Source organism: Athene cunicularia (assembly GCF_003259725.1).
Source record: "Athene cunicularia isolate RWA chromosome 2 unlocalized genomic scaffold, athCun1 chr2_part1, whole genome shotgun sequence".
Taxonomy (NCBI): Eukaryota; Metazoa; Chordata; class Aves; order Strigiformes; family Strigidae; genus Athene; species Athene cunicularia.
Genome location: NW_020799095.1, coordinates 20,773,599 through 20,875,394, shown reverse-complemented (window position 1 = coordinate 20,875,394; position 101,796 = coordinate 20,773,599). Strand labels below are relative to the sequence as shown.

The window sequence follows — 101,796 nt, the reverse complement described above, 5'->3', positions numbered from 1 at the left end:
CCCCCCCCCCTTCCCAAATAGCTTAGGCTTGTCATCTTAGTAATGAAATACATTAAAACTGAGTGTGAATCTTGGATTCTTTGTTAGAAGTCTGGCTGTGTCTATCACTGGTGGAGTCCTTCATACACCAAAACAACCTGAGCAAACTAAAACTGTTTACTACTGAAGGACAAAAAAATTACCCAGCATCAGATGAATAGCACGCTGCTGATTGAGTGAGGTTTCTTTAGTAAAAAAGAAATAAACAACTTTATCCCTTCAGCGGCTTAAATCTTTGCTGGTTTCACAGCCTTCTAAAGGAACACTGGAAAGTGTCTCTTGCCCCTTCAAGATAAGTTAACAACTTTTGATCGAAGAGGTCGATAGTCTGTATCATACCTGTTTCTTCCAAAGGAATCATCAGCTGAGTATTCAGTAATTGTAATTTTGTTGTGGGAAGTAAGAGTAATATTATCTTAGAATTATTTTTCAGTTGCTAAAGGATGTCACCTGTTATAATACTTGCTTAGTGATAACTGGTCCATTTCATATACCTGACCTACACTGAATTAAATAATATACATAACATGTTATTGCATGTACTATTAAATGTGAGATGAAAAATATATGTAGCTGAAAAGATTCAATCCATTAGCTAGGTATCATGTATGTTCTTCCTTATGTCCAATTTTCCTAAGCAATAAAATAGTTCTGGTGAGCTTCTAATTAGTTTTTTTCAACAGAATTATTTTTTTACTATCGTGCTCTCTTTAGTGCTGCTCTTGCACATTCTTTTATTTTCTGACTTTATTTTGCACTTTAGTCTTGTTAATAAGGTATTGTGCTTTTCAGTGCTTGGTTGTCGGTGGTTATTTTTTTCTTTTCAAAATTTTTGTTATTATGAACAAAATAAATTTGTGCTTTATTTTCAGTTTTTCAAAGAACTGCTTCAGTTTCCTTTTAAAAAACAAATTAGCATGTAAATATTGAAGCTTATTTTGACCTTTTGATGATAATTAACTCAGGTACTTGTGCACTTTCTTTTTAATAATTTTGTGTTGTTAAAATCTTTAAAGGTGTACGTGGTAAGCATGTGTAATAAAAACTTCTGGTTAAGTAGCCTGTAGCAAACCTGTGAAAATAGTAGTCAGCTAATGTTATGAAGGCAAATCCTTTAAAATTTTTAAAAGAAGAATGAAGACAGCTTGCTTGTCTTGCAGCTGTTGGATGATAAGGATTGTAGCTCAATTTGGAGACATGGAGTGTACAGAGACCTCTGGCCTTTGATTAGGGAATTCAAATTTCCTGTGAAAGGTAAAAGATCAAGAACTGAAAAATCAGCTTATCCATTCCATTCCTTAGTTTTTTATTTTCTTTTTAAATAAAATACATGCTACATCAAGATTAAATCCAGGCATGTAATTTTCCTTGAAGATAATTTTCTGCAACGCAGCTAGAGCTGTCTTTAGCATCAAGGGTTTACATAAGTGGATAGAAAATGGTTTAGCTTGCTACTTATGCCCCTGGCATTTTTGCCCTTACTCCCTTCATTGCTGAAGGATCCACTTTTATATAATGGATTTTAGTTGGGTGTCGAAGGAGAAAATTAGGGAAAAAGTGTTTAATTTAGAGGGAGAGAACATGGTAAGATTTATGCTGCAAGTACCGATAAGTTAATGTTCAGAAATACTGTATAGAGCACATAGAAAATTCATATGCTTTAATCTAGTTAGAAGTAAGAAAGAGAAATCATTAGAAAGTGAAGCAAACCCAATTAAGTCTAACAACTTGATAACTGCACAGTGACAAGATAGCTGAAACTATCTTGTCAAGGTGTCTGTAGAAGTTTCAAGCAAAGCAGAGGACAGTTGTGAAAATAGGGAAGTCTGGTATTTAGAGTTAATTTCTCTGGAAATGGTTACATGTTTTGAATGGTTTCCATGGGGACCTTCACTTTTTGGAAGCAGATCTGTTCAATTTGATATAGTGAGCTGTTCACTGATTGTTATACAACTGCTATGTGCTTAAAGTTTGGAATTTCTGTCTTTACATTTATGGCAGTTTAATAAATTAAAAATATTTATAAAATAACTTTTAATGATAATGGTAATATTTGGTGATTTTTGAACCTTATTTTGTTGTGGTTGTATTTAAATTGTGTTGATCATGTGTCTTGTACAAGTGGTATCCTGCCAGAATAAGAGAACATCAAGAAAGCTTTACTAGATTATTTTAAATTTAATATTCACTTGGAGATATCGTGAGCTGCAGGTCTCAAAGTCAGGGCTTGTGACGGAAGCATGCATCTAACCAAATATTTAGTTTGCCATCCATTGCAGTTGGTGATGAACCTATGTTTTATTTCAAGAGGTAGAATTTTCATATTTCTTCATCTGTTTTCCCCCCTTTTCCAATGCTTTTTGGATAAAGCTCTACTAGAACAGTGCCCTAGACAATTTTTACCCTACAGCAAGCTTAACTTTATTCATCTGGGGATTAAGTAGTTGTTGCTGATGTATTATATTTCTGTGTGTTAACATTTTGTATTATGGCATCTTCAAGTTTTGAGGCCCCACATAAAGAGCATGCCTCCTTTAATGTGCAAAAGGGCAGCTGCTAGTGTTAGGGAACAGGCAGCCAGGCTTAAGTGCAAATTTTTGACAAGTGACGCTTTAATAAACAATGCCTGTATAAAGAAGGGCTTCAATTTTAAACTAACAAGAAATGTAATTGAAACATAAAGTAAAACCAAGCTAAAAATAGGGATGTCCACTCTATCACTACTTACTTGACTGAAATACAAGGTGAAATTATTTTTTATATGGTTTACTTTCAGCAGTCACAAAAATACCTAGTGGAGCTTTTGAAATTTCTCATCGTAAAATTGATACAAGGGTGAAGCTTGGAAGCAGACTAAATGAAATACTGAATAAATTGACTGCTGAAAGTCTGTATGCTTGGTATTTTCATGAGTAGTACATCTTGCAGAACCAACATGCCTGTGATGAGAGTGGTACAGATTGATAACTGCTGCAGATCTCAAGTAGAACTGCAATACTGGAAAAGTGAGAATGAATCACTCTAATTGGAAAACTGTTTAATAAATATAATGAAATCTACCATGGCTTGTGCAGATAAATTATTTGGTTTCAGTATTAGTTGTAACAACTAATTATAATTGAAATGAGTAGGGGTTTAAACCCGGTCCTAGAATTCTGTGTACATGGGAAAGTGTGAGTGTCCAATTATCTGGAATTGGAGTTCAGGATGGATATGAATGGAAAATAGCAAGTTTGAAAAAACTTCATAGAGTAATTCATAATGGAAAGCTTCATAAATTGTACTTTGTAAGGTACAAAGGCATACATTCAATCATACCATACTCAAATGAAATGCCTTCAGCTGAGAGGTGACTTAAAAGATGAGCTCAATAGTGTTTGCTACAAAGATTTTACCTGCTGAGCTGTATCTCTTGTTTTCTTGTGCAGTTTTGGGTGTCTCATTGTCTAGCAAGTTACTAAAATTTTTGTTCTATTCATTTGACAATTGCCTGTTCCAAACAACAAAAATTAAGGATACCTGTGAAAAATTGTACTTGAAAAAGTGTACTGTCAAATGTGATTGTACAGAAATATTACCAAACGTTATTGAATTATTTGTAATGTGACCATTTGGAAGAATTAAAGTGACATTTGAGTGAAAGTGTAAGAAGCTTTTAATAAGAGACACTGAATCTTAGAGGTTTCAAATGTTCATTATGTGTTCAAGTAGCCATTGTAGCTCTGCTCCATTTAGCAGTGTGTGTGTTGGAGGTGGGGGTTAAGCTATTTTAGATTAGTCTTTTTTTTTTTTTTTTTTTTTTCCCCAAATGGGAAACAGAAATCACTTGGGAAAAACATTTTGCTTGTTAAAGTTTAAAAGACAATTTTTAACATTAGGTTTGGCGAATATCTACCTTCATTTTGGGAGGGAACTTGCATTTATATTGTGTTTGGTTTTTTGCCACAGAGTAAAGCCATCCCCAGCAGAAGGAGTCAAGTCCAATCCATCCAAGAGACACAGGGACCGCTTGAATGCAGAGTTGGACCGCTTGGCTAGCCTTCTGCCTTTCCCTCAAGATGTTATCGCCAAATTGGATAAACTGTCTGTGCTTAGGCTTAGCGTCAGTTACCTGAGAGCCAAAAGTTTTTTTGACGGTAAGGGTTGGGAATTTATTTGGTTTTTGGACTGCCTGTAAAATTCTGTTCACACTGTATGATGATTTCAGCTGTTTGAAGTACTTAAAACTGTTAAATGTATCTGTATTTTAAGGGAATGTCCAGTTGTGTGGTTATATACAGTGTAACTGTATAAAGTAAACTTTCCAGTTTCTTGAAAAACAAATGTAATTGCTTATATTTCACTTAAATCACCAGTCTTTCAAAGCTTTGCATTTGGAAGTAATACTGTTCTTATGGAGTCTTTCAGTCCTTTTCCTTAGACTTTCAAAGACACTTGAGACTTGTTTTCCCCTCCCAAAATTGCCTTCATAAAACTATTACTGTTCAAAACATGTCTTATGAGTTCCCATTAGCTATATGTTTTGCTTAAAAATTGCTTTGTTTTGATATAAAGTAATTGCTAGCGCCCCTTCCTATAGTTTATTGCAAAGGTGACTTGTAAAGAAATAAAGGCAAAGTCTTTCCTGTGTTCAAGCCCTGATTAATGCAGGGTATAAGGCATTAAGGTGACAGCTAAGGTTCTCTAGTTGTGTGAGCAGGTTTTCACTGACCTCAGCCCTGTCAAGGGTAGTGCAGCAGTGCTCAGAGTAGTAATCAGGCCAGAAGCACGTGTTCTTTGCGCTATCTAAGAGCTGGCCAAGGAGTACTACCTGAAGTGTTCTGTTGGGTGAGATGCAATGGCTGGCTTCGTGCCAGTTTCTTCAAAAGCAGAAATAGTATGATCCTTTTCATTGCTGGAATAAAGCAGGGAGCTTGTATTTAAATAAATGTCCTTTTTTAATCAGTCAGTGAAGTTTTACACTGTTATACTGAAGGTGGAATTATATTGATCAGCTGTAGCAAAGGAATCTTGCTTGAAATGCAGTTGATACTAAATTGCAAGATGGGGTGTTTTTTACTGTTTTGTTTTTTTTGACATTAAAATAACCTCTGTCCTCATTAGTTTAAGATTTAGTGTTCCAGCCTCTTGACAGTGACTCCATATTATGGATGAAAGGACTAAAGAAGCCTAACCACCTAAGTTAGTTTCACCTTTTCCTGCAGGACTACAGAACATTTATTTTCATTTATTGAGTCTACTGGCTTCAGTTTAATAGTGCTTATAAATTTATATCCTGTGTTTTATTGCTTGAACAATACATGCAAGCATCTTGATTTCTGTGCTTGAGGACAGTTCTTAGTATGGAATCTACTCAAAGCTAGAGTTGGTCAAATATTTCTAGCAGTGTTTTTTTCAAATGAAAATATTTTCTCCCATTAAATGAAGGAGTTCTCTAGGCACATCAGTTTCATCAAAGTCTTTGTGAGACATTATGCCAGGTTGACTGTCATAAAAAAAATTATTTGGTTTGTCTGTGCTCTCTTGGTGAATAGAAGGGGAAGTTTTAGACTCAATGAAACTTTTTACAAAACAAATTATGTATTTTAAAACAAATCCAAGATTGTAAGCTTTTTTTCCTTACTTAGGATGGAGTGATAATAACAAATCTCAATTTCTGATGCAATGGAAGTGCTTGATTTTTCTTTTTCCCCCATCACCCTACACCTCCATTAAAAATTTGCACTTGAAGGTCCTGGAATTAAAGAGGTTTAAGGCTATGATTTCTGTATAGGGAAAAAAAAAATAATTCATGGCTTTAAGCTGTAAATAGACAGCCAGAATCACTTCACACCAAAATTCATGTCAGTTGCTTGTTTCTAAATTGAGCACAAAGGTAGCTTTCAGCCATTTAGAGTGGTGATGAATTAGATGTGCAATTTGACTACTGAGGATCCAGAACTGAAGCAAAGTTAACCTGTGTTTTTTTCAACTCAGTAGCATACTATTAGTATGGTATCCCCATCAGACAAACACATGCAGCTAATGTTACCATACTGGACCACAGCTGTAGAATATAGGATATTTAATTGTGTTATAATGAATTAAGTAGTAGCAGAATTTTGATTTGCCTCATAGGAAGGGATTTTTCAAGCAACAAGTAATATACTAGGTGCATTACAGCAGAATATTTTTCCTATAGTCTCCATAAGATAGAAAAGCCCAGTAAACATGAAAAGATAAATAATTTGTTGTTGCTTGTCTTGTACAAGACGTTTGGAACAGTAGAAGATGAAGCAAGTTCAATTTCTACCTTCAGATAGAATAGCTTCAGTAGAAGCTGTCTTAACCTATTTCAGCAGAAAAAGGCTTTTTGCTACTTCTTTTCAGGCCTTTGAACTGTAAGACTACAAATCAAGTTAGTAATCAGTATCTATCTGAAGGTGTTTGAAGGCTAACGTCAATGACTAAAGTGAAGATAAACAGGTGTGACCAACCTATGATAGATCTAGTGTTGAAAATAATATCTTTTATACTGTTTTAATGTACTTAAATAACATGGAATCTATTTCAGTTGAAACTTACCCTCCAAAAGATAAATTAGTGCTTTGAAGTACAGAATTAGCAAAAATTCCCTGAAAACCCATGGATTAGTGTTTCACCATCTGTCTGTGCAGTGCTTCTCACAGAACTGTTTTTTTGAAGTTTTGTGTGGTTAAATATATGAAGAAAGCCTCATAGAATAAATCTTAACAAAACTTGAATCTCACAAGAGTGGGTGCTAGATTGTCACCTTGAGTGCCTAGACTGAGCCAGCAGGTCCACTTTATTAACGCAGCATGCTGAAGTAAAGGGAAACGCTGAATGAATAACAGGATGCAAATGGGGGGTGTGTAAATTCCTGCGGAAAGTAAAATATAAACGCGTAATCATATGATCTTGCTTGAAAGGAAACCCAAGTTTTTGCTGTAACAATAGATATTTTTTCAAAGAAAACACTTGCATTTTTCCAAGTTTAAATAATCCAGAGTGAATGTCTGTTTTCTGAAGGCGGAAATCTGGGGGGCACAAAAAACTGTTTTGTGAAAGACATCTCAAGAAGTTACATCAATTTGAATAAATGTATCTCACTTAAACATCTACAGGGTTTTTTGTTGTTACTTTAAAAGCTAAGTGTATTTATTAAAAACAAAAAAACCCCAAACAAAAAAAAAACAAACTGAAAAAAGCCAGACAAACCAATAAAACATCTTCCCCTGCCCCTAGTCATTAAGATAGTACAGAATTCTCTCCAGAGCTAAGGACACCTGAGGTTTTCCATGGTGGAAACAACTAAAATGTGGTGGACTTCTGCATGTTTACTCTATTTCAGGTTGTAGGAAGTAAGTGCACTTTTTATTTCCTCTTTCACAACCTCAAAACATCTTACTGTTTTCTGTTGTTGATTGTATTCTGTTAAACCGTTGCTTTTGATTGTTGTAATTTGTTAGTGAAGTTACTGTGCTGTTAAGTGATCCTTCTGTATCACTGCTCTTCAGATACACTAGTTCTGTGTGATCAGGTTGATCTCAAGTCTACATGGAGTCAGAAGGCTTTCTTGCATCCCCATGTCAAGCACTCTGGCATGCTCTTATATGTATATGTACAAATTTGACCTTGTAGTCAAGAAGGAATTTTTGGTGGTGGCTTATATGTGCTAAGTCTGTTTCTTTATAAAGTCAAAGTTCTTGCATGGTGAGTCAAAGCTCAGAAGTGATTTAAGGCGGTGTTGCTTCTCAGCTGGGTGGTGCTACCTGCCTGTACTGAAGTGGATTAGCAGTCCTCAAAGTCAAGCAGGTTAGCTTAAATCACTGTTGGAGTATTTATTTCATGTTTGTAAGATACTTTCTTAAAGTGGCTTAAGGCAAGCTTTTTATTTTTAAGAGACTAGGATAAATCAGGCAGGTGTCTTCTGAAGTAAAGAAAGACTTTGTATGTTGTCCTGATATTATTTCACTCCGTTTTGATGCTAAGTGCCCGTGAATGTGTGCATTCAGTGGTGAAAAATACGAAGTAGAATATGGGACAACAGCGCTTTGTGTGGGTGCAGGTTAGTGTGAGTTCAGCATCTGGAGCACAACTGGATGATCATTTAGGCATAGCCCATGTTCCCCATGCACACTAAAGGAAAAATCCCTTTTGCCTCTAGCTTTGCTCCTTATATGATGAATTGATAATCACTTAAATACTTCACTGCAGTAAGGAAAAACATTTATAATGAGTCTTCTCAGGGTTTTGGTGAAGTGGCTAGATTAAAGGGATAAATGTAGAGTTCGTATGATCATCTTTTATAATGTTAGGGGCATGATTTTTGTTTTTAGAGGTATACTGAGAAATAAGGAGAGGCTTGCAGATTCTAAAATGAAGTAGCTGTGCTCTGTGTGTATCAATACACTAGAAACAAAATTTAACATGTTGCTTATTAATTATTCTTTCATCCATTTCACTAAGAATTCCTGTGGCTTAAAGTATGTGGTTTTTCCCCTCTTGCTTATTGGACAGTATTCTGCAATTACAGAAGAAAGTTTCTGCTCAAAATTAGTTTAGAATTGGTTTCTTATGTTGTATGCAAGTGATTCTGGCAAGCACAGCAATAACAAAATAATTAAGAATTTTTTCCAGTAAGTTTGCATTTCCTAATTTTACTTTGTAATATAATTAACGCACATTCCTTGGCATAACATAGCTTAAATTTGCAATGCACCCATTGTCATCAGATAGAATATATTCTTTGATACAATGTATTTTTCCTGTGATGCCTGCTGTTCTATGGTACTGTGTATTGGAGAGAACAGACTGCATGTGCTTCCTGAGTTGGAGAGTATAGCTTAAGATAAGATGTACACATGGGAAGGACAAGCAAAGTGGGAGACAATGTGTGTATTCTATCACATTGAGAAGGGCTGCAACATACTGCAGTCTAGTGGATATAGAAAGCCTTTCTGTGAAGTGTTAGGTGGTGGTCTGGAACAGAAACATGAAAGTACAAAACCAATTAAAACTCAGCACATTGAGACCAGGATAATACAGCAGATCTGGCCTGACTTGCTTTTATTTCAGACTATTACTATATTTACCTGCCTTGTCTAATGTGGCTTTCCTCATGTAGTTTTTGAAAGTGTGACTTCCCTTTCATGTTACTTTCTTTCCTTGCTCCCCCCCGATGCTCCTGACTCCCAAGTTAGGAAAAGCTACAGCCCTCCAGGGCAGGGCAGTGGAGTCAGGTGGCACTTACTGCTTTTAAGTATTTATGCTGATGCCATATAGGAATTTACTGTTGCCAGCAGCTTCTGGTGGGCTTGACTAATCTTACTTGATTCATGACTCTGTCTTGAGCCATTTTTGCACTTCCAAGGTAGAAAGCACCCCATAGTTTAAGAGAGATTCTTTGTGGGGTTTTTTTAGAACACATCCGGCTTCAGTGTGAAGAAGTTAAATGAAGAATCCATCACATCTCATGGTGATTCTTCTAGCAGATATATCATCCTGTTAAAATATTACTCAGATGTAGATTTGCTTCGTTTCCATCCTTGCAAGTTATGTCATTCTCGGTCTGATTAGCTTTTCTGTATTTGGTATTTCTACCAGGCATATGAATTCATTTTCACATTTTTGATTGAGCTGCTTTGAATCTTATCTGAGAGTTGGTGGGAAAAAAATAATTAAAAAAACCTCCCACAAACAAATGAACTATGCTTTTGTTTTGTACTGTCTTCCCCCCCTGGCCCCAATCCAAAATTATTACGAAATGTGAACCTTGGAATTGTATAGTTATTTTGGTATCAGACTGTCGTACCATTCAAGTTATTTCCTAATCAATGCTTGTTCTTCCACACTGCTGTTCTTACCTCTTCCCTTCCCCCTCTCCCTGCCCCTGAACATTTACCCTCCACCTCCAATCCCCCGAGATTCATACTGATGAGCATTTGTGGCTGTCTGCTACAGGCTATTTTAGCCTGTATTTTACATAACAGAACATAAGTAGGGATTTAGGCTTTAGAGTCCTAAATTCTGATCCTTAAAAATGATGATTAAAGCCATGTAGCTGTGACATCACCTTAAATCTCAAAATATGTATGTTTTCACTGTTACATCCTCATTCTTAGCTTGTTCAGAAACATTTTATTTTTAGGAGTGCTGTGTCACTAGGCTCATCATGCAACTAGGCAGCTCTATACCCCTATGGATTGATACAATTGACAATTAATGTATTCCAAATGGAACATCTAAATTTGAAAATTCTCTTTATATTACAAAGAACTTAATATGTCAGTATATTTGTAGGATAAAGAGAAGAAACAGGTTAGAAATATTGGTAATCAATGTATTCTTCAGATTTTATTTTCCTGTTGCACTGTAGTATTTCAGTGATTAATGTTAATAATTTAGAACTCCCTTTGCAAGAAAGAGAAATAAAAGTTTACCTCTTCTTCTCTGCCCTGTATGTATTATTTAATCAAAGGCATATAGAAAGTCAATGTAGGAGCCTCTTAAGATCCACAAAGCTGTTGTAAAATACTTTGAAAACCCTGTCCCGGTATGCAGAGTATTTGTCTTTTCTCTATAGCCATTGTTAATAGGAAGATTAGTTTTAAGCATACTGTTTTGGGGCTTTGCTCTGGATACCTGTTGCAGTGAATATTCTTTTGTTTCCAAGATTAGACCCTAAAATATAATCTATCCTATGCTAACCATGTAAGTGCTCTGAAGATTTACATTGTCAGGGTTGGTATTGTTGAAGGTTAAACTCCTAGGACAATGTAGCAATATTATGCTTAGGTCAAGAAAGATGTTCTTTGTGTATGTTAAAGCCAAAGGTATCCCTAATCAGAAGAACAAATAGATAGCCTCCTTTGAGCAAGGACATCCCAGAGCAGTTAGACCTTGAAGAGGATACATTGTCAACTTGGCAAGCAAACTCAAGGTCCATGTATCCTTAGCTGAACTACCCTTCTTACTAAAATCATGCCTATAGGTCAAGATGATGCTTGCCCGGGTGAAGACCCTTCCCCTGAGCATGCGTAGTAGTAGAAGTATTGTCAGCAGTATTATAACTGTGTGTAAATTCCTAACCAATCATCAGAATCATAAATTACTAACTCTGAAATTTTTGTGTGTAATATAGCATGAAAAGTCCTATTGCTGTGCTTGATTTGTGGGAAACAATGGAATACCTAGGCTTACGCAACCCTAAAATAAATGAGCAACATCTCTCCAGAGTGTGTGATTATTGACCTATTGTACAGTGGTCAACACGTCTGCTTTTCCGACAACAGTATGATGTTCAAACCCAGAACAGGTAACAAGATAAAAAGCCTGGCCTCGGGAAGCACCACTGCTTCTCTGACACTGTGTATTCCAAATCTTGTAATCTTTGTTAACGTTTTTATTACTAAACTGTAACACCTAAAGATAATGAGATTTGGAGCTTTTTGGTTTTGTTATACAAATCACAGTAGCTGTTGATCCCTTTTCCAAAGACAGTTTGTAGAAGTATTAATTAGAGGTAGCACTAGGCTTTGAACATCCGTCTTCCATGGGCTTTGGGATTCATCCATTTGAATTCGTACAAGTATAATTTCCTTGACTATGACCTTAAAAATATGTCCTGATGATTTAAGACTTCACTATGAATACATTTTAAAAATGTGTACAAATAATCTTTTAATACTGGAATATCTTTTAATGCTGTGTGTGCCTTCATGACTCAGCAGCTTTCCTCCTGTGTGTGCTTGTTGATAGGAGAAATGCCCTAGCTCTTCCTGTTTGATGTTATCTGTATTCTGATAAGGAAATAAGACTTGCTTGTGTGACTGAGTTCTGTAGATGTTTACAGTTCTAGCCAGTTATAACACTGTTTATTTTTCACGAGTAAACAAAAAATTTAGGTTTGTTAAAACAGTTTCTGCTCCATACATGCTTTGATAGAGCACTAACTAGTTAAAGAATTATTTCTTTGTGAATAGTTTTGGAATCTAGCTAGATAACTAGAAGCTAATTCTAGTTACCGGAGTTCTGTGGTTGTAAGTGATTAGTTTTAACTTCTTTTTAAGAGAATCTGAAAAAGGTAAAAAAAAAAATAACCAATTTCAAACATGCTCTTCAGAGTTGCAGATGATGTGTTGATAAATGCTTTGTAGGAAAAGCCTTCTGGGAGTTCCTGCACCTCAGTGCAGTGGTGGACTGTCCAAGCTGTATGTTTTGGCAAGGTGTTATGTTAATGATAAAACTTACCATAGTTATTCTAGAAACTTAAATCAAGTAAACTGTAAGAACTAGTTATCTGAAACTGCCTTAAGAAAATGTAGTTTTTGTTTTTGCCAGCTGTGAACATTAAAGGGGACACACAAATAGGAATTAGTCGCCCTCAGTGATGCATACTAAACTCTGTTTCTAATTGAAGAAAGAGATACTCATTTTTTTCCACTGAATAATTGCCTCTTGAAATTCAACCCATGTGCCTTTTGAATTTCTCTTTACCACACACTTTATGCATGGCATCATATAACATCTAATAAGCTGAAAGACGTACATACTTGGGCCTTCAAGACAAATTCTAACTGATTGCATAAAGTAGGAATTTACTGGAGCAAGTCCATGGTCTGGCTGGTCAAATATTCTGACTCCCCCATCAGACTCCGTTGTCATGTCTTCAGTGGTACAATTCCTTTGGGCCAGCACAAGACACTAGTTTTTTGTACTGAAGTATTCAATTTCAGTGAATTCATTTTAGCCTCTTGGTGTCTATGTCAGTTACAAACTGAAGGATGATGTCTTTCCTTTATTGTGTTTTTTTTTGGTTTTTTTTTTTTTTTTTTATCTCCAATGTGCCACATAAATATTTTGCTTGCTTGGAGAAAAAGAGCTGCTCCCGGTCTTCTCCTCGCTTGTACCATTTGTCGTTTGGTGTACTCTTATCAGAGAACAAAAGGTTCCTGGAGCAAACAATCCCCATCTTTTATTCTTGTCCTTATAACTGCTCTTAATTTTGCTTTGATACCATCATGCTCTGTATGGTGCTATATGTAGTATCTTACCAGACACCAGGCTGTTGATTTGATTCAAATTTCAACATTAAAGAATGTTGAAATGCACCTGGTGTCATACAGCACACTGATACTGAAGGCTTTTGTTAATATGCTTTCTTGACCTATTTAATGGGAAACTTTGTAGACAAATTTTGTGTTTTGTAGCTGATTCTTCAGAAGGATAGCAATGCAGATGTGAAGTCCTGGTCAGTATGCTAATCAGGTGTCATAAATGCTAATGAGTTCTACCTAGTCATGTGGAAGGAAAAAAAAGTTGCACCTCTTCATGCACCCACCCCATCAGCATGTGAAGGTAGAATGCAAGGCTTATGCTCTTCTGCAGGAAGGGTTTGAGCCCGGTGGCTGTAAGAGTTTTTAGGAATGTATCAGCCTGTGTATTTCTGCATTGTCCCCCTTTGCTCTGTTTGTCTCAAGCTGTATCAGCTGACCACGGGCCCTCTGCTGCAGTGCTTGTAACTATCTTCAGTGTAGGGGCGTCAGCTACCCTGAGTCCCTCAGTGTTTCTTGTAACATGGATGTACTACTCTGAAATGGCTGCTGCCCTAGTTAAGTGAAAAAGTTTGTCCTCAGCTTTTACCCTATGAGAATACTAGTCTTATTCATCTGTAGACTGTGGGCAAATCATGCCTGACAAACCTGACTGCCTTTTATGAAGGATGTCTGGTTTTGTGGACAATGGGAGAGAAGTGGATATAATTTCTCTTGACTTTAACAAGGTCTTCAGTGTTGACTCTCATTGTTTTGTATCACCAAGCTGGTGAGTTAACGTCTCTACAGGGCATCCCTCCAGTCCCAAGCGATCCATTCCTCTTCCCCTCTCTGTAGTACAATTGAGGTCTAATTGTGTCAACCTCAGCAGCAACCTGTGAAGTGCAGAGGGTGACTGCAAGGGACAAGGAAGGACTCATCTTTCAGACTGAGAACATGCATATGGCTTTAACAGGATATGTTCATGGCCTTGGAAGTGAAATAAGCGGAGAGTAAGTCCCATATCCCAAGTAGAGAAAAGAGTCTTGGGCTGGAAAGGAAGCAACCCTCCAAAGGTCCACTTGACTCCCTTGACATGCTTCAATCGTTGCAGAAAGTCTTCTGTTAAATTGCTGAAAAGCTTTGAGTTGGCATAAAAAGACAACTTCACATCTTTTGGTGGAATGTATGGGTTTTTTTCTTCAGTTTAAAGAAGAGTTATTTTGGTTAGAAAGTGCTTGTATAGCAAGGGCTGGACTTAATGGTCTTGTAAAGAAATCGTCCAAACCCACCTCCATACCCTTCTAACGTAATAGCAGCAAAACTCAACATCGCATCTTACTAGTAGAATAATTAAACTGTCCTGTTTCATACATGGAATGTAATTGACTATTTTTTTTTCAGTTAAAATCATAGAGAGATTCCCCAGATAAAAATTCTATGAAGTTGCTGTTGAGCCATCAGTTGGGTGAAGCTAAAGTTAGAGGCATTGTTTCAGTAGGAAAAAAAGTACAGATTTGAGTTAATCGTTGAGTACCAGGTTCAAGTTTGAGATGAGTTTCTCACTGAAACTGATAGGTAATAAAATAACTGTGAACTGTAGGAGTTTAAAAGTCACTTTAAATTTCTAGGCTTTATAATAAAAAATTACTATTGATGTCTAAAACTGAGAGAACAGATTTTACGGTAGGATATTGTTTTAGCACAGAGTTCCACCATTTGTTTCAGAATTAGTGATTTAATTTAAAAAAAACCCTGTGGTATTAACTGCTCTTTTCTACTTGGTATTTACTTGTCTTCTTTACAAATCAAAAGTATAACAAATGGATGATAATTTTTAAACAATATATAATGTCTAATTAGCTTTATGCATATAAACTTTCTGCATTGTTCTAACATGGACAAATTAACTTACAGGAAAAGAAAATTGTTTTAGGAACCAAAGGTTCAAAAAACCCAAAAATATTGTAGGTAGGTACCTCCGTGCATCTAGGCTAAACTTCCGTAGATCCCATAGATCTCATTCCAAAGTAAATCACTTCACTTTCTTGACTTTTCATCCCTCACCTCAAAAAATTTAGCAAACTTTTTTTATCCTCTTTTTGTCACTAAAGCAGTACTGTATTAATAGGTCTGATGGTAAGTTACAATTTACAAGCATGCACCTCTTGCTGAGGTTTTTCTGTAGAAGCAAGGAAGATGTAGCCAAAGCAATTGAATGGGAAGTACCTCAGAATAGATGTGGGTATGCCAGGATATGGTTTTGGTGATTCAGCAGGTGACTGTTGTCTCTGTGATAGTTATGGAACAAGAGTTCATTGCCTCCAAGTCTTGAAACCACAAGCAGTATAAGGTTTGGTATGTGGTGGTTAAGCTTCAAAGCCCAAGTGAGAGTTGACAAATTTGAACTGCATGTTTCCTGAGATTTACTTTCTGTCTTAAAGTAAATGATAAAAGCAAAAGTAAAGTTATATTCCCTATGTGTGTTTCAAAAAAAAAAAATAAAAATCCTGAACTAAAATTCTGGCATCAGGTGACTAGTTAAAACTGGCTAGCTGTAAAATCATTGAACAGTAATTGTTGCTCTGCTGCATTATAGCTATGTCATGTACAGTCATTCTTCAGTTTTTTTTTTTTTCTCAACTCCAGGCTCTGCTTTAAGTTGAGGAGAACTACCCCTGGTGTATTAGAAGCACAGAAATTCCCAGAGAGCATATAGGGTCATTGGCTCTCTCAAAGGCATAATAGTTTATACCTGACCCTACACTTCATGGTCCTGTAACCTTCTGCCTAATTCTTGATCTCAAAAATGGCTGCTTGCTTTTCAACTCCCATAAGTCTTTATCTGCCTTCCTTTTACATTCTGCCAGTCTGGGAGACCGATGGGGGTAATTCTGGGCAAGAAGCACATGCATGCTTGTAGACTTTAAGGGAATGAATGAACTTCTATTACATAGTGGTTGTGACAGTGTGTGACTGTTTGTTTTTGCTTTTATTTCTCTTTTCTCCTGCCCCCCCAGCTCAGGAGCAGTGGCTCCTCGTGCCCACCACAGAGATAAGACAGACATTTAGCACAGTTTGGGAACATCTTTAGGTAGTGCAAGTGTTTGCATGAATGGAGACTTGAATCTTCCAAAGGCAATGACTGAACTCTTATTGTTGGAAGTATGCACATATTGACTTAGCGTGGTGTTTCTGCAGTGATTAATTAGCATGCTGTGAACTAAGTTCAGCAACACTCAGTCACTTAAGGGAAAAAAAAATACACAACTTGGTTGCTGGTTTTTTCCTTCTACTTAAGAAAACATAGCGGTGTTTTAAGTACCACTTTGTGGCAACTGAAGATATGTCCCCCATTTAAAGGAGACTACTGCATAAACACTTAACATTCCACACTTAATGCTGTTACTCTCTTTTAAAAGCAACATTTAAAAGGATAAAAACAAGCAAAAAACCTGAGTTTTTCAGTTGTCCTGTGTAGCAGAGTTCAGTTGGTTTTAATCCATGTTGTGAGCAATTCAGTGGTGTATAATGGTTTTTCAGATCTTTAACAGAAGATATTTTTTAAAATTTATTTTAATCTTTCAATGGTCTTAAAAGAAACACCAATCTGCTTCAACAAAAACAGTTCAGGGCTTGCTGAGCTGGATTTTGGGAATGAGTGAAAATATCCTATGAAGGTTGAGGAAAATCTCATACACAATCTGGTTAAACTCCAGGTTCTTGGGTTACGTGGATATTGTTTTAAAACAAGTTTCTGTAACTTTATGGTATATACGTTAGGCAAATGTAGTAAAATCTAATGTCTTCGTTCTGTGAAGTGTTGTTAAAACCAGTGTGCTGCTTCAATGTCATAACTTCAGCCACGTTTAAGAATGCCATATATGGGTGTGATACTGTAGGCAAAAGAATTAGATTACTCTGCAACTTACATTTTGCAAAGCATTCTGCTGTAAGCATGCAGCAGGCATTTTTGTGTAAGCCAATAAGGTTGATTAACATCATCTGCCATGTAGCTAACTCAATAAACTATCCCTCTTCTGCTGTCTCACATGGAGGACTAAAATACTATGCAAAGAATTGAAAATTGAATTAATTCTACAGATGTGGGGGAAAAGGCCCAATTCATTACTTTTGGTCATCATTTTTCTGTAGTTGCTAATACAACTTTAATGTTTGGTAGCGGTAAATTTTATAGGTGGTAGCAGCTGTGACTTCAGGAGTGAGATGTAGCCAACAGTTATAGATTTGTTGGGATGGGGAAAGAAAACAGTAAGAGTTCAGGTATTAAACTGCTAATGCTTATTCTAGTTTTCCATTTTAGTGGGTCTAGCACTAGCATGTTGTTTGTTTGTTGTTTTTTTTTCCAGACTTGTGACATTTCTGGTACTTCAAAAATCAAGAGATCTTTGTCAAGAGATTTTTGAGGATAAACTGCTGATATTGAGATTAGGAAAAATTTAGCAGAACACTGTCAGCAGATATTCCAATTACATTTGGTCTGATTTGTATATTTTGAAAACGTTCTAAAACCAGCACTTAAATATTTAACTGACTTCAGAATTTAAGAGCGAAATAGACATTTACTTCTCTCAAACCATATCAGAAGGATACTAGGCAGTTTTTGTTCAGGATAAGTTATGATGTTTGTGTTGCTCTTTTAACATTTTTGCATTAGTGATACAGAAAACACCACTGAGAAAATGTTGTGTTTTTGTTTTTGTTTTTTTTTAAAAAAGGCTAATTGCCTGGACTGTGGTGTTGTGCAAGGTGGTTTATTTCTCAGACACAACTTCTGCTTGCTTAATGGAAAGTGCTTGTGGTAGTGAGAACAAGTTTAAAAAAACCCCCACCCCATCTTGTTTTGCTGTACAGGCCAAGTAAAAGGTTAACTTTTGTAAACAATAAAAGGCCTTGATTGTAAAGAAAAAAAAACATTTGTGAGAGGACCCGTGTGTGCAAGCAGATCACCCCTCACCAAATGGATCTGAGCTTCCTGCTCATAAAATGTAATTTAGTGTATGATTTCGATTTAGAATCAAAAGTTGGGGCAAAATTTCAAGAAGTGATGAAGGCATGAAATGGATCAGTTGTTGTATCTTTGACCTCTTCAGTAAATATTTTTCCAGTAAAAACAGACTGTAAAAAAACCCAAACAAACCCAAAACCAACCAATTACTGGAGTTGGAGCCAAGACTGGATAAAAGCAGAGGACACTTCTACAAAATCATTAGGAGCCTTGGTTAGAGAATTAAATAAAACACACACCTGGTTAAAGAGGGACAAAGCTGTAGAATCATTGTATATAAATGAGAAGTTTAAAAGCATAGTTAGACTAAAAAAAAAATAATCATTAAGCAATAAGAAATCTTGCAAAAAGATGGAATGGTGGAATATTATCATAACTATTAAAGGAAAAAATAATTCAGAGAGTTGGATTACTAGTGTAAAAATTGTAATAAGCCTTACACTGCCCCTTTTAACTTAAGAAAGTATGAGATACTTATGACAGAAGAGGAAGTATCTGATCAGGTAAACTTTTGAAAAATGACACCAGGTTCTAGCTGTTATGTGTGCAAGAACACTGGAGGAATCTTATAAGCTTTTTTCTTGCAGGATTTGAATCTGTCTGAATTAGACCAGAATGGAAGAACGTGACAAAACTTGCACAAAATGGGGAAACATGGCTGTGTTTGAGAGGAACCTTGGCAAGTGTTTCTATTCCACACCTCCCAACTTCAAATTATTTTGCTGTCATATGTTACCTGCAATAGCCATTCCAATCTATGTTTGCTAGTGCAAAGGAGATGTATTTTCAGTGCTTCCATTTTGTTCTGTTTTCGTTCATCAGTTCAAGTAGCAGTATCGGTTTGAGGAGCAGCTTTCATTGTGAAATGAATCTCATCTCTGGAATGGTATGGCTCAGAAGAGTCACTACATCTACACACAAAGTCATGTTATGGGGATGGCTGTTACATTTTATAGATAGCTTTCATTCTGTTTTTTAATGGAGAGACACTATCTGAACTGCAAGAGTGGGGACAGATTATCTGATATCTCTGTGCCTTCCTCTAACTGAGGTCTTATACCTGTTAGTGACTAACCTGGTGATAAGCAGATAAGACTCTTCCTCATTTTTAGCCCTTCACCTTATTTTCCCAGTTTAAGCTCCTAAGTGTCCTGGGAAGGAATATAACCATGTTCATTTTTACCTCTTCTCTCCCGGGAAACCCATATGTAAATTACTTTATAGTCTCTTGGAGAGGAAATGAACAGGAAGGGAAGGTGATACCATGTGGAAGGGGGCAGATTCAAATGATATGCTGTTATAGATGGTTATAACTGTTCAGAAAACACTTCTGCTTTAAACCTGTCTTACAGAAAATGGCCTTTGCAGAATCTTTCAATACTGTTTAAAATCTTGTGCAGCTTAAAACTTCATGAGATTGTATCTGTGTGAAATCCTACAGGAAAAGATGTCTGCTTTCTGATTTGGTAATGGCCCCCAAGCCTACAGTTGCTCTCTTTCGTCAAGTGGGTCACATTCCTTTCAGGATGAAAATAAAACATGGGGAATTTACACTGTATGTAAATATTTTCATACTTGAGGTATCTTTCAAGTATTCTGAAGATTCTTTGGCTGCATTAGCCAACCCCATACCCACTGCCATATTAAAGTAAATGTCAAATTAGGGCCATATTAAATTAAATGGAAGGTGCAAGAGACTTTTGGAGGAATTGCTTTAATTTTTTTTTTTTTTTTTTTTTCTTTCACAAGTTACAGCAGTGAGAACACAGCTATATTTCAGACTTTTTCAGATTTTTGATCTCAGGGTTTCATGATGGCACTGTCTGCACAGCTACACGATTCTTACAGGCATCCTTCTAGGGCTCCATCATCTTTCCCTGGACAGAATTTCTGTCTTTATATAGGTGTTTACTGACTTAATATATCACAACCAGTTTCTCTCCTTTTTGTTTGCTTTCTCTGATGGAAGAACCCAGTAGGTGCTATTAGGACCCTTCTTAGCATCAGAAGTTGGACTTCATGTTCAAGGGACTTTTAAAGTGCAAATCATGCCATTAAATACTCTTAGGCATACTTCAGACCTAATAGATATGTGGAAGGTTCTCTGGGAAGGTATGCGGTCAAGATTGTTTTCAGTGTTAGCACCATGATATGACACAGGAGGATTTAATCTCCCTTAATTAAAATTATAATACTTAACAGAGGTTGTAGCTCATTTTGCAGCATCTGTGAGATGTCTAGGGAATTGGTTCTGTATTTTAATAGCTTTATATTTGTTTGTGATTTCATCATTACAGTCAGTAGAAACTAAAGGACTAAAACACTTCATTAAATGCTGGTACTTGTTAAAAATCAACCTAGGAACCTAGGAAACAATCCATATTATGGTTTATTTACTATATTTAGATGGGTATTAAGACCACAAACTGAACTCTTCCTCTCAAGACGTTGATGATAGCTTTAACTAATTTTACACTTAAATGATACTTGTGTAATTTTTGGTAACTCAAAAATTAATTTCAGCGTGGTAGATTGTTAGCTGATGCAGTAAGTTTGAATATGACATTGCAGCAGCATCATCTTTTCCATGTACTTCTCTGAAAATAAATGTTGCTGTTTCCTTTCCGAATGTCATAATGACTGCGTGTTTCTCAAATTGAATTTAAATATGACTTGTTGCCCCACTTAAAAGTTCTAGATAAGGAAGTTATATACATAAGATAAATGGAGCTAAGAGATGGAAATAATGAATATATAGAGGTTGATTATTTTTATATTTTTATGCCATACAACAATGAAAGTTATGATCAGCTATGATACCCAAATTTGATTTTTAGAGCAGGAAATTGCTTATAGCAGAAACTTTTCCTGTTTTGCTTTCAGAGTAAGTTGCTTTCAAGGAACAGGTTGGATGTCAAGTATTTTGTCACTTGAATTTAATCTGCAAAGCTGGCAGATACGTATTTATGTATGCATAAGCAGTGTAGTACTGGTAAATGTTCGGAATGAAATAGTAGAATTTTTTTTTTTGGCACTAGGAGCTAAGGATGGAAATGCCATTTGGTACATAAAAGGAGAAAGTTGTAAATTACTACATTACTAACTAGACTAAGCACCCATACTTTTTTTCTTAAGAAATATGTTACTGAACTCAAGTCTACTTTGTTTATAATTCGCCCTTAAATTATGCCAGATATGTTTGAGGAGAGAGGCAAGTATTGGTAGTTTTCACAATCTTCTGTGCATGAAGAGCAGGAAAACAAATCTGATACTATAGACATTACTTTTTAAAATAACTTATTTTGTTGCTGAAGCTAGAAGTAGGCTAGGAGAAAGTTCATAGCAATGTGATAACTTTGTCTGCCCTGGAAAGCCAGGCTGTCCTGAAGAAGGAATGCCTGGAAATTTTTTACCTGTCTTTTATGGGACTGAACATGATCAGTTCCATCTCAGAGATTCTTGATATGCTTTGTTCAAAACAGACAATATCTATCCCACCTGCTGTATTAGCTTTGTACATGTCTGTACCTTCCTCTGCTCACACACTAGTATAGTCATCACCAGTAATATGCCTTCTTAATTACCTTTTCCACTTGAACTTTGTTTTTAAACGTACCTGAGAGAGCAGTCAGAAGTTACGCTTTTAACAAGGTGATTTTTTTCTAAGTAGTTGATACACATAAGTATCACGAAATTGAGACAGTACAGGCTCATTTCACTTTCCTAAATTAGTAAAATAATATACCACTATCTTTTCCAGCAGCCTGCTTTAATGGAATATGTTTGGGTCGGAGATAGTTAAGAGCTGTTTATGGAATATTAATGTGTAAGGAGAAGACAGTAGTCGTTCTCTTCTGTTGTGTTTGTTAAATGTAACAGTGGATTTGGTAACGTTTAATATCTGTCCATCACATTTGCAAATATAATTTAATGTATGCAAAGAGCATTTACAAAATTGGGAGGTTGCAGCTGATGTTACTAAATATGTTCTATTAAAATTTATTTGGGCTTCTGGCTCGCATTAGTAGTTGAGCTCCGCATCAATGATTGAAGCTGGGTGGCTGTGAACATTGAGTTGCAGTGGTCATCTACTCACCATGTGAAGGAAGAGCTATTGTTTTTGTTTTACATGAGCACCATATGCTGTAAACTATCCTAGCTTAAAGGCAAATATATCCCCTGGTAAAGCTACCCAAGTTGTAGAGCTGGCAATGTCTACTTTCAGGTGGGAAAACAAGCTGAGGGTACTGTTTGATGGCTGCCTTTACCTTCACAAGTCAAACCCTTCTGTTCCTGGAACCATTGCATTTGTTTCCATCGTACTACTTGTGTTTTGCTGGAAGAATGAGAATCATTCAACTTTATACTCACTTGTAATGCAGATATCTGAAACGGAACTGCAGAATTAATAAACTTTATCCAAAATTTGTTTGTGTATAAGTGCTCTCAAACTCTTCTAAGAAGCTTTAGTCTCTGGACAAATAGAAATGTTCTTCTATTTCCTTCTATAAATTTATGTGATATATTAAATGTGAAGGTAAAAATAATTCCTTAAATTATGATTGGCAGTTTTGTTACAGAAATGATGACATGCAATGCGGTAAGGGAGATGCATATAGCTTTTGCCAAAAATTCTCATGTTGCTGTTCCTACCTTTGTACTGTAAGGTCAGGGTGGTAGTACAAAGCTGTACCTGGAATCATTCAGTACTCATTTCTACAAAACATTTCATAGCAGCAGTATATTTGAAAAAAAGTTATCAGAATATGATGTAGTTTACAACCCCTAATTTAAACAGTCTTGAGTTCAGAATCCTCCTGCACAAAGGCCTGGGATACAGGAAGGAAGTGAGTTCCTATCAGTAAGAGTCATCATCTGAATCCCGGCGAGATCTCTGTGTCATCTTGTAATCTGTCCTCTATGTTTTTCCCTCACTACCTATTAAAACTAGTAGTAGTTCCTCAGTCTGTTTTATCAATGCTAATCTTTAATTAGATGGATAAATTTTAGAGCTAGAGCAAATGTCTTAAATTGTAAATATGGGAGTAAAAGTTTCTATTAAAAGATGGTGAATAGTTGCAACTGCACTGGATTTTTGTATAAAAATATATCTTGTCATTAATGACAGTTGTTGAAGGAGTTTGTCCATAAATGTTGTTGTTAATAATTCAAAAGCCTAGTAAAGTGGATGAAGTCGCTTGAGTGAAATTGTCAATAGAGTACTTCAAAGTATTTTGCATGATTTTCTCTCATTGTGAACTGTTAAGCTAAATGCATGTATTTCTGGAATTGTGTGGGTGTTTTTCTAGTCAACTTAGTGAACAGAAATAGTTAATATAAATCTTTTTACCTAAGATTCAGTTGTGCAAAGATAACTTGACACACATTTTGGGGAGGAACTGCTCAACTACCAGAAGTGCTTTTGCTTTTCTTCCTGGCTTAATCCCAAATGTTTGAAGCATATGGAACAATTTAGCAGAAAATACATAATTATCAAACAGATCTGTCTTTGCCACCTTAAACATTATTTCTTGTGGCAGAGTAAGTGAAACCTCATGTTTAGATTTTATTTTATTTGATCTTCCGCTGTATTGGCAGAAGATTACAAAAAAAAAAAAGACAGATGGCACCATTAAAATATGAGTTGATTTGTGCTTACTTTAATATGAATCTGAATATACTTGATAAAGGCATGGCACAAACTTCTAACTGAAAATTTGAAGCAAAGAAACCAAAGTACATTTATCTTGGTAGGAACCTGAACAATCTATGTAACTGTAAAAACAAGTTTAATATCATGCAGGTGTTCACAAGCAAATGTATGCACATTATTACATTCATTATAAATAAAGCTGCCATCAAATTTTGGCTCCAAGATTGTTTCTGTTTTTCTTTTCTATGTGGAGGCCAAAATCAGTAAATGCTAATTCTCCACTGCAGTGTCACTCTGTGGGCAGATATCCTTGCTGATGTAGCCTGTAAAAATGCTTTTTACATCATAAGAAATTTGCTGTCAAAATTAATTCAGTACAGTCCATGTTAAATGACTTCTGATTTCTCTTAACTTACTTGATCTAAAGTCCTTTCAAAACTGAGTTTTCTGGGCTAGGTTATGCCTTTCCCATGAAGCATCCATCCCATAAGAGTGGAGTGGCCCTTTCAGTGTGGGCTGGATCAAGGACTGATCTTGTCCTTTGTAGTCAGCGCCCCAGCTGGGAACCTGCTTTTTGATTTTTAACTTTCAGGCTTGGGAAACTTTTATTCTTTCCTGTTTGATAGAAACATTTCAGCAGGAAAGTAGGTATTACCTGTACCCCAGCTTTAAGACTTCTACCACAATGGAAAAAATGAGTGGGAACCACCTGTAGCAGAGGGGTGAATGAAACACAAGTTTAGCATCTCTGGATACTGTAAAAAACGGCCATGTAACTTTCTTCAGACTTACGAAAGAATCAGTGGCTACCAGCTAGCTGTCAGAAGCAGCTGGATTTATGCCATATGGGGGAGAGTCAGGAGAACACCTAATTTCTGGATCTTGGTGTCAGGGTGAAGTGGGTATGAAGCCATTTTTTCCCATCCAGAGAGAGGTATGACAGCTATACATGGTGGGGCTTACAGTGAAACTTAGGAAAACTAAGTACATACGATATGTAGATTGTGAGATTTCTAAATAGTATATTGAGTATAGAACCCTAAATTTCACATATCAGGTCCTTTCTATGGATCTGGCCTTCTGGAGTTGAGTTGTACAGTACTCTGGCCTGTAGCCATATCAATCTCTATTACAATTGTCCATGTTCAAGCAGTATTTCCTATTATGTAACTGTTTTCAGAAATCTGGGAGCCAAACAAAACTGTTCACCTACTAAAATGTTAAGAATGTTTCAATAGCTACGATTAATAAATAGTGATGAGAAGTTTTTTTGTAAACTTGTAGTTCTTCTTGTTTCAGCTTTCTAGTGGGACTTAAATGCAGTTGATGGGGAGGACTGTTTATTAAGTTGGACTAGTTGTCTTTTTCTTCCTCCTGAAGATTTTGGTGGAGTCTTCTGAAGCAGTATTGGAGATTGTATTAGATGGTCTGTTCCCATGATACATGGTTACTCCATTTATCAAATTCAGTTTAAAACAACTGAGACTTTCTAAAAGATCTGAGTGAGAGATGTCATTCAGTTTGTAAAATCAAGTTAGGGTCTTATATGGATATAATTGTAACAGGTGCAGAGCAGGCCTAGTGTGTGTTAGAGGAGATGACTGAGTTTGTTATGTTTGGTGTGGCAAAGTGAAGGGTTAGGGTTATGATTGCTGCCTATGAATATGCTAGGTGTACTCCCTTCTCAGTGAGAAGAGCTGTTGAAGTTAATGGGCAGCGCTATCACAGGAGGACATAGGAATAAGCTGGACATGATAAAGTGAGCACTGGAGATTTGAAGGTTTCTAGTAGCAAAATAAACCTTACTAGAATTTCAGAGAAAAGGAGGAGGGATTAAGTATTCTTAAGATTTAGCTTGATGTTTACGGTGATGATGTGGTCCCTCTCAAGTCTTAAATTCTTATAGCAGTTACAGACTTAAAATGTTTCTTTTTCTCCTTTAAGACATTGCACCTTCCAGCTTAGATTTCTAATGGTATTTCAGCTGCAGTGAAAGTTGAATATGCTGCAAAAAGCATTTTGAGAAAAAAATTATGGTTGCTTACATACAGCCTTTCAAATGTCGAATTTCTTTAGAAGTAAGAATATATGTAATTCGCAAACAAGAAAGGAATATGTATGAAACAAAAAGTCAGTGAAATGGGCTGTTCTTTCTGTGCATCTATTTTCTGTAGAACTGTGGGACAAAGTTATTTGGAAATGGGTGAAAAGGCCTTTTAAATTTTGGTGTAGAATGTTCAGCTCCAAAGATATAAGATACTGCAACAGCACATCATGGGTACCTTATCAAGTCCATGGCCAGGTGGTGTCACAACTTCAGAAAAGTCCCTTGTGCTGTCAAATTCTCACAATAAGTTGTATTTCTAAGTAGTTTGAAAACAAACAAAAGACCCCACAATACCAACAGAAAACAAAAAAAAACCTAAACCCTCAAAACCCCCTGACTTCTCCCCCACAAAAAACCCCTCTGCAAGTCCACACAGGTCACATAGTTCTTCTAAAGTGAAACTGCAACAAGAAATTGAAATCTTGTATTAGAAGTCAGATGCTATTGCTCATCTTTTGTTTTCATATAGTTGCCCTCTAGGGCAGTCTTCTCAAGGCAGGAGTTTGGTTTGTCTGTGTTGCAGTGAGTCAATTAAGTGCTGATACTTAGTGAATACTGTTTGAGTATCTATCTTGATTTCTGAGGCAGTTTATTAACAGTAGAATGGAAGTATTGAAAATATTGAGGCAATTGTAAGCTTTTGGTTTACTGAAAAGCTAGTGCTATGAAAGGGATTCTGTGTTTAGAATTATTTGGAATAGAGCTTTAACTGGAATGATTATTTAAATCATAAGTAAAACTCTAGATTAAATTTTGAATAATAAAATATGTTAAAATATTTTTAAAGGAAAAAAGGTTTTGTCTATGAGAACTGGTAGATGTGTCTGGTAATGCACTAATCAAACTAGCCTTTTGCTTTATCTTCATTGTGCCTGTCTTCATATACTTCCCACTCAATTGAGCAATTACTTTTCTGAAAGACTAGTAAATGAGTTGTCCAGTAGCAAGTGTGTGTTAATACTCAGTATATCTAAAGTATATTTTAATATTTAGTATAAAATTTTCTAGTGTTAGAATTAATGGAATAAGCTTTGCAAAACTTACACCCATGCTTTGTCTGGGGTTTTATCAGACCACTTCTGTCTGAAAATGGAGGTAGAGGTTCGTTTGTGGATGGACTAAAACAGGACCTCTGTGAAATGTATCCCTGTTTCCCTCCAAGTCCTCTTACAGAGTTTAAGCGTGTTTGCTCCTGTTCCCCTTGCCTTTCTCCATCCCTACTCCTTAGGGTCTAACAGTCTTAACAACATAAACTATATAATGCTTGCTGCTGCTAATTCTGCTTTCTGATGCTTCATCAAAAATACAGGCCTCTGTCCTGTGTGACCTCTTAAGCACAGTCTTCAGTAGAAGTGTATGAGATAAAATCCAGTCTGACCTTTTTTCCCGTTTTTCTGCTCTCTATGTAGAAAGCCACTGAAATTTTACTTCGTTATATTTAGTCTATAACCATTCATAGGTCTTTAATTCATAAATGTTACATTTCAGTACAACAAACCAAAGTTGTCAGGAAAGATGATATTGAAATACTGTGCAATCACAAGCTTTAAACTATATATTATCTAATATGATTTTCATATGAGGCACTAAAATCTCTCCCAGTTAGAAGTTCAGCTTCCTTAAATCTTTACTGCATTTATCCTTGCAGTGCTGCTGGAGTTACAAGTGTTCTTATTCCGGTTTCATAGTTAAGAAAATAAAGTGTATGTATGATTTCCACCACATCGCACAGGAAGACGGTGTCAGAACCACAAAACCATCCGTCCTCTCAACGTTTAGGCATATTTGATGACTTCCTCCTTGTCTTCAGTCTTTCTTGTCTGCTCACCACACACCCTGACCCATGTATATGCTGTAGTATAGTTATAACCCGGTATTAATTTGAAAAGTGTAACAGTGTGCTACTATGTGAAAACACTTAAGACACAGCCCCAGTGTTGTTTATTGCTTTTCTCATTTTTGTACATACTTCTGCTGTCTTAAAACTGCAATGACTGAAGCTGTGGGGAAAGACAGCTGTCACTTCTGGAGACTTTTGCAGTTAAAACTTTTAGGATATTTAACCATGAAGTTTGTGATGTTTCTCCAAAGTAACAATGGAAACGATGTCTTGTCCAAATTCTTGCTCAGGAAGTTCCTATACATTTAGTCCATCACAAATAAACTCACTATGTAAGATCTAATTCCTGTCCTCATTACCTGCCATTACCTATTCAGCTTTCTGTAGGAGAGGAAGGTTAAGGTTCATTTCTTCTAAGAGGCTTTCTGCTGATATAAAAATATTACCAGGGAGAGCTGGAGCTTCATAGAGGCCTTCCCATATTTCAGGTGCTAGAAGGAGTAGGGATTTATGGTTTTCTTCTTCTTCCTGTTCAGTATTTACCCATGTAGTTATGGATTTAGCAGAACAATGGCTTGTCAGTACAGCAAACTATTAAAATATATATCCTAGTTTTATTATAAATGAGTTTTATGATTGAAATTGTGGTTCAGTAAACACATAACTACATGATGTAAAATGGCAAATAAGTTACTGACTTGTTGGTTCACCTTGTGAAACTTTAAGATGCTTTAGAAAGTTGCTGATATGCCTTTGTATGATTTTTTTTCTGTAGATTTTTTTTTCTGTAGATGCCATTTAAGAATTATTTAAATGACAAATGTAAATTCAGATCTTCTTCTGTAGAAGACACATTTAATTACATACTGTGTTCAAATATAATATACTGAAACCAGACTAAAGAAGGGGCAATAAAAATAATGTTAAAGTATTCCAGGATAAGGTGGTTTATCAACAAAAGGTGTACAGAAGGGTTTTGAAATATTTGAAAGTTAGGGTTTTTTTTTTCCCTTCTGTTTGTTGCTGATGTTGGTAAATTTCACCGAGCATCAAAGTTAGATTTTTAAAAAATAAAGGGTTTTTTTGTTTGTTGTTTTTGTGTTTGTTTGTTTGTTTGTTTGTTTTTCTCCCAGTAGAACAGTAAACTCATTTACTGTCTCATAAATAATCTTGTGATCCAGAAATGTAATTTTTGGGAAATGCGTGGCACCCTTTGAGTCTTGGCCAGTGAAATTTGATTGAAGTTTAGGTAGGAAAAAAGGTGATATTCCTGCCAAGTTTTTGTCCATCCAATGATTTGTCACTCTGAACATTGGAAATGTATCCTTGCCATAGACCTGGAAACCAAGTAGCACTGGTCTGAGCTCAGAGACATGTCAATTTTGAAAGGGCAAGCAACAGACTTCCTTATGCCAAAAATAGCTTTCGTGCTGAATTATTTACGCATAGTATTTGATCACAGATAAATGAAAAATAATATTTTGCACTTTGGACCTTTTTTGTATAGTGGGGAAACCCAAGGTCATTTTAAAATTAGATGGGTTTTGTAGAGTTTATTTGAAAAATTGCACATTCAAAAACCATGGTACTTGGCATTGAGAAAAATACTGTGTACTGTTTTTACTCCTCATGTATATTTGTTGTATATTGATTGCAATGAAGAGAGTATTTAGACTACAGCAGTTCAAGTAATATGTACCACTTCTGTGCTTTTCTGTTGTTGAGTGTAAAATATGTATGAAAGACATGTCTGAAGTGTAGTACAGCAGACCCTTGGGAATTTCTGGAGCTGTACCTTGAGTAATTTCAGTCCAATGTGGGCAAAATATTTACTGGTTTATTTTTGGTTTGCAAGTCTCTCTTCATAAGTGGTCTGTGAAATGTTCAAGGATGATTCTTAATAGAACCTTAATATTGGAAGTTCTTTATCTTGATTATACCAAAAGTATAAATAGTTTGCTTTAGTCTAGCAAACAAATACAGCTTTATTGTAGTAGTTGTTTAGTGGCAGTCCCTAAATGTTTCTAATTGTTTCTATGGAAACATTTTGTATCAAGGCACTTCTAACCCTCAGAATTATCCACTTTTAGAGATGAAAGTTTCCTTTTTCTGTTTTCTCTTTAGCCTAAGCATTTTGGGGCAAATACTACTTTTTTTTTTTTTTTTTTTTTTTTTTTTTCTCCCTTAAAGAAACTTTCTTGTATACTTGAACAACCTCGCAGGTGGGTGGACTTGTGCTCTCTCTGCCGTGTCTGATTGTATAGCTGATGAGTTTGCATTTTACTTGGTTTGAATTTGGGTTAAACTGGAAAGTACTGGATGACTGGAAATTGAAGAGTGCACATGCACAGAATTTGCATCATGCAGTGCAGGTCTGTGGAACCCAGCGGCTCTGGTTTGAGTCTCTGGCACAAAATCTGCATTGCGAATGACACACACCTGGAAATTCTTGATTTCTAGAGATTTGTACACATCAGTAGGCAATCTGTATCTCTACAGCAGTTAAGTAGTTGACTGAAAAGCCCAGGAAATTCCCAGAACCTGACCACTTACTTTTTACCCTTTGTTCTCTTCTCCTATTTTAATTAGTAGAAATAATTTTTTCAGGCTTTTTTTTTCCCCATCTCTTTTGTTAAAACCTGGTGTGCTATTCCTCCTCAGTCTTTTTTGTCTTCCTTCACGAACCATAATCTACTAATAGTTCTTTGAAAGAACTATTAGTAGGTTCATGGTGGTATGATTTATCCTCTTATGATAGCTGCTTCATGGTGTTTTCTTTCTCTTGAACCATGAATAATTTCTTTGAGGCCAAATCAAGAAATACCTGTCTCCCGTGGCTCCTAGGTTCTTTCAACTGCTTTTCCTAAATATATAGACATGTTTATATGTTTCAGCATTAGCTGAAAATATGCTCATGAATCAGAGAACTGTGTCCTCTCAGGTTGAAGGCTGGTTGTTACTAATTTTTTAACCTTTGTTTGGCTTTTCTTATGGAAATATCAAAGTATAGGCAGCTTCTGCATATGTTTTATTGGTGTTTTTCTGCTTTAAAAGTAAAATCTATTCTTTAAAAGCAAGTCCATTATTGTCATAATTTGGCACATTGTCATTCACATGCTGAAGAGGAAGAAGGTATCCTTTGTTACTACTCCCAACTGTACAATTTCACCCTCATTTTGCTTATGTTTACAAAATCCTGTTATTCAGTTTCTGTGACTAATTTTGTAAATTGTTTTCTGCATATATCTCTTCAGACTGTGTCAGAGTAGTGATGTATTTTTTACATTTTTATTAATGTATTTATGTTTCGGTGTTTTGATAGTAATAGAAAATACGTGTGTTATATCCATCCATCCACAGCTTACTGTATTTACAAGCTGTATTGCAAATTCTAATACAGCTTACAAGGAAGAGAGCCTTTAAATTTTCCTCTTCAGACATATAAGAAATAAAAGTCTGGTGCATATCACAGCTTTCAGATTTAATTGTTAATCAATGACAATAATTGGAGGTCAAGATATTGGGATTCGAAAATTAAAATATGGAACTTCAATATTAAAAACTTGTCAAGATTTAAAACCCGTCTACACTCTACATTGCCTTTTTTCTAGCACTTCAATGTAAATACTTGTTCAGCTTTCATCTTTATATTGTTTATTTATATCTTACTATCTTGAAAATTATTCAGAATTCAGAGATGAAGGGATAGGAAATGCAAAAGTTAAGAATGCAAAATAAGGTGAAAACTTTTTTTCCCATATGTAACGTACTGGTACATGCAGTCTACACAGAAGTCTTATTTATGTCTTTGTGTAACATAACTAAAACTTTAGAGATACAGTTATGATCATTCTGAATTGTATTTATTTTCTCTTGTATCTCTAAGTACAGAGCAATCCTTAGCAAGTAAATATATGGTTTATGCTATCTAGTAGAAGTGTAGCTATTTACAAAATATGCAATCAATGCGTGTTTTATCTTTCTAAAAAAATAATTAATTGTATTTTTTCTTTGTGGTACTTAATAACATTCATAAACATTTTTCCCTTTGTAGTCTCAGAGGTAGCAAGTGCAAAATGTTTCATATAATCTTAAGTAGTGCAGATAGTCAAGGTTGCATTATAGCTACATGGATACATATAATACCTTCTCCCACTTAAAATGGATCTTTTGCCAGTATAAACAGTTCAGCGTATGTTAATGATTTAGGCAAGAGTTTAATATTAAACTCGGTTTTCTCAGTAGTGCCCTCTTTGTCTTGTTTTGGCTGGTGAACTTTGTGTTGGAGGTTAGCGTTTGTTGCTGAAGCGAGTAAAGACCACCCCCCTCATGAGAACTGTTGTTTTTTAAAGTAATCTAGAACAGACTAGTTGAATTTATAATTCTACTGAAAAGGTTATGAAACAGTCTAAATTGGCTCTGACTGCAAACTTTGACCTGTTTGGCTGAATTGTGGGAACTGTGCCAAAATTTGATATAAAGCAGTTCTGGGAAGCTCTTTAAGATTAAATTCCAGGACTACATGACTGATGTGCTAACGATATACTTATGATATTAGGCAAGTGTTACTTCAGTACAGTTTTAAGCTTGAACATATCATTCAACTAAAATTAAAATTACTTCAGCCTGATTTAATAAATTTGTTGCATCTCAATATGATTTTAAAAGGCTCAGTTAAAATTTGGCATCCTTTGGATATTCCTTTCTCTATGCTTCTCTGCAGTGAGCTACCATGGCTCCTCAAATCTTTTTGATGTGCTTTTTCTTTGGGGGGCATGGGGAAGGTAGGAAAGAGAGAAGGTTCTAAATGCAGAGTATCTTGGTATGGTTTCCATGAAGCTTTTCAGTCAGCAATTTCTGAATTGGTTTTTATTCAACACTTATAACGTGTCTGCTTTAGGCAAATTTTGAGATGGAAAATCTGTTTAATCATACATTTTTCACTCCTTTAATAATAATGAGACATGTGGTGTGGGAATGCCCAGGTTTCAATGGATAATTTCTTCACACTCTATGGCTGAGCACCCTCAAATGTGGTCTATTTTCTTCATTTATGTCAGAGAAACTACTATATTCGCACAACACAGAAAATGAAATATTTTTTCTTGTTTTGTTCTTTCTGATGCTTTACAAAGTTGCACTTTTTTTTTCAAATTAAGTAGCTTTTAGATTTGAGGAAAACAGTATAATAGAGCTTGGTTTGGCTGAGTTGAGGATTGACAGTGTCCTGATATACACTGCTAGGGATCCTCATCTCTTCTCATCTCTAGGGATTCTCTCTCTCAGAATATTCCATAAGACAATAGTCATATGCAGGTTAAAGGCATTTTTATTAGATTTTATTTCTCCTGATACTCCTTTTGCATATTTGTGCAAGTATTGTAGGAGTGTTACTTCTTTCATGGAAAGGGGAACTAGAATGGTTTTTGAATGCCTCTATATTACTTTAACTGCCAATATTATTTTCTTAAAGTAATAGTAGACCGCTCAAATATTTGTGTGTTAAATCAGGCTTCTGTATGAATGCCCATCAGAAAGTTGGCTGGATAGTTGCTGGCATACACCTTATGCTGAAATCTCAGCATCTCCAGTTACTTCATTAACTTTGCAACGGTTAGTACAGGTAGTGCCTCCTGGAGTATGTGTGTATTTGCATTTGCTCTGAAAATTTTGCAATTCTCTGATGCTCCAACTTCTGGTAAACAGAATAAGTAATCACCATTTACAGGATTTCTGCTGAAGGTGCTCTGGTAGCTACAGATGGCTGCATGGTCATTGATTTTTGCAAGCTGAAAACAGTGGAGATGGGAATTCAAAGCAGCTGGTTGTCAAGTGAGGAAATGATGGCAAAGGTTCTCACTGAGAACAGGAGTGAAAGCCCATGAGGAAGAGGACCCCAGTTGCTATGGGTTGCAGCTGGAGCATATCTGCAAAGTAGAAACCCTAGAGATCAAGTGTTTGAAGGTGAAAAAGACCTTTTGCATACTGGTCTAGGGCTTCTCTTTGGGGGATAGTATAGACATTAAAGGAGATGGTGGACAGACTTTTTAAAAAATAATTTACTTCATGTTATTAGATTAACTTCTGAAAATCTCAACAGATAGTTCATGAAACTAATCTATCATGTATTATCAGTTGGTTCAGCACGCTGTTTTTAACTAATGCAGTTTAGGATACATCCCAAAAGCAGTTTTTCATACTGAATGTTAGTCCTTGGAAAGAAGCAAGATTGCATAATACCTGTTGTCCTTAGGTATTGAAAATAATTTTTTCAGTGAATACTTAACATGCTTTTAAAATGAAAGACGGCTTTTGGCAGTAGTTAGAACTCAATTGTTTGAATTCTGTTCCAGACCTGAAGAAGTACTTGTATGTCAGACTTGGTTTTTTTCTTTCCCAGACATACTGTTAGTCTAATAAAGTACACTACATCTCTGTACAAATCTTCTCCCCTGAGTGTACCAGCTAGAAGCAGAGATAAAGTGGTATACACTGATGATACCACTGCTATTTAATTTGTAGATACAATGTAAAACTGACTATCCTTTATATTTGCTGGTTTGTGTGCTAAAGCATCTCACAAGTGTAAAACAAATGTACCAGAAACTATAATGTTGTTTTGTGTCTAGAAAAACCTGTTAAAGGTCACTATCCAGTTCTGTTCTCTTTGGGATTTAGCTTTTACTTCAAATCAGGAAAGTCTGGGCAGTGGAAATGATGCTTGTTGCTGGACATAGGATTGAGACAATCATTAATCTACTTGGAAAGCAAGTGCTTACAATCTAGCTCTCTTGCTAAAATTGTGTAGCAGAATTTTATGGGGTTTGGGTTTTTTAATAGGTATAAACAACTTTGCTTTATGTTTGTTGCTTTAAAACTATTAATGGAAAATTCTGAGATATAATTTGATTGTGTCTTTCGTGTATTTTAGAGTATGTATACAGATTTTCTGTTTACTCTGTGAGTATTCACGTTTTGATTTTCTGTGACTGAAAATTAAGAGGGGGTAGGCAAAATGTGTTGTACTTAATTCAGAGATTCAAAGATTATAAAGCAGCGAACTATTTGGATTATTTCATCTGACTGTATGAGTAACGTAGACTATAGGAAGCAGCAGAGTGCATGGCTGATTTTAAACTAGGTAATGTTGATTGTAATATTACCTTTGGATGAGTAACAGTTTTTAGTTTTAGTTCTTATCATCTGTTACTATATCTCTAGCTGGTATTTCTGAGGCCACAGCACTACGTGCTATGACTAAGTCTTTTCAGAATTACTACTTCGTAAAATGGCCTTCCCATACCATCAGGCCACTTGTTGGGATCTGGTAGCCTTCAATCTGAGTGTACTGAACCACACGTTGCAAGTTTGCATCCACATAGTGGGGATTGCTCAGTGTCAGGGACCTGTGTTGTCTCTCTTAGTCTGAGTATTTGTGTCAACCTAAAATCTTACTAGCAATTTTTTAAAATGTTTCTTTGAAGACTATTAACAAAGAAGTTCAATCACAGAGGGCTGTTAATTACCATGTATTAGCATTGTTAACTTTACAAGTTACATTTATATTTTCTTTTATTAAAGTTTATAGATGGTTTGAATACTGATTTATTTTTTTAATACTATTTTCTTTTAAGTATTTATTATTCAAAGTTCTGTATCATCCGTTCCATTGTTTTATCTCCCCAGCAGGAAATTCAACAAGCTGTTTTTAAAATCTTGACTAAAATTTATCAAGTCTTGTTGATCCAAATTAACCATATTCAGTCACTTTTGGTTAGTTATGTTTGGACTAAAAGGAATTTTATCATGAAATGTGAATATCTTTCTTGTTATTCTCAGAAGTATTAAATAGAATTATTTGGTTATCTTTACTGTTTTTCTACATTATTATTTATATTACTTCTACCTAACAAGAAATGAGTTCTGCTGTTGAAATTATGTGCTTCTAGCTAATTTGACTTTTGATTTTTGTAAAATTAGCTTTTTCTAGTACTGGATAAACAAAATTTTGTTTTTATTTAAAGACATTTTAGTTTTTATGAAATCAGTGGAAGACCACACCTACCTAAGCAACATCTACACTTCGGTTTTGATGTCCCTTTATTAATCAAGATGAGGGATGATAAAAATTTTCTTTTCCACAGATGGAACAGTTAATGATTTTCCAGATTGTTTTTTAAAAGTGTCTGTATGTTTTAGAGCTGTTAATGATGCATTTCCAAAGTCTCAGAACGTGATGTTCCCTGTAGTGTGATCACCCTTAGCTATGGCTGTTGAGGGAGAAACTGCAGTGACTTGGGTGGCTTGTAGCAGGCACTAGCAAGCCTGTGATTTATCAATCAGAACACGGTAAATTTGGGTTTGGGGTTTCCCCACCCAGAGATATATACAGCTGCAATTTCTACTCTATCTTCCACTTTTTTTAAACACAGTCTTCTATTTTTTTTGTCAGCATTTTTCCATCTGTTTCAGTGTACAACAGCTTGATCTCATCCATGTTCTGATTTCTACAAAAGGTATAGGTGCTAATTCAGCAAAATATGGAACTTCATGTGTACGCTCTGAAAGTTAGGAGGAATATCACCATACCAGTGCATAGGCTGTGTTTGAGCTCTAGAGCTCTGTTAATTGATAGCTGTAGAGCAGAGTATCATTCACTAGTCAACCACCTGTAATTCCTCCCCACTATTTATTATTTGCACATTAGAAAAAAACCCACTTGTATGTAATTGTATATGGTATTTTTCAGAATGGCAAGAGTGATCAGATATCTTGCAACTTCCAAAGCTGAATGTGGGCCTTCTCAATAATCATACAGTGTAAATTAAAAGGAGTTTTCTTCTACTGCCAGTGGATTTCAGGGTTTTTTAGTGAAAGTTCGATATTCTTTTAAAATAATGCTTAGGAAAAAAATATCGCTCCATCTTCCTTTGAATTTATAATGAATTTGCAATTCAACACTGTGTGGCCTTTTACAGTACTTTTTGACTATCTGGTAGGAAGGAGAGCATTAAGATTTTAATTTCAAAGGAAACCTTCAGATAAATTCTTGACTGATTAATCAGTAAATGACTTTTTAGAACATGTTTTTCCTGTGCGGTGCCTTTGAGGGATATTTTAATGAAAACTCTCTGGCTTGAAAGTTGTTAGCTGTGGTGATAGCTTAAAAAAACCCTTGAAAGGCATAAATTATCTTTGAGTTAATATACTTAGTATATTTAACCTAGTTGAACAGTGAGTGAATAGAAGTTCTTCAGGTTTCTTGACTAAAGTTCTGGGCAGCTGAAAAATGAAGGTTTTTTAGCAGGTTGAAAAATCATTTGGAATTTAGGGTGAATATCTCATCATTATAAGAAACTGTTGGCATTTTATAGAAACGCAGCTGCTTCTATAAATTTCCTCTGCAGCTTACAAATTTTGGGGTTGTGGTGTTGCTGCTTACGGTAAAGGTTTAAGGTAATATTACTCAAGTAATTTAAAACTGTTTAGACGCTGCGGATCCACTCAGACTAATTTCAGATTTGGAGACATTTTTTTCTTTCTAGAACTATATGGACAGTAAATAAATTCTGAGTTATGGGCAATCTTTGAGTATCTACTTTTACTTGACAGCATCCTGTTAATTAGAAGACAGGGTGCAGAGATGGGAGCTAGTATGTCTTTCGAATACTTTGTAGCAATTTGGTCTGATTCTTCAACCCTTATTCATTGAGTATTTTTTTTCTTTCAATTGGATGTATTTGTGACCTGAATAATGATGGTTCATGGTTATAGTATTTTATCTGAAATTGGAAATTTTGCTTAATTGTATAAATGGTTAAAATTTAATTATGGCGAAAACCTTTTTTTTTTTTTTTTTTTTTTTTTTTTTTTTAATAGCTTTCTTTGTTTCCTTTAATTTCTAATATATATTTAGGGTTCCTGTTTCTTTCCTTTCTTTCTGTGAAGGGAGTTTTAGGTCTAGAGGTGACTTATATCTGAGATAACATAGTTTGATATCTGAAATTAGATGGGATAGAATAAGTGTAACCATTGTCATACCTAAAGCAGTGTTAGCTGGTTATAGGAGATTGTTGCATGAAAACAAAAATGTCCTTTATTAACAGGAGTTTCAGACTGAAAGTGAGCCTTATAGTAAAGAGGAGAAGAAAAAAAGGAATAAAATAATGAGATTGGCATTTATTTGAATAATACTGATTCTGTTGTGAAGGTATTATAATTTAGAAAGGAGATGGACAACAAATCTGGGGATTGTCTGTAAAGATAAGGGAAAAAGTCTGACACTGAAACAGAAATCTTTCATTAGATTGACTTTATAAGCATTTTTAAACTATAATTTTAAAATTTTTTTCTTACACAAAGTAGCACATTATCACAAATTTCCAGTGAACCTTTCAAAGAACACTCAACATTTTTTCTTTCTTTTTCTAGTTGCATTAAAATCTTCTAATTCTACAAGAGCAGAAAGAAATGGCATTCAGGAAAACTGTAGAACAGCAAAACGTGGAGAAGGGATGCACATCCTGGAAGGAGAACTCTTACTGCAGGTGTGTTTTGCAGTGGATGTATTACACAAAGATTTAAAAAAGAATATATATTGTATTTAATGTATGAGTTATTTGCAGATGAGATTGAAAAAGGTAGTTTTCCTATTGTTAAACTCCTCATTTTCTTTAAGTTAATATTATACAGCTCTTGCACTTTTCTTTGGTGGTAGTAGTGACATCGAAGAGTGAATGTTGGACTACAGGGTTCTCAACTCTTTCAGAGTTAATTTCTTAGAGTTGTTTTTTCACATGCTTTTGCCTCTATTCTTAATAAAGATATTAAGAAACAATCTTCATAAAGGTCAGATAGGTTAGTCATCTACTGTAAATTTCATGACTAATCGTCTAAAAAACAATTTCTCTTTAAAAGACCGTGGGTTTGTTGGAATATCTTGCTTTCTCAGTTGTTTGAAAGACCTCACAGTTCATGGTACATGTTCAGGATAGATTTTAAAATACTTCCAATACCTTTTAGCGGTGTGAACTAATGGGAAGTATTAATGAAAAAGAGCTTTTAAAAATTATATCATCTGATTTATAGTCTGTTTTAATGACCTAGAGTATCATAGCATATGAAATATAACAATATAATACTAGATCCAGATTAAACTCAAGAAATTACTAATATAAGTATTCCAATATTCTAATTAGTTTTGTAAAATAAATTTTACTGTGACCTGCAGCTCAATTTGAAATATGTTGATAATCTGTCTTGTACACAGGTTTCACACTGGTTTATCTATCAGAAGTAGCAAATCATTAGGTCAGTCAGAGCCAATCATTTGCTTAAACCAAAATTAATTTAACTATTCAAAGGATAGAAATGAAAACAGCTTCTAAGAATCTCACGAAACAATTACTATAAACTAATGCTATTTGAAAATTGTTTCCTAACTGACTAAAAAAGCAGGACATGTGTGTAATTTTCTAACCTTAATAAAGTATGACAAAGAACTGTTATGGTGGTACTGCAGGTGAACAGCTTTCTTTTAAATATAAATTATCTTAAAAAACACTGTATATGGTTTATACTGGAGGCATCTATTTGATGTGAAATTTAGTTATTTTTCATGACTTCTGAATGGAAGTTACATGAGGGAACTGCTATAGCCAACTGCTTTCCAGTGTGAAAATGAAATGGGCGATATACTTGCTACTGTATATTTTGCCCCTTTTGTGAAGTAAGTAAATTAATTTCTTAAATTAATTTAAAAAAATATTTTATATATAAAAGAAATTGAGAATGAATATGCAGATAGAGTTTTCTTTGGGAATGTAAGAAATGAGTGATGAAAGTGAGAATTTTCTAGGAGATACAGAGTATCAGTAAATGTTGGTAAAATTGTTCCCTTCTGCTTAAGCTTTTAAGTCTTTTAAGTCACACAGGTTTCCATAAATTGTATCTAATGATGAACATTTCCTTTTTATTCTCTATTTTTTGCAAAGTTGGTATGGATATATACCCTATTTTTTATATTTGTTTTTATTTGTTCACCAGATGTTTTTTCTTGCTTCCTAACAAATAGAAAGTGTCTTTAATTTCCAATGTAGAAACTGTCTTATCAAATCAATATATTGTGCAAGTAGAGGTCATAGATGTATCTTCCTTAAAATTAAGCTGTATCTCCTTTAAAAGTATTTAAATTATTTCCAATTCTTATTTTAGATACATAATCTATTATAGTCTGAGCAAGTTTATGATAGGAAGTGCAAGCCAAATGACAACCTTTAAGACTTTTTTTAAAAGCCCGACTTCTCACCAGTAATTGAGCAGCTTTGTAACTGTCTTTGTATTAGGAATATTGAGAGTAGTTTTGTAGAAGCACGAATATTGTCTCCAGTGCTCCAGAATAATAAACTCGGAGAAATTTCATTATGCCTTTAAAGATAATTATTTTAGGATTGCATTTTGCCAAAACCTTGATCATAACCAATCTCCCATTTATTGGTGTATCCTGGATACCTGCATGTTTTAAGGAACTTCCAGTAATTTGACGGATTAGATTTTTGGGCAAACTTGAATTTTACAGAATTTTTGGCTTACAGAAAGCATCTGATTTCTGCAGTAACAATGATGTTTCAAGATGAACTGCATACCAGAGCCACTGTAAAATGTGATTGAATTCCAGGTACAGAAACTGTACATAGCTTTCTGTGAAACAGACCAGAATTAGATACTGTGTAGTTTGCAGACCTTTTATATCAAGGATTTGAGATGAAACGCCTTGCAGAATAGGTCAGCAGAGGACACAAACACCTGCCATTGTGGCATTCTGCTTCCTTGGAATTACTGTGAACTTCATCAAAACCAGGGATTCTATATAACTACTCAATTTCTCAGACTGGCTATGCTATTTAATTTTAGATTTAGGTTTTTTTTTTAGCTCATACTATGTTCAAGTAAAGTTCACTAAACTTGTGCAAGGAGTTTGTGTTTATGAGAATAGATAAATGTCTATACATTAAATAGGAGTGCTTTACAGCACTTAAAGACCAATCATTTAATTAGATATTTAATTTGACTTAATTATACAAGAAATAGTAAAACCATATCTCTGCAATATATGGAAAAGCAACTGGTGGTTACCATAGTGTGGGACTATAGGAGTTAATCTTTGTGAAAGAATGATGCTGACATAATAAAAATATGTTATCATGTTGTTACAGTAAGATATAGGATATCCTTCACTTACTATGCATTTACTATGTTACAATAATTTTGCATAATAAAGTGTTTTAGAAACTGTGTTTTGAGTATGCTGGCCAAATTAGACTTCAAATGCTGTTGAGGAAATTAAGTGGCACAATATACTTAATCCAGTCCCTCGAGACAGCCTTTTGTTAAATCATGACTGAAATGCATAGAAGTAAATCAGCACCTTTCAGATGAGCTGCCAAGTCACAAATGTACTGTTTGCTATCACAACAATTGCCATGAACTGTATTGATTGGGAGTCCAGATAAATGCCCTTCCCGTGACTTTGAGTAAGGAGCCGCTTAGTCTGCTGCTTCATGAAGGGGGAAATCTCTTCAAAAACATTGTTTATTTGCAACAATCTGCTTGTGCAGAGGTTTTCTATTTTAAGCTATAAAATGTTTTCTTTGACTATATAGGGGATCTTGATTGCTTGATTTCCTGTCCACTTAGTCCTGTCTGCACTATGAATAGAACAGATTTGGGGACTGGGTTTGTGACATGGCTCCCGTTCGTGCTGTGGGCAGCTGGGTGTACCGGAGGCTTGAGCCACACGCAAGCATTGTGGACTATGGTTGATATTAGATAAACTTAGAGTTGTTCATGCTGCTGTCCCTCATCTCCTGTAAGCAAAATAATTAAAAGTCATCAATAGGGTTTGGCTTCTCCCCTGAATTTTCAAAAATAACTTTTTTTTTTCCATTAAATGCAGTTTTCTTCATTGTGCCATTTATACTGTAGAGAGATGCAGTGAAGAATCCTTCTGTTTATGCTGTTAGATAATGATATGTTTTCACATGTTTCACATTTTATTGGGAGACTAGGGTATAGGATAGACTTAGAGCCACGATAATTATCTGGAATTTTGTGTCTAAAGCTGACAGATTGCTATGTTTTCTCCCCAGGCATTAAATGGTTTTGTATTAGTTGTTACGGCTGATGCTCTGGTTTTTTATGTCTCCTCTACTATCCAAGACTACCTGGGGTTCCAACAAGTAAGTTTTTTTCCTTTATTTGTTTGCAGAGGTTTTGCTTAATTTCAGAGGGCAACAGTGTTCATATTTAGGGTCTGATAGTCTGTGTAATAAAAATCTCAGTTACATACTTTGGGTTGGGTTACTTTGAAAGCATATTAATTTTCTATCAGGTTACATAGCTGAAATGGGACCTCAGGCCAAGCACAACAGGAATATAATTTCCAAAGTAGAGTTAGGCAAGATAGGAAATTTTCACACTTAATTAGTCTTTACTGGAACAACTGTTTGAAATTTATACTGTGGTGTTACCCAGTTTATGATGCTGAGTGAGACATAATTCAATGGGAAGGTAATTATTTTAATAGAAACCTTTCATACACAATTAACTCCATATGCCTTGAGGTTTTACATATCAACTTTGTGATTTTAGTATTTTTAGAATTTTAGTGTTTTCTTGCTTGTATTTAATTTATTTATTTACTTATTTATTTCAAAACAAGCATTTGTTATTTGCAATTTATGGTGCAGATCATGTATGGCTAACTTCCTTGGGCTTGCAAGTCAGCTACCAAAGTAATAAAGACCAAGACCCAGTGGGCACATGTTGCCTTCCTTTGAGGACTCCAGTGATTAATTTATGTTAAAATGAAGGAAGCTTAGTTATAGTTATCAATCTATATCTTTGGGTACTGTATGATAGATTCAGTTTCTGTCTAAAACTAGGCAGTAACTCTGCTTAGTCTGCAAGTTTAACTAACTGATAAGAGATTAGAGGAATGTTTGTGTAAAAGAAAATATTCCAAACAAAACATTAGTATTACTAGGATTACAGATTCTTTTGCTGTTGGGGAATGAACAAAAAAGCTTGGAAAACAAATTGGGCATAAAATTTGTATAACAATGCCAGTAAATCAAGTGCATGATATAGAATTGAAGTCTTAAAGTTACAAAAATTAGCATTTCTGGCAATTCTGGAAAATACTGATTCTTTTATGAAATTCACCAAAGCAAAATTTGAGCTACGCTTCTACTTTTGCCAGCTCATCTTAATTTCTTCAGATCTATATTTTAAATATTTTCTGTTTATATAATGGTTGAGGTTTTGATCAATGCAGAAAGCAGGCAATTTAACTCCTCTCAGTTGACTGAGGCTTTTGTTTAATATTTTGGGTGTGTATTTTCACCTTAATTGCTTTCAGCCAGTTATCCTGGCTGTTGTAGCTTTGCCATTTAGATCGCATTCCTAACCATGCGATTGGTGAAGATACGAGTGCTTAATAATTACAGATTTTTAGTGCATCCTTAAGGAGTGACAAAGCTTTCAGGCAAACAATGTTCAGTTTCAGTGTTCATATTCTACTTGGCTTAGTTCTGGAAGTTGTTTGATTCAGGGTTCTGGCTTCTTCTGTATTCCTGTAGCACCTAGAATGGGTTAGTCTCAAGTACCAGCTGGCAAGTACTTTATTTACCAGTATGTAAAATGAAGTGATTTAAACAAAACTTAAGCATAACAGTTCCAGGTTTGCTTAGATAAAAGCAGGTAAAGAAATACTTGACATAATGTTATTTTTTTTCTAAGGTAGTATTTTTATTATTATTTCTCACGTTTGCAGTCATCAGTGTGACCAAATTTCTCTCTGTGCTGCTAAAAACTGTTTTGCAAAGCTTTGCCATGTGAAAGCAAATGTCTATCTTTATCCCTGATCAAAATGGATTTTGCTATATCGATATCAGTGTTATCAACCAAACAACTTATATCATATTGTTTCTTATTCTCTTTCTTTCCCACCTTTTTCCTTTTTGTGCATAGTCTGATATTATACACCAGAGTGTATTTGAATTGATTCACACAGAAGACAGACCCGAGTTTCAACGACAGCTACATTGGGCATTAAATCCTGCCCAGTCTGCAGATTCTGGACCAAGTGTACAAGGTGAGAATGCAGCCAACTTATGTGTTTGCTTGTCAATAACTAATCAGTTTGTTTTTAATTTGTGTATGTAAAAAAATTTAGATTCTATTATATGAACAAAAGAATAACATCTTTTAGATTTATTTTAATTTTATGGATGTGTTCAGCCAACAGTGGGAATTACTTTTTTTTTTCCACTTTAAGCAGTGCTATTCCTAGTACAGCACCATTAAAATACTAATTATGCTTTAAATTGGAAGACTTCAGTTTGGAGCATAAATGACTGAATGTCTTGCATGTCTGATCAGTAGTCCTGTGGTAAATAACAAAGTAGGTAATCCCACATGTTTGTGTGGCACAGAGGACAGTCAGAAGTGGATAGTTTCTTTTGGTGATGTAAGAAGGTAGTTTTATTTTTCTCTGTTCACCCTCACATATTGTTCACCTTTAATCACTGTTTGAATGAGGAAGTGATTTTTCAGAAGTAATGATCCCTCTTTTACATGTGTTACTCCTGGTTACAATTCATAACACCAAATTTATTAGCTTAGGAAGACCAGCAGACAATGGGGTATGACAGCTTCCTTAAGCTCTTCAGGATGGTAGATCCATTCTGTGATTAAGAATGTGTTAGTTATGGTGTTAATATATGGAATAGTGCATTCCTGGTCACAGAGGAGTTTTACTCTTCCACATTTGTCACTGTTGTGTGTGCAGGCTGCCACATAGACCAGTACCTCCCTTGGGAATAAAAGGGGAAGAGGGAACAAAGATGAAACAGATGATCTTTTAAGACCAAATAGTATGCTTGTTAGAGCATCAGATTGTCATGTGTTACTGACTGATGCTTAAGTGATCTGCTATACTGAGAAACAACTAAGGAGAAATGTGTTGCTTGTGTGTCCGTAAGGATGGCTACATGTATATGGGAGGCATATGCCTGCCTATGACAACAAAACTGTTGAGGCAACTGTAATGCTCCATTTTGCACAACAGTTGTTTAATTACTTAGGTAAAGCTCTCTGTTACTATAAGTTACTTGATTATAGATTTTTTTGAATCCAGAAAAAGTCCATGTTATCTTTAAATAAATCTACCATTCATGAAGAAACTTGATTTAAAACTCTAATGATTTAATGTATAATATTTTAGACTACAGAAATGCCATGAATTGACAGAGAAATAAAAACCAACAAATGTTATTGTTTGTTTCATGGCTCAGTGTATTTCAGTTTTTCATTTAGTGGTCAACTTTGTTGTATCATCTATGGATCAGTCTACACAGTCTGATTGAAAACATGCTACGCAACTAGCTAATATTACAGTTTGGTATAGCAAACAGCTGCTGGCACTCAGTAACCAGGTTTTTATGTGAGGGCTTACTGTTGACTTTAAAGTGGTGTTCTATAACGCTTAAGCAAGTGCATATGAATTTATGAAAGGTTGTGTTTGAAAAGTATGATTCCCGGTTGACTTGGCATCGGATGTGACTGAATGACAGGAAGTGCTGAGCACGATTACAAACAACTGTTTATTTTGTACCTTGGGTTCCTAACTTACTAGAAGCTGCAATTATTTTGGGGCCTCAACTCGCAGAAAATATTTGATGTTGAGGATTTCTTAAACTGAAATAAGATTTATAACAAAGGATAATTCTATGATCATAAGAAACCCTTACATTTTTGCTAATTTAATCAATTTCCTTTTAATAGATTCAGCTAGCATTATGCAGATATTTATAGACATATTATAAATGTGCTCAGGCTTAAGCAGATTCCAGCCTGAGTCTGGAAACTAATTCTGCTTCAGTTAGCCTGGGCTGGTTATTTCTCACTCAATACTATGGTATGTCCCTAGACCACTGGTTTCCTCAGCTATTACTGTGCTTCTCAGACCTGTCAAATTCCCAGAGAAGTTTGCAAAATTCTGGTTTTTCAGTCCCAAATATTTGCTTTGAGGCCTTAAGTCTAGATTAGCTTTTCAAGTTCACTTGCTATACACCCATGCATGATCTTGGTCTTGAGCTTAAAGAGAAAGAAAAGGACTTAATGCATAGCATGTTCTGCACATCACTTCATGGTGTTGATGAGATCCATAGTGAGGTTCATGAGGGATATGGCTTTAACCCCTATAGTGTTAACTGGTAGTTTTGCTTCAGGGATTGCAGATGCTCTGTAAGACTTTGCCTTCTTACAGTGAGTCAGTTCTCCATGATCCTGGAATTAAAAGCTCTCTGCCTCCTGTCTGCCTGGGAAAGTGCAGCAGTATTCCTTTCACAAACATAGGAGGCTCTGGCTTAAATCCCTTTTTCTCCTGTTTTTAGTTCTGTTCCTTCTCCTCTCATGACCTACAGACTGTTACTTCTTCCACCAAAGCCTTGTTCACTATTAGGACCTGCCTGTTTCACTAGGGAAGTTGACAGACACTTGAGAAAACCCAGATAAGATTCAAATTCCAGCTCTGTATTTACCAGAAGAATAACACTGAGTTGTTCCTGTGGCAGAAGTGCTGAAGGGCATGCCTACCAGTGCCAAGGATGCTAGCAGAAAGCCTTGTACTGCTTATTAGATACTAGAGCTACACTCGGTAGGCACTTGTCAGCCAGATTTATCTGAGTTGGAGGACTTAATCAGAGCTCTTCAAGGAGCCTGCTACTGATGATTAAATCATAGAATCAGAGAATACCAGGTTGGAAAGGATCTCAAGGATCATCTGGTCCAACCTTTCTTGGCAAAAGCACGGGCTAGACAAGATGGCCCAGCACCTGTCCAGCTGAATCTTAGGTGTGTCCAATGTTGGGGAATCCACCAGTTCCCTGGGGAGATTATTCCAATGGCTGATTGTTCTCATTGTGAAAAATTTTCCTCCTGTTTCCAATTGGAATCTTCCCAGGAGTAACTTGTACCTGTTACTCCTCATCTTTTCCATGTGACTCCTTGTAAAAAGGGAGTCTCCATCTTCTTTGTAGCCACCCTTTATATACTGGAATGTGGTGATAAGGTTTTCCCTAAGCCTTCTCTTCTCTAGGCTGAACAAACCGTTCTCAGTGGTTTCTCATATGACAGGCTTCCCAGTCCCTTGATCATCTTCGTGGCCCTTCTTTAGACCCTCTCCAGGTGTCCGTGTCTTTTTTTTGTGTAGCAGGGGGCAAAGCTACATCCCCTTCAAGAAGTTGACTGTAGTGTCATTAATCTCCATGAAAGAACTGACTGAACTAACACACACAGGGCCTTTATGTCACCCTAAACTGCTCAGTGCTCTCAGTATACTCCTGCCTGGCCAGCAGCTCTTCCACTCAGCTCTTCTGACAGTAGCCAGCTGTTGATACCAATATTCTTCCGGCCTTACTGGCTTTCTCAGTAGTAGCTGGTTTTGCAAGAATAAAGTTGTGGCAATAGAAGAGGAACACACAAATTGGGATTGTTGGGGGGAGGGGGAAGTACTAGTGACTTCCTTGGTGCCGATACTTGTGAAATGCGAATGTTGACGTATGCAGTGTATCAACCATTTTGAATTATGTATATGCAGGGATTCTCGAGGATATAAAAGTTACGATTTTTAAAAAATTAATTGGGGTTTGCAAGCTGTTTCTTTGTTGCCTTTTCATAATCACTGCTTCTTCAGAGAGCATTTAATCTGTTTCAACACCTCTTGGACAAGCACTGCCTTAGAAGTGTTGAAAATTCTCACTGGCAATTGAAAAAGTAAAATCTGCAGCAGTAGGAATTAAGGAAGTAAGATTGCTTTTAACTGTTGAGAACCATCCATATGACAAGTGTGGGAATTTGTTATTTTCTAATATCAAAGTTAGGTGATGACTATCTTGGACTACAAGTATCAGAGTTCCTATATGTGTGGGATCAGCTCACAATGGTGGCTTTGGCCACTACACTGTTGTGCAGTTGGCTGTAATTTCAGATTATCCTTTTTCATATATACTATCAGATAGAGCCCTTTTTCTTTTTCTCCATACTTGGAAGTTTGTTCAGCGAAGTTCTTTTAAGAAATAAAAAAAAAAAAAAGAAAATAGGTATCCCCTGATTTTATATGAAAAACTGGATAACTCTGCATTCTTGTTGGATTTATATGACCTTAAATTGCAGGGCCTCTTGGTGAGCCATCAGCAATCTCATGTGACTCCAGTTCAGTCCCTTTAATTCATAGGAGATTAAATTGAACTGCCTTTTGGTCATGATCTATTTGCCTTTGGGACTGATTTGACACTGTACAAACCGCCTAGCCTATCTGTAAGTTTTTCCAGCTGTCCAAGAGACAAAATTAGGCTTCAGAGAACATAATGTTGAGTGTGAATACGTGACATGCTCTCCCTGACTTTATCTCCAGGTCCAGAAGATCAGTATGGGTTCTTTCTTAAAATCTGTATTTTCCTTTGTACATGGCAACCAGTTCTCTTGGAGTATGTGGAGTATTTTTTTAAATTACAGAGTATTTAGCACTCTAAAATAGCATTTTACACTTTTTCCTTAATTTTCTGTGTGTATGAATTCCTAGGGAATGAGTAGTTTGTGGTTTTTTAGATGTATTGCAAACAAGATCACTTTACTAAATTTGCTGTGAATAGACCTGCTCTGGTATCTCTGTATGTAGTCTCATGCAGAACATATGTATTCTATCAGAATGTTATTGATTTACCTTCTGTTTTTACTTTATATTCCAAATGTTTAAGTCTGTTTTCTAAATGCCACTTAGCAGCAAATGCTTGTCCTGAAGTGGCAGAAGAATATCATATTGTTATCCTAGTTATAAATCATGGGTTTGAGTCTTTTTTTTTTTTTAACCAACCAACCAAAACCCACAAAATATTTCAGGTTCCTCTGGAGATGTAACTATGCTGTTTTCCTAATCAGCACAGCCCAGAAATATTTTCACTGTTTAGTAGTGGGGTTTTGCATCCATTAGAGAAAGTACTCACATTGATTTATTGTGGTGGTTCCCTAAAGATGCTTCTTTTTATTTATTGCTACAGCTTTCACCTGGCTGTCTGGAAAGTGACAGTTTCACAGTTTGATACCATTTCCTGAGCTTTTGAATACTCCGTTCCTATCGTTACTATACCCTTTGCAGATCCTGCCATTGCAGAAATCTGGGTGTGCTCTTCACTAAGAACTCTGCTCTCTGCAGCCGATTCAGAATCTAGATTGCTGACAAACATAATAAATTAAGAACCAAACAAACAAGAACCCAAAGCAAACACCAAAAAACACCACTTAAAAATAAAACTGCATGCAGTTTTGCAATACCATAACATGTGAAACAATCCCATCAGAAGAACCGATATTTAACTTAGTGTTATTATCAGTATAGGTTCTGAGGATGTTTCCAGTTTACATTGTTCTTACTTAGGTCATGACCTAAAGCTTTGTTTATGAGACGGAAGAGGATTTGTTATAGATAGTCTTCACTAGGTGTTCTTCTAAAAATAATCCTTATAAATAATCTTTTCCTGTAGGAGATAATGGCTTTTCACAGCCAGCAACCTATTATAACCCAGACCAACTTCCTCCAGAGAATTCTTCCTTTATGGAAAGGAATTTCATCTGCAGGTTACGATGCCTCCTGGATAATTCATCTGGGTTCCTGGTGAGTATGGAGTTATGTAAAAACTTCCACACATGCTTGCAAGTTGGAAATCTGCATTGTCCTTACAAAATATACAGCGACTTACTTTATTTGTTAAGTCTTCATAGATGTCTGAGCTGCTTGAACTTGTAGGTTTCAGATAGTGATGCTAAATGTGTCCACTTCAACATGTTGTTGCAGCCAGGTGCTAGTTCTCTCATTTCTCATGGCTCACATTCTTCTGTGGAATATGAATATGCATCTGCTTTTGTAAAGTACTGTGTGATTTGCAGATAAAAAAGCATTACAGAGATTATTTTCTATTTGGTATCTTGTGATGTGTTAAGTCATAATAACTAACAGAACCATAATTTTCCCTTACTTGGGAAAGTCTGTGCTTGTTTTTTTTTAAATACATTTGTTTGTTAATGCTGTAGATTTAAAGAGAAGTGTGTGTTTATCATCTTCAAAGTGACTTCTTACAAGTAAATAGTTTATATAGGGTTTTGCAATTGTACATATTTGCATATTTTATACTAATGACTGACAGAAATGCAAGAGAAATAATGTTAATTGGACGTATGTGTAATGCCATGTCCATTAGAATATTAGAAGATCCAGTTGGCATTTGCTGTTACATATTTGGGGTGTTTTTTACAAAACAACCTTCCCATTAGTTGTTCTTCCAGTGAGTTTATTAGTAGATCTCAAAGTGACATACTCAGGAATATAACAACAGTATTCTGTACTTGTTAGTTAACTTTTGTGTATGCCATGCTACAAAGCTTCAATCTGATGGATCTTAAAAAAGTAAATACATGTTTTACATCATAACATAAATATCTTACTCTTAAATATCACTAATGTATACGATTACTTTTTTCCTCATCCTAAGGCTATGAATTTTCAAGGACGATTGAAGTTTCTCCATGGACAAAACAAGAAAGGGAAGGATGGTGCTACTTTGTCTCCTCAGCTTGCTCTGTTTGCAGTAGCTACTCCCCTACAACCACCATCTATCCTTGAAATCCGAACCAAAAACTTCATATTCAGAACTAAACACAAATTGGATTTCACACCTACTGGATGTGATGCAAAGTAGGTGTAAATTATTCTGCATAATACTCTAAAAATTTGCTGATGAGATATGTTTCAAGTATTTATTTGAAATATAAAACTGGCTACTGTTTCAGTCAACACCAATGATTGTTTAGGAACTGTTAGGATTTTTCAATTCCGCTCTGCTAGTAAGTAAAGAGAAATAGAATTGTCATAGTGTACTTCCTTGAAAGGGCATATTGCTTGCTGACTCATTAAAAAAACAGAAGAACCCACACAAAGCCCCTAAAACAACCTGAAAGACAGAATCGTAATGACTAAGGGAAGAACGAAAGTTTGATGTTTAAATCTGGTTGAAATTTGGTTTTAGAAGTGATAGAACAAGTGTTTCATTTTGTTCTACATGCATGTTTTCTCCTTCAGTTAAAATAGATCTAAAGTACAATGGAAATGTTATTTACTTCCATATAAACAAATTAAGTCCTTTTTTCATACTATGCCTTTTACCATTTGCAAACCATTCTTTCCTCTACATAAAAACTGAAACACTATTGCATTACATGGCAAGAAGCCTATTAAGATGCTTCTTTCTCAAAACAAATGCCTCTGGCCTCCTTCCTTCCTTCCTTTTCCCTTCCTTCCTATTTTTGACTGATAATGCTCTCAGCTTTGACTCATTTTCAGTGGAATCTCTCATGTGGATTTCCATGTCTACTTATAGGGTAATGTAGAGTCAAGTTTCTCTGTATTCTGTCTACTGCTAAACCAAAATGTTTTTCATGGATTTTGTAAACTGATAATAGTAAAAGCTAACAAAATGTTAACACAGGCTTTTCTTTCCTCTGATTTTTTCATTATGCTTCACTTGAAACCTCCAATTTTTGTCATGTTTTACACTTTTGCATATATTGTTCCCCATCCCTACTTTTGCTCTTTTTTTCCCCTATCTTTGGATCTCCATTTCTTTGTTTAAAATCCTATTTCAGTCTCTTTTTCATTATTTCATTCTATCATGCATTTCATAGTGCTCACACAAATGCTGTTAAGTTCATCTCCCTGACCTCTAAGTAACTCTAATTTTACCTACCAGTGTCAAACATGACTCTATTGCTAGTACTCTTCTGAGGCATATCTTAGCTTAAATGCAAGCACAGGAGTCTCAAACAAGTCAACAGTGAAAGGGTTGTAGTTCTGAGGTATGCCCTGTTTTGAGTTTTAAGCTACTAAAAATACTAATTTAGGCAAGAAGCTTTAGTTAATTGAAGTTAATTCTACATGCAAGCACCTATAGGTAAGTGCTATGAAACAGGGCTAAGCAAACAGTGTCTTTAATTGCAATAAATTGGAACTACCTGATATAAGTGAGTATATTCAAAAGTATGGAATTAAGAGTGTAGGTGAACTGTAGACATGCTATTTTTCAATGATCTAGTAATTTTGCTAAAAATATTATGATTTAATTGTGGGGGTTTTTTATTAGAATTGTCATGCTTGTGCATACAATTGATATTGCATCAAAATGGAGTTAGCATTTGCGTCTGAAATGTTCCAGCCGTAATTAGTTTGCTTGGCATTCATTCTGTGAGTTGATTCATCAGCAGTGTTGCAATTTTTTATTTTTACCTTCCAGAGGAAAGATTGTCCTGGGATACACTGAAGCAGAACTGTGTATGAGAGGAACAGGATACCAGTTTGTTCATGCAGCTGATATGCTTTATTGCGCTGAAAACCATGTCCGAAGTAAGCTTCATTCCCTGAGAAAGGGTGAAAAATCAAAGCATGGATTATATTCATACTGAAAAAATACTATGAAGTACTGGTTGGTTTTTTTTTTTATTTTAAAGAAAAAAACAACAAACCAAAACACGAAAAGAACACTACCAATTTCATGTGATCTTTTCCTCCCTATAAAAAGTTACTTATTCTGGATGAAGAAATATTTAATATTCCTATCTAGACCCTTCTAAGTTATATATTCCTGTTTCTGTCACATCTTGCTCATCTCACTTCCTTCTCTGCTCAACCCAACTTCTGCTATTTCTATTTCAATGACTTCCTTTGGGCAAAGGGACTATTTCAAAGATAGCTTTCCTGTTAAGAAGTTAAATAAAGCATTTTCTTTTGATATCAGTGTAAGATTTTTGACAGAAATTCATCTCTGATTTAGCATGCTAGTGTCCTATACATTTCTGGTTTTGATTCTTGGCAGCTTGATTTGGTTTAGGTAACAACTTAAGGAGAGAAGTATAATGTTTTAAGATAAGAAAATAACTGTCAGCTTTCTGATATGTAACTATTTAGTAGATAACTTCTGTCTTTGTCAGCTCTAACATTTCTGTCTTTGGAAGTTACAGAAACTTTTTCAGGATATTTTTGTGCTTCTCCTTTTCTACTGACTTCTCATGAAAAATTTTTCCCTTTTTCCCCTGATGTGTAATTAAATAATCCCTCTCAGTGGGTTAGTTCTCAACCTGTATTAAGCAGGTTTTCTGTTTTGAGTATAGTTCAGCCACTGTTGCCTGTCAGTGGGTTGATTTATTTGGTAGGGTATAAGAAAATAAATATTTCCAGAACAGAACATTTGAAATTTTGTTTGAATCTTTTTGTCTTAAAACTGGTTTTGCTCCATTTCTGATGCTGATAAAAAAGAGGTCCTTTAGAAAATAATATTTTTGGTAGGATTCTTAAACTTTACTAATATTTTTTAAATTTAGTTTTTATGTCTAGAAATGCAGTGTTTTTGGCGACGTACAACAAAAATGCAGTGTGTTTATCAAGCCTTGGTTAGTGAAGTGATAGTCGGAGTGAAAAATAATGGATTTTGAAGTACCTCTGCATTGACCAGTCAAAATTTGAAAGAATTAGGTTCAGAGCTACTGTGTTTTCTAATTCCTTAAGTCATAGTCACTTTTTGGAAGTAAAAGAAACTTTGGCTTTTGTCATTTATGTTCTAGTACTTATTAGTTTCTGTTACTGCAGAAATAATGGATGAAGCTCCATATAGGTTGTTGCCAGTCTCTAGTGGATATCTTACAACTGCTTGCAGTTTTGGCTTTTATTTTACCATTAAATTAAAGTACACATCTTAAAGTGAATGATCGTTCTGTTTCACCAGGAATACATTACTGCCACACAGAAATGGGTGATTAAGGACATGAGATTTGTAAAATTGCTCTACAAATGGGATTACTTTAATGACATGACAGATTTTCCTATTATTGTTCACTGAACAGTAAACAGTATACTTACTTTTTAACTCTAGTGATGAAGACAGGTGAGAGTGGAATGACTGTATTTAGGCTTCTAACCAAAGAAAATCGATGGGCCTGGGTACAGGCAAATGCACGTCTTGTCTACAAAAATGGAAGACCAGATTACATCATTGCCACACAAAGACCTCTTACGTAAGTCATCTCATAAAGCAGTGTACTTCAAAAACTGAAAACTTATGAGCTTGTTTATTTTGAGGAAGGACTTATTTATATTTAAATAAACCCCCTTTAAATCCTGAACTCCATAAAGAAAACCTCTTTAAATTTGGTAACCAACATTGAAAATAATTCTGGTATTCCAGTATTTATGTGGCATCGTCCTTTACATGTAAAACTTTAGATGTTTTGATTTCATATAAAGAATAAGAGCAATAGTGTAAGCACCAAGTTACTCCAACCTATTTTTAATTCAGTATCCCTATTAACTGCAGTTTTGTAGAAGAAACAACAGATAACAAAGAAATAAAGTCTTTTATGGTGCTGAACTAAATTTTACCTAGTTCAGCATTATTATACAGGTTAAATATTTTTTCTATGAAATCTATAAAACAGAGAAAAGAGATATTTCAGTATAGAAGTATTCAGTTGCTTGCTATCCCAAGAAAAATATAATGCATGGAACAAAGCCCACTTATTTTTATTTCAGCTCATAATGTACAGAAAATGGTGTATGCAATCTAGATTTAATTACAAATGTAAGATGCAAAGGTGGTATTACAGTCATAAGCTCCTTATTTCATAATCTGCTCCTCAGTTTAACTCAGCCAAATTGAACTGGAGTAGCTAGGAATTTGAAACATGACTACAAATAGAAGTTTTGGGGTTTGTATAGTCATTCCAGGGGACAAAAAGATTACAGTAACTGTTCAGGACTGCAGTATTATGCTATTATATGATTTATTTTCAGAGATGAAGAAGGGGCAGAACATCTACGGAAGCGTAACATGAAGTTGCCCTTCATGTTTGCCACTGGTGAGGCTGTGTTATACGAGGTATCTTTCCCTATGTCGGGCCTTATGGATCCCTCTCAGCTGAAGAATAAAAGCACGACAGGAAAAGGAGCCAAAGCAACGCTACACAATGATTCTGTGGATCCAAACTCCCTGCTAGGTGCAATGTTAAGGCAAGATGAGTCTGTGTATCTCTGCCCTCCAGCATCACATAAACTTTCATTTGAGCGGAACTTCTTTGCAGACAGCAGAGATGAACTGGGCAGTGTTGTTAGCAGTGGCTGGACAGATAATCTCCTACCTGCTGGAAATGACAACATTCTCAAACAGGAACTAATGGAGTGTTCCCAGGACAGTACTGTTCCACTTCCTGAAGACAGTGCAGCCCTCTTTCAAGATAACAAAACCAGTGATTTGTACAGCATCATGAAAAATCTGGGTATTGACTTTGAAGACCTAAAGTGTATTCAGCAGGATGAGGAGTTTTTTAAAACTGAATTATCTGGTGTGGATGATATTGGGGACATCGACATAACTGATGAAATCCTGACTTACGTTCAGGATTCCTTAAATAAGTCTGACTTCTTATATTCAGGCTGTAACCAGCAACAGTCCCTGATCCAGAATGAAGGTTGCTTGGTACAGCAAGAGTTAGATCCACATCAACTTCATCAGCACCAGAAACAGCTCATGGAGCAGCAACAGCAACAGCAGCAGCTCTGTCAAAAGATGAAACATATGCAAGTCAATGGGATGTTCACAAATTGGAGCTCTGACACCAGCATGCCTCTTAGCTGCTCACAGCAGCAGCCCCAGCAATATGTATTCCCCGGCATGCATGCCACTACATCCGAGTTATCTTACAAATCAGAAGTAAACACTTCCCCTTATGCGTGTAGGCAAGAGTTTATACCTTACAAGCAACCCCCAGCAACGATGACACAGCTTTCTAATTTTGCTCAAATGGATTTCCCTGTAGCAGATTTTGACAGATCGACCTATTCTGATTCTTCCAACTTGGAGGATTTTCTCAGTTGTTTGCAGCAAGTCCCTGAAAATCATGAGTGTAGGATAAACTCTGAGTCGGTTATGCTAACTCCTCAAACATGCTATGCAGGTGCTGTTTCTATGTACCAGTGCACTCAAGAAGCACAACCCAGCTGCATGGATCAAATGCAGTATGATCCTATGATGGCAAGTCAACAAACATTGTTGAACAAGGTAAGGTAAACAGCATTGCTGTATTGCTTGCATTTTGAATTGTGTTTTTACTAGTTTGGGTGGCTACTGGGATGCAGAGTTTGTCATAATTGAATCACTGAGTTTGAAACTAATGGGTTAGCAGTGTGTAAATGTCCTTGATTTATTTGTTCATTAGATTGAAGAGGGTTGTGTTTGGTCAAGTTTTTATATACGTGTATCCACAGACTGGTTGCTCTCTGGCGCTGTTAAAGCAAGAGTGAATGAACTAGTCTGTTGTACCTACCAGTAATTTTCCCAGTAGGAGCAAAGGGAAAACAGATCGGTCAAAAGCTTGGTATTTGCTTATACGTTTTTTAGAGGAGTGGAATGATGTCAGTAATATTGTCTCACACATTCATTTTTATGAAATGTGCTGTAAGGATCCAGAAAAATATTTTGGTTTTAAAAAGTTAGTGTTCTCTAGCTACTCAGATTCTTCGATGATTTTGGAATTGCTTAAATTATCAGATTATAATATCACATAAATAGCATGAAGTATTAAGTAGTACTGCATTTCTGCACACAATGATATTGCAAAAATATTTTTCTATATTGTCATAAGTGAAAGTCATCTCATTCTGCAAGCTGCTGTCTAAATTGTCTACTGAAGACAAAAGAGCAGGAAAAAATTATACTTCACAGGTAAAATTAACTTACAAATAAAAAAAATTGGATTACTAAGGCAGTTTCTGATCCTGAATAAACTTTGACGTACTTTTAATTGTACTATTTTATTTCTGTTAATGCTGCTCAGGTACAGAGCCTCAATTCTTTTTTATTACCTCACTGAGTTAATGTTCTGAAGTACTGATCCTACAAATGCTTATGCACATGCATAAGCATTTACAGAATTAAAGTATTAATTGGCATTTAACCTACACAAGACAGAGGTGAGGAATGCAAGTAGAACATACCTAGTTTTTTGGTATGTTTAATACCAAGTGCAACACCTATCCTTCTGAAATGGAAGCCTTTTCCACTATGCTTTACTAGTGGAAAAAATGTAGTTGCTGAATTGCAGAAATTTAGCTAAAATGTAGGACAGTTCAGCAAGACGAATAGCTTCTGCCCAATTGCCCAAGGGCTGAAATAGCATGAAGTGACTTTGGCGAACTGCAGTGCTCAAGCTTGCACAGTGCTTGGCTGTATGTTTCCTGGCTGTAGTCAGTGTTATTAGTCCTTCATAGTGCTTGATAGTAGGGTTGCAGAGCAGTTTGAGTCATCCAAGTCTGTTATTGGTATAGAATTATATAGAATTGTTATTGTCACAAAAGCTCTACTGTTTGTTTGCATCAGTTTTGAACAGCCAGTGCAAAGCAATTCCATTTCTTTCTTTTTAATGGTTGGTTTCAAATATATTTATTTTGTAGGTTATTTTCTTATGTTGCCTTAATTTTTGTTATGTCACATTTTTGTTATTTTTTTACTTATTTTTTATTGTCTATCTGTAAAACGTTTTTATTGTCTATCTGTAAAACGTTTAATGACTAAGATGACTTCTCTGAATGCAATAAATGTATGGTATACTTGTACTGTGTGGATCTGGATAGCATTGCATAAGCAGAAACCTAGTGCAGAACTGATACTACCCTTCTGCATGTTAGCTCCTGTTTACCTCTGAAGAGAACTGCTGAACATTTGTCGAAATGTGCTTGAAAGAGGAGCATGCTTCTTGATGAGATAAGGAAGGATTATTCACCCAACCCCTTTTGTAAAAGAATGATTGTAGATAGCTGATCTCCAGGTCCTTGTGGGTCCAACACATCTGTATGTCAGTTGGGTGCTGTGGGGGGTGGGAAGAGACTGCTTGTTCCTAAACCAAATAGACTTTTGCAGCCCACACTGCTATATACTATTCACATGAAAAAACCCCCAACATCTCTTGTGTCAGACTGTACTCAGTTTTGACCTCTAGTCACATCTACCAATTAACATTTTTATAGATTGAGGCAAAGTAAGGCTCTATGTAAACCAAAGTTGTTACATTGAGAAGTGTTTTAATGTAGAAACATTTTTTTACCTAGAAATGTCATTGCTTCAGAGAAAGATAACTCTATATATGCTTATATTACAGAGAATGTATTTAGTCTTATATCACAGGAGTTAAGAACTTTAAAGTATGAGGACCTGTGGGAACTAGTAAGTCCGAAGGATAGCTGGAGTGATCTTGTAAAATATCACCTATACCAAACCCATGATAGCAAATAATACACATTTCTTTATTGTAAATAGGGAGAATGTATCGCTGCTTATGATAATAAACTTAAGGTTTGATTTTATTGCTAATTGGTAACTTTAGTAAGGATGTGACTAAGCAGCTAGGATACTGCTGTCTGAGCTTATGTTCACACAGCCAAAGTAGGGCAGTCTTTGTGGCTGGATTTAGCACACTGACATCCCTAGCAGCGGTTGGGGTCTGGAGAGGGGACAGACGCTACCCAAGTCATGATTGCTATACTTTCCTCAACCTTCTAACTCCCATCGTTTTCTACATGAAAAGACTAGGGGATTAGAAAGCCAGAAGGGTCTGTTGTGGTCGTCTGCCTTGACCTTCTGCCTAACTTGTAATTGTGGTAGGGTCATAGCCAATGTAGTCTAAAAACACTTTCAGTGATGGACAGGGCAGAAGGGCCTTAGAAAGTTTGATAGCTTAAGATCAATATTCCTTTATTAAGCAGGCAAAACCTTGCTAAGTACTAAATTCTGTGTTGAAAAGTTTCTTAGAAATTTTAATGGGCATGCTCATCTTGTTAATGAAGAATATTGAAATAATCGTCTTCTGTCAGAAGTAATCCTGATTTATGTTATTGTAGCTATCTTTAAAAGTATGGCAACTTTGATAAAAAACATAATTCACCTCTCCATAGTCTTGTTAAAAATTTAGAAGAACCGTACAGTTAGTTCAGTGTTTGTGCACAAGGAAAAAAAAACAATTTCCGAAACCCAGCATGTTTTGACAGATGAGTGAGTGTGTAATATACTTTTTAAGGATGAACCTTAAATGAATGAGTACTTAGGATATAAGTTACTCCTGAAGAGATGATGGAAATGTTTAAAATACTTTGCTGTATTTTCTTTGCATGACTGAGTGAAGTATTTTATAGTTAACGTGACTTTTCTGTAGCATGACAGGAAGCATTACATCAGATGATTAATCCTATGAACAGTAATGTTGAGACTGATGAAAGCCGCTCATTGCTCTTACTTGGCATTGTCACTATGAAAATTGTCAAAAAAGCCTGCCCTATGACAACTCTGTGTGGATTGAATGTAGTATGCTTCAGCTTCTTAATAGGATTGCACGTGCATTCCTGGAAGAGCTGTAAAGTCTGATTCCCACTGCAGACATGAAAGTATGCAAATAGGTTGCTTTTAAAATGCAGCAGCTGGATGTGGAAATTAAGAGTGCTCAGTCAGACTGTGCTTTCTACAAATGGAAGCTCTATTACACTTTAGATAATAGCGATGTTTCTTTACTTAGCCAGAAGTAGGACTCCCACTGACTTCAATGTGGGTAAGTTTCATTCATGATTCAAACCCTACTTTAATGCGAATTAACTTCTCATCATTCAGCATTAGTGTCTTTAGAAGGATTTTTAAAAACTTACAATAAATTGGTTTCCCATACTAACCATTTATATGGTCTTTTTTCCTGCCAGTTCCAAAACAGTTTCAATGGAGGAAATGTAAATGAAGCATATCCCTCTCAGTTAGATGTGATCAGTAATGCACAGACTGCCACACATCTTCAGCCTCTTCATCATCCGACAGAACCCAGATCCTTCTCCGATTTGGCATCTAGTGGATTTATGTGATTCAGATCTCGAGCTCCATCTGTGATTTTGTCTGGGCATCAGGCTGCTCTGAGGAAAAGCTTGATAAGTCTATCTTTTAGTATCGGACTTTAACAGCTAAATTCCATTTTGAGAATATGAGGTTGGTTGCACTATATACTGGTGGATATGTAATCCAAGACCTGGCTTTTTAGAGTGACAGGTGGGATTAAAACTTCTGACTAAAAGTATGCGTGTGCTGTTTTCCATCAGATTGACTGTGTCACTGCAGTATGGATTACATATGTACTACAGACTATGTCATGCTATACAACATAAGATAAGGCAAATGGTTTTGTTGTTTAGAAAATAATTGGGCACTTTACAAATAGCATCAATGGCACAAGGAAGATGATTTCACACATGGATTATTTCCAGACTTTATTTTTTAAAAAATTTTAAAAGCTCTGAAATCATGAGAATCAAAAGCACTTAATTTTAATGCATAGTAAGCTCTTTAATCACTTATTTTATATTTAAATCCTTTTGTTTTAAGTCTCCATTTCTAGCACTTTAATAGAAGGCTTAATACAAGGATATGATATGCAACTTCAGGTTTTCTATGAAACAGACCCCTTGCATTCCTCCTTTTCTTGTCAACCTTAAGTGCCTCACAGTTTAGCTACCTTGTTTCTGATGGGAGCTTATTTTAGCAAAACTCACTATAAATGTCATCCATATTATGTGAACTTTTATCTAACATCTACAGTGCTACTGGCTGTATTTTATTTTTATTTTCTCCCCTAAAAATAATTTGTTTAGAGTATGACTTAATTCTTTATCTGTGAATTTGTTACACTATGATCAGGAGTGATTACTGTTCTGAATTTAGTTCAGCTAAAGAGTTTTGGTTTATTCTATACTGCTTTTCTGCTTTCTTCAGGTAATACAGGGTATATTAAAAAAGCAGATTTTGCTGAGGGGAAGGAGCCTCAGGTTTAGTTTTAGATTATTAATGCTGAAAAACATGTGCCTTATCTTGTGTTAAAATGCTCATAATATTCTTTAGAAATAATACAAGGCTGCTCTATGCAAATATTTTCATTAAAATTGATATTGAAAAGGATTGCATGTTAAATTCAGGGGAAAGGAGTCTCAGTAGCAATTGGTATTGATGTTTACTTTGACTGCAGTTTTCAATGTTCATAGCGGGGAAAGGGTCAGTTTTGGTTTAAACTTTATCCCTAGCAAATTGCACTGCAAAGTACAGAGAGGTTATTCTCTCTATGTATGTTGATCCATTTGAAAAGCTTTGTGCAAAATGTGAAATTCAGAAAAGAAAAAAGTGATTAGAGAAATTCTCCTTGCAATAGGTTTTATTTTCAGGAAAAAAAATCCACATCCATAAAAACATTCTGGGTTTTCGGTTTGTTTTTATCTGAGAGGATTGTTAAAATTGCAGACACCAACGTTTGGTGCAAAATAATAATCTACATGAAAAATACAGAAATGTGTATATGTTCAAAATATTTCATACTCTTGTGTGTTGTATAGTTCATATATAATAAAATGTCTTTGTAAAATATTTTAAACCCATAAATTTTAAAGTGTTACATCATTATATGTTAAGAACAATTTTATTACATTTGTTATATATAATATAAAATGGTAATTTAGCCAGTTTGTTTAAAACAAGCAAAAGTAAATTGACTCCCTCCAGAAGGTTGTTAATATTGTTTAATACAAGGACAATCATTTACAATTGTAATCCTTTCATAGCTGAAATGTGCTTTCTTTGAAGAAGAGCATATTTTCTTCCGTTCTGTGTGATGTGATATGCTAGGCCAAACTTTTAATTCAGTAACAATTTTTCAGATTAATAAATTCTGCAGTTCTTTTAAGTAAAATTACCGTATATGAAAGGGACATTAAGGAAGCAATTACTATTCAGGAAAAGCCCATAAAGACATTGTGGGTTGCTTTTTTTTTTTTTTTTTAAACGTTTCAGATTTTGTTTTCAGCACAAGACATCAGTTACAGATTTAATTAATATCATTAGAATTAATTTGTGACTGTCATTTTTTAATTGAAGGTCTTGTTTTAAGCCAATATCTGAAACGTCTTCCATATCTATCTAGTTTATCATGTTTGCATTTGAACTTGCAAATTAAAAAATGCTGTAAAACCAGAAGGTTCAAAGGGATGATGTATGTTTTACATCTTACAAACCAGTATATATCCTGTTTATGAATTTAGTTAAACCAAATACATGTTGTCCTATCACTAAGTGCCAAGGATGCAGTACTGCAACTGTGCTGCCCTACTTACTGTAAACAAATTAGTTGTTTATATGCATATCAGTGTATTTTGTGCATTATCTTATGCGTACAACATTGACTGTATTAGTGCACTCTTGATCTGCACCAAACTGTACCTACAGTGCACGGATGTTTCTGAATTGGATCTCTATTAGCCCTTCAGGTCTGTTATAAGTAACATTTATAACCCAGTGTTAGTCAGTATTACTACCCATTTTTGTACAAGTTTTCTTAGCTTGTTTTTCTCCAGTTCTTACCTCTCCTTTGCTATGCCTGCACATACCATGCAATACACCTCTTGCGTTAAGGTATGGTTTTGTAGCGCTCTTGCTCATCTCCAGTAAAGTTTGTAAGACATAATATATGGTAATAAAATAATCACTTGAATGTAGCTGAAATGTATGTTCTTTTACTGCAAAAATTTTTGATTTCAGCAGTACACAAAAAAAACCACATTATCATACCATTACTAATATCTGTTGAGAGCTCATCATCTAATAGTTTACAAAACTATTGTTATTTACGTCACTGTAGACTTTGCACTTCTCTGAATATTAGATGCAAATACAATGTATATAATTTAGTGGTGAACAAATGTGTATTTGTCCATGGAATTAGTATTTTATACTTGCATGAAAATGAGTTTATAAATAAACTTTGTAAATAGTAAGCCACAATTAGCAGTTGGAAGGCTTCTATATTCATTGCTTAGTGACAGTAAATTCACAGTTGAACAGTACTGGAACAGATTTCTGCATAGATGCTGCTAAAAATAAGAAGCATTTTCTCCTTTGAGATTCGTAGCTGGCCATTGGTGCCCTACTTACTGTTTATTGTTATCTCATAAATAGTGGTTTTAAGTTAAGAAAATTCTTTTGGTTTATTTCTAAGTACTGATACTACGGTTTCCTGGGTGCTATACTGACTTTGCATGATAATCTTTTAAAATCAATTGTAATGCTGAATCAAATGTTTCACTTTAATCCCGTGTGCATTTTAAGAAATTTACAGTAGTTCTTTGGTCTAGTGACATCATGGTCAAGAATTTAATTTATTTCAACTACTCTGTCTTGTAGTGTATTAAGACACATGTCTTATCCAGAATCAGTACTAGGCTATGAACTCTGTATGTAGGTCCTCTTGTTACTGTACTTGCATAGCACGAAAAACCCAAGCTAAGATACAAGAGTAATTCAACCAGGCTGCAGGTCTGTTAAGTAACATCTGGAAATAATCAGGCAGTAATATAAGCAACACAACCCATTCTTTTTTGTAGTCTGTTTTTATTTGTTAAAAGGATACCTTCAAGCCACATATCAACCTGTTCCAGAAGTGTAAGACCTCACTGTCCAGTTTTGTTTGAAGGGGAGAGATACTTTCTTTTGGACTAAGACATTTTCTTTGATTTATGGAACTCGACTTCTAATTCAACATCAGAGTTAACAACCATGGTGGTATCTAACCTACACTAGGCCATTGTGTCATAAGCTCAGGCAGTATGTTGGTGGATTTTATCTTACTCAAGGCTCTGTCAGAGGGTCGCTTTCTCAAATATCTCTTTTAGAGATGCATTTTCATAGTGAGGAACCACGTTTCCCACTCACACACTTAAACTGAGAGCTGTTTTGTTCTCAGGTGATTTTGTTCATGTGAGAACTGGCTTATTAAGTTAGGTTAAAGTAACTAGAATGAGAGTCTGATTCCACTCAGTATTTTTATGCTGTCCACTGATTAACAAATTATCTTCCTGCCTTCTTCCTTCTCTGCCTAGGCATCCTTCCCTGCAAGCTGACACTTTTAGTGCTAAATAAGTAATACTAGAACAAAACAGCTTTAGACATCGAGAATACAAGTTGACATCTTGAGCTAATGAAATTCCAGTCACCGTTTACTCTGCATAATCTGAACACTTAATGATTTCCAGTATGGCCCACTGTTCGTTTTTCCTCCTTTCACTTCTGTTCCCTCCAAGTGAGCAATACGCACTTTGACTGCTTACCAGGGAATCTGAGCCAGCTCTCCAGAACATCCATTCTTACTCTCAAGCAAGTTCTAGTGCACTGACTTTTGTGGTGAACCTATGTTTTATAAATACTCTTATCTCTTGCTCTTTCTGACAAGAAGGACCGGAATAGTAAGGCATAGGCAGCCAAGTGCAAAAATGTTCAAAAATTCAACCAAAGATGTGAAATCAAAGATGTGATCAGTCTATGGGATAATGAGGTTTCTTCTTTATAACCTAACCTTTCTAGTCAAGGTCCAGCAGGCAATGTTATTAGCATTAAACAAAGCTAGGCAAAATTTAGTTTCCATTGTATACAGTCTTTGAGAAAGGGAGAGGTTCCTCAGCATTGAGATTACTGTGGTTTTTATACTTTATACTGAAGCCAACAGGCTCTATCTTCTCTTGAATCCAGACTGGCTGCAAATAAAATATTAAGCAATATTCAGAAATTAAAAACTTCAGATTTTTTTACTGTTTTGAAGGTTGTGTGTGATAACTGTCAGAATGTCTAAAATCTGTACAAATGTTTGAGAAGTTTTATTAAAAAATAAGTTATTAAAACAGAAGAGGGAGCCTAAGGGATGTTGGAACTAATTGAATATTATTATGAAGTATGATGTATTCCAATGAAACAATTCTTCCTGTATTTACAAAATGACAAGGGAAACGAGAAAAATTTTTGATCAAGTTTTTCCCTTTTTACTGACTATGGACATGAAGACTTCCCTCAATATGGAATAGTGGGTGTTGTGTTGGTAGGTGGTATAAGCCAGAGGAACTTGGCTCCTTGCTAATTAATGTTAGAGCTAAATTAGAAGAAACTATTGAATTTACTTTGTTGCATTAGTCAGTGAAGTTTTTAGAGGGAAGTGCAGGAAGAGCAAGGATGGTCTCACCCTTAAGATGAGGGTATCTGTATTCTTTCCCAATTTCTGAATCATCATCCATACTTTTTTAAAGAGCAAAATTTATATCTTCCGAGTTGTTACTCAGCTGCCAACTACCTTGATTCTTCCATAACCATTCAGATCCTGGCAGCACTGAGCTACTTGGCTAAGTCCTCAGAGTTGCATACCAGGTGTTTCCTGCATCTCTGTGGGCCCCAAACATTCTCAACAGATTTGTCCAGCAGAAAGTAGCTAGAAAGTCCATGCTGCCGTATATGGTTTTTAAAGCACATGTTTTCCAAGTTCTCATCAACATTGTAATCATCAGTCTCTGAGACCTGTTTCTACAGAAGTTGCAAATTGTTCTTCCAGGTTACAAATGGAACTATAGAGAAGAGGAAAATTATTTTCTACCAATAGAGCTTCAAATATAGTGCTAAGAGCTGGTCAAGGGCTTTACAGTAGTGACAATCATTATGAAAAATAGAACAGTCCTTTGCTTGTACAAGTCCCTAAAATTACTGGATAAAATGGTATAGCATTTAAGAGTCCCTGGTGGGTGGTGATAGTGTTGCTGTGTAACATGCGCATGCATGCACACCGAGCAGCCTGTGATTGTGAAGGCACATGATAATGTGCCAAAGAATGTTCTAATTACACTGGCATCTAATCAAACCTTGAAAGGCTAATAAGAGCCTGTGACACCTCGTTCAATATAAAGAAGGATCTGCATTAAACTTCAGTCCTAGACTTATAATCAGCACATAAACTTTTATGTACTTAGCTTTATGGCTCAAGTCTACTTTCAGTCCCTTAATAGTTCTTAATAAAATAAATAAAAGGAAATTCTCAGACAAAGGAAAGTTTTGCTAACTTAATGCTTCAATTTTAATATTGCTAGGTAAAACAACAATGGCAGGAATTTTGGACCAAGAATATTATTGTTAAGGGGCAGAAATATGGAAATGATCAGTTAAAAGAATGTAGATAAACCTCATTAACATGCTTCTAAATTCTTGCTTTTCCCCTCAACTATGGCTGTATGTAGTCACATTCATCAAGTTTGTTCCATTCCCTCCTTGTTTTGCAGACATCTAAAAGCAGCATTAAAAATATTTCTTGCTACAAATGAGAAAGATTTTCTGATAAGCTGTGACTTCAAAACTTCCGGAAGTTCAGAGTGCTTTGAAGCCAGCATGCTAGTTGCTTTCTAATGATAAAATTAGGACAAAAATGAAACATGTGGCAAAAGTTCCAGATCTGAGTAGATGCACCACTGGAACATTTTTCATTGCTTTTATTTACTGTTAGAAGATATTTGTGTATTAATGGACATGCTTACTTACATCATCTCAGGAGTCATATAAACCTTGTGTAGAACCTGCTTCAATAGATGCTAGCAGAATAAGACTGATACAAGCCTATTATTTAGATGATATCAATGTTTGTAGCCTCTGCTGCTTCCTAATGAAGACCTGTGTAGCTTCTGCAGAAAAGGCCATAGTAAAATATGAAAGTCTGTTCAAATCACTTGGGCAGGTAGCTCCCAGATGGCAAAGGCAGACAAGAAGTTAAGGCAGCTTGTGGGAGTCTGTGTAACAAGAATGGCCATTTCATGGCTGGAGAACTTGCCTGTTTCCTCAGGGAGCAAGGTAGCAAGACTCCTGCCACAATGCTGTGCAGCAGCTGAAGTCACTAACGGGACATGCAAAAGACAAACACGACTCAGAATTGCTGCCAAGGTTCTTAACTCCTTTATAGACACTGCAGGGAGATCCATATTGCTAAGTACTGCTCATACCACTGGGCCCGGAGCTGACTGTAAATTCCTAGACCAGACTTGTCTGAGACAATTGTGGAGAAACTGGTGACTCCCTTTTATGCAAGAGCCTCATGGTTCTAGTATATCCCTTCTACTAGGGCTTGACTGGCAGCAGGAAGGACTGCATTCAAATGTAGAGCTCAAACCCAGGAACTTGGAATAACTGATCTAAATTACTTAATGCTTAAAATGAGCTGTCTTCCCTGCTTGCAAACAAAGATCACTTAACAGTTGTTATTTAAGGTGGGGGGAGAAAATGCCAACAAGTTGGGCAAACAGGATGATTTATAACACCTAATGCCTAAAGCAAATACCAAACTATTTTAGATTCTGTTTTCATCTGATGTGGCAACTGTTGGGTCAACTCTTGTCCACCTTGCAATATCACTTAAGCAGTAGCAGCCCTCAGTTGACAAAACCTGTTGGGTAACACAACCCAATTTGAACAGCTGCTAAGTTGCTTGTGCTATCTGCTTTCTGTAGCTTTGCTGTACTTCTTTGCTACTCTGCAACTTCTCACTGCTCTCTGTCCCTCGCTCTTCCAGCCACTCTCTTACCACGGCACATTGGTGAGTGGTTCCTGCTACAGCAACTCAGAGTGGGTAACAGTAAATAACACAGACTTCTAACATACATGTTAACGTGCATTAACTTAAGCAGCTTTTCCTACTTTGCACATACAGGGAATTTTTGCATAATAGTCCTTAATTCACCTTTAGTGGAGAGATTGATTGATTTTTTTATTTTTTTTTTTTTTTAAGGCCTTGGCCATCAGTCTTACAGCAGAGTTGGCAAGTAGAGTACCTGTCTTGGGTCTGTCCCTTGTCATCGCTATTCCTCCTCTATCCCCTGTGTGCTGGGAACAGGGACCTCACCCCAGTGCCAAGACTCAAGGCGATAGTTCAGCGCTCTCACTGCCAGTTGATTCTGAGTCATGTCTTCCCTCAAAGCAGCCTTTCTCAACTTTTTGGCCTGTCAGTCTTCATGCAGCCCTGAGTCAATTCTTCTGCCCAGGAGGAACCAATCAGCTGCCAGCAGTGAGAGGTAGGTAGCAATTCCCTAGCTAAGATAAACATACCCAGCCAGGTATTACAGCCCACTCATGTTCCCTCCTCCCTCCCCACGTTAGAGGAATAGAACTTCTACATACTACTTCCACCCTCTTTGAAGCCTTTTATAACTTCCTGATTGTAACCCAAAATTTGAGAGACTGCTTTAAAAATAGCATGCAACAAATGATGAAGGACCTCCTTCCATCCCTCAAGAGCCAGTATTTGACCTTTCATTTACCATACTATATTTTTAGTAGTATAATTTCAGATACAATTATCTTTACTCAGCTTCTTAAATCATGCATGAAATGCTTTTTGAGAGCCACATTAACAACTAGCTGCTCAGCTTGCTGGAATTAGAAACCAGATATGTTGTTTTATTTACAGACTGTGGTTTTGGTGTAGATTGCTATAATAAAGAGGAAAGGTCCCTTTGGTGTTCTTTAATTTATGACACACTGTAAAATGTCCAGGCACATTTTGCCTAGTAGCAGAAGGAGGAAAAATAGTAACTCTTGGCTGGAGATTAAAAAAGTCTCACTCACCATGAATGTATTTTGAGATCCTGCACATTTGGGAGCAAATCAGCTACTTATCTGCTTCTGGGATCATGCTCATTTGTAACCACAGTGCAGGCTCTGTGGCTTTTAAGATTTTTTTTGTTAGTCTGCCTAAATAAAATCATTCATATCAGATGAATGTCAGTATAGTTCCATTAAGATTACTTTAAAGAGATCTTTAGGCTAACATTTTTGGCCTTGCAGGATAAATTGCATCCTGTTCTGATTTTTCTGATACTTAATGTCTCAAAGCCTGCTTTTTAGGCACACTTGAAACTAAAAATAGTCAAGCACTGTGAGTTGCAGCTATATTGTGCTTATTACCCTGCTCATGTAAAGTCTTGTCATCGTTCTGCTGGAGTGTTTCCTGGGGAGCTGCATAAACAAGCTATGACCTATGGCTGTCTAGTTTGTGATCAGACTGTTTAATCTCTTTTTATCAGTCAGAAACCTTCAAAGTTTCTATTTCACAGCAAAGCCTTTAGTAGAAGAACATCACCTGATTAACTTTAATCAACTTTAATCAGTAAACAGAAATATTACTAGTGAATCACAGAATGATGCAAGGGCTGCTTACATCATCTCTCACCAACAGAACAGGATTCTTCATTGTTGCATAAAAGCTTTGTCTGTCTGACTGGGGCAACTGTGGTAAATTCTATTCACTCAAGAGTGTGTTCAGCCTGTAGTCAGCAAGTCCTCCCTGCGAGAAAGATTTCCCTTCATTTGTCCTCTCTTTTCCAGCTCTTCATTTCTTCCTACTACCCTCTTCATGTAGGTATCTCAAGATACTGCCTCCCAGATGGCCACACAACAAAATATTTCTTGACTATTACTCTTAGTCATTTTGTAGTTGAACAGTATATATTCAGAAATTGGTTTTTCCATACAACATGCAACAAAACAGTTGGTATGAAGAGACAAGTTCAAAGAAATAGACCAATCCATCAGAAGTAGCAATTGACCAGCTCCTATTTTTTCTTGAAAAGAAAGCAAGTTCTTCAATAAAAATCCTCCATCCTTTCCCTTGTAACAAAAGTCCATTGTTATTATACTGTTTCCAAAATCCTAGTAAGCTGGGGTTTTGGGTGGGTGTTATTTTTTGTTGTTTTCTTTTTTTCTGAAACTGAATACAGTCCATTATCTCAGTGCTGAACAAATAGACATTAGTTGAATCAATTGTTCATTGTATTAGAGACATACATACATGGGAAAATCTCTTACCTCCTTCTTTATATGAGGGAATTCCTTAGGCATGCCAGATTTGTATTGGTTTGATTTTGTTAAATGTTATGTTGCAAACTCATGTCAAATATCCTGTGCAGTGTCTCTTTTTCCATCACTAAGATTTCTTTGTTTTCTTCATACTTTCAAAGAGGTGACAGTCTGCATTTCCCCCCCCCCAAAAAAAAAGATAAAAAGGAAAGGGAGAACTGTTCTGACAGAAGCAGATGCAGCAGTGAGATGTTAGATAAAATTGTGAAAGAAAGACAGACCAAAATATTAAGGAGGGTTGGGGGAGTAATAGGAGATCCAGTGATGGTCCCTTGGGTGTTAGTTAGAGGTGCCATTGTGTGGGGCACTCAGACCTAGACTGAGCTAGCTTGTACTCTCTGAACAATCTATATGACTTAATGGATTTCTCCCATCTTTTATTCATGACTTTGCTTAGTCCATGACTGGGGCCTTTCATTCTATGGGAAAAACATGTGTCCGCAGCCCAAGAGTGGATGCTTGCCTATGTGCTTTTAAAGGGCTCATAGTTGCCTGCCAAATTGCTTTTTCTTTTTGGTTTCATGTAGTTTTGAAAATCATACAAAACCTTTGTAAGTGACTCACCCAAACATTTCAAAATCCATCCAGAAAAGTTGGAAAGGGAAGGTGTTTACCCTCTAACTGACAGCCTTTGTGTGTCATATCTCAGCCTGCAGCAGGTGTTCTCAGCTATCATCAAGATGCTTTCATAGCAGCTGAACATACATCTTCCTTCGCCCATGATATTGTTTTATCTCATGGAACTCAACAAACTGCATCATGTTATTTGAGATTCTTTACAAAAAATTGCATATAAATCCTATATTTGCTGCTTCTAAATATTTCTGGCAATGTTTTGTGGAGTCTTTTTGGTCCATGGAAAAAACAAACAAAAAAGATAGGTATTGATTTACCCACTGAGTTGATGTCTTCCCCTCCATTCCTGCCTGTCTGTACCCTGACTTTCTTCCTCACCTGGAGGCTCAGTCACAGTGGATTTAGTTGTCTTCAAAGAAAATTAGTTTGTTTAAAGCTGACACTTGAGTTTAGAAGTGGCTTACCTTACTTAGAAACTGTACGCCTCAGGAAAGAGATCACTTCTGCCTATCCATGCAGAAAAATACAGACCATATTTGTGAAAATAACTGTACTCTCTGCATGCACCTAAAACAGTTCTGGCAGTCTCTGGCTCTGAATTTTACCTCTGGGTCTCCTATTTTTGCTTCCATCCTAGCAGTAATGGTTACTGCCTCTTAAGCTGGAGATGATTGTCATTCATATAAAACACTGAAAAGCTCTTATTTTAAAATTGAATGTGGATCAAGCTTGGAAAATTCTGACCGTTGGTGGGGTTTTTAACCTCAGTTTTCTAATCTATGCTACAGTTTTTTAGTTTTTACAGCAGAGAAGGTAGAAAACATGACATTAGAACAAAAGCAGGGCTTTTCCCACATTTCAGTCCTGACACTACTTGGCCCATTAGACATTTTTTTCATAAATGATGATATACAATTTGAAGAGGTTGAGGCAATAGAAAGAATTTTGTACTTTATTTTCTAAACACCTTTGAAAGATTATCTTTCTTGTAGATAGAGAAATCAGCTATTGTGTTTTTCCTTCTTTGTATTTTTTTCCTCAACCACTCAGCCTCTCCTCAGCATCTGTGTAGTTTTAAAGAATGTAATCCCTGCCCTTCACTGAGAAATTGAAACCTTTGCTGTATTAGCAATCTACTGACACAGTCTTACTGGTATGCATCTTATCCTTCTCACTCGGTGATAATGTCATCATCCATTTTACTCTTAACTCTGAGGAATGAAGAGTGACTATTTGAAATTCTTCACTGTTGCAAAGGGAAGGGATCTGTTACTAGATGTAATGCTAGATTTAGCTTTCTTCTGTATTTTACAGAATATCAAGAGCATGACTAAGGTATAAGATTGAGATCAGCCATTTAATTACTCAGGGTATACATAGCTAGTAGTTACACAAATAAATCTTGAAATTCTGAACCTGTAAATTCAATCTTCCTCTCACATCAGTGAATAACACTAGAAGATATTCAGGGACCTAAAACAGGCATCAAGTGTTATTTTAGCTATAGGCTATGCAAAGCATCTACATAAGCAATTTCATAACCTTTCACAGCCTCAGCTGGTAGGCCAGAACAGATTGATGCTTATGCCAGGCATATGAATCACTCATATTGGGGCATCCTCACATTGCTGAGGAACACTTAGGAGGAAAAAAATTAATAAATAATTACAATCCTTTTATGTTCTGACATGATCACAACGTGGATTTGTTTAGCACGTTAATAGGCAAACAGTTTGAATTATCCACCATCTTACAAACCTGGAAATTGGGAGGGCAAAACTGAATTTACTAACATCTATCTTTGTAATCCATCACCAGGTCATAGTCCTTTTGTGCTCTTAACTGATTAACATTGTACTGATAAAACTTTTTAAAATTTAAAAAAGTTAGTTGTATCATCAAAGCATCTAGAATGCAGAAGCAACTTAAATTTTTGTGAGCAAAATCCTGCCAATTTCATCTCACTAAAGAAAATGCAGTGCTTCTGTCCAAATGTGGCCACATGATAGCACATCAGTTCTGGCCTCTGGTGCTCAGCCTTCAGTGTAAAACCATTCTGATCAATTATCCAACACATTGAGCTAGGTTGCATCCTGCTTGTAATTGTCCTGTGAGCAAAAGACCTTGGGAAACATCCATTTTGCTGCTGCTGGTAGCATCTAGCCTGTTTTCCTCTCTGTGACAGGGGATAAGAAACTCAATAAGAAAGCTTTTACAGTGACACTGTACAAGCTGTATGCCAGTGCCACGGGGTGTTGCAGCGATAGGTCCAGGCTGCCTTAGGAAGACATGGAAGCCAGATACAGTGAGCACAGCACTACAGCACTGCTGGAACTGCTGGCACTCAGTTTATTTTTCTATGCTAATTCTTCTTCTTCCATGTCTCTGGCCTGTTGAGGGAGGAAGAACATTTCTGAAGAGATGTTTTTGAAGAAAAGTCTTTTAAAGCTCATTGTGATCCCTCAAGCATATGCTTTGTATGTATCTGGGTAGCATCAGCTAGCTGGAACAGTGCTGGATATTTTTCATAGATGATGCATCCACTTCTCCAATAGAAGCTCTGCCATAACTGCTCCCCTTTTATCTCATGTTTCTCATTCTGAAGAGTCTTTATTTTTGCAGATGAGGTAATAGGCCAAAGACAAGCTTGCTGGTCAGGCCAAAAATTCTGTGCACAGTTCTGCACAGTTTTACAAACTGGCTGATCTGTGACTCAAACTTGGAGAACTGCTTTGAAAGGCTCACCTGGGACATGTGCACAATGTAAGCCCTCATATAAGCTGTTGTAAGTGATTAAATCATTCAGACTACCTATCCAAGAGAAGATTTTACTCAAAAAAATTAAAATATGAACAGATTGGTTCCAGGTAGTGTGCTGAGAATGTGCATCTCCCCCATGAAGTGAGTGAGGCTGAGAACTCCTACCACTCACAGAGGTCTGGGTTTATAGGGGAATCAAGCAGTTTTAAATATATATATATATATATATATATATATATATATATATATAAACAAACACACACACACAGGAACCAATTTCCCACTGAAATCAGCAGTAAGAGTCACAAAAAAAGGTATTGTATTTTACAGAGTCGTAATCTTTAGGAAACCTTCCTGTCACTTCTTCCAATAATCCTGCTCCTTGTATAGATTTCCTCCTGGCCAAATACGTGTATTGTCAATAAAAGAGGTATTTTATTTTTAAATTACATGCAATTTACCTGATGCTTTAAATTGCCTTTGAAAAAGTTTTGCTTCAAAGAAGTGCATAATAATTATCCCACACCCATGAAGTGAATAATAACTTCACTTTCTCGGAAAAGCAGTGGTACAGCATTTTTCTTTGGCTTTATGCCAAATACAGAGGCATTCATTAAGGTTTTACTGCATTTTTTTTAAAAACATGGTCTGATTTACCTGAAATACCAAAATGTCTTTGCCAGAAAGGTCATTTACTTAGGGGTTTTTTGTATGACACATTTTCCTTTGTCCTACACAGAACATAACTGTCCTTTGAAGTCATGCAGCCACTGACCACATGTACAAGACTCTCAAAATCACAGTTATGTTCTGACATCTGGGTCCCAACTGGTGCTAGGTATGGTCAGGTCTTCAAAATCCTTCTTTGTGTTTAGTGTAATGGTAGCATAACATTTTGCTTTCATCTCCTTGACTCACTTACTAGTCTTTCCCCATCACTTTGATTAGTTGTGTTAAAGCCCTCTCTTTTATTTGAATCTATGTTTATCATGATTTATTACATTTGTTTGGATTCTGCTACCTGCTGAGAGCCACCGACTTACCTTGAGGAAGAAAAGAGTATCTATGTCAGATCAGGCAAAGTGCTAGCATAATTTCATTTAGTTTCTTAATCTTATTTTAGGTACCGAGAAGGGAACTAGAAATGTATGGTCACTTCCTCTGCCTACTGCAGTGGAAGAACAGTGTATTGTCCACAAAATGTAAAAATGAAGGTTTAGGGTGTAACATGATCCTTGAGTCCCTTTCAACTTGAAATATTCTATGATTCTATGATCTCCTGCATTCACCTCATTTTCAGACCCAGGCTAAAAATAAAATGTAAAGTAGTAAATGTAAATGGAGACTAGTTCGGAGTCCTATTACCTATATTTCATTCTTTATTAGACATTTCCTGCTTTTTCTGTCTTCACAAATATGTCAAAATAGATTCAAATAAATGTAGCTCATTTGATGTACTCAGAGAAGTACTCTAGTCCTTTCTTTCCTGACAGACTCAAGTTCAGCCAGAGAAGCTGCTAGGCAGCAACAGACAGTCATGGACCAGCATATGTAATGTCAAGGCACACAGAGCAGCAGTGGGACTTCCAAAAACAGGTAGAAATTGAGTTGCCAGGCACCTGAGACAGTGATTATGAAGGCATACACAGCAGGATGGGCGCAGGGGTGCTGTGGTGCCTAAGCAAGAGGAGATTTTGAGTAGAGGTGAGTGGTGAGAGATGATTAGGAAAAATGGAAAAAAATCTCTGTGTTCAGGTGTGCTGGCGTCATCCCCTTGATACTGCCTATCCCATCCGCTTTTTTCTCTTACAAAGAAGTCAGAATAGACCATTTCTGGCATATCATTGCTGAAGTTAGAACTGCTTAAGTTTATTTCTAAACCTTCTGGTTTTCAAGACTGCATAGGCAGATATTGTCAATGCCACCTCATGAAATCAGGCAGGAGATGGGGCAGGTATTACTGACCTGAAATGGTGCAGGCACTGAGTAGCCCCACACAACTGCTAAAGATGGACCTTTCTGGTCTCAGCAGGGAGAATGAGTGGGCTCCCATGGAAAAGGTTATTTGTTTTTCTTTCACTGCCTTTGCCGGAGCAGATTTTGTTTCAAAGTGAGCCCATCATTATGACTACATCTTGATGGAAATGAGGAACCTGCAGTCCTGGTTGCTCTCTTGTGAATCACTGAGTCATGTAATGGGGCTGACCCAAAGTACTGGAGATTACCTCAGTGACAAAATATAACTACTCTATAGTTCCCCACTTAAATATGTGGCCCTTTAATTAATGTTGAGTCAAATAAAGTGTTTTCATATTCCCCATTTGCAGACCTCAGCCTCTGAGACCATTTTACTAAGCATTTGAAACTTCTTTTGATTTACAGATTCATGGACGAATCAGAATGATCCATGCCATCTAGTCTGCATGGTCATAACTTAGTGTTGTCTTGATTCATATGACTGAAAAAGAGCAACAGAAGCAACAGCAGAGTGAGAGGGTGGAGAGTCAGCATCAGGTGAAGGTGCTTGATTTTAGAACATGTGACCTTGGTGTCCATACTTCAATTATTTTTGTCAGCAAAGATCTCGACCTACAGTCAGTGAAGTCTGGAGAGTGATTCAGATGTTGGAGTCTGGTCTAGTGGAAACAGAATGGCTCTCGGTTACCAGTTGTGGAGAACTTCTGGGTCACTGGAACTAGACCACTGAATTTTTCTGATGTCTAGGACAAATTTTCTAATTACTGGCCTAATTATGGTTGGTCAATGACTACTTATTCTCCAAAGCAGGGGAATCCAGATCATGCAATGATAGAACACCATGAGTTAAAGGGCTGCCCCTCACATCATGCAGTCACTTAGGTCCAGCTCAGTACTTTTTGACTACTACAGAAATTTCAGGCTCTCATCTGACCATTTTTTCTGAATGAGTTCCTGCTATAATACAATTGCCTTGCACTGCATGGAGCAGCCCCCACATTCTTCATCAAAGCAGTGGAAAACTGTGTTGTTAACTGTATTTACCTTCACCACTTTGAACTTTCTTTGTGCTGGCCAGTGACCATAATAATCATGTATGTTGCTCTATGCTCTAGATAATGTTTGCACAATGATATATCTTGTGTAACATTATGCCCATCATCACATCTATTCTGCTTTTCTCAAAGTTCCAGGTAGTTAGGTTTGCTTATGTCAAAATATCTTACTGAATTCTTTTGCAAACACTTGCAAACACTGTGCTTTTGCTTTTTTTTTTTTTTTTTTTTTATTTGTAAAGTTTAGCAAAGGTTGTCTGCCTTAATCTATTTTTACAAATATGAAGTTCTGCTAATTTTTTCCTTAAAGTTATAATTAATAACTTTCTCATTTAAAGAAAAAAAAGACACAGGACATGTCCTTCAGCTTTCATGTTTCAGGAGATCAATATCTCTTCCCAGTATAATACAGTATCTCTAAAATAGGAATAAAGTGAAAGTTTTGATTCAATCTATTCGGTGACAGCTGAAGATAGCCAGCTGTCAAAATGGAGAATAAAGTAAATGGAAGATGACTGAGACAGTTCTGAAACATGCTCTCAAAGTGCATTTTTACAGTTATTCTATTTCATTCTTTTTGTTTTCATACCTTGAAATATTATACCAGTTGTTATATTCTTAAAGAATTTATTTGAAGAATGGTTCACAGTCCATTTATTGTTATTCTGTACAGAAATGTGATGAAATCAATGTACTCTGCACCGCAGGCATAATATAAAGCAGATGGTTTTTCCTCAAGCAATGAGTACATTAAAATCCAAACTATAATACAATGTATATAGTGCTTCTAGATTAAAGCTCTTGCATGCCAGATTTGTAGCTTTGATTCTCTCTGATTTTAGCGCTTAGTAGGATTTATTCCAGTGATTCTGCCCTTGGGCCAGAATGAATCAGCTTTTATCTAGGATGATCATATATTGGCTAAGCCCTGTAGCTTTTCTTTTAATAAACATGTAACTTTAACCTACCATTACATGTACTTAAAACATTACAAATCAAGCTTGCACACAACACTATAGCCAAAACAGAATCCATTAGAGTTCAAAATAGGGTTCATTTGCAGCATGAACACTTCTAATGTGGGTCTTTTTAATTTCTCTGATTGCCTTCTAGTCTGCTTTCTTATAATCAAATTAATTCTTGCCCAACTTAAGCTCATTTGTGGGCACCATAGAAAAGCATCTTCAGGTTCCTGCCTTCAGAGTGAAAAGTCTTCAGAATTGCAATTTCTGACTAGAAAGCAACATTGTCGCCTGTGCAAAGTGACTCTGATTTTTCTCATCTTCCTTGGTATCATAAGTAGCAACTTTCAAAAATATTTATGTAACTATTTGGCTCATTTTCTTAAAACTCTTTGTTTTTCAAGACTTTCAGGGCTTTGCACATACTCTAAAATATTATATTTGCTTATTCTGGATTTTTTTTTTCCCCAACTGTCCAAAAATACATTTTGTACTTTAAAATAGTCAAGCAGATTCTCTTGCCCAACATATGCCTTTACCACTGTTCAAGAGCAAAAGCAAAAACCTGTCTCTAAGGCTCCTGCCTGTGATACTTTCAAGAGACATATCAGCTACAGTTAACTCCAGTGCACACAATGTGACAGGGACGTAAAAGATGGTAAGTTACCAATCTACTCTAGAACATTTTGTTTTTCTCAGCACATGGGAAATCCTACAGGGTCATATTCAGGCTGTAATTGGAGTGTGGAGGGTCAAGCAATCCTTGCCACCAGTGATTTTTTTCAGTGATTCTTTGAAAGCATTAAGAAATCTCTAGGAATATAGACTGGTTTTGATTGGGAAGGTATTTACAGAATCTGAAACTAGAAGAGAATAAATTAGTACCAGGCATGCAGTCCAATCTTCTGTCAAAATATTTAACTGATTAGTTACAGGACAATTAGAAAATTCCTTCTCACCCCAAACTGACTTTACATATCTATCTAGACTATTCAAAGAGGCAGGAAAAGTCTGACCCAAGATACCTCTGTGGCATTAACTATATGATTCAGTTTCATCAATTTAGCTCATTAACTCATTAACTGCCTGAGCAGTCCTACTTATTCCTCCCTCGGTAGGAGGAATAACATCTAGATAGGGCTGAGTCAGTCAAGACAAGGAGAAAAATTATTTCAGCAAGTCTACCATGTTGAGGGCTGTATTTTACTCAGAGAAGATCCCTGCGCCTATTTGCACAGGGATGTGCACTGCTCCTGCCCTCTTACCAGCTATTTTTCTCTTTGCCACCAGTTTTGTAGATCTACTTAGATTCACTAGAGGGTGTCACTTTCACAACTAGAACATCAGGTCCTCAACAAGACTACCTCAAACACTGTGCAACATGGTAAAAGAGAAATACTGTCATTCATACAAATAAATCAGATGAAGTTTTGCTCCTGCCTTTTTCTCTTATGTGAAAAGCCTACTTATCATTTCCCATAGGTCTTGCAGCTCTGAGGTTTATATTGACTCAGAGCAGAATAATTTACACTAATAAAGAAAGAAGGAAAGCTTTCTCTCTAAATTTAAGACACACTGTTTCCTGACTGGTTCAAATTCAGGAACAAGCAGTATAAAGTTCACACTGAGTGATATTGGCTGTTTGGAAATTAATTGCCGATTTCAACCTCTATGTTTGAAGTGGCATATCTCAGCTCAGAATAAAATTTATTAATCGAAATAAAAACCATTAGAATCAACACATTTTTGCCAATGAGAAACAAGCATATTTATTCCAGTTGCATAAAATTCTGGACTTCTGAAGGCAATGAAGTCATCAAAGGCAGTTTCAGCCTCCCCTTGGTTTCTGAAGCATCTCCCGCACAGGAAGCTGTCGAGATGCTTGAAGAAAGGATAGTCAGTGGGCGAGAGGTCTGGTGAGTACGGTGGATGAGGCAGAGTTTCTTAGCCCAGCTTGTTCAACCGTTGCAGCATCAAAAGCGCAACGTGTGGCTGCGCGTTATCGTGGAGAAGGATTGGACCCTTTCTGTTGACCAGTGCTGGGCACAGCCATTGAAGTTTCTGTGCATTTCATTGATTTGCTGGACATACTTCGCCGCCGTGATCACTTCACCCAGATTCAGGAAGCTGTGATGGATTAAACCAGCAGCAGACCACCAGACAGTCAGAATGACCTTCTTTTGGTGCAGATTTGGCTTTGGGAAGTGCTGTGGAGCTTCATCGCAGTCCAACCACTGAGCTGATCGTCGCCGGTTATCGTAGAGCATCCATTTCTCATTGCACATCACAATACGGTCGAGAAACGGGTTGTTCTGGTTGCGAAAAAGAAGCGCCAATGACACTTCAAAACGGCAATTTCTGTGATTCTCATTCAATTCGTGCGGCACCCATTTGTTGCACCATTCTTCAACTTTCCAATCTTCTTCAGATGCTCAGAAACCATTGATGTGCTTACGTGCTTACGCCGAGTTCTTTTGCAAGTTCTCGAACAGTGGTGTGTGTATCTGCTTCCACCAGAGCCTTCAATTCATCGTTGTAAATAGCAGAAGGACATACACAGCCTTCTTGATCTTCAAGGTTGAAATTGCCATGTCAGAATTCTTGGAACCAAAGTCACACTGTCCGTTCGTTAACACTTCCCTGGCCATATACCTCATCAATGTTTCGAGCAGCTTGTGCTGCATTACGTCCAAGTTTGAACTCGTAGAAGTAAATCTGTTGAAACTGCTGTTTTGACATCTGAACTTCAAACCTCCAAAATTTGTCAAAACCGCAGTTTATATTATAATTTAATTATACAGCGTGAAAGTTCATAACATGAGCTTTTCAAAAATATATAACAGTACGCCAGTCGAGAAGGTACTATTCCTGAAACATATACAATGACAATCACATTACAAAATGGAAATTAATTTCCGAGCAGCCTATAATATAACTTACTTGTAAAAGACCAACTAACAGAAATAGCATAGAAGGTGAAGACAAACCAGAGTCTTCCTATGGTCTTCAGTTTCATGTTAAGAACATTCAGCCTGTCACTTACAGTACCTGCAGCCTCTAAAGATGCTCTGCAGGTTTGTAGCAGGTCTCAGTGGGTCAAATAAAAAAGAATAATTATTTGAAACAATCTGTATATTTTAAATGTTAATTTAGCCTGGGTGACTTTAACTCTTATGTGTCCTTCAGACGTTCCCACAGCAAGCTTTCCCAAACCTGTCCTCCAGGGGAATACTTCTAGGGCTGAGAAGTAAGGGCACATTCCTAAACTCTCTCTATTGTGCTGGGACAGCCTGCAAAGACCCGGACAACAGTGAGAGAGTTACTGGTCCCCAGAACTGAAACTGCTGCTTCATTCCACTTGGAAAACAGACTTCAGAAGATCTTTATTGAGGACATTAGAAAACTTTTGGTTACTACTGGCCTGGGCTGCTTCAAGCCAGCTATAGAAAGATGAAAGACACTGTCTCGCAGTACTTATCTACTGAAACCTTCCAGTCTTTTCTAACTCTGGATTGAAATATGATCATTTTTAATCACCGTATTGTTAGAACTTGTTCACCCTGCTACAATTAATGCATCTGCACAGCAAGTTGTTTGATCATTGTTTCATTTTAAATAGGGGATATAAAATTACTGCAGTGCAGAAACTCCCATTTTTTTAATTGAAGAACTCATTGTTCTCTATGAGATTAAATATGATTCTTCCATACTTTTGCCAACATTTTCTTCTCCAATTGAAACAGTGTTTTTTTTGTGAGTGGTAGGAATTCTATTAACCTGCATGGAGCATTTGGCTTCAAAGGAGTAATAACAAATAGGATGATTGACTGACATCTGCCTGCACTATTAAATCCATGTCTAATGCTATTTTAGCTAGAAAAGTAAGAAGAGTATTATCTTCCTAATGTATGGAATTCACTCCTTCACAGATTGACCTTACCATTTTTTTTTTTTTTTTTAGATTTTTAGAATCTCAGGTGAAATAAAATGGAAGATTATGTATTCTGATCTTGTTTGGGATTTTTTATGACAGGTACAGTTCATTTCCAAACAATTCAGGAATTTGACTTTTGGACAAAAAGATCTGTTTAGTATAAAGCTATACTAGAAATGATAGAAAATAAATGGGTTTTTTACTTTTGAAGATTTCAACAGCTTTTAAAGTCAGTTCAATCCTCATTCTCACAAAGGAATAATTTTTTAAGAAGCAAAAAACATGACAACGGAGATAAATACAAAGTACAGCTCTAAATATGAGAAGAAAAAGGAGTAATGGAAAACATGCTTGTAACAGAGGCTACATTTGAGAACATGATGGTATGATTGCCTGTAAGTGGTAGGGCATGGTCCTTTTCTCACTTGTATTGACATAAATCAAAGATAATCGCTGTGTAATCAAGGATAATAGAGAGAGGAATAAATTTCAAGTGATATTAGCCAATGTTATGTTATACATATATATATACACACATATATAAATATATTTATATAGTTTCCATTGTCATTTTGCTGAAAAATGTTCATAGAGGTAATTTTCATTTTATCCCACCACGCAGACAATGTAATGATTCTGCAGAGCAGTAATGGTTTCATTTGGAAATATGCTGTGGTTTAGTGCCGAGTTCATTTACTTTTTGTTTAAATTTGCTTTTCATTGTTTTACTATGTAGTTAAACGTATTTGAATTACAGTACAGTTTAGTTATGGTGGCTTCTATGTTCAAGAAAAACAAGGATAAACAAAACTCAAAATAAAATAAAACCATATGCCAAGTATGAATGCTTTGAATCTTTGTAAAAACAGAGGAAGTGAAATGTGAATTCTTTCCTGTGAAAACATTTGGGGAAAGTATGAAATCTGGGTACTGGCTGGGTTCTGCGCCCTGTTTGTTTACCAGAGCAAACGCATAGTTGCACCAGGCTAAGCAATACACTGTTGTCTGTTACCTGTGGTCCCTTCACAGAGAAGACTTTCAGGAAGGAAACAATAAAGAAAAAAAAAAGAAAGATGGGAAAAATCTGTTCTTCCCACATAAAATCAGCCCTTTCTTCTGGAAACTAGTGCTTGCTCCAGAACTCTGGGGAAAAGCAGCGGTTGTTGCTGGGACTGGGAGATCATGCAGGGATCCTGACTGCAGTATTAGAGAAAACTGGGAGATATTTGGGGAAAAATCTGCAGCAGTTCAGTTGCAGGTGTGGTGCATGACCAGAGTCAGGAAAGGCCCTGTGGGGAGGGAGACGGGGAGGAAATGTCAGGTTTGGACAAGGCCCTCGCAGGGACGACTGAGACCTGCCGGGGTGGGATCAGGCCTGCAAGTCAGAAGAGGTGGTTAAGTTCAGGGGCCAGATGAAAGGATAGAGTAACAAGAGGTGAAATAAAGGAATATAATCAGACAGAGAGGCGAAGACTCATTTTAGAAAGGGAAGGGAAGATTCTGTGCACCAGGTAATGCACTCTAAGTGGATTCAAGGTAGGGGTCTCAAGCAGAATTTGGGTGGTGAATGCAAAATTTAGGCCCTGAATACCACCACACAGCCATCAGCTACATAGGCCTGCAGGCACCCAAACACCAGAAATGCTTTCCTCTTTCCCTGCAATTCCACGGTGCCAGGCTTCACGTCTCAGCACATTCCCAAAACGGGCCCATTTCTGACAGGGCCGAGCAGCTGGGAGCTGGGGAACCCAGCATTCCTCTGCCTAAATCCCCGATGGGGCATGATCAGAGAGGCATTTGCAAAGTATGCTGAAAGTACTCGTGACTGCCACTTTCTTTTAAACACTGCCACGAGTGGAGGGGCCCCTTTGCAACACGTGGGGTTAAAGCGCTTGCCTGGGCTGCAGAGGAGCACCTTTGTTTCCCCAGCTGCTATCTCCAGGATCTGGGCACCCAGCCTAGACCTACACTTATCTTTCCTAGGCAGGCCAGCAGGCAGGCTACGGTCCCGGGAAGAGGTGTTGGAAATAAGTTTGCATCCAGTTCGTAGGAGTATGTGGGCCCCGCCTGGACTAGTATCTGGTACAGATCTGGGGGAATCGCATGGCTGCACCGTGGCAGAGACAGGGAGGAGGACGCTCTTGCAAAAGAGGGGTGAACCAGACCAGCAGCCCAGCCTGCAAGGGCTGCTGCGAGGTCAATGCCTGGCTGCCAGCCATGCTGGCTCCCACTACCAGGTGTCTGCTGGCCCCCACGGACTGCCAGGGAGTCCCAGTGCAGAAGCCGGGTGCTGGTAGACAGATCAGCTTAAAAAAGGAGACCCTTAATAGGTCAGAACATAGTTGTGTTGGCAGGGACAGACCTTGGCAACAAAGGTAAAGGTGTGGTTGTTAAGCCCTACCTGCTATTATCCGCCACGCAAGCCGATTCCTATTGCTATGTATTTTTGCAGTAAAAGCACCACATGAACATGACTGGCACTTTACACAATGTTGATTTATAGCTTCACCATCTAAGAGTAATTTTCTTTTTTATCTCTTCTTTATTGATTTTACTTCCCTCAGTGGCATACCATAGATGAGAGCATCCTAATATTTATTACACCCACATATCTTTGTCATACGTCAAACCATGGCTACAGTAACAGAAGGCAATAACAAAGGAATAATGTTATAAAAAACACTGTGTGTACAGGCACTGTGATAGCTACTTGATTATGTTATTAAGTGCATGCTTTACTTAACCACATATAAAGTACAGCCTGTATTCCCCATGTGTTGTCGCTAGCTCAAGCTCTGAATTTCTGACCATGTCTCCACCTCACTTGGACCAGGCTTTCTTCATGGCCAGACTCCTCCCCATGTACTGTGTGCCCACAGATGTGACCCCAGGCATACCTGGAGCCCGTAATCTGGGGTGCCTGCCCCAGCATGCTTGGGGGTGAGCAAAACGCCTGGAACAACAAGCCAAGCTGCCTACAAGACACAGCTGAGACAGGAGGAGGCTGGCACTTTGGTACCACTCAGATTCTGCTCACTCTCGTGACTATCTTGGAGATAGTATTTTTCCACTAGAAAAATATTTTCCCACTTCCTCTCGACTCACATGTTGGACTATGCAGAATGGGACCCTATTTTCTTTGACAAGCACTTTAATAAGTTAGTCATTTATTTCCTTGTACTTCCACCAGTCTTTCTGTCCTAAGATAAAAGTGAACAAACAAAGACCTTTTTTTTATCCCTTTTAAAAGCTGTCAGTTATTTATTGCTCAAGCTACTGTTGCACTGATCATGATAAACAAGTAAGAGGAAAAGAGGATGGAAAAGGTACTAAGATGGACTTAAATGGTAACTTGACATTTTATTTACAAAGGTGAAGAAACACAAAAAACTGTGAAACATTCCTCAAACTGAATTTATGTATCCCAAGTTAGGGATTGCCACTGAGACCATGCTGGGAAATAAAGAAGTCTGGCCCATGAAGACCTGACAGGCTTCACACCTCTGCTATAACCTTTGGATCAAAACATCTTGTTTTTCCCCTAGTAATCCTTACAATCTCACCACACTTGGATTGATTTTGAACAAAATAGATAAGTGTCCCCATCACTACCCAGCATACTGAGTGCAAGATAAATCCCAATTTAAAGACATGAGAGGTAATTAGAACACAACTGTAAGAGCTGAAAGTACTGTTGAGAACAGCATATACTATCCATCAACACCCCAGTGGTAACCTCAGGCCACCTTCTAGGTCTTCAGGCAAAGCAGGAATTGGGTACAATGTGGAAAGCTGCTCAACAGCCTTCCAAACTCTAAGTAAGTGTTAAGCTCCAGCTCCATCCTGTGCCATAGACATTGTGATTCTTCCTCAATATAAAATCTGGTTTTGTTGTTGCTGTTGCAATCCCATCAGAATCAGCCCCCGCTGCACACCCTTCACGTCATTTCCCCTTGAATTCCTTTGCTTTATTCATGTCTCTCTCTATTTACTGCTTCTGTATGTATTTTGGCATTGGACACTAGACACAAGAAAAAAAAAGACTGTGGAATTTAATTCTGTTTTATTTATTCAATAAATCTCAGAAAAGGGTATCTTTTTATAGATAGGAAACCTTCTTTAAGGACATGTAAGAGGAATGCAGATTTAGTTATTAAGTAAGGAATCAAAAACTGTAATAATAATGCATAAAGCAACCAGCTCCTGGGGTGGTAAATTATTATTCATTTTATTATGGTATAATACGTAACTCTCCTGATACCATGGGAGTGACTCAAATTAAACCAGCTGAGAGTCTATCTACACTTTTTAAGAGGCTTTAAAAAGGTACATAAAAGTCTAACTCTATGAGATGTCTGTAATCCATTGACAAAACAACAGTACAGTGAAAGTGTACGCCTGTGAAAAACACTGTACACACTCTGCAGACAGCTTCCAAACCACAATATCTTAGCAGCTTTCATTTTCCAAAACAAAAAGCAATAAACTATATAATTCACTGTTACACTGCCAAAATAGTTTTAACCATTATGGTTAGATAAGCACAAACACATCCAAAATGAATAAGGTTTGGGGGCTTTTTTTGTGTGTATATGCTTTAGAACAACCATATTCATTTTTGTCTTATCCACAGGGTAGAAGAATTACTAACACAATAGTACACCACAAGTAGGGTTTACAGCCAAAAACTTAGTTTATTGTATTGCAAATAAACTAGTTCTATTTTGGTTATTAGGTTTTGTTTTGTGGGTTTTTTTCATCTCAAGAAAAATAATAGGGCTAGCCAGCTGCTCATTTGAGGCATGTCAGTGATTTATTACTTGTTTTTAAAGTAAATGGAAAGAGAGAGGTGTCAATTCAATTTGAAACATAATCTGAAGTGAAAGAGTGTATGTTAACCATTTCAGTTTTTGCCAACTGTGATCTAAAAATGTGTCTAAAATGTTGGTGGTGCCTATTCCTTCTTTCAATCAGTAACACAGACCAGACCAGTTCATGAGATGCTACCGCTAAGAATCTGAGTCGAGGGAAAATACACTGTGATGATTGGCACAGCAACCTGGCCTGATCTGACACATATAAAGTAACCAGAGTCAACTTGACTGTGGCATTTATTTCCAGTTCTGCATTTGCACCTTGGACTTAATGACACTGATCTGATCTTGGACTTAATGACCTGATCACAGGATTTCTGACCATTGGCTGTGACTGAGTGGAGATGGGCGCTGAGCTTGCCCTCATCTGGTGAATATTAATAATTTCTTTGTGATCTGGACCAGAACTCCAAGTTAATGCTCTGTAATTATTAGATACAGCTAAAGAAGTTCCCTTTTTATGGGAGACTGTGAGCTGAATAATGCCATAAATTTACATATGACATCCTATTAAAGCTCACCAATAAAATTAATGTAATAAGCAATGCATTACACAGCTTGTTCACCTTGAATATTATTGTACTATATAGTAGTGGGAAGATTCATCTCACACTCCTGTCTCCCTTCACCAAACTTATTCTCCCACAGAAGACATTTTCCCATTTACTTTAGATTACCATGTTTGATTAAAATGTCACCTGACTTTGAACTTCACCAAGCAGTTGCTCTTCTTGGCTACGCAGGATTCAGGGGAGTAACTGAAAGAACTGCTTAGTACTTCTACTCTTGTTCATCCATGGGCACTGCAAATACTGATGCCTAATTGACCTTACATCTACCACAGCCCTGACCAGCACAGTTGAGGAGAATGGTATTTTAGAGCTGTGAATGGTATCACAAAACTGGTGTGCAGAACTCTGTTGCAGACAGGAACATGGAAGGTAGAAACACTACAGCTTGATTTTGAAGAACTAAAATTAGCATTAAGGAACACCTTTTTTTCTATACCCAAAATACAGGATTGCACAGTGCCATATATCCAACTGAAAGCAACACTTCTAGGAGAAGCCTGAGGATTCAGCAAGGGCTTTGACAAATGAAAAAGGAAAATCGAAGACCTTACTGTGACACTCTCCCTCATGTTTACTATTTTTCTTATTCCCACCTCTTCCTGAGTTTTTTTGTTGAGGCAGTTCTTGGAGGGTGGGAAGAGCATCAGTAAGATGTTCTAATAGCTAAGACCATTACACCATTACAGGGCAGGCAGAAGCTGACAGGTGCACCCACTGACCATTACTTTGAGTACATCTCCTCAGCTGTCACTGTTCTGCTCATATGCATGGTCTGTTAAGACAGCATGATGTGAAACAAGGAGCTTTTCCCTGACACAGGTTAATGCTTCATACTGCCATGCCTGGCATTTTCGTTAGTGGCTGGAGATCCCAGAAAGACAGTGCTACCTACAGGTCATGTACTTCTCATGTTCCTGCTTACAATAGAGGTCTCTGGTCAAAACTTAACTAATAGTTAGCAAGACATTTCTGGAAGGGGGTAACTCTGTAACAAAACATCTTTTAGTCATAATATAAATAAGCTTTAGGAGCTTTAGGTGTCTACATTCCATCGCAAGCTGGGTCTTTAATTCCCCTAAGTTCCTCAGAAATCTTAGGCTTTGTTCATTCAATAATCAACATCATCTCTGTTCTTCAAAACTTTTCAGCTAAGCCCCTTAATTCTGGAATTAGCCCTCACTAATGCAAATGAAGACACTAGGGAAACTGATCAAATTTAAATCTGGGTCATGTGATAAATTCACAAGTGATCCTTAACTTGTTTATCGGAAGATTGCTTCTAATTTCTTAGAAACAATCCAGCTCTTAGCAGTAGGCAATAATTTCTCATGAAAATGATCTGAGCTTATAAGTCAAAATGTTGAGTGTTAAGAATAAGATAAACATGGTTCCTATGAATTTTATGTTCTTTTAAACTGCTTGATCTCAGGCTTCGTATTGAAAGTCCTAGAAATAACTACACATTTAAAGATATTTCTTCAACTATTAAAGCATGGGAAAATTCAAAGTACACTTATTCATTTTTATTTATTAATGATTCTTCTTAAAAAGAAGAAATTTTATTTATGGATCCAAAGAAATCAGTACACATTGAGCACCTACATTGTTTTCTATGTTATGAATTTCTAATGTAGACAAGGAAGTGTAAATATTGACATTTGTCAGCTTGACAAGTTGAGATCTAGTCTTCCATTATCTTACAGCAGAAACTGCAAGAACATGCTCACAATGTGGAGCCCAATGCAGGCTTTCAGAAAGCACTAATTCATAGAATCATAGAAGGTTTTGGGTTGGAAGGGACCTTAAAGATCACCTAGTCCCAAACCCCCTGCCATGGGCAGGGACACCTTCCACTAGCCCAGGTTGCTCAAAGCCCCGTCCAACCTGGCCTTGAGCTCTGCCGGGGATGGGGGACACACAACCTCTCTGGGCAACCTGCTCCACTGTCTCACCACCCTCACAGTAAAGAATTTCTTCCTTATATCTAATATAAATCCACCCTTTTTCAGTTTAAAATGGTTACCCTTTGTCCTATCACTATACTGCCTGATAAAGAGTCCCGTGACATAGTGTCGCAATCCAGTTTACTTCTTCCAGGAAAATCTGCAAGTTCTTTGGGAAAGCGCCTGGAAAAATGTCCAAAACTAGTTACCTATTGTATTTAGAATGGAGTTCTGAATGCTGTGGAATAGAAATATTTGTAGCCCTGTGCTCAGTCACATAGATTTTTTGTGTGACACCTTCCATGTGGTATACCTACTATGTCTCAAGTGCTTTATTGATGTGAAAAAACTGCCCTTCTATGGATGTGGCAGCGTTTCAAATATCTTTGTCAGTCTAGGCAGGTTTTCTCATCTTAGAATTGCTGATGTGAGAGAAGTGATATGAACAGAAGGGATGGAGAATTGCTGATATAAAAAGATGGGGAAATTAAGAAAAAGAAATCTATTGTTTTTACAGGCTTCCATATGATGACACTTCAAAGACAAAGCAAATACCAGTTAGTGATTGGGGCAGATTTAATATTACCTTTTCTGTTCAGGAAGATGGTGAAGCTGATTTGTGAAGGGGTTTGACTCCCTGAACATGGAAAAGAACTCCAAATTTCCAAAACACAGACGAATTAATGATTTACCACAGATAGCTATGATTCCACAGAGACTCCACCTTCCCTTTTTGGCAGTGGACAGTATATACAAATAAAACCAAATAGACATAAAGATCTTGAAAACAATGCAAACAACTATAGACAGAATTTTCTTTTTCCTAAGTTTATCCTAAGGCTCCAGGTGATAAAACCAGGGAAACATTTGTTTCAAGAGGATTAAAATTATGATGAATTCTGCTGAAGCATCAACCTCCACCATGTTTCTATTGAAAGCAGAACAAAGTCAGAGAGAGGTCACAGTCACTGCTTATTTATTTACTTGTATATTTTTGGAGGTAAGGAGGATGATGGGAAAAGGATTGTGGAAAAAAAAAAAGTAGCAAAGAACGATACACACAAAAGAAGCAAAGGGATAGCTAACTTGACATTAAAAGAACTAGAGTTTGGGTTTAGAGAAAGGCTGTAAAGATACCATGGTCTAGAGGAATTTTTTCTGTTTTTGAAGTTTGTGTGATTTCCTGACGGAGTTCTGCATCTCCCTGTGGATTGCTGGCAGTTTTCTGCAATTAGCTATGATTTGTTCCTCTTCACATCTGGTACAGTTTCTAACTCCCAACTCGAGTGTCAATGTTTTTAGCCTTTCTGATGGGTCAGGACTGCATTTCTGCTGCATCCCACCTAAATGACTTCAGAGAGCCCACAGGCTTTTGTGGAGTGCAACTGGAGTGAGAAGATAAACAGATGTGCAGCAGACAACAAGGACTTTGCTACATAGATCAAAGTACTCAGAAGTGGCATCACTAAATTATTTTGACTCTTTGGTATGAAAGAGGTAGGCTTTAACAAGTATTTGAGGCACCATGTGAAGAAGTATACTCCAACTATACAGAGTATGGGTATTCTTGAAAGTTTCTCATTTGAGATTTGATTCCATGGACAGAGGCATCAAACATACTATAATCAAGCATAGATAGAGCAACACATGATAAAACTCTGTGCAAATGGAAATGAAACATGATTTCTAATAAATAGTGTGGTTTTGGAAAAGGTCTTTATGCTGTGTGAGAAGTGCCATATACCAGTTTTATATATTCCTACAAACCACCATTTCCTAGAGGCAGGCATTGACTGAAGTTCTATAGAGAAGATTTTTTTCCATGCTCTCAGAGAGATGAAATTTTTTCTTTGTGGAAACTTCCGGGCACCATAATATCTTCAGAAAAGTCTCTTTAAAATTATTTTCAACTTGGTGGCAAATATATCATGAAGGCTTTGTGACCAGCTAACAGTGATCCTGCTGTTTCTGAAGAGGAGCAACTGTATGAAACAGACCATCTGACCCCAGTTTAAGAAAACACGTTGCAGACAGTCATTCTTGTGCAAAGGGAGCATAGGCCATCCATACTAGACAGCCTTGAGGTGATGGAGGCATGCCTTAAGCAAAATTCAAGAAGCACCTAGTTCATATTTAGAAAACATTTTTCTGTTGTTTCATGACTAACGCATCTCTAAATTCTGCCCACTGCCCTTCTCCACAAGTCCCTCTTCCTCAAATGCTTTCATTCATACAGCAGCTCCAATCTTACCGCTGTTTATAACCCTGTGACATAGTCTTATTTTCTACCACAATCTTCAAGCATCTCTTGTGATGCCACAGAGAAAGAACAGGCTCAAAATCTGCTTCTGTGGGCTATAGCAGAGAAACTTGCAAGGAGGGGACTGGATAAGGCAGACTAAATAATCCTGGAGCACTCAAACACATGGGGCCTATGAAGCCATTTAAACTGCTTGAGCTTTAGGCCAGCTTTGTGTCAGCATTTCATTTTTCTCGTAGAACAGATGCTTGTTTTATGTTGTATCTTCCATATTCTCTCAGTATTGAGCATTTTGCAATTAACTTCATCCAGGACAAATAAAACCTGACAGAACTCAGTGCATGGGAGACAGATGTAAATGAGCAGCACTGCTTTAACCAGCTGTATCTGGCTGAACCTCAGCAGCAAGCTGTCTGTCAAACTCTGCCATTAAAAAAAAAAAAAAAATCACATCTTGTGAGCCGGTGTGTGTGTGCTGCAGAGGCCTGTGCTAGAATAGCAATCATGATAAACGGGGAAGGAGAGAGCCTGTGATGGAGCAGCTGCTGTAACTCAGCGCAGCTTCATTTAGCTTTTCCCCCTCCCACAGCAAATGCTAAATCTACCCTGCTAAAGAGTTCAAACCATGAAGATATTCCCCACAGAAGAGGATTATAAAGCCCTGTGATGAGCCTGGAATGAAATTAAAAATAGCCTGTGAAATGAATGTGCTTTTCTTAGTCTGCTTTGGGAGGTTTCACGAAGGAAGTTTTGCTTCTCAAAGCAGTACATGTAATCTCTCATGGATAGATCCCAAGCTGTCCGCTGTGTAACAAATGTAGATGGCTGTTCAGAAGGAATGTGGTCGCCTTGTCTGGGGTCTTTTTTTGTGGTGCCGGGGCAAGGGGAGCGTGTGTGTGCATGTGAGTATGTGTGTAGGAAAAGGAGGGCTCAGCCAGTCGATCAGATTTCATTAGATTTCTAACTGCCAGCTTTAGGCTAGTGGTTTTGGAATATTACTTGGGATCATTTCAAGTATTTTCAGCTTTGAAAAGCAAGTTGTTGTAGTTTCTAATTAAAAGAGAGGAAAAAAAGGCCCCTTTGTCAGTTAATAAATAATGGTCATTGACACTTCAGTTCAAAAAAACAGGAAACTCTGGAGCTTTCCTTTCTCCCATCTCAGCTAAGAGCTCCTGGCAAGAGGCGGTGTCCCCAGCAGAGGACCACCTGCGGCTCAGGAGCAGCCAAGTTCTCAAGCTGAGATAGAGGAATTTTATACATGACCATGATGTCCACTTCCACTCCAGGCCATCTTGAAACCAGATGCATCTCAACTTTCAAGATACAGAAGTGGAAGGTGCCAGATTTACAGTATAAAACACCTTCTTTTAGCATTACTCAGTCTGTGGGATCCCTGGCTGCTTATTTTATCCCTCATAATATTAGAAAAGAATACAGATCCTGCCAAGTTTAGTAGTTTCATGTAAAGCACTGACAAATAGCCTTAGATGGTAAATTCCCTGAGAGCTCTCTTATGCCTGCAAAGAACCATGCACACTCCTGCTGAGGTATATATAACATAGTCTCAAGCATATAGAGAAGATATGCTTAACATTTCCTTCAGTTCTTGCCTTATTCATGTCACTTATTCCATCATGTTGTGAATCATGCTATCCATCCACTGATGCCAATAAGAAGGATGAACTTTCAAGTATATCTAAACACAGATTACCTTGCTTTGTGGCAACATAGTTGATATGGGTACATTTTTAAGGACGCCTGCCACAATTTTATTTCCAAAAGTGTGGCCACTATGTAAATCCAAAGGTTGCTGAGGGCTGTTAAGTGAGATAAATTGCCCCATAGATCTGCTTATCTCGTTCGAGTGCCTGCAGAAGAAGCCTAGGCAACCAGCTTGTACATAGTGACTATTATTTACATGCCTAAAGTAATATGAGATGAAGCCAGTCCCTCTCCCTGAGTTACTACGGAAAATTCTTACCCTTGCCTAATAGCATCAAAATTATTTCATGTAGCTATTTCAGTATCTTCAGGAAATTTGGAAAACAGTAACACTTTCATATCTTCTCCATGTACACTGATTCTGGGATCCTACACATTTGACACGGCTAAACTGAAACTACAGATACAACTCATCCTCAGTTTATTCAAGGGAATAGAAAGTTGATAGGACTTCTATCTGTTATGCTAATGCTATACACTGTCCTAGAACTCACTGTATGTAGATGTCTGGAAGTTTTATGTGTAGAGGTCTGCAGAGACTATAGGTGAAATTAAAACCTAGCACTAAAATTAACCTTGGCTAGAGAGAGCACCACCCTCACTGTTTTTTCTGTGGCTCATGTTGAGTGTAAGCATGGCCAGGACCAGGTAAACTGAGACTTGTACCTCAATATGAGAATGGTGGGCTAGTAAAAGTTTCTCTGGTCTTTCAGACACTTTTCTTCCCTGTTCTATTTCTGTGATAATGATCCAAAAAGTTCTGGAAAGATCCCTTAATGAAATTTTTACATGACATCAGCTTTTCATGTGACCACCTCAAAAAACAACTGTAAGAGGTATATATGGAAACAATAAAGACCTACTGGTTTTTATGGAAGTATAATGCCATCCAAATAAAATCCACCATCTATGGAAACTTTCATTAAAAACATAACTCTGAAAGACTCAGTACTAGTAATTCAACAAAAAGAACCCTTGTTTTCTAATGTAAGTGAGAGTTGTGTAATGTCAGGCTTATCACAGAAAAAAAGAACTATTCACATACATAGCACAGAGAAAGTCTACACATGAAGATAATGAAGAACAGATGTTATCTCAGGGAAGATGCTGAGCTTAAGACTTTTTACAATGGAGGCTCAAAAATAAGTGTTTTATGCATCATATGCCATTGCAAAGATACCTCTTTTTTTCATCATATTCAGTAATATGCCTGTACTTTACAGGAAAAACAGAACTTCTTGGGTAAGAATAAACTCTCCCTCACCCACTGACAATGTGAGAAACTGTCCCTGCTCTTTTTCCTCTGTCTGAACATCTTTCATCTCCCTATACCAAATCCTCCATCAGTCCCAGAGCACATCTGTAGCAGTTAGGAGAGGGGAGAGCAACTCCTCTTGCCTGGTTGACAGGGAAAAGAAAGACACTTTCAGGGTGCTCTGCGGACAAAGGCTGACCTGGAAGGAACTTGTTGCACACCACTGCCAGGGGAGTCACAGGCTCACCTATGTGCAGAAATTGAGTACTACTGATGGAATTTAGTACCATCCCTAAAGGGTTACCAATGTGGGTGGGAGAGTCTCTGACAACTCCTAGGAAAGCCAAAAAAGTAATTTTACAAGAGCCCGAAGCCTCATGCACACCTGGTGTCTGTCCACTGTGGTTAAACTACTCTTTTGTGTCTTCCACACATGGAAAATTAAGTTCAAATTATCAGAATTATCTCAGCATATGTACAAAAATATGATTGCTGAATAAGTGGCCAATAGAAATCCTGTAATAGCCTATAAAGAATGAAATGCCCTTTAAGAAATATACTTATTATTAAGGTAATGAGGTAATAATAATTCAACAAAGGGGCAACACTATAAATGATAAAGTTCTACCATGGGTAAGGATTTGACTATAAAGCAAGAAGACATAGCTTTCAACATGGGAACTGATTATTAGTGTCTATTTTTAATCAGCTGAAAAATACACTACAGTGCAAAAAATCAGATGTCCCAGTATAATTCAGATCAGAATGAAACAGACTCCTGGAACCATCAAAAATGACTTGCATTCATTTTAGATGACTAATTTGTTTATATTGTCTAATGCTTTCAATTATGCTATGGAAGCAAAAGTTTTCTTCTTAGTTGCATTGAGTAATGGAATGTCCACTGTGCTTTTAAGTGAAGAATTAGTTTGGGTCTCATAAACCATTATCTTTGGTGCTTTTCAGTGCCCAGACCTGCTAAAAACACAGCTGCTACATATCATCTGCTGACATTATTTTTTATTTTTTGATACTTGTGGGGAACCCTGTGAAAGGGTCTTTAAAACATGTAGCAGGGTTTTAGATAACTAAGTTACAGAGCATGGCTATCATGCAAACGCTCACTGCTTACACAATAAGTATACAGGGTTTAATAGGTAATACCTTGTACCTACTGTGATTGCTTGTTCTTGCAGATTTCAGAGTAATCCAGAAAGAATTCTATAGTCACTCTACATTAACAGAAAACAGGAGACGTTGCAATGTGTACATTCTTTGTCTGATAACGCAGGCATAACAAAAAAAATAAGTAGGTGTGCCACAGACCTGTTTATTTCCCACAATACTGGCTGGCTGTTTCAAAGCATAGACATCAGACATAGTAGTGTGGAGAGCAGCCCTGGAGTAGTACAGCAAGTTTAGACAGGTACAGATAATAACAAAACATACTTGCTGCATTTCAGGTGCTCTAGCTGAAAGCTTAATGTTGACACTACTCAGTCCTTTTCAAGGCTAATACATCATAGGGCCAAAATATATTGTGGCCTGAACAAGGCCTGAACAATTTTAATAGTTTGGGGGGTTTTATATGTGGTTTTTAAACATATGTTCTTTTATCAGTTCATTTGTTTAATTTGTGTATGGTACTTTATCAAATGCTAATATTTTTAACATAAAAATTACATCTTAGCTTTTCTGGTTATATAAGCAAAAATCTTAAATCTGTCCATGGAAAAGAAACATTATTTGTTTAAGCAGAGTGAATCACTGTTAGCTTTCTTCACTGATGATGTACAGTTATCAACTTCAAAAGTTCCAAGTTGAATTCTCAGAAAAAAAAAAAAAAAGTGTCACACATTAATGATTCTTAATTTATTAATTAGAAAATGTTAGTTTCATGTATCCCTTGACATTAGCCTTCCTATGATATATTTACACATCATAAAACAAGCACAGAACAGGAAATAAAAAACAGAAAAAAAAACCCAACTATGCGATATAATCCAGCAAGCAGCTCAGCTGCAAAAAATAATTCAGTTAATTGCATGCTTACAGTTTGCTCCATCCCAAAACATTTTCATGCTTTGAACAATGACTGACAATTGTATTCAAAGAAAGAAAATTCTTCACTCATATTTACGGTATACATGCAAAATAAAACCTTCATGGACATATGTGGCTGTGCTTGCAACTGTCATGAACAGCACACAAGTTTTGCCAGCTCTTTTGCTTGTGACCACCATAAAAGATGCAAGGCATGCTGCCATAACTGGTGGGTCAGCAAAGTATGTTGAGAATATCTTAGCTGCACTGGTTCAAGTGTACCGCTAGCTTTCTGCTATACTAATGATGAGGAGATTCACTGTGGCAAGAGACATCTCTCTCTTTCAATAAAGGGAATAAGCAATAGCAAATGGCTCAGGGAGGTAATATCCTGACAAAGTTTACCTGAGGTGAGCTGAAGCTTCTGCTTGGTACATGGCCTAGGAGACCACACTTTCTTATGGGAATGTGAAGCGATGGGAATGGGAGAGAAAAATGTGAATAATAGTTTTGAGGAATCCAAACTTTTCATTAGTATTTGTCAAGTGCAAGAAATTCTGGAAGTTTAACTTCACTCCATTTCTTAAAATCAGGCCTTCTAAAATGAAAATATTGGAAGTGTACCAATCTGATATTGGTTAGCCATAGTATTGCTAGCGATTACCTCACACGACAAGTCTTGGCCAAGGGTTTCTATTTGCGCAGGAAAAGGCTGGCAGTACCCATAGCTTTTTCTTCAGGCTAAGCCTCTCAGTTTGCTCTCCATGTTTTTCATCATTCTAAATGCAGTCTTTTTACAAGGTTCCTTGATTTCATTTTTTCCATATGTTTTCTTCTTGGCTTTTGCACACCCACCGGATGTTGCAGGGCTGGATTCTGTCTCAGGTGCTGTCAGAAGGGTGGGCTGGGCCCTACTTGGTGCCACTCCTTGGCCCTGGGGCTCCCAGCACTTTCCCTCTCTAGGTGAGGCAGTGTCACCCTTGCTGTCTCTGCAACCTCCAAAGAGACACTAGAGCCATCACCCTGCCTGCTGTCTGGCCTGAGCACATATGGGGGAAATTGAGACCCAGCTGCACAAATGGGTAATCCTCAACAGCCAAATTAATGCCTGGACAGGCTGGAGCCATGGGCTGAGCCCAACTGGAGGAGTTTCCATAAGGCCAAATGCCGGGGGCTGCCCTTGGGCCACAACAACCCCCAGCAGTGCTACAGGCTTAGGGAGGAGTGGCTGGAGAGCTGCCAGTCAGAGAGGGACCAGAGGGGGTGATTGACAGCCGGCTGAACAGGAGCCAGCAGTGTGCCCAGGGGGCCAAGAAGGCCAATGGCATCCTGGCTTGTGTCAGCAATAGCGTGGCCAGCAGGGACAGGGAAGGGATCTGACCCCTGGGCTCGGCACTGGTGAGGCCGCCCCTCGATTCCTGTGTTCAGTTTTGGGCCCCTCACTACAAAAAGGACATTGAATGACTCGAGTGTGTCCAGAGAAGGGCAACGGAGCTGGTGCAGGGTCTGGAGCACAGGTCGTATGGGGAGCGGCTGGGGGAACTGGGGGGGTTTAGTCTGGAGAAGAGGAGGCTGAGGGGAGACCTCATCGCCCTCTACAGCTACCTGAAAGGAGGGTGCAGAGAGCTGGGGATGAGCCTCTTTAACCAAGTAGCAAGTGACAGGACAAGAGGGAATGGCCTCAAATTGCACCAGGGAGGGTTTAGACTGGATATTAGGAAGCATTTCTTTCCAGAACAGGTTGTTAGGCATTGGAATGGGTTGCCCATGGCAGTGGTGGAGTCCCCATCCCTGGAGGTGTTTAAGAGTCGGGTTGACATAGCTCTGAGGGATATGGTGTAGTTGGGAACTTTCAGTGTTAGGTTAATGGTTGGACTAGGTGATCTTCAAGGTCTTTTCCAACCTAGATGATTCTGTGGTTCTGTGCCAGGCAACTGATGGAGTGCATTTAAATATCTGAAGCCCAGGAGGCTCAGAAATCAGTCACATGTGAGGCAGCTTAAGCTGGTCGACAGGGAATTCCCAGGCAAGAGCAGGATTAGCTCTTTTCTAAAAGGTGGTTAATCTACAAATTTTTAAGTAGAGGGACAGAGGATTCATTTAACATATACTTCACAGCCATGAATCATTTTCAGAAGTAGGGTAGATGCAAAAGTGTTGCTAAAAAAAAAGCCAAGAGAGAATTGTGGTCATTGTAGCTGAAATAAACTCATTGAATCCTTCAATTCAAGTCCTCCTTACATCTGATTTAGAGCAAGGCTTTGAAATAAAATTGCTTTCCTCTCAAGAGAGCTCCCTTACACAGACTATAGAATGAACTGAACAGAGTCCTTGTTGAAGGTGATCCACTTTGCACACATTAGTAGCTGTATGAGCAGAGGTTGGGATCTAAATATAGTCATTTTCACACTCTGTCCAAGGTCAATGAATATCTCAATATTTTTTACACAGTAGGACAAGAGAGACTTAGAAGGTATCAGAACTGAACCTCTCTAACTTTGCAGTGATTAGAAGATCTAGGTTTAAATCCCCCACAGAGATCAGGAAGAGGAAAGATCTGCATTTGGATACCCCAGCCTAAGTCCTCTCAACATTGACTTCTCAGTGATGAAGGACAGGGGAAGACAAAGGCTTCAATCACTGTGTTTTGCTTGAAAAGCATCTCATAGTCTCCTAAAAGGAATTGAGAGGGAAGGCATACTAACATGAGAACAGTCAGTGTTAGGTTAATGGTTGGACTAGATGATCTTCAAGGTCTTTTCCAACCTAGATGATTCTGTGATTCTGTAACATATTTCCGCAACATGCTAGAGCTTAGTCATGAGTTACACACTTACATGTTTTATGATGTCAGGATTTAGGCAAAAACAGGCAAGAAGTTAGGCCCTAAAGATTTTAAGCATCAAAAGTAAGTCAGGAAGGAGTATGAGCTGCATGGACAGAAAAGTGAGTTTAATCATTCTCTCCAAACTTCCCTAGCTTGGATTTGTAACAGAAGAAAGATGTCTTGATTTGCAGTTACTTGCTCTAGTGAGAAATCTACACTGAAACAAAAATCCATTTAACTTCTGGCAAGAACTCTTGTGGTTTTCAAGAAAGAGAAAAATTCTCAGCAGATTTTTAGAAAGACTGGATCTCCTCGTTTGAATTCTTTGGCTGCCATATGTTAGAACTATACACACAGAGCCTACCTCAAAAAAACACAATATTAAAAGCCACATAATTCAGAAGTTAGGGGATGGTAGACTTAAGGGCTGTCTTTGTGACAATAACTCAGCTGTTTTGTGCATATGCATTAAGATAGGATCCCAGATCACCCTTGTCTTGTTCAATACTCATCATGGATAGGGTGTTCCTAACAAGCAGGTATTTTAAATTTCGTTTTCTCTGTGTGTTTAGTGTGTGGTCCCTAGCCATACTTACTGCAAAGTGTTTAAATGCTAATCAAGACAGAATTGATATTTTTTCCTTGCTTATTTCTGTGATCCTCAGGACCCCAGTGCATATGTGGGATAGCATCTGTATATTGTCTGGCTGAGTGGAAGGTGGGAGCACACAGCAGGCTCTGGCATTGTGCCTCCAAGTCTCAACTGGCAGGATATTGGAGGACCTGGACTTCCTCAGCAGAGCTGTTTCATCACCATCCTGTACACTTAACAAGTCAGCAGGTCTTGGAAGCAATTAAATTCATAGAATCATATGAATCAGTTATTGCCATATATACATTGGGGGTGGTGGTTGTTAAGATTACTCTTTTGCATGCTTCAGTTGGCAGCCTTAATAACTTCATCACAGCTCAGCAATTTTCTAGCTTGCTTGTTTTTCAGGACAAAACTTTGAGACATAGCTGATCCAGAATGACGCCTTCTTTTAGCTATTTGAGGATCCCTGTGGGACAGTTTTCAGCTCCAGGGTCCCTCAAAGGGAGTGGTCTCCACATCTTCATATGGATAATAATGCTTTCGCAGTTGCCTCTTCTGTGGTGCTGCCAACAGCAATGGGGACAGACTATACACGATCATCTCATAGTTGTCATTCATAGCACCTAACCTCAGCTTCAACAAAGAAATTGTCATCACTGTACAATTACTCACCAAGCAGTAGTTTAATATCCCAGCACAGATGAATTTTCCTGTCTTTTCATGCTGTTTCAGATCAGCCACACCCACTCCAGCTATTTGATTCTTGTGAAATATTTTTTGTGATCCTTGAGCATATGATAAAAAAAACCCTCTATGGTTTCTTCTATTTCTGATAAATCTTTTCATGTTTGCCCAAAGTACCAGATACATCCTATAAATTTTCTTCACTGTTGTCCTTGACAAATGATGAGTGAACTTCAAAAGGCAAAGAGATTTTGCATCTTTAAGCACCAATCCAAAGTAGAGATGCTCTGAAGAGCCCCCAGTTTCTTTCTGAAAAATCTTTCTGAAGGCATTTGAATTTACAAAGCTTTAAAAAAGAGTAGTTAAACTGTATGGTGCATCTCATTTAAAAACAGAAGCCTCTTGTTTCTTCTTTAGTGTTCTCTCAAAAAAACATGAAAAGCATTGTTTCCTCAGTGGACCTGAGCTCAGAGAAGAGCTGGAATTCCCTCTTCTGCCTGTGGTTTTTGATATCTCCTCTGTTCCTGTTTTTAGTACATGGGCAAACTTAAGAGTAAGTGAATATTGCCTCGGAATTTACCCTAGCCTGTGGAGTCACAGTGTGGTCTGAAGAAGGCACAGCAGTGTGGCCTAACCAGAGACGGTTTCTCGTGGTATTTCTGGCTGTCTTCTGGCCTGAACTCAGGAACCACAGAGTCGTATGAGAGTTATTAGCATAGGGTTGGTAGGTTTCGGCATTATTTTCTTCAGGTCAAGGGTTTCACATATTAACTTCAACTTTTCCTGTGGAAAATCTTGGTGATTCAGAGAACAGAGAATAAGTGAAGGGACAGATTAAAAGAAATATGTTTGTTATGTACCTGTGCTCTCCTCTACCACTGATAATTAATGTTCTTGTAATGAAAACCATGGTCAGAATCACATAAAAGAACACCAGTCCCCTGCTTTTATGTGAGGAGAAAGTCAGGTACACTTTGATGTATAAAGTTTATAAAAATATTCCACTATAGAAGTATGTTTTTATAAACTGCCTGTTGCCTGACTCAGATCTCAGCTCTGCACTGGTAGATTTGTTAGTGCACATTGGTTTCCATTTTTTATTCATTTCTATTTCTGTGTCCTACAATGTATCAGACAGAACAGCCTAAATTACTGACAATTTCAGCCAGTTGGTTCCTGGCATCTGACTGAAGTGGCTCTGAGGGCTGAGACCTTTCCTCCATTCCCTTGCCAAAGCCCTGATCACTTGGAGGAGTTTACCACCCTCACAGAGACTCTTTCCTGAGAGCTGCCATGAATGGAAAGAACATCTACTGCGGGTCTGGGCCTACAGACCTTATTGGTTAAGGGGGGTGATTCTCTGTGTTCACCATAAATCACTCATAAGTGCTGCAAATTACTGGCAATTAAAGCTGGAGTCCTGTGTATTGTTACTTCTTGCTATTAAGATCTAATGAAAAATGAAGTCATGTTTCCTTGCAAATGGATGGGGAATGCAAAACTGAGCCAGAGTTTGGGACTAAAACAATTGTGTGTCTGACAACAATTTTGGGAAGCTGGGCTTAATCTGGAATTTTCCCCATAGTAATTCACATTATTTCTTTAAATCGCTTGAGTGACCTTTTTGTGGCAACACTCATGTTGCTATGGCAAGGTTTGTATTAATATTAAAAGGTATTGTCAGACCACATGCCTCCACTGAGACATACAAACACTTGAAGGTGGGAAATCTGCCAAGATATTCTATACAGTTAGGAAAAGGAATGTATGGTTAATCATTGTTTTGCTCAGAAGCAAGCCACAAGAGATGCATTTGTACCTTATGTATGCACCACTCTTCAAGCATCAGAACAGAGTAAGGCCCAAAACTGAAATGAAGTTGTTTGCAAATGTTACAAAAATATTTGAAAATACAAATGATTTGACAGGAATTTTTCATAATTACAGGTGTCTACACTCACTTTCCAAAGAGGAAGTGAGACAAAGCTCAGAAAGATAGATTTTCAGTCTCAGCTATACCTAAGAAACTTCACTGACTTCACTGGTCTTGTAGAACGTTTGGAAATGTGTCAAAAGCCTATGAAAGAAGAAAATAGAAAAAAAAAAAAAAAAAAAAAGAAAAAAAAAA

At 37.0% G+C, this 101,796-nt stretch overlaps 1 protein-coding gene and 1 pseudogene across 1 annotated transcript; one reads left to right on the top strand and one right to left on the bottom strand.

The window, feature by feature from the left end:
• The first annotated feature begins 3,990 nt into the window (after positions 1-3,990).
• Positions 3,991-63,191, top strand: AHR (aryl hydrocarbon receptor). Its single transcript, XM_026841736.1, has 10 exons — positions 3,991-4,175; positions 38,134-38,249; positions 41,850-41,939; positions 43,732-43,855; positions 49,305-49,435; positions 50,310-50,512; positions 52,104-52,213; positions 53,736-53,877; positions 54,653-55,916; positions 59,597-63,191. Exons 2-10 carry the CDS (start codon positions 38,217-38,219, stop codon positions 59,750-59,752), a joined length of 2,253 nt encoding a protein of 750 aa, XP_026697537.1. The 5' UTR covers positions 3,991-4,175; positions 38,134-38,216; the 3' UTR covers positions 59,753-63,191.
• A 15,690-nt stretch (positions 63,192-78,881) lies between these two features.
• On the bottom strand, positions 78,882-79,698 carry LOC113477072 (annotated as a pseudogene).
• Positions 79,699-101,796: the final 22,098 nt, after the last annotated feature.

Coding starts and splice junctions, on each gene's coding strand:
- AHR (XM_026841736.1), top strand. CDS start 38,217: ATGCACATCCTGGAAGGAGAACTCTTACTGCAG. Junction 52,214..53,735: donor CGCTGAAAACCATGTCCGAA/GTAAGCTTCATT, acceptor TTTTAACTCTAG/TGATGAAGACAGGTGAGAGT. Junction 53,878..54,652: donor GCCACACAAAGACCTCTTAC/GTAAGTCATCTC, acceptor ATTTATTTTCAG/AGATGAAGAAGGGGCAGAAC.